The sequence below is a fragment of the Scomber japonicus genome, chromosome 9, assembly GCF_027409825.1.
Source record: "Scomber japonicus isolate fScoJap1 chromosome 9, fScoJap1.pri, whole genome shotgun sequence".
NCBI classification, from domain to species: Eukaryota; Metazoa; Chordata; class Actinopteri; order Scombriformes; family Scombridae; genus Scomber; species Scomber japonicus.
In genome coordinates, this window is record NC_070586.1 from 14,839,946 (window position 1) to 14,966,973 (window position 127,028).

A 127,028-nucleotide genomic window follows, 5' to 3' on the forward strand; every position below is an offset into this window, starting at 1 on the left:
TTGCAGTAATTAAGTGTTAGAAAGTAATAAAGTGTAAGCTCCGATTTAAATTCCATTTGTACAGCTCTCCGAACACTAAAACAATCCAGGTAACAGGATGGAAACAAACACTCGCAAAGGAAACATGTAACTGGTTTTGGCCTACAGATGTATTTATCCCTGAGTTTAAACAGGTTGTAATTGTAATAATATGTACCCTTTTTGTTTTGCCGTTGCTCAACTCTACTTGCAGAACAAACACTTCATTAATCAAGGAGAAAACATTAAGAAGTCAGTAATGAGGTGAATGTTTGAAGAATAAAAGTGATAATGACTCAAGGTTTTGGTTTACACATACATAATTATGCATTTATTGACAGGAATTATACAGGTCTGCTGTGGGACACACTGAGGTCAAGCCGACTAACAGATGGGCGTCTTCAGTTTACTTAGCAGACCTCCTGGTCCTCTTGTCCCAAGAGAAGTTCGCTCCGTAGGATTTCACCCTAGGCTTTGGGGCCCTTTTCTCTGTTACGTCGTAGCTCCAACCTGAAGTAGAAAAAAAACAACATTGGCGTAAGTGATGGGGGCGAGAACGTCACGTATATTCATTTTGGACGTGTTCCAACCACAATGAGGTGTTTTGTAGACATCAACAGGCTGTGTGTAGTCAGAACTGCACTAATCGCTTTCATGGTGCAATAAACAAGAGTAAGCCAGTTTCCTTTGCTTAGTTTCAACAAACTTTCCCAGATGGTTTGAGTTGAAGTGTACTTTCTGTTCAAAGTTTCTAGACAGAAAACTACACTAACTATATAGAACTCCAACTAACACAGGACTGTTTCTAGTTGTCTAATGAGCTTGTTAGCACATCTAAAGCATTCGTTTAATGTTTTATTGCTTGATTGTTTATGAAGCCCGCTTATTATCATCAGGTGCATTAACATTTGTACCATTTGTTACCATTACTATCATCTATTACTATCGACTCCATCAGCACAATTAAAACCACATTTAAAAAAATCTCTTAAAAGCTTCTTAGCTCTGTAACGACTGCCTCTACATTGTGTGGAGCTTTGTATCCTTTGTCCTGTGTGTGTGTTTGCTTCATACTGTTTGTTATTGTGCTGTAGTATGTTTCATTATAGACCTACTACCTACCTAACACTGTACATGGTCCCAGTAAACAAATGACTACTACTATCCCCTGATGACAATAGTACTCTGAAAAGTTTTATAAGCTATGAATATAATGTAATAAGTGGTCACAGCAAAATGAGCTGCGTTCATCTTCAGGAGAATATTAAATGCAGCCAGTCACATTTAGAGAGTTCTGTTCAGGTTTTCACACAAAGTCTCAAAAATGTAATTTCCTACATATTCAATGTATTTTGTATCCATTAATACAAACTGAGACATCCTATATATTATTTGATTATCTATACAATGCAACATGTTCAGTGTGAGTTTTGAAAATGTGGTTTATGAAGGGAAGGAGAAAAAACCCCCACTGTTAGTCATTATCTAGTGATGATTTGAGTTACATAAGATGCTGTAAATGCTTTAGATGGGATAAGAGCACTTATTCATTCAGATCAAATCCAATTCAATTCAATTCAATTCAATTCCCTCTATGACTTTAACTGCAAAAAACTACAACCACTCAAATATTCCACCTCAAATCAGAGTCACAGCACTCTTACTAACAACAGTAACTTACTAATAGTACAACTAATAATTATATGTCTAAGTAGTGTGTATGTTTGTCTGTGTAATGGTTTTCACTCTTATATTTAGATTTTTACCATTTTTCTCAGCAAAAGCAATGGCATCTTCCTTAGAGGAGAAAGAGAGCAGCATGTTGGATAAGGGATCAGCCCTGAAAGGCAAAAAGAAACTACTGTTAGCACAGAATAATTACATAATTGAAGTTAAATATAACTGAAAGTTTTCTATCCAAATTTCAAAAAGCTATATACAGAAAATTAACCAACAATTATTTGACAAAAAGTCACGCAGACTCAGCAAATCCTTATTAAAATAATCATGAAAATAAACATCTCAGTCTACATGATGTGGGGAAAACGTCCTTACGTTGAGGCCCAGCCCATCAGCGGGTTCTCCCAGCGCTCTCTGGTATCAAAGTCCATCTTCCACTTCTTGGTGCTGTTGACTCCGGACTGCATGGCAGATTTGGCCGACACAAAGATGTGAACCTTGCGTGTTTTGATGTGCTCATCTGGCACTCCTGTCAGGCTGGTGATGTCCTGCGAGCACATAGAAATAAAACACAAACAAGTTCATGTAGATTTAAGACCAGAGAACCAAGACATGAACTGTAACCATCCGTTCTTTGTAGAAAGGCCATTTAATCAAATTTGTCCTCATAAATGCACTTCCACATGCAGTTTTTAATAACTCAGCCTATCAACTAAAACACATGACGCCATCTACCAAAAGATAAACCAGTTTCCCAGAACTATAAACACTATTCGCCTCATTTCACTCTTGCCTGTTTAGAGAGCACCAGCATTGAGTATCAAGAACTCAAGTTGTCACTGCTGGAAACCAACCAGAACATCAAGGTAGATAAATAACAGGACTGTGGGTTAGTTGACTTGTTTTGGAACAACTGATCCACAAAAGACCTGCAGCGGAATAAATGTAACTTCTTTCTTTATGTACAAACTGTTTTTTCACTAGTAGATAAATGGAAATTATTTGACTGTATTGTATGTTTATTTTTGGGCTTTTTTTTGGGGGGGGGGGGGCTTTAATTATATAGTAACTGGCAGAGAGGCCAACAGGAAACACAGAGAGAGAGGGGGGGGGGATGACCTGCAGCATAGGTCCCTGGCTGTATTGGAACCAGGGAATCTGTGACTACATGGCATGCCATCCAACCACTCGACCACCAGGGCGCTGCTCGGTTGCACATTTTTTACAGTACGTTTACTTTTTCACTCAATATCACTTTATTTCACTAGAGTACATTAAAGAATTAAACATTTTGAAAACGTATACATGTTTTATCTTCATATTGTGATGATCATGTTAAGAGGTTGTTATCATGTGTAGTGTTTGTGTGTCATTGCTGTTTTGTACTTTTTGTGTGTTTGATGGCTTTTGTGTGATGTCTGACAGGCAACGTTTGGTTTAGATGTAAAATGACTTTGTTTTCAGTGGAGAGTTTGAGGTTGTTATTTTTACAGGGAAGTTTGAAGTTTGTGAAGATGAGCGTGCAGTTATGCATTTGTGTTTAGAGTTTTTGGGAAATGGAGCCTAATTTCAAGGAATGTGTCTTCGCAATCAGAAAAACTGTAATAACAATCCCATGTTACAAACAATTGTTCATTGTAAAGTGATGAGAGTCTTTTGCATGGTGTTCCAGCTCCTAATTTTCAAGCAACACTCTTTGGGTTTGATAATCTAGTGTGTTAACATTAAATCAGTTTCACATTTGATATATAATGTTCTTTTCTATTGTGTCCTCTGCTGTTTCTACATTGGACAACTTAGTAAAACAACATAACATTACAATGAATTATTACTAAATAGACAAAAACTGTACTTATTTATTTCCAAAGAAACCATAATTGCAAGAACTAAGTAGAGGGTTCAACTAAACTTCAGCAAAGCATCGGAGCTTTCCAATCATGCCTCTACAGACCTCTCTGACAATCAAAAATAACAAATAACAAACTGACATGTTTTTGGTGACACACCAACCAGCTGTCCTCCAGGACTTTCATTTGACTTGGTGACTTTTCTCTGCTAGTGAAGTGTGTGTGTGTGTGTGTGTGTGTGTGTGTGTGTGTGTGTGTGTGTGTGTGTGTGTGTGTTTTAAGGGGGGGGGGTCATCCGAAAGTTAGCTTGCAGGTGTTCAAAAAAATAAAACATCAAGAACTGACAGTGTGTTCTAAATGTCAGAAGAATTGGGCGAAGGGTTTAGGAAAATGTTCAGTGCCTATAAAAAGCACTTACGTGATAAATAACTTGATGTTTTATATTTTTGCCCTTCACATCAATCCGCAGAGATTTATTTTCACGTTAAGTATTGAGGTCAAAAAGCTAAAATACATCTTCAGTGTCAGAAAAACGATAAAAAAATGTTTTAAAAAAAAGGAGTGAATACTTTTTATTGGCACAATAAAATAAGAAAGTAGGTATTTGGATTGTGTTTTTATGGTTTCTAAGATGATGTTGACTCTTCAGGGGAGCCACACATCAAGCCTGAGGGCATTTTTAGGTTTTCCCGCTACAATTACAATTGAATCTGTCAGAAGTTGCTGTTATCTTTATTCATTTTATTTTTTTATGTTGCTTATTAATTTCCAGTAACATTCAATGGATCTAGTATCTCAAGGAGTTTAGTAATTTATGTCATTTATATTCTTAAAACTTTCAATTTGCACACACTTTGAGTAAAAGCAGAAATATTCTCTTGCATGTAGGTGGATGAAATTAATGCCTAATACTTGAGGTGATTTATTCCAGACCATCAGAAAAGTAGGCCAGCGCAACAAGAGGAGGAGGAGGGGCCTTTGGGGCGTAAATGCATATTCCTGAGCAACTGGAGCCCCTTCAAGCTCCTATCAAGGATCTGGTCCAATTCTTCAGGGAATTAGCAAACAAGCAATGGGAAGTGGGCGACAAAACACAGACGAACCTCCCAGCACGCAGGCAGCAGCCACCCAAGACTGAGGGCTTTCCAGGGCGCTCTCCTTTCAATTCAAGAATTTTACACATTTCAATGGCCATTACAACTTCAAAGAATCAAATTTTCATCATTGTCTGTCATCTGCCAGTTGATTTGTAGAAAGGGGGTCGTTTTGCATGAACTCCACACAAAAGCCCGCCTTTCCTTTGGCAAAGGAGCTTCCAATGGTATTTAAGCCTTGTAAATTACAGGTCCAACTGCTGAACTACTGCTTGTTTCAGTGAAACGTCTTTTGCCATGCTAAGGGGCAAGACCAGACTGAATTTAATCATAAACAAGATCTGCACATTGAAAAGATTGTCCAAATGAAAAGGAAAAGAAGGACAAAGGGGGGAAAAAACTTCACAAGTGCTTGGTAATTATTTCCGGCTGCCCTATCTACTTAACCTTAACAATTCCTTCTTGTCACAGAGAGGAGAAAAACATGTTCTCCTCACCAAAGGGGGAATGGTGGATGGTTCATGACACAATAACACACAAGACAGTGTTAGGGAGCAACAAAATGGGGTGCCAGGTTTTTTTTGGGAAGGGGGGGGGGGGGGGGGGTGTTACAGCTTGGAGACTGCAGCAGGTAATCAAACTTGTTTTAAAATGTTACCTTTTGCAGGATTAAAGTTTTATCTCCGGTGGATAAGGTTCAAGAGAAATCCAAAAAGCTTGAGCTAAAAAGAATTTCCTGACAGTTTTGGGAAAAAAGGCAAAAACCATTAAAATACTTTGTTCACAGTGATCCATGACACATTTGGACTTGTGAATCAAGGGAAAGAAAAGAATCACATTCAAAAAAAAAATATGAAGTAACGTTTCACTTGAGGTAAATCAAATTTGCAGTTAAGAACATTTTGCAGCCCTGTGGTCTGCTCTGTTCTGTGGGATAGATGCATGAAAATCCCTCTCCGAGACGCATTAGAAATGATGCCCTTGGGATTAGCAGGCCAGACTGTGGTTACGCGTATGTACGTTACATAAACCATAACTGACACATGAGGCCCATTTATGGTAAACTCGTGCAATAATTTGTCCAGATGTAGCAGACCTTAAATCACATCTTAGGCGTGGATGAGCACAAAAGGTCCTTCATGAATGAGGGAGGATGTGTCAATATAAAAGCTCCACCAAATCATTGAAAACACTCTGCTCATTATCAGGCATTGTTTGCAAAAATACGAGTCTAGACTTCTATGACACTTGCATGCATTACACTGAAAGCTAGGAGGGTTATCGGCATAACGGACTCACCCACAATACCAGGATTCACAAAGGGAATGATTGTGGCTGGAATGTGGTGTGTTCCCAGGAAGACTAGAGAGGGCTATCACAAAAGGAAAACCCACACGGTGGGCACTTTTTCTTCTGCCATGTACAGGAAGCAAAATGAGAACTATCAAGTTTGACACTATTCACAGGGCCTTCACGGAGCCCTACAATACCTGGCTGGGCAGACAGAATGCAGAGCTTAAGAACGAGGGGGGGGGAGCTGGCAAAGTCTCCGTCACGTGAAAGCGTGTCGATATTTCTGACACCTCCAGGCTACGTGCCAAATAAAGAGCATAGGGGCTTGTCGCTGTGGGGCCGCTGGGCCCACCAGAATGCTGAAAGCTGTTACCCCTACTGCTCCAACAGAGAGCTGGTTGGACAATTTCTGTGTAAACAAGAGAAAAAAAACTTCAGTATGACTAAGTGGGAAAAACAGAAGAAAATACTCACATATCAGCACAAAAAAGGATAAGGAATACAGCAGCGCTTATTTAAACACACACTTGTTATTCTTGGAGGGATGTTGAGGCGCAAAAAATGCTAAATCAAACATTTGTTATATAAAGTGTGTTCAGATGAACGTAACAGATATGTCAGGCCCATCCAGGTATACATTCCTCTATGCACAGAGGTGTCATTTCTATAGCTGCTTAATAAGCCATCCGTCTTATTCAACTTAGGTAGAATCTACTTAAGAGAATACTTGGTGCAAATCTGACTTTATTACCATTTTGTTTCATTATTCATCCTGCTCATATTAGTTTTCTAACAAGAGTTATGTTATTTTTGCCCTAATAAATAAAGCAGCTTCTAACATATTTGACCCGTCATATCGTTCAAAGAAATACGGTGGAATTAAAGGCCATCATTTCTGTGCAATGACTTACAACAACCTGCACATCTTTCTCATACACACTTCTCAAGATTATTGAGTTCATTTTTCTGATGCGATTTGTCCAGCTCTGGCACCTGAAGGTGACATTTCCTTTTCTTAATCTTGCCTACACAGCTATAATTACCTCGACTGTTCTTCCAACCGTTCAAACAGTTATCAATGTATACGAGGGGCTGGAACCAGTTCGAAGACAAAGCATCTTTTATTGTACGTGTTTTACACTGGACTAACTCAAACTGTCCTCTGGCCAATACTGTCTGCATATAGTTTAGCACATCTTGTCAGTTTTGGATGATTTGCAGGTGAATGTTTGAATTTCCTGCAGTTAATTTCCCGCAGTTTATACAGTGGAATATGAAACCTGGTTTTGCCGGCTCAAGTGATGTAAAATATGGTCTCCGTAGTCTTTTTGATATCATTTGCAGATCTGCTCCAAATGGAAGGACAGTTTAAGGATATTTGTAGTTTGTAATGCATTTCTGTGTGTTATCTTTGCCAAGAGAACAAATGTTATATACTCTCAAACGAGGATGGCCAGAAAGAAAATATTTGTTTAAAAAATAACATGACATGTCTTGTATATAAAAGTATGCAAATCACTTGAATTTTTTTCTTCAGCCAATTTTGATGAAAATATCAACTACATGGGAAGCTTTGAATAGTGGTTCATAGTGTGAGACTTGGGGTGTCATGGGGTTTTGGCAGAGTGTAGGAAATGACTTGAAAAGAGGTGAGTGTAAGGACCATGTCTTCTGAACGCATTACTGTTCATTCACTTAGTGAATTGAATAGCTGCGTCTTTTTCACTCAATCACTTGATACTCCCTTTGTGCCCATTTAGAAAAAGAGGATTATTTTAAACCTAAAACAAACCATAAAAAGGACATTCACATCTGTTCCTGCAATGATCCTCGACAGTGCAATTATTAGTTGTGAAAATGATCACCTCTCCGATCAGCTGAGGAGTGAAGACTGCGTGAGACGGACCAAACATGAAGCAACTGTGATGAAACATACTTGATTTGAATTAACTATTCATAAGACGGTCCCTAACAAACAAACACAACCAGACCAAGTTCTGTCATAACTAGTCGATTCATCAACACATAATTAATCGCAAAACATTTATGATCAAATCATTTATTTGAGTCATATATGAAGAAAAAACATCAAACATTCTCCAGCTTTGGCTTTTCCAATGTGATGATTGATTGAGTGATATTCATGTGGAATGATTATCTTTGGGTTTTAGATCGTTGGTCAGACAGAAGAAGAAATCTGACAAAGACGATAATGAAAAATGTAACTATTTTTAAATAAAAACAAACAGATCAATCAATAATGAAAATAATCAGTATTTGAGGCTCTAAACTGGAAATGCGTGTCTAATACTTAAAAAAAGCCCAAATAGTGAGTCACGTCGTCTAAACACATTGTTTGTTGCACTCCTATTTTTAAAGCTTGTTAGGGTACAAATCCAAACTGAGGTACACAGTGGATTTTCCTGTTAGATCAGCGACCAAACAGACAAACAAACAACGGACGTCATGGCTGGCTCAGACAAAACATCTCTAGCTTCACTTCCACTCTGTGTAGGTCACGGTGGACACGAAGTATGGTCGGCCCATCATAGCTCCAACGCCCGTATGCCAAAACTGCAGCTCGGCAGCCAGAAGGGGTCACGGGGTCAGCCGAGCTGAATCATGTTGAGTCAGCATGTGGTGAAAGCCCAAACACATCACCCTTAACCCCCCAGTGTCCGGCCCACACCCAGACCAAGAGCCTCACTCATCAGCCGCCGCCGGTTCCCACCTTCAGACGTCTTTGAAGTGTAGAAAGCGTGCCAATTACTGATTGGACATAGGGGGCGTCTCTAATAGAAACAAATATTATGTTGCTTGCTCATGTGTGGGAGGGGTTCAGCACGAGAGAACGAGAAGCAGCTGGCGTGAGGGTCATCTCGAATCTCACATTACACATACCGGTGAGGATCGGAAAGGCAGGACAGAGGAGGTGTGTGGGGGGGGGGTCATTTATGAATATCCAGGATGCAGACACACTTTGTTTGTTTGTCTGCTGTACAGCATCTCAAAGACACGTGTCCAAATGTCCTTTAAGAGGTAAAATGTATCATAAACTATTCATAAATGACCGATGTGTCATATCATCAAGCAAAAAAGGCTAAATATTTTCAGCTTCTTCTTGTCAAATCTGAGATCTGGTTTTTTATGTTTATTTAAGGAAAACTTCACTGAGATCAGAAATCGCCTGATCAAATAATAATAAATAATATGTCTCAAAGCTCATCACAATATCAGAGTGAAACGCTGCAGTAACAAATCACAAATAAAATCTCATAATATAAAATAGTACGACTTAAAACTCTTTAAAACACCTCAACAGCTGTCTAAATCCCAAAAGAAGTGAAATAAAACAAACAGGACCAATTCAAAACTATTAATGAATGAGATTCACACCGAGCAGACACAATGTGACAGTCTGGACGTTAAGCTGTAGGAATCTGTGATGGACATTCGGCATTGACATTTTGTGATATTTTCTAATCTAAAAGATCAACAGATGAATTAAAACCCCCCCTAGATGAATCAATAATAAAAAATAATCATTAGTTGCAGCTCTAAAACAGCACACCTATGAAAGCAGTACATGATATGCTGTAAATTCAAAATGAAAATCAAATCATGTGTAGAATAGCCTTTTGTTTTAATGTTAACCTTCAATGAATAGCCTGGAAGGGGAGGGGGCACATTCATGGGATTTAACACACAAATATGGAAAAGAGCTGCCATCTTCTAACTAATGAATAAATGGAAGTGCAGACAAACACAAGTAGCAAGCAGCCTTTTTTTTATCCACTCTGCAAACACTTCACTTAGCAGCTAGACACTTCCTAAAACTAGCTGGCGCTGACAGGGCTGAGGAGTCCTCTTAAGAGGCTTAGTCTCTATAGAAGAGAGTGTTAATGAATGAAATACTATTTAGTGGATGATACATAATAAAGCCTCTTGTTTGGCACTCTTCAAAGACCAACATCCTCTGACCCACTACTCCAAACTTGAGCCGAGAGATTTTTTTTTTTTTTTCTGCGTAAGCGCGCCGTATGAGAGGGCAACCAGACAAAACAGACACTTAAGTTGTCTATGTGTGAAGGAGGGAGGAAGGGTAGGAGAGGAGGATGAGAGGGAGAGGAGGAAAGGGGGGGGTGGGGTGGTGAATGTGGTCTGCTCCACTGTAGGTCACTCTGTGTCTGAGACTAGACAGGCTTAGAGAATATACACCCCTGTACTGCAGACTTAAACTGCTTGTGCTAAATATAACCCATACTTGGGATAGCTTTGTGTTTTATTGTGATTCTCTTCGTTCATTGTCCTGCACACACACACACGCACGCACGCACACACGCACACACGCACACACACGTTCTCGCAGTTTCCAAATGCAACGGTGAATAGCAGTTTAAGTTATCGCCCGATGACACACTTAAAAACACATTTAACTCTGCAGAAATGGAGTTTCTAAGAGTCCTGAATAGCCCTGAACAAACAGCAGCACCCTTGAGTGACTTCAGTATCGGTGCATCTTATGATATCTTAATGTGATAAATCTTCACTGACATCCTCAAGATCTATCATTGTGGAGCTTTTAAAAAAAAAACTACCAAAAAAAACAACAAAAAAACAACCAAAAATCTTCTTTTAGACTGAAATACCAAAATCAAACCCCACATCTTTTATCCAGATGTGATGCTACTTGCCAAGCCGGCATTGTGCTCTTAATTTGCAAGAAACCAAAGATTTCAGATTAGTAAAGCAAACATGCCAAGCGTCATACAGGCTTACCAATTTAAGGACAAGGAGCTCTTCCTTTCCCCATTTTTTTTCCTCCTCTATCCTTTCCCTTCAATTCCCTTGCACTCTAATAACGGTCCCCCTCTGTCTTGTAAAACCCTAGTGCCTTTAGAGAACTCTATAACAAGGCTTCACAAGCACTTTAAGATTATGGTGTTGTCTTTATGTGGAGAGAGGGAGCACACTTGGACAAGGCTGAAGCTGTACTAGACTCTCAGCCGCTCACAGGCACATATGTGGGAGATGTTGTGTTATCGCATATTGAAGCAGCTGCTGAGGTTATAGGCACAGTTGGTTCTGCAAAGGGCCAGAGAGTAAAGCAGAAAAGGCCTGACTCTAATTGAGGGAGGTCGCAGACATTCCATGTAAAGCTGTGTATCAGTGGCCAGCCAGCCGGACCCTGAGAGCTGCCCAGCATGCTTAATCAAACAGTAATTACAAACAAAAGCAGGTCGGCATGGGCACTCTAGGGAACAGCTCTGGGCACTGGGGCTCCATCACGCAGGTCTTTCTTTGGCATTAGACTCGAAAATTCAGACAATGCTTTTAAAGATTTTTCAAACTTTCAGCAGGTTTTTTTTTTTTTGTCAGACGTTAAACACAAAAGAAAGAAATGAAAAGAATCCAAGTCTGCTTCAAACTTACTTTGCTCATTTAATCTTTCTGTTATTTTCTGAATGAATCAGTTAATGTTCAGTCTAAAAAAAATGTAGAGTCTAGTTAAAAATGATCAATTACAAATGATCATCAAAAATGCTTTAGGTGACATCATAAAATAGTTTGACCAAAAACCTGAAACAACTCAAATGATCATATAAAAAGACAAATAAAAGCAGCTCACTTCATCCTCACTCTTCAGAAGCCAGATAAGAGCTAGAAGCTTTACTGTTTTGCTTGAGAAATGATTTTAAACCTGCATGACCTGATTTCTTGTACCACTGATATAAAAACTGTATTTTCCACTTTTAAGTTGAAATAAAAACGTAGTTGCCTGTTTATATGTCCATCAGAACAACATTAGCGTTTTTTCTCTTTTCACTCTAGTTTTGGTCTTCACTCACTGCTGAAGGAAGTATCTTCAGCTCTTTGCTGTCTGCTGCTGCTGCTGAAAACAATGCTCAGAGCGGTGGGGGTGAATCAAAACTAACGATTTTTTTTGTTATTAATTGGTCTGCTTATTATTATTTTTGGATTCATCGCTTGGTCGATAAAATGCCTGAAAACAGTACAAAAGTGTCAGTCATAGTTTCCTTAAGCTCAAGGGGACGCCATTAAAGTGTCTGCTTGCTCAAAGACCTGTCCAAAATCCAAACATATTGAATTCACCAAGAATAGCAGCCGATCCTCACAAACAAATGTTTTCCATTACTGAAACGAATCAAAATCGCAAAGTTGTGGGCTGTAAAACTAAAACAATGAGTCAAAAGAAACCATAACGCTCAGAGACAATTCTCTTTAGGTTCATCAGTGATGTCTTTCACAATACACATGACTCGATTCATTAATATCATAAAAACAAAAAAGAATAACACAATTATCTAAATAGTTTCCCCATTATTTTTCTGCCTTCTAGCAGCAGGAAAACTATTGACAAATACCATTTAAAATCCTCTTGTTGGATTTTTGTCATATTTTTGACCTGCAGGAGATTCTCGTCCTTCACAGCCTAAATTTGTCTGTAATGGAGACGGCCATAAAAAACAAACTGTAGAGACACAACTTCCTGTGAGCTTTGCATTTTTTGGACAGATGAGAACTAAGGACAAGATAAAGAGTGTCATACAAACATTCAGAAGAGAGAGAGAGAGAGAGAGAGAGAGAGAGAGAGAGAGAGAGAGAGAGAGAGAGAGAGAGAGAAAGAGAGAGAGGGAGAATTTAAAATATCATTTGCACCAGGCAGAAATGCAACATCTAAATTATGTTATTCAGAAATTTTCACGATAGAACGAGCGGCACATTACTTTCTGCTCATGCTGCAGGGGAGAGAGAGAGAGAGCGAGAGAGAGAACGAGAGCTAGAGCGAGAGAGAGAACGAGAGCTAGAGCGAGAGAGAGAGAGAGCGAGAGCTAGAGCGAGAGAGAGCGAGAGAGAGAACGAGAGCTAGAGCGAGAGAGAGAGAGAGCGAAAGAGAGAGAGAGCGAGAGAGAGAGAGCGCGAGAGAGAGAGCGCGAGAGAGAGAGCGCGAGAGAGAGAGAGAGAGAGAGAGAGAGAGAGAGAGAGAGAGAGAGAGTGAGAGAGGGTGAACCCAGTATAACCTCTCAGTGGATCGAGACCTTGGTTTGATTGGTCTAACCGGAAAGCAGTTCGCACTTATTGACAGCCTGATGAATGACTAGCGTGCTGATATATACTGAATGCCCAAAAGGGAGAGTGCTCTCATTGCCCTCTTCCATGTGAGACGGAGACCACTGTACTGTAAACAGCTGAGGGCCTCTCTTTTTGGTCTGTCTGGGTGAGCATTAGAGTACTTCCCGCCGTCGCCAGCAACAGTGTGCCACAAAGGAACCTCTGTGGCCGACAACACTGAAGTGGCCACTGTCTTTTTCGTGAGTCTCAGGGTGTCTCACAAACTTTTTTCCATGCAAGCTTCTTTTCTTTCACCCCCCCCTCCCCTCCACCCCCCCATTTTTTAGAGGCCCTTTTTTTTTCCTCCCTCTCCTCTGCTGTTCCTCTCAGTGGCCCCTACTGAGAGGACAGAGACAGACACTCCGCCCAGCCAAAGGTTTGTCTGCCAGTATGGTCAGCTTTGGTCTGGGACAAAAGCGCACTGACGCTGCCCACACACAGCAACCCCCACCACCACCCCCCCTCCCCACCCCACACCTCCCCTACCCCTCCACTCCCCCAAAACAAGTCCACAACAGACTCCCACATTCTCCCTCAACTCCCTCGTTCTCCGTTATCGCTTATCTCCTTCGTCTTTTAATGACAAAGAATTCACTTCAAAGATCCCTCTTTGTTTTGCTCGGTCCGTACATTTCTAACCTTGAAATGTACGCTCATGTACTCTTTTTAGCACTTAATGAAAAGAGAGGCACCAAGGACCTTGTCTGATGAAATATAGGCTTACCCTAAATATAACTGCACCACATAATTCTTAGAAAAAGTCATTATGAATTATGGCTTCACTGTCGCTTTGCTTAAATAATGCTACTATTTAAAAATGTGGTAATTATAATTTTTCAATTTCTTCACATGCAGGTTGCAAAAAATGGCAATAGACCCTTTTTTGATGCAGTTAGGCAAAAATTATCAATTCTTCAAGTAACAATTATTTTCATAATCGAGTAATCTGCAAATTATTTTCTTGATGAAGCATTTGATGTATAGAACATCAGCAAAACATGACAAATATCTGTCGCTACATCCTTGAGCCAAATGTGATGCCTTCAAATGTCTTATTTTGCCCAACATAGAATCCAAAACCCAAAAATATTCAATTAACTCTAATTTAAGCAGCAAAATCTCAAACATGAAACCATCTAATCTTTGACACTTTTGCTTAAAATTTACTTCAACAATGATTCGATTACCAAAATAGTTTTGTAGGTGATTAATTGACTAGTCATTGCAACTCTATATCATGATTTTCTTTTCATCTTTTCAGCATTAATACACAAATCCCCATTGTCACATATTCATCAGTAAGAAGTACACACAATACAAAAGTGCTCCAGTTACAATGGGGAGAACAAACCAACATTAAATGAAGAAAACAAATCATTCTTCCAAGAAATCGTTGTGTTGTGCATTACAATTAAACTAAATTACAAGAGAATCACATTAAGATTAAACTTTTAAATATAAACTGCCTCGAGGGCAACGGAGCTCAGATAACTGACACCAAACTGAGTGCTTTCATCCAAACTGGATAAGACCTGTAAAGAATGCAAAACCATATTTCACAAAAAAAAAAAAAAAAAAAAAAACTGCTACCAAACAACCTGCTGTTGATGCCAATCAGACAGCCCTCCAGCATGTCTAAGCTTCTGTATAGTTAATAAATCACTGGTGTTACTTCAAATGATCACTGCCTGTATGTAGTCATGAAAAATCTGAGTTTATACATTGGGTTGTGCACGATACAACACACACACAAACACACACATACACAAACAATGGTGAGAATTCACTTAAACTGCAACACCCTCACCCTTACTATTGTATTGGTACTTGTTAGAAATAATACTATTGTGATAGACACTTATAGATAAACTCATCTCTGTTTTACTCATGTTTTCCTTTAAATGGTCACTGTGAGGGCATCATTTGTAAATAAAACTCAAACAGTAAGTTGGGATTGTTTAAATGGCCTCAGCTGAATCATTAATGCTGCTATTCCAAAAAATAAGTACAGTTGTAAATCCCAAACTAAAAGCTGAAGGTCAAACTATTTCCTAGAGAAGCTGATTCAACTTCATGGTCCTTTCGGAGGTTGTAGTTTATGGTTCTTTTAAATAATATTGCATTGTATTGAGAGGTGTTCCTAAAATCTAGTGTATCCTCATCCATAAAAATGGCGCAGACAGAATATTGGAAAATAAAAACCCACCATAAAAACTGTAGCATATTTGCATGAAACTATATTATAACAACACTATAAAATGAGCAATATGAGTAAACATGAATTCAATCTTTCTGACCTCAATTTTCAGTGGCATCAGCTAAAAACTCCTTTTGGTTAAATATTCGCTAGTTATCTTTGATACCTTGTCATCAAACAAGAGAGGGGGATTAATGGGAGCTGTGAGCATTCTCAGATCTACCAGTGGTAACATTTGCCATTTCCATCACGCTGTTACAAAAGCTTACTGTCTTATACAAGCTCACATTGGCAGCAGATTAGGAAAGTTTTTAACAATTTTTCCATGAAAGTGGAAATGCACTGTCTAATTGGAAGACAGTAGAACAGACAAAACACAATCTGTGTGTCACGTTGACCGGGGAGGGATCCTTACCAATTTCTCATCAACTGTAATAAGTTGCGTGTCTTGTCCTGATTTCTCTGCCAGCCTTGATGTTGATGTGCTTGTAGACCTGAAAACCATTAGACAGACATTAACACGCAAATCAAAAACGGTCAAAGGCAGGCAAGCAACAAACGCAAAAAAAAAATTAAAAAAAATAACACAAACAAGTGACACTCTGCAGCTGCTGACTATCTTTGAAGATACGGCACGGCGAAGTTATAGTAAAATGGAAGAAATAAGGAGGGAATCCCCCCCGCCACCTATTAGTTCTGTCTAGTGAATCTCTGGCAGACTCTCGCTCTCATCCTAATGACAGGACGTGCTTAATGTTGGCTGTGGTCGTCTGTCAGGAGAGAACTGTGTAGCTCTTTGTGAATGTGCAGCCATGTCTCGTCACAAAACAGCAACGTGCCATCGTGACTCCGCCTGAGTGGGACTACTCCAGACAATCATATCTGACGTAATGCACAATATTTTACCTTTTTTTCCCCCAAAATGTATGAGTTTTATACCAAACAAAAAACCCTTATTCAGTCTCATATTTTAATTAAAACATAAGAACAAAAGTCAAGCACATCACTCTGACTGACAACAATAGTTTCTGGTGTATTTATTCAACCTGAATGTGTTTTTAATTGAACTTTAAATCACCTAAAGAAATAGATATAATTGCTGCAACCGTATCTGATGAAGGCTGGATGACCCAAAACCTCATACAGTTCATTCAAGTGTTGAAATAATTGGTTTATCAACAGATTAGTCATTGAATGGAAAATAAATAGATCCTAATAATGACAAATAATCATTAAATTTAGTCATCTACGGGGGGAAAAACTGTTTAAATTCAACACTTGGAGCTTTTGCCTTGCTGATTAGATGCAGTACATAATCTCACAATGTCACTTTGATGACATTTGTTTAATTAAATGTTTAATCAAATGTCAAACAATTAATGAAGTCTTTAGTTCAAGCCTAGAGTAAAATATATTGCCCTTCAAATGAGGACCATATGCAACAATTTGTTCATTTTCTTTTTTAAACTACAGATCTGCCTTTTGTCTCCATCCGTTACGAAAGCCAAACATCTTGGCCAACAAACTGTTTTAGTAATTAAAGGCATCCATTTGTTTTCATCAGTATCTTTATTAACTTGCGTTCAGGTCGTGACATTCGTGTCTGATTCAACAACGGCGCTTTCACTTGAACAGAAACATGCAATTCTTGATTAAGCAACGCAATCGAACATCACATTTATTATTTAATTTGCACGATAAGGCAAAAGTCTTCTCATAAAAGCTAAGGGAGACATATGGTTTGATTTAGTCAGGCAAAAAAAAAATGTTAACAAAAAAAAATCTCCTTCTGCAAAACACACTGGATCTCACATTGGTAGACTGTCAAACTGAAATTAAGTCAATTAATAAGTTAACGTTAAGTTCTTTAAATCAAAATAATAAGCCGATCATCGGAATTTGGCGACTATTGCTAAACATTTGTCTGCTCCAGCTTCTCAAATGTGAGAATGTTCTGCTTCTGTCTCACTTACTGCATAATAGAAAACTCATTTTGAATTTGGACCGTTCTTAAAACTTTCTTAAAACTTAAAATTTAAGATGTCAGTTTGTGTTCTGGGGGTTATAGCGGACACTTTCGCTACTTTCTGACAATTTACAGGCAAAACTATCAAACAACTAATCTGCATATTAATCAATAGTTGAAGACCTGGTAAACTGGCCATCACACATTGCAGACTTGGGCACAAATGTAACTGCAGAGGACATCTTACCTCAAAAACACCAACCACTGTCTACTAGCCCACATGCTTTACTAGAGCTGAGAGATATTTTAATCAGCACCTCATTATCTGGCAATATTGTGGACCAAAAATAAACTCATTACTCTTGTTGATATGACAGCAAAGTGAGGAAGCAAGCAGTGTTCATTTCATTAAACCAGCTGGCCATATTAGTTCAGAAGTAGCTGTGAGTCGTGAGTTATTCTAGTTACATTACGAAGGAAACTAACAATTACTTTCATTATCTATGAATTTGTCAATTATATTGTCTTATTCAATAATGGTCTGTAAAAAGTCAGAAATGAAGAAAAATATTGATCACTGTTTGCACAACCCATGAATATCCACATATTCTGTAAATATACTGTATGTTTAAAATCAAAACCACGTCTAGTCGGCCACCAGTCGACTGTAGATGATTTCTGGTCAGCCTGAATTGTTTAAACAATGTCTCTTTCACAGTACTATCTGCCAGCCATCAATGATTGTAACATTAAAAAAATACCAATACTTTTGTCAAGACTTTGTTGATCACTGTGGGGAAAACTTTTGGAAGAACAGTGGGAATAAACCAAAAAACAAAGAGGCAAAAGTACAGAGAACAAATTAAACTTAAATAGATCTGCAACATTTACTCAGCAGAAACATTAATATTTGAGCAGTTGTTTACATAATGGGTTTGATAACTGGCAATAGCATTCCTTTAATGGGCAAGGTTACAATATTTCAAGTTTGTCTTAAAACAGTCAGGTACTCGTATGAACAGTGAAGGAGGTTTTCCTCGCTGCAATCCTTCCTCCTGTTTATACTGACTATTAAAAAAGCTCCTTTAAATGCACTTGCAGTGTATGTGATGGGGGCCAAAATCCACAGTGTGTCCATACAGTAATTTTGTGTAAAAATGAAAAGTGTATCTGAAGTTTATATGAGGCTTCAGCGGTCTGAGTTAGTCATATGAAGTGGATATCTGACACATTTACTGTCTTTTTAGCATCAAATTCCCTCTTTGTGTTTCCCTGATGAGCTGTGGTTGATGTATAGAAACAAAATGAGAGACCTTGAACTAAAAAGACTGTAACAGTGAAAATATTTACTTAATATGACATTTATGGACTGGAAAGTTTATCTGAAGCTTCATATTAGCTTTACATACACTTTTAAATGCACTTTTCCACAGAGGGAGTCTAGAGGTTTTTTGTCTTTCATCGTTTACACTGTAAGCGCATTACTAAAGGATGAACAGGAGGAATGATTATGGCAAAAAAAAAAAACTCTTTTGGTGTTCATTTGGGCACCTGACTGTCGTTTTGAGACACACTTGAGAAATTGTGATACCATCCTTCACAGTGATAATATATGCTGCACATTAAGAACAGTTTTGAAGAGAACAGAATGACGACTAATATAATTGCTCATAACCTTAAACCACTTTTATTTTTTTTTTATTTTTTTACATGCTTTGTAAAGGACATTGTATTGCAACTTTCTGAATGAAATGTGCTATATAAAGTCACAGTGATATAATAGCTGGGGTGTCTGTTATAACAAGAAATGTAATGAGTCTAAACATGAAACACACGTTGTACTTATTTAATGCTACATTTGTTTCTTTGCAGCCAGTAGAGTTTTCCCCACTTCACTGTAACATTAGCTGTCAATGAATGATAGAGGCTTATCCGGTAAGGTCTGTTACTTCATACAGACCCCTTGTCTTGCCATAAATTAGTGGTGGTATATACAGGACATGTTATGTAAATCAGGGAGTAACATTTAATTGCGTTAGCTCTTTCACAACTTACTGGACCTAGCATTAGCTACTCAGCTGGCTAGCTGAGTGCTGTAAGGTTAGTGAGGACACGGCGTCACATTGACATTAGTTTAAAGTCCAGGCACTTTATAGACAAAGTAAAGCAACAATAATGTAGATAGACGTCTGAACTCGCATCATGTTCCCAGTAAAAAAAGGAAAAACGCGCTTTATTTGCGTGAATTATGCTTTGACGCTGGCTAGCTTACTATCGACATGACAGACACACGGCCTCCTTGCTTCGTCTTTCGCCAAATATTTCAAACAAAACGACTCCCAGTAACGCACACGAGACAAAAAACACGACACATAATTGATACTGAATTACCTGATGGGATTCAGGAACATTTTAGAAGCCACATTGATCACAGAGAGACGCCCCAGGCCCAGCAGTGACATTGAGGCCGCCATGTTTGTTGTCAACAATGACGTACGGCGTCCGCGAAGGACCAAACAGTAGGAGCCGCGGAACAGCTGAGAGAAAGGATGCGTGATGCCAAAGACTAAAAATTACTTCACAGGGATGTGTCATATACAGCGAGACATGTCCAGGCATATCTAGCGTCTATTTTACGCCACTAGTGTTTATTTCATATCACAAATCATCATAGTTGGGAAGGTTACTTTGGAAATGTAATAGGTTATAGATTACTAGTTACCCTATTTAAAATGTAAGTAATGTAACTATTACAATTACTTAATCAATGTGATGTCGCTTATTACATTTGATTACTTTTTGATTACTTTTCTAATTTTCAAAAGAATGTTTTCAGCTGTTAGGGTAAATGTAGGCTACTCATTAAGCCCACCAAAATCTAAGTTCAGGTGTTTTTCATGCATAGTAAAATGATTTATAATGGAGATAATTTCCTTTAAAGAAAGATGTATATGTAATTTGGAAATGTATCCATTAATTTATGTAGATTTTGGAATATAAATGATATTTTACGAAAAAAGTCAAACATTTGGAATGGGCTTAAATCGTACTGTGACACCACTTAAACCCATGTGTGCTCAAAATCAGGCACACGTCATGATTTATTTAAAAACTAGAAATGTGGAAATGGCAAAAGAAGACATTCTGTAGCCTATATCAAAAACATGCAAAGCAACAAAATGAATATTATTCAACATATAGCCTGATATCTTTACAGAAAATATTATATATCATTAGGTAACTGTATTTTAATTACACATTTTTTCTCAATAACTGTAACAGATTACAGTTACATTTATTTTGAGATTAAATGACATAATGCCATCACATATAACTATAGTTACTCCCCAACACTGCAAATTACGACGATGATGGTGTTGGTGGAAAGGAACATGCCACATCCAGAGGAATCAAGGTGTCAATTGCTTCAAAATTGCAGAATGACATGTTTTCTGTCTTTAAAAAAAATCAGGTCACTGTGTCTATAATTTGGGTTACACTAAACTGTGGACAAGCTATCCTCCGAAGGTTTATTAAACTTAGTTGAGTGAAAAAATGTATGATGCTCATATTCATATGCTGGTTAAATGGTTTCGATTAGTTTACTTACTACTTTAGATGATTTTTTCATGTGATGTAGCAACTAGTTTACAAAATTGTTGAAATGTAGTTTTGTTGAGCACATGAAAAACAGCCCACAAAGTTTATGTAGTGATTATTGTGCTAAAACACTCATAATTGCGGTTCTACATATTCTGTTTTTGAGCATATTGCATTAGATGTGGATAATATGGCTCAAATCCCTATAATACTGAATGCTTTAAATTGCAATGTCTATATACAGTCTATCATGTCAGAGTACTTTTTCTGGATAAGCTACAGACGAACTGTTCATGCATAAATAACAGACAGGTAAAACTCTTTTTGGCCACTCCAAATGATTTAAATAACTGACAAAGGAGCTATAATCTCAGTGATGCATAAAAATCGTGAAATTTCAGTATTGTCATAAATCAGTCCCGCTCACAACTTCATAATACACTCAGAAATATTAAAGGTACAGATGCTGCTAACCCCTGCTAACCCTAACCCTAACCCTATAACATGATTTTGGTGCAACTGTTCCCTTGAATTGAACACATGTATTAATATTTCGATACACTGAACTACAAGTTATCCATAAATCAATAACATACCAGAGTCAGAAAAGTATAAGGAAAAAAACTTTTATTGTTTCACTCTTCATATCTGTACAAATACCATCAAACTTTGTATGTACATATGACATTTACATAAAAAATACAAAACTATATATTCATAACAGAATTTTGTATTTCTCTTGTGATGTTTGAAAATAAAAATGCATTCTGAGAAAAAAAAAAACCCCAAAAAGAAACAAGCTGATGAAGTCTGATATAGTGTTGAGTACTGCAGTACATGAATTCTATTTTAGCTCTGCGAGAGCAATATGGAGCACATTGGCAAGAAGACAGCACACAAATGTTAATGGCACATTGTTTCCGAAATAATCAAGTATCGTCCAAAGTCTACCTCTGCTCTAACACGGTGAGACAAAATGAATGCTAATGAATAATGTCTAAAGTCGTCGTCTCTGTGTAGAAACAAAACTAAGGGGCTAAAACTGAAGAATAACCAAAAGATAAGAAAAGAAAAACAAATGGCTCTTTTTTTTCTCTTCCATTTCATCACTGCTGTGTTGCACCTTTTACAATGCTCTTTTGCAAAACCATTGAGAGAATCCCTTTGGTCAGTTATTATGAGTTGTAAACAAACCAGAAACACTTCTGTACATAAAATGATTGATATATTCCCAATAAATAAACACACAGCCTAAACATGCATTTACCTATGTGTGACATAGACATCTGTGATAGAGATTTGACAGTAACAAGCAGATTTTTACAGCTCAGGGAATGCAATTTACAGCTTGTAGAGGACTTATACTTACACGGTAACATGACAAATAAATAACACTGCTTCTCTTTGGACAAATATATTTCTTCATGATAAAAAAAAGAAAGTAAAAAGGACAACAACAACAAAAAAGGGGAAAATGAGTGGTAACACAATATATCATGGTAGATAGTAAGCCTGACATCGTAAATGTATAAATTATAAAACACAAAAAAGTATAAATAAACATCTAGCAGACTGAACTATATGTATACTTCCTTTTTCTTTAAAAAATAAATAAGCATACACATAATGTACAGTATGGACATGATTCCTTGCCCTGGGACTGTTCCCTAGTGATGGGGGCCTATCCATCCAGTATAGAAGATAAATGGACATAGGCCATGTAGTCTGAGTCCTCATCTTCCTCATCCTCCTCCTGGTCTTCTGTAATGGCTATATGGGAGAATATATGGTAGCTGTTGTATGAATATGGACCACAACAGCGCAGAATATCACTGAATGTTCTGACAAAAAGCTCACAGCAAAGCCACTGGCACACAGCTTCCCTCTTGTTTCTTATTTTTTCTGTATATTTATGTTTCTATGTGTGTGTTTGGTGTGTGTGTGTGTGTATATGTGTGTTTGGTGTGTATGTGTATGTGTGTGTGTGTGTGTGTGTGTGTGTGTGTGTGTTTGAGGGGTTGTGTTGGTGGTGGAGGGGGGGGGGCTGTGTGGCTTGGCATCAACAATTACTGTGGTTTGTCAATTATGCAACTTCCATTTACATAATCTAGCAAGTCAGGGCTGCAACAAGAGAAAAAATAGGGATGAATGGGAGGTGGGAGCAGGGGGTGTTGCAAGGTGGGTTATGGGAGGAGGTTAGGTGGTGGGTTGGGGGGCACTGGGGCTGATGGTTCCAGTGGTTTGGGTCTCTTTTGGGCAGATTCCTGAAAGCAGACACACGTAACACAAAAAAAGTGCTCTTGTGTTCTTGGATTTGCTAGTTTCTTGTCTCTTATTATTACCATTATTTTAGCTTCTGACTCATACAGGGAGGGAGGACTCTGTGTCACAGCCTGGCCTTAGCAAGCAGGTCAAAGATCATCAACACAGTTCTGAGGTATTTTCTTTTCTTTTTACAGAAGAGATTTACATCGGACACAAAAAAAAAGCACACAAGCAAGAGCAAGAGTGACAATACAAAAAAGAAAAATAAAGAAAAAAAAACAGGCAGTCCCTCATCAATCCAAATGGATTTGTAATTTCTGATACATATTCTGATAGACAACACATTCAGTGGAAACAGCACGAACATTAGAAATAAGCTGATAGGTGTTTTTTTTTTCTTCTAATGACGAGATGAGAAGTAAGAGAGCGTGTTTCTACAAGCTTCTTCTGCTTATCCTGCACACTGTAAACTATCACATTTATATAGTTAGCTCATGAGGTGATCATAAAGTTGGTCCCTTGGATTCCATTGCATACCTTAAGGCACATCACATTAAGGTACTCAGTCAGGAGAAAGAAACTAACAAGGAGACATTCTTTAACATAGCAACGTGGAATGTAAATTTGATACTTCCATTAGGCTATTGTTTAATTTCAATGTTTTTTCTCCCAGATTTGTGAACGCATGAATGGCTCAGTCTGGTCTACTGATAGGTAGTCTACATGATTATCAATTTTTAATCATTATCATGGCACCAATGTTACAATCACCTTATGCACATCATTTGAGTATATTTAAAAGTTTTCTGTTCTTATTGACATGTTGGCAGTGTGGTGTATGTCACAAGAGGCAGTGCATTTTGAATTGATTGATTACAGCCAAAGCAACAAAAAAGAGAAATAATACAAAAACAGAAATACACCATTACCTTTAAAATAGCAATGTGACCATGGATTTTACACGCTGTAAAGATATGACCACTATCATAAAAATAATCCATTACTGATTAAAAAACTGTATGAGATTTAAGGCAACCTGCTCTTGCAGGTCACTAGCATGACCATAAGCTTAACTAGATATTTAAATATCAGGATTGTTCCACTGCAAACAAAATTAGTCTTCTTTATTATTTGCGTTACTTTTATGGAGTTAGCTTTTTATCAGACACCTGGTTAGAGTCGACTGATATAGATTTATGCTTTTTCATTCACCTTTCTGTTATTTTGTTTTGCAGAAGAATTGATCAAAGTAAAATAAAATAAAAAATAACAAGAACACAAGAACAAAAGCCAGCGACAAAGACAACGTCATGCAAGTTCTTCCATTCCCAAGTCCTTTCTGCTTGCTTAAGCTGTGCTTGGTGGTGTGGCTGGGGAGGGAATTTGGGGAAAGTGGTGTTGGGAGGGGGGGGGGGGGTACTTTCAGAGTAGGGTTTTGTTGGGGAAGGGAAGCAACATGGAATATTGTCTTTTGCTTGGAGGGGAAGGGGGTTGTTTTGTTTTCTTGTTTTGTCATATTTTCATTATTTACTTACAGTTGCAAGATCCTAAATGCTTGACTTCCAGCAGCACCCCCATAGAACAAGCAGCTTGCTTCATGGCACATTCACTGGGATATGTGGTGTTGTCACTGGCACACACCGCCTCATCAGTCCTGCTCTCTGGACAGGTCTCATCACACAGTGAGCAGCGGCCTCGGCTCATCCGAGCATCCCACAGACACTTTTTCCCCGCACTGCACTGGATGTCCTCACACGACTTGGCCTCTAGAAGGAGAGAGGAAGGAATCAGCACAGGGGAAATCTTTGATTAGATGGATTATCGTGAATGCTTTTCAAGCAGGATCAGATGACTGCTGAGTTTTTGGAGAACCAAGTTAGGAATAAAACTAAATCCTGTTTTACAGGGTTAGATCTTGTGGCAGTTAACATGTAGTCATGTTTTAATTACTATTTTTAAGACTACATGACTTTGATTGACTACTTTCTGGATACAATTCCATCTGACTCAAATGTTAACTTGAAGCATGTCTTCATGGCCCCCAGCACTCCCTGTTGTGCTCTCTTTCTTCCTCCCCCTCTCTTTCCCTCTCTCCCATATGGGATAGTGCTGCCAACATCAGGAAATAATAAGATGTCTATCATTTCTTGAGCAAACACAAGCAACTACCAAACACACACTCTCTCTCTCTCAAAGACCCCCTCCTCTGTGGAATGTTGGCAAAAATGAGCATTGAATAACTGCAGAGCTGGCCAGGAAGAAAATGCACTCAAACAATATTCAAAGTCAGTGGCTGGAGGCGCTCTCAGAGAGTAAAGTCTCACGCTCTAACGTCTCTAGTTGCAGACTTACTGATGCATTTTCCCTCATATGCCACTCCAATAGATCTGCCTAGAAGACAGGTAGCTCTTCTCAGGTGACACGCGCTGGCGTAGATGATCCCGTCGTTTCCACACAGGTACTGCTCAGGCGGTGTCACCTCGGGGCAAATCCGATTACACGTCACACAATATGCGTTATTTGTCTGGTCCACGACGCACGTGGAGCTGCCGGGGCACAAGACGTCACGGCACGTCTCTGTTGAGACAAAAAAAAATTGTTTTATTTGTGAAAAAATGACACGAAATGCAAGAAAAGAATAACAACATGCTGGATTTTTAGCACTCACAGCTTTGAAAATTGTGGAACTTTGAAGCAGGCAGAATTTGACAACAACATTTAGCCTACTTACTCTTGCACTTTCCCTGGTACTGCACGTCCAGGTCAGGGTGGCCTTTACATTTAGCCTTCAGCAATGCGCATTCGTCTTTGTAGGTCTTGCCATCCGAGCCGCAGACTGGTCCTTTCCAGGTGATGTTGGAACAGTCCGGTGCGCACACGCAGCGTGGCTTGCTTCTTCTGTTCATCTTGCACCTCTTTCCAGGCCCACAGTCAACATTATCGCAGGTTTCTAAAATGAAAGATCTGAGTTAGGAGATGCTAGTGATGATGTTGGATTTGTGCGTAAACTTACTCTGGTGCAAACAGAGCACACTAAGGAATCATTTACGCTGGATGTAAATTAGACCATCGCTGGGATTAATTAACTGACTGGGGATGTGTATTGTTAATGATGTGGAAACGAAGGGAAATGAGTGCACCTCCACCTTTGCAAGGTATGCAATTGGGGGCTCCGCCATTGAAGATCATCCACCTAAAGAGCGTGCTGTTGGGAACGTCCTCCTCGGTCCAGGACGTTCCCAGCCTTCCACTCCGACAGCACTCCTCTCTGCTCATCCCGGGCATGTAGAGCACCTGGCACCTCCCGTTCTTTCCCTGCTGCAACCAGCAGTTCCCAGCTGTAAACAGACAAACAAAAAAAAGCTCCAATGTCGCACGTTGAACGTCTGAAACCGCTGACCCAGACGCACCATACACACACGCAGCCAGTATTATCTGAGACGCTCCCTCCCTCCCCTTTCGCCCTCCCGGCAGTATTTTGTCCGATTCTTTTTTTTCTCTCGAGACTGTTAACACATGCCTATCCCATCTGTGACTGACAGCCCGTACAATGCAGCCACAAACCAAAAAAGTAAGAAAAATCTTTGGAGGGGGGTTGCCCTTTATTCTCAGACACTCCTTGGTATCACTGGACAGAAAGTGTAGAGTCTAGACAGCGTTAAATAGCAGCCAATCTCCTTCAGAAAACCATGGTCTTTAGGTTACAAGGCTAAAAACACTACCATCTCTAACGTCTCACAACAATATACCAACATATACACACCAGCCACTGACTTATTTATTAACAAATCATATAAAGTTGATTTTTAATTCAATACAAATAAAAAACAGAAGTTTTCCTCTTTCAATGGCACAAAATATCATTTGAGCCAGACAACAGCAGGATGTCTAAACCGACACAGACACACATGACATGAAGTGCTCGTGGACTGGTGGATTTCTTAAATTGAAGACAGATTTCTCTCATGTGTATTTGAGCTATAAGCTCCTAAACTACAAATGATATGTAAAACATGTCCAGCTTTATTCTTATTTACTTGTTTGTTATAAACTTAACACGTAATTTGACAAAACGCAATCTATGGGTGCGCGTGAGAAATACATAGCACGCCCATAAACTCACAGTGTATATCTGAACTTTGTCACAGGTTTGACCACAAGATATTGAGACACCACACATTCAAGCAAAAGTATCTGAATATGTTCAGGTATTATGGAAAGCTGACGCTACCACCATCACGGCGTGGTGGCTTAAGTGCGTGCGTCTGGCGAGGACTGCAAAACTTGCCATATAGTCTCACTTTGAAGTGTCCCAAACCGCACCTGTTTTATGGACGCTTTACGCACGCACTGTCTGATGTACAGAGTTTTTATCAGCGGGAAAATGGAAACTCACTTTAAAAAGTTTCTCGGTTGCAGTAAGTATCCGATAATCGTGCGCGTTTTGTGGCTGACAGCAGTCGAAGTTTTCCACAAACGGAGAGATTAAGGAGAAATTGATAAAGAGAGCTTACCTTGAACTTTTTGATGTTCCATGAGGTGACAAAGCCATATGAAGAAGAGAAAAATGCCCGGGTGAAGATGGTGTTTCAGCATCCTAAACATGATGGAGAGGCAAAGTGAACCACGTATTTGACACAGGCAGCGCAAAACTAATCTGCTTAAGGTGGCAGTGTTGAATAAGTGTCAGTCTGAGAATGCAGCCTCTCTTTTTAAATCTATAAGGGGTCTCGGGTTGACTGTCTGTGGTGGGCGGTCTCCTCTTCTGTGGGGGTGGGGAGATTTTTTTTTTCTTACCAAAGTTCTTTCAATCCCAATCAGGTGACATCGTTACAAGCAACTTTCTCCTGCCACAACAATTAAAGAATATGAAAATATGTCTGAATTTGTTTAAGAACATATATAATTCGGAATTATGCGGCTTTGCCGTCAAACAAAGGCAAACACAGCAGGTAAGACAAATTGTGCCAGTTGACGATTTGGTTTTGATTTTATAGTTTTAGTTTTGTAATCACATTATATCAGTGTGAGATGTATAGCTCCTTTTTACGCATGACTTGGATATGCATCTTTAAAGCTATAATAATGACGATAATAATAATAATAATAACAATAATAACAATAATAATAATAATAATAACAACAACAATAATAATAATAATAATAATAATAGTATTTGTGACTCATATATTAACGTTGTTATTACTGTATAATAAAGCATGCCTGGAGCCAACATACCTATCCAGACATACCATGAGTCCTTCATTTTAGGAGTACTATTTGTTGGTAACTGATATTTTTTCCACCAACTGCACACAAAAGTGTAAATCTTTTGATGAGAGTTGCCTTTTGGAATATATCCGAGCCCAGACAATAATAGAATTCATAGTAGTCCGCAGCCGCACTGCTAATATTAGAACAGACAGTTGTTTGGGTTTCTCTCCCGGGTCAAGCTTTTAAATATAATCAAACCTGTTTCCGAAGAGGCTTCAGACAGAGGAGAAGGGTGTTGCATTTCATTGAATGAAACACACACACACACACACACACACACACACACACACACACACACACACACACACACACATACACACACACACACACACACACACACACACACACACACACACACACACACACACACACACGCATAGAGCTTTCCACTCACTGACGCACAGGCTTGTACTCCTTCAGAAGTCCTTGTGCGACCTCTTCAGCGGAACTCTGGTTACAGCTCTCCAGAGCAAAGAGCAAACAGGCTGCTGTACGAATCAGACACCAGGGAGTTCATTATCTATCAGCCGGGCATAAGACACTGTAATCCTCTCTCATACCAGTGAAATGTCACTTAGGTATCGACAATCTACAATTTATTTATTTATAATCATGCATCCTTTCAAAATCACCATTGTGTGTCCATGGTAACCAAAAACTATTATAATGATCATAAAACTATTTTTTCCCGCTAGTTTTAACATAATATTAGTGTTTTATCACCCTTACATTTGTTATTGAATAGCTGGTTATTTTCTTATTTGTGAGTTTTCATCACAAACAGCACTGGGAGAGTGTTGGTTTATTTACAGACGATCATTCACAAAACATCGGAGGATTAAAACCAAAACATGTGAACAAGTGATTCACAACAAAATAATTGATTTCCCCAAAGACTGAAACATGCAAACATACATAGGCTACAGTAGAATTTATTATAAAAATGATCATTACATAACAACATAATGTAAGTTGCAATTAGATATTCCCGTTACATATAAATCATAGGATCACCCACTTTCTGTTATCTAATACCCAATGAGACTGTGCTAGATTCTTTGTGCTTGCAGTATTATTTAAAGTGTGCCCTTTTTGTGATCCAGTGATGGAGTTTATGATGCATACTGTGCAATCCAACAGCTGTACTCAAGAAAAAGAAAATGAGATCTGTACCTCCTCAGTTTACAGGACCTGCTTTCAAAATAAGCTGACAGATCACAAATTACCTGTTTTGAATTATAACCAGAAACAGTTTTCCGACAGTTGGAAGACTCAAATTAAAGATGCAAAAGTAGGACCTCTGAGGTATTTTGACCCTATGGGGGTAAACATTTTTATATTTTACCCTAATTTTAATCCAGTTTCTGACTGACAACACAAAGTGACCATATACAGTACTTCAAAAGTATCTGCTGAGTTATTGCTCAAAATGATTTCCAGCTTGTGATGCTTATTGTCCAAGTGTATTAGACAATGTAACATCATGAAATGTTAGAAATCTGACATATTAGGAAATAGACGGAAACTATTCTGCGATGTTTATGAATCAGAAAAACTTCTCTTGAGGTTTGTATATGTAATAAAAGCCAAGACAAGGTGTCTGCAATCATCAACATGATCTGTCTGAGTGGCACATTTATGTTAGACTCATATTTGAATTCCACACGTGTGGAAGTCTACTTTATATTTCATCAAGGTAGACAGATGAAAACTGACAGATTTTTTCCTCTTACTTACTGATCCCATGTAGTGAATCCAGAATATAATTCCAACTGTAAAGAAATGACAGAAACATGAAGTCTGTTTTGACTGCAAAAGCACAAATGAGGTTACCAAAGTAGCTTTTTAAAGGAATGATCACATCATGACAATATTTGAAACAACTCTTTCAGCAAATCTGTAAATGTTCAGTTGATGTTGAATTATGCTTGGCAAATCATTCTGTGTCTGGTATGTGTGATTGGTGAGATGTGTGTCTTTGAAGAGCTGAAGTTTCAAAAGCACTTCCTGACATGTGAGTACAGTACATTACTGCCCTGCTGTATCAACTTTAAAGTGCTGACTGTGAAGCCATTAATGGCATCAGCAGAGGGACAACCAGAATCAATGTCCCAGTTCCTGAACTGAGTTTGGTACAAAAACAAACTTGCTGCAAATGATTGGCACTGATGGGAAGTTTTAGCATCTTAATAAAATGGTGCATGGATTATAATATGGACTTTCTGGAAACTTATTGGTTGAAAACCCTCCTGATGCTACAGGGGAAGACATGTATCAATTCTTAATTTGATGCATGATTTTGCATGAAAAAAATAATGAATGTCTATACTGTTATACTTTGTGGCTGTAGCTGTTGCCCCTTGAGTCAATTAGATATAGCAAGTACACTCTTAAAAAACCCAAGATGTTACAGTGTCATACACAAATCAAATACATTAAAACAAAGGACTGGGCTTCCATCATAATAGTCTCTACTATTCCATAACACAAAAATTGTCTAAAAGGAAGTTACAGTGAAACCAGTGAATATTACAGTCAAGTTCAAGTAATACTAAAAGTCTTGACAAAGTGCAAATAAAGGTTGACTGTTATTGAATAATTTGAAGTGACATCACTTTTGATTTACAGTTAACAGTTCAGCAATATTTCAGCAATCATCCCACTGTTACATGGGAATTTATAAAGGTGTTCAAATGTTGTATCTCATTTCGTCAACTATTTCCACATTGCTCCCTGTACACATATACAATAGCATCCAAATGCTGTTTCACAACACCGTAGCTCATGAGTAATTGTGAAACAGAGCAGTTCAATAATTTATCAGATTGTATATAACCCCTCCAACAAGGAAGGCTTGAGCCCAGGCTCTCAAAAAATATGCTACTTATTAGAGGCAAATTGCATATTCCACCTCACCAGATCCAAAGAAATGAATGCTAAAACACTCTGCTGGGTGCTGGAGTTGGCTTGCTCAAAAGAAAAACACCCAGAAACGCATTCCTTAACAGTCAAGGGACACACTAACCTAACTGGGAGAACACAATAGTCAAAAATGTGAGAGGAAAGTAATCGAATTTGAGGGAAGACTTAAATTGTACTGATGTGTGCAGGGATGTGGTCCAACTAGGGTCCCTAGAAGGGTCAGATTTTCTTAAAGTATTCCAGGAGGAGTGGAGAGAAGAAGAAAGGGGAGTGGAGTGGAGGACAGGAGACAAAACAAGAAAGGGCAAATATAATACAAAACCAAAACGGGTCATAAATTCTGGTGGATTAAATCAAAGTCCTATGGAGTGTTGAAGTCATTCACATAGCATTGAGGAAAGTATGCCAACATGTCATTTATATAATGCTGCCATCTTGTGGTCAAGATGTGGCAATACAACCTGACACACCTGACCTGCATCAAACCATTAACAACAAAAAGTACCTTTACTTGGTTTATTTAGAAGGGAATTAAGCCGGTTGCTGCTTTTGGCAAACAAACAATGATGACTCAAGTCTGGGTGCAACTTTTTTTTATCTCTGTAGAGAATCATATTTGCACATGGAATACAGTCTGTTTTGTGCTGGTGGCCAACAAATATACAATCATTGAGCCATTTAATTGATTAGTAGATCAACAGAAAAATAATCTGCAACTATTTTGATGAATTATATAATGATTTGAGTTATTATTAAAAAAACGGGGGAAACATTTTCAGTTTCAAACTTTGCTCCTTTTCTTTGTCTATTTGATAGTGACAGATAGTGAGTATCTGTGGGTTCTGGGCTGCTGGTTGGATAAAACAATCAATTTAGAAACATCATCTTGGTGCCTGGAAAAGTCTGAAAGGTGTTATTTTTGTCACTCATCGATTAATACAAAAAATCAGCAGACTACTCAGCTATGACAACAATGGTTAGTTACAGTCATAAACAATATGCCATGGAAATATTAATACCTGATAAGCTGCATCACTAGTGGTAATAAACAAAAAATATCATCAATATAAAAATAACAACACCACAAGCAGCTACTCCACAGACTCTTGGATGTTGCCTCTAATCTTTTCATATACAGTATAAAACCCACTCTGAAAGTTCACAATCTTATATTACACTATATACAGTACAAACATAAGGAGACTGAATTATGACATGTATAACTTTTTCCAGGATCTGTATCATTTCCTTTTGCATACAAACTACTGAAAAAATGTATCTAAATGCAAGAAAAGCCCTGAGTATCAGTGGTGACAGCAGATCTCAAGACAGTTTCCAATCTCTAATTCAGAGATTTAAAATTTCTATTTCAAACTGCCATTTATCAATCACATTGCCCAGAAGTATCCAAAACAAGGAAATTCAGAAGTGTTATACAGTGTAAAACCAAAGAACCCAGGCAACATTTGCATCCAAAACTACTAAGGCCATATCTGGCACATAAAGCATTGCTGTAAGGTTTTTTCATATTGAAAATATACAGTTATTTACATGTATTCAAAGTCAGTGCACAACAGCAACGTACAAAAACAAAAAGACTAACTATAATCCTCTGAAAAATGGACAGAGGCCTGAATCCCAGCTGTCCAAAAACTGAACAGCATCCGTTTCATTCAAATGGCCAATTTCCAGCGATTGAGTTTAAGTCTAGTTGCACTTTACATGAACCCGTCTGAAGTACCAGTATCCACCCTGTAAACATTCAGGGGAGGGAGAACACTGCAGGTTTTCTCTTCACTTCACAGCACTTCATTTTCGTGAGGATGGCTCTGCATGTCGTCATCATCTTCTTTCTGAAGCTGCTGGTACTTTCTTTTGAAGAATCCAAACTAGAAAGTAAACATCATCAGTAAACAACTTCATTATATTAGTATAAAACTATAAAAAATACATGTTCTAACCTAGGCCACTAATGGATATACTGTACAGTATATATATACGCACAGATATTTTTAGACTATATCTAATTAAAAACAGCCATACTTAAAGTATGACGACTACAGGCCTGATATATTAATACTGTGCTCTGAGGGTCCTTTTTGTATTTCTATATATTTACAGTTTTGTATTATATCTCTTTATTATTTATTTTTATTGTTATCATTATTGTTATTATTATTATTAGTGGTAGTGTTAACATTAGCATTAGTATTATCATTATGTTCTTTACGTGTGTTGGCACTTGTATATAATATAATGATCAGTGATATAATGGATTTTTTACATACATTATGTGACTGTCATGTGACCGAAGACTTATCTGTTTAAGATGCCTTAGAGCCTAAGATGATAACTGTATATATGTTGTTTAGTCTGAAGAAGAGCACATAGGTCAAAATGTGTGCAGAATCTATTCTTTTTATTTTACAATGCTTCTTTGGTCCAGCACCGTTTTGATGTTTATTGGATCTGTGCACGGGCGATTTTAGACAGGGGCCAGGGTGGGCCAGGGCCCCTGTAGAATTGGTCTACATTGGATTTTACACAGATGGATTAATCATAAATCTAGTATGGGATATCGAAAAAGATCTGTAATGTTTAATGTTTAAATGTACAATAAAAAAGATGTATAAAAGATGAATTCCTTGCCATTATATTTTTCCATAATAACTATAATTGGTATAGCTCATTTCAAACAAGACATGCAGCTCATTGTGTTTTAACAGTTAGATTAATACGAAATAGGTAAGTTGATTAACCCATTGATGCAAAATACTGTGTAGTTCATCATTGACCCTAGCACCAGGAGCTGCATGATGTAGCTTTAGACTCATGAAATTCAACATTCTTTTTTTTAATGAAGAAAGTTGGTATGTTAGAGCTGAATGAATATGTTCTAATGCAAGATGAGGTTTTCAGCAGCTTTTAATTCAATTAATTACATGCTTTGTATGTGCTTCAGATGCTGAAGCAGGTGTTTTTGCAGGTATTTTAGGCAACACTGGGTTTAGAAAAAGGCCGATATTTGGCAAAAGTAGGTCGAAGAATATAAGGTACATGGGCCCCCCCTCAAAACATGTTGGCCCCTCTCTGGCCCCCCTGGTAATTTTGGTCTAGAATCGCCACTGGATCTGTGTATCTACACTCTTCATGGTGAGATTATAAAATTAGGATTTCCAGTGGCTATATCCACACGAAAATGTACATTTGTAAAGTCACCAGATCCCCACTCTGGTGAACTCTCTCACCATGGTTAAATGTTCACATATTGACAAACAGGAAACAGGCATGCCTAAGTTCTTAAAATAATTCACATTTTTGTGTTCAACGGGTTGAAATCCTTTTCACCAAAGCACAGACACACACTCACCTTCCACAGCAGTCCAACAGCCAGAGCCAACAGCACCAGACCTGCTATGACACTGCCGACGATCACTCCCACTGGAACGTCACCTTTCTCTCCAGGTTTACTGACTGTCACCACCACCTGGACAGCAGGAGGACAGGAGTATCACTACATGGCCTGTTTCACTCCAAATGTGAGATTCATCAATGAAACAAAACAGGCACTTGCACATGCACATTGAACTTAGAGTAAAAATATGATGTAATAGAAACTGATGTGCCTGATGATGAGGATCAATGGCCAAAACGGATTTTGCAATGGCGACATTTAAAATCACTTTTTCTGCTATGGTACATTCAAACATATACTGTAATGGCAATTCTTTAATTATAAAAACTGCATCAATTTGATGCAAGCCACAAAAAATGTTTAGTTTAAGTGTTATAAGCCACAAAGGAAATGGTTAACTTCTCTCTTAATTTTCCTTCCTTATTTTTTCATTGTAACATTGAAATGTGAATTTACTGGCAACTGTTTGTGGCCGATGATGAGCAAATCGGGGTTGGAGGTCTCAACATCAACACTGCAGGTCAGCTCGGTAGTCTGATAAGTAGCCTGTGATGACAAATTCACACACAAGAGCACAGAAAGTGTCAGCATGAATTCAGCATAAAAGTAATGCGATTAAAAGCAGAATAATTATTTAAAAATCAGACTCATTTACCGTAATAAAGGTTCCACTCCAGATCCTAGTCTTAACTTTCACATAGTAGTCGCTCTTTGCTTCAGTGTCTTTGATGATGCATTTTATATACTCACATTTTGCATTCTTGCAGTCCTGTTGGTTAAGAGGAATAATTAACACTGAATTTTAAGTGCAAACATAATTTTATATTATCTAAAATGTTATATTTCTTGATGAAAATAAGTTCAGTGCTGAAATTAATCGTCAGGTTCCCAGCTTTTAGATGATGTATACAATTTCTATGTGGCACACAATGTTGACCTGCTATCTCCCCCTAAAGATCCCCCGTCCCCCCTAAAAAAGGGTTAGGGCAGGAGGGGGTGAGTGGAAGAGGTTAATACACCACTTTTACATTAACCCTAACCCTGAACATGTCAACTGTTCAGGGTTAGTTACTGTTTGTAAAGACAGTATACAACTGTGAACTATAACATTTAAGATGTTTGGATATTACCAGCAGTAAAGCATGAAAACAAGTAATGAGAAATATGTGGTATGTAAAAGCAAAATAAAATGAAAACAATATATATGCACTATAAAATCGTAGAGGAATAAGAATAAAAAAAAACATTACATGAATTATGCAAAAAATAACAAATACATGAGTGTATGATGAAAACTATTTTTTCTTATGTGCACTTACATATATTCATGAGATGTACATTTGGGGCAGATTTACATTTGATTATTAGATGATTTTCATCACTGGTTGCCCTCATTTATTCAACATCTATACAGTAATGACTTTTGTGACACAAGCTGATATATAAAGAGAACATTATGCAAAGAAAAAGGTGACTGACCAGTTTCTCCATGCCTCTGAAACTTTCCTCAGAGAAGGAGACTTGGTGGCTCTTCACACCAATCTTCAGCTGGTCAACCAGGCTGCTGGAGTCACAGCTGACTGAACCTCCCTGCGGGTGGAGAAGCCTTAAATTAATTTACAAACCTTCTCTATGTTTTTACATTCCAAATAATACAGTAAATGCCAAAGAAATGCTACACTGCCTGACTCAGAAGAAGCAAGTGTGTAGGAGTTATGTTATATTTTATTAATCAACCAAACGGACTATTTTGTTAAGTATTATCATCAGATCACCACCAGATATAGTAGGTGTCTTGTCCTATTAGAGACAGAGCACAATCAAGTCCTGTCCACTGTGGAGAGGAAAACAGTTAATTCATCTCCATTGACTTTGTCACTTCTACGTTTTTACAAGCTGCTGAACCAAAAAACAGAGCCTTTAAGAAGGCAAAAGTGGATAACGTTATAGGGCGGTGTGCCTTGTGGTGGAAGAGCCCAGTGTATATAAGCTGTATTTGAAATAACTTGTAATTTGGTGTATTTGGCTGAATACTCACTGCTTGTGTTTCCACTTTGGTAACATAGAGGAGCTGATTTCCTCCATTGGTTTTCATTGGCAGAGCTATGGTCATGTACAGGAGGTTGACAGGGAAGGTGCCTGTTGAAACCTTTAAATCCAGTATGTGTCAATACATATATTTAATTAACAACATATGAATGAGACAGTGATATTTTACAGAGACAGATCAATTTACTGCACCTTGACTGTAAAGTTAAACTCTGGGCCGATGTCATCTAAACTTTTCACTGTTGTTATCACCGGAGCAGTAGAATCTGCCACGTAGAAATTAATATTTGAGTGCCTAGGAAGTAGAAATCAGGGAAATTAGCACATTCTCAACTGTCATTCTTACACTAACTTACACTACTACTATATAATATAAATAGTAAAGTTAGATAAAAAGGAAAAATCACCTCAATAAACTGATCCCTGCATCATATTGAACAGGAATCGATATTTCCACAGTGTTGTCTGCAGGTCTCTCCTCCTTACCATCACTGTTAAGAAAACGGATACCATTATAACATTATTATATGTTCATAATGACACCTAAATTGAGAGTTATTGGTTTTTAATTTTTTTAAATTCAGTTTACCTTTTAGCCTCAAATTTCACCTTGGCTTGTTTAAGCAACACCTCCTGGTTGTAATCGAAGTTGATCTGAAATTTCATCTGTGATTTGAAGTTTTACATTAGTACAGTTGATGATATATTATTAAAAATGACATCATGTTCTTACACGAATAGAGCAACTGATCTTTCTTTCTTGCACTTACCTCTTCGTTTGTTTTTAATGCTGGGTATCCCACTTGGCAAGTGACAATTTGTGCTTCAGTTGAAGTGCATTTTACTCCATCCGTCTGTAAATGATCAATTCAGGATAGTACATGATACTTATATTACTGTATATTACCAGGCTGTAAATCTGAAAACATTATAACTATTCACCAACACAAAATATATTCATATTATGTGATATGATTGATATGATTAAGTGTTAATTATGTCCATAACTTTTCTACAGTAAGACAGACATTATGTCAACAGCTTTAATTACTCACAGGTGGAATGACGGAGGAGTAGTAGAGGTTGTTGGAGTATGTGACCAAGACCTGAGTGTTATAGGCGTTCTCCTTTTTGTTCTTCACAGTGACTTGAAATGACAGTTCTCGGTTACTGTCACTCACTAGAACGGGTGCCGAGCTGTAACACAAGAGCTCCAATTAATATACACTGCGTTTGTCTTGTCTTTTAATTTATGTATGTCACATAATCAAGTCACATAGAGCATTATTGACCAGAAGGACAGCAATAATAAGTAATGATGAAACTGATCTCCCTCCTTTTTGTCTTTGATATCTATAAAATATCTTCCCTGTACTATTTATACAAGATACTGTACAAGACAGACATAAAGAACCATACTGATGTTAACTACATGGACAATATAGCCCCTACATTCTACTTGAGATGTACAATACAGCACATACTGTGAATCAGAGCTTTAAGAATAAGAACCTCAAAAAGTGGCACGCAATAAAGTCTACATTTTAACCAAAGGGACACAAAAATGAAAATCAATAGCAGCTGCAAAATGTCACATGATCAAATGAGTTAGAACGTGGGAAAATACTTTTAAAAGTGTTGTATGGTCTCTGTAAAGTCTTTGTTCATATGCTTTCATCTGAATTAACTCACTGTATCCAAGCTCACAAGTCTCACCCAACCATTTTATGAGCTATGAAGTAGCTGTGTAAACTGGAACTCTAACTTGTGCATCTATTTGACAATTAAGACACACTCATAAAGCGGTAAAAATAGAACATTTCATAATCATTGTGCGGAGTTACCAGGGCGTGACATTTGTTACTATCTGGCCCAGATCTACCATACAGGCAATCTGGGTAAGTGCTTTTCTTTTTTTTCCCTTAGTTGGGCTCCACAGAAGTAGATACACTCTCTTGATATTGATAATTATTGTTGCTTTCATGTGAAGAAAATCACGCCTGTCTGTTATGTCTGTTAGTCTTCAGCGGCCCCTCGACGTGCTTTTACATAGTCATGTACACAAATAATAATAAACTGTAAATATGGTGTATAACCACAGCAAACATATGTGTTAAAGGCAGTGTAATTGTAATCAAGTGTAATTCAGACTTTCTAACCACATCAGTCACTGACTTTGACACTAAAAAACTGTTTCAAAAAACCACATCAAATGAATAAAAACTTAAATCTATTCATGACTAAAAATGAAGCACTCAAAATCAGACTTCGGAGAACAAATCTATTACGAATTTAACACACAAAAACTCATAAATCAATTTTATCAGGACTGTGTAGGTGTGGTTTGATTAAATTTGATTGATGTTGGCCTGCCTCCTTCGTAAGTGAACAACCCAGCTGTCTTCAGATTCTGGTTCAGATATTGCTTAATTCTGATTGGTACACATATATATTTCAAGTTAAGTCCGTTTTATTTATATGGTGCCTAATCACAACAGATGATATCTCAGGGCAGATTTCACATATAGCAGGTCAGGACTGTTCTCTGTAATAGGTCATGATGTGAATTTATCAGGTATGTGACTTTACTGGTTTCCTAACCTTGTTTTGGGAAAAAACTAAAACTGCATTTCATTGCCTTTGTGATCATCACTTACCCTCAGTTTATAAAGAAGACACAGTAAATGAAAACATTGCTTTGCCCAAACATGTCCTTACTTTCAATATAAACTCGATCAACTAAAGTATTTATCCCGGGGACATAATTACACAACAAGTGAATACCTGCAGCAGAGCTCATTACCTCTTAAACACTATATTATATATAGATAATGAGCAGTAGTATGTCATTTTACACGTGGTATTGTACAACTGAGGCAAGTCAGTGAGTCTCACCTGGACGCCTTTGTGTCTGTCTTCACACTCAGCACAAGATCACTAACGCACACGTCATCAGAGCCGCAGTCTTTTGTGAACGGGTTCTGAAACAACAACAGAGCTGTTTCAGCTGTGTATTTCACATTCTTTTGGAAAAACACAACATAAAGGACATTTACTATATTGTATCTTCCTTCCTTGGATGAACGTTATTCTTGATGTTTGTTATGTCTTTGCGTGACTTAGTGAAACACTAGTAATCATCAGACACACACACACCATGTTATTTCCAATGACTGTACAAACACCTCTGTAAAAAAAACTGAACACAGATACAACCAGCGATATCATGTACAGTGTCACTTACAAAGAACTGCCAGGCACTCGGAGAGGAAATATCGAGGACAGGATTCGCGTTTTCATTCTGTTGCTGGATTTCTACTTTCAGACTGAGGGAATTGACAAAATCTGGCGTCTCCTGTTAAAAAAAAGAGACATGGACAACTCAGGGGATCACTTCCAAGCTGCTTAATGTCTACATTGGAATGATAAACATGAAGTAATATCCCTATAATGCAGAAATGACCAACTGTAAAGGTATATAACTAATCTGTCAACTAAAGGCTACTATTATCCATTCGAAAGACATGTCAGTTCTTTTTTAAGTGGTTTGTGTGTCATTTTTAATGAATGTACAGTGCTCATAAGAGCTTTGTACAACCCTATAATCTCTGCAAGCCTTATCACATCAAGGTGCACACTTAATAACAGCCACTGATGCTCCGTGATGACTGCACACTGAATCATAAATAAACAACAGATAATCTTCATCCATCCATTACCTGAACATAAACTTGGTATTCTTGACAGAGGGGTGTAGATGATATTTTTGCATTTTCTGTAAGTAAGCGTTCATTGTTTTTTGTGAACATTCCTCTTGAGGTAACACGAGAGGACTGCAAGTCAGCATCCAGAGTCAAAGTGTAGGATATATCTGAAAAAAGTGAATAAAGTATTTAATATAAAACACTCGACATCTGAAATCAATCATTTTTCTTGAGAACCATTAGGATGGGATTTCAACATTTTAATGTGATAATTTAACATTTTGGGAAATATATTTATTTGCTTTCTTGCTGAGAGTTAGAGGAGAAGATTGATACCAGTCTCAACAACAAGAGGGATATTGTTCTTCTCATCTCAGCAACACAAGCATAAGCATATTTCCCAAAATACCCAATTAAACAATAGAACATAGGAATCACACCTTAAGGCTAACAGATGTTCAGACTTACCAATGGGTCCAACAGGGTTCTTGGGCTTGAACGTTGCATCAAAACAGAGTTTGGTGATGAAACATGAAAGCTGGCGTCCGCCAATGTTACAGGGTTTGCTGAAAATGTTGATTTTATCAGGGTTGAAAGAAGCTGTAGCTGAAACTGATGCCACACCACGGGACCTGAAAATCAAATGTAATTTATCATTAGTTATGGCGATTCTAAAATAATCGATTTAAAGAGTGAACTTAATAAACAATAAATAATATAATATGGAAAGTCATTACATCATCTACTCCATTTTTCATTATTCTCAATTGTATACAAGTTATCATTATTCAAACATATTATTCTAGCTTAACTCACCAGAGCTGGACCACTTTACCATAGGCACCAACTGAGATGTCAGGGAGTGTATCACCATTCAGATCTTTGTAGCTATCAAGGGACCTTCCAAAATACTTTATTTGAGGATCAAGTTTGGAGCCAAATATTCTCTGAAAAGATAAAACATTATAATTACTCTTGTACTCTGAGTTACAGAAATGAAATATAATAGATTTGTCAAATGGGAGGAAAAACTCTTCTCAGTTGGTCAGATATTAAACACAAATATTTCTTGTTACCTGTGAGAACTCTTTGTTTATTGTCTTCTCCCTCCCATTGTAGATATAGATGACGCCTTTCCCTTTCTCCTCTAGTGGTGCGCCAACAACAACATCATTGTAACCATCAAGATCCAGGTCAGGAGCGGCAGAAACGGACATTCCAAAACGTGCATTCTCAGTTGGAGCCGGACCATTGAGGAATCCCTGTTCATTCAGTATACCCTTAAGATAAGACAGAAAATAATATGAATGCTTCCTGATGATTCCTTCCATGATTCCTTCAAATTCAAAGATAATTATAAATGGAATTCATGTAAGATAAGATAAGATTCAGAGTTTATTGTCATTTTTCTGCACTCACATACATTTAAAAAAAAAAAAAAAAAAAGTGCAGCAGGCAGTCACAATGTTCTGGGACCAACTCAAGGTCTTTTTGACAGTGGCAGGAGTATTAACCTAAAATATATGTCTTTTGACAGTGAGAGGATACAAGGTGAAGCAACAGTGCTAACCACTGAGCCACTGTGCTGCCACTATCTTAAAATTTGGTTCTTACGTCTATGTTTAGTTCCCACCAGTATTGAATAAATCATGAAAGGAAACTGAGCAGCCACTGATTACAAAATCCACTATTGTAATCATCATCATCATCATCAGTTGTTTTAATAACTCTCCAGTTGCCATAAACTATTCATCTTTATGCCAAAATAGGAAGAGTGATGCTTACTTTCCTGTGCACTGTTACAGAGGAAATCCAGACCAAAAGGTGTTACTTTAAAAGTTACATTATGCTGATTTTTACCTTGGTGACAGAAAAGAGGTAGACCCGGCCTTGTTCTCTCTTCAGCTCGCTCATAAACATGGGTGCACCGACCAGCAGAATGTCCGTCACTCTGTCTTTGTCCACATCCAGAGAGCACAGAACGCTTCCAAAGTATGACCCAATCTATGAAAGCAATTGCCAGCTGTTTACTAGTGTTGAATTTTATATGTTTGACTTCACAAAATGTATTAATATAGAATTTAGGGGTGAAAAGCTGCAGTAGCAGGACAACTTATTGACCCCCGGGCTTCAGCTGAAATCCCTACATTATATAGTAAAGTTGGATTTTGGGGAAAAGGTGAATGCCTTAATTTCTAAAATAAGTACCTGTTTCCCTCTTTCTGAATCTATGATAGAGGCTTGCTTCTGGGCGTTGATGGTGTAGACAATAACTTGACCAGAGTGGTTGGAACGAGGTGCACCAGCCACAAAGTATTCAGTAGATCCATCACTCAGCGTGCTGACGGAGTAACCTGGAAATTTCGACAAATTTAAAGTTTACAAGTGAAAACCTGAACTCAAATCAGCCATCGTTACATCATGTTAGGGCAGTATTATACATGGAAAACACATTTAAGTTTCTCTTAAAGCAATAGGATCTTGATAATAGATACATGGACATAGATTTTGATAATAGTGCAACTTTATGTAAACCCCAAACTAAAGTAAACAAACAAACAACCCCTCAATGTAATTAGTAAATAAGAGGTCAAGTGAAAATAACTACCCAGTAATGAGCTGTGGTTTCTGTCTTGAAGAATTCCCTCAAAGGCAGAGGAAGGAAAAATGTCAAATTTTGACCCAGTTTGATGGACGACGGTCCCACTCCAACCATAAGCTCCCACTGCTCCCAGCATAATCACATCCTGGAAAAGTAAAAGGTCAGTCAGCAGATTCAATAAGAGATTGTAGTACAGCCGTTAATAGTTTATTTGTTATATTTTAGAATATATTTAGGTTTCAAATTATTCACTTGCTCTAGTTAAAATGAGAAAAAATGATGAGAAGCAAACTATACTATAAACATACTATAAGTGTAGAAAAGCGTGAGAACATAAACCTGATCCATGTCATCTTAAGAATATGTGTTAAATATTGTTCATAAACTGTTTTAATCATGTTAACCTTTCATACAGTTGTTAGGTGAACACCCCCCCCCACACACACACACACACCCCCCCCACACCCCTCCAAAAAAAAAAAACAGTGGAAGGATCATTCTTTTCATTCATTTTTTTTACAATTAATTAAATCTGATAAATATTATGAATAACTAATAAGACATGTATTTTTAATATGATGATGTACATCATAATATGAATTCACATTGTAATCCTTTTATTTGTAATGTTCTGCATGTTTGTGTGCTGCTGCGTGCCCGTGTGTGTGTAACAGGCACAGTGTCTGTGTTAAAAACATCAAAACATGGTCACCGTTTTAGAGCTGTACAAAGCAGCGCTCGATCTGTACCTGTTTGCTGGAGTAGTGAGCGCTGAACCCCACCTGGGACATCTCCATCTTGAAGTTGTCACCTCCTTTTCCAGTGCCTTGTGATAAGACAAAGAATTGTATAAACACCAAAATCTGAATCAGTGGAGCAGATCAAGAATGAAGCAAAGTACAAGATGTGAGAGTACTCAATCTGCCTTAGGATCAGACATGCAGTGACTGGCCTGGATGAGTCTTTTTGAAAGCACTTTTGAAGTAAGTGTATGACTAGTGTCAAGAAAATTACATATCAGCATAACACACACACAGGAAGTGAATTGAAATAATATATACCCTCTATGTTGAAGATGCGGCTCCCCAGAGTTCCTGCAATGGTGGAGAGAGCTGCTTCTTCAGACACATTGAAGAAGTACTTTTCTATGGGTGAACTGGCAATGGATTTTATTTCTTCAATGAGGTTACTTGTGTCTTTGTTGGTTCTGATGTAATAACCCAGCACCTAAAGGGTGGAGATTATCACAAAATTCACACAGTGACTGATGTCTAGCTAATTATACTGGTAAATTAAAACATCAAATTAATTAATTACAAATGTTAGATTTGGATATCAGAATTAGGTCATATCTAAAGACCTGCTCATGTGTATAATAATTAAGAAGATAACCAAAGCTATATGCTTTTTTTGCTCAGAGAAACAATAATAATATTTTTCAAAATAAGGTTGTGTAAAATATTGTTGAATATTATAAGATGGTTATATTTAATGATAAACAGAATGTATTTCTAAAATGTAGAACACTATTATTAGAAAACAAAATTTAAGAATGTCACTACTGTACTGTGTATACAGTATAAGAGTAGTTTCACCGGCGGGTCATAACTTACAGCAATACCAAAGCGGGTGATGCCTTTTCGCTCACATTCTGCAAGGACTGCATCTCTAAGGGACACATCATGAGACTCGCCATCAGTGACGACAACCATCACCTTGGCAGCGCCCGGTCGGCCTCCGTTACTCGGATCAAAACCCAACTGACTAAGAGAGTGGACAAGAGAGTGGACACTTACTCTTTACGAAAGTTACTATCACACAAAAAACTTTTCAGGAGATTAAACATTGACTACATGCCATAATAACATTGTTCTAAAACTGAGCGATGTTAAAATCAAACACACACATAAATAAATAAAGACATAGAAAGGCAGTATCACTGCAACACCAACCTGGCATATCTAATCGCACCGAATGTATTGGTAGAAGTACCATACTTTTGTGAGATTCTGGACACTGCAACAAGCACTTGATCTTTGGTTTCATACTGGTTCAGTTTGAATTCAAGCTTGTTATCAACTCCATATTGAATGACGCTAACCTGGTATGATAAAGCATACATTTTTTTAGGTAATGACCATGAAACAAACAAACAAACAAAACAAAACGTGAATTAACACAAGATCATCATTATGGCCACTGAAACAAGATGTTACCTGGGTGGTTTTGGGCCCGATGTCAAGTGTAGGTATTAGTTTCTGGAGAAATGCATTCATTGGATCCCAAGGATAAATACTGTTGGAGCCATCCAAAACAATCACAATGTCCATGGGTCCTCCACATGCTATAAAAGTCACAAGAGGGGAATTATAATAATACATGTGAGCAGCAGTGATGAATCAAACTGTTATTATACACTTCACATTACTGCTGACCATTTTCTGAAGGTGAATGTTTATTCTGACACTGGTTTCAGCTCATATAGATACAGATATAGATATACATTATATCATGTTTAACCGTTGCCTGTTTCAGCTGGTTAAAATTACATTATCAAGTGGCTAAACATGCAATCAAGCAGAGGCTCTTTCTTGTTGGTGTATTCAAGAAAGCTCAGACATTCAGAATGTGGAAGTAATTCATATAAAGCAGAACACGGGTGAGCTATGTGATAAAAAGCTAAATTTACCAGCTGTAAATTTGAACTAGCCACAGCCATTGTGTTAAAATGGTTGGTGTTAATGAGCCTACTTTAAAATCTATTATGTCACAGTTTTTAACCAGCACTTGAATGCACCCAGAGGAAACCGTTTTCAAAACAGTTACCTAAACTCACAACTAACTCAACTGCATTAACACCAAACAACATAAGTAACATGGCAAACACTGAAGCAAATGTATATCAATGTGGTGGATTTCTACCACTCTGGTAGGAGCTGAAACCTGTCTTAAAAGGCAAGAAATCAGTCCTAAAAATAAATATATTAAACTACACACAACTCAAATGATCAAGAACCAAATCAAGCCAGTCTTACTCTGGAGAGCAGGAGAGAAGGCAGGTTGAGGTTGAAATAGGGGATTTAATCTTGCACATATTCCTGGATAGAAGTCCTGAGTGCCACAAAGCTGTCCCCACAGAGGACCACACATCTGTATCAGATGACAACAGAAGAAAAGAGAAAAGACTTAATGTGATCTTCAGTTTAGTAATAGCTCATACTATATCAAAGTTATTTTGGTGGGAAATAGCATCAAAGTGAAACCTGCAACAAACAGGTTTACAGCAGTCACTTTATCCCCTCACCAAAAAGTCATCATTTCAACACAAACTTTACAGGAAATTATGAGTCAACAAGTTTAACCATTTTGTTTCACCATCCAAGTGTGTCCTTCTTTTACAGTATTTCTGACAGCACTTCAAGGGAGCATTATGTATCATCTACCTAAATGATACATTTTCCAATTGAAGCAAGTATACTAATAAATGACCGAACACAAACACAAGAAACAGATTAAATATGTAATATTTTAGGTTACAAAAAAATAAATGTGCCAATCTCTGTGCAACATGACTTCGATTCACACTTGACACTTTGTGAGAAAACCCACAAACACTGACGCACATACCATCAAATCATCTACTGTACGCCCCCGAGTAAGAGTCAACCCCAGTGACATGTTGTTAAGTATGTTTTTGACATCTGGAATACTGACAGAATCTGTTGATATAGAAAGAAAGACATCAAATAAGCTCTTTCATTAAAAATTATATAGTTGTTAAATTTGGAATGTAAACAGTCAACATGTATAATTATCATAAGCTCAAAATATGCATTGCATACAGAAACAGAAAATGGGTTTTGACATTATAAGGTGAAGTACCTTTTCAGTCCTATTTAGGCATTTTAAGTACTTGACTAATATTTGCTAAACAAAAAAAAAACACTAAACTGTACCTTGTAGGTTGAGCTTGTCACAGCTGTTTCTGGACCCTGAGACTGGACACTTGTAAACATCCCCCTTCCTGTTTCGACTGAAACCACTCCATGGAGCACCAACCAGGAGCCTACAGAAAACAACAAAATAAATCTCTTTCTCACTCTTATAAACACCCACCATAACAGTCATCACTCAGTGTTTCTGTGAACAGCACGTAGCCGTCTGTACATGCAGTAGCTAAATGGATAGCTAATGCCACCAATGGCTACAGAATTATCTATAGAACATAACTTCAAGTTCACACCCACATGACAACATTCAGGTGTTGCTTACTGGTGTTGAAGCTATCATTCATTTGTATTTAAGATCTCCTCCAGACATGTTTTGAGAAATATAAAAATATTTGCATTGAATAATAACATAATAACATTTTCTGGTTAGACATTCTGAAATGTCTCGTCCCCAACGCTAATTGAGAAATTCACAATATATGAATAAGCAAATACTTTTTATTTTAAAAGTTTGACTGCTGGACACAATATGTCTCCTAATTTACAGACAAATCCATTCTTAGCAGTGGAGGCTTCAGGTTTCCACATCACAATTGCGTAAGTTGAACATTAGATCATAATTCTCCTGAAAGAAGTTATGAAGTGGTAAATCATGCATGGAGGTACACGCCTTAAACACAGAAAAACACAGATAAACTTTCCAAACTTTCATCAGCAGATACATATAATAACAGCCCTTCTACTGTCAAACTCCACACATACACTGTACAGTGAAGCTCAAACATCAAACTGAAGAAACAATAAAGACAATACTTTTTTGAGTGGAGGAGAATTTAAACATTTGTCAAAATCCAGAACCACTTGTAAAAGTGAGATTTAATTCCCAACACTGTTTATACAGCTGACAGAAAATTCTACATCAGTTTCACAATGTCTCATAGTATCAAATCAGGAACGCTCAGTAAGTGGATCACATCATTCTTGTTTATTATTAAGAGGACAGTAAACAAGATGTATGTCATACTTACTGAGACCACAATCACATGGTGACAACTTGGTCCTTCCGGCTGTGAGTTACTCAGTGAGACTGTGACTCAGAGACATCCAGACATTGCTAAGAAGTGTAGTTACTGTTTAACTAAATGTTACAAATGAGTAGGGAAGCTTCAAATGCCACAGGATTGTGAATGGCTGTGGAGGCTCAAATTCCTGTTTACTAGTGTTTACTATTTTGTGGGAATTTTCCCAGGATGGTGGTATAAGATTTAAGATTTTACTGCAACATCAATATATTGGTTGTTGTAAGTGTAAAAAAAAGTCCTAATGAAAGAGAGGGATAAGAAGACTTTGACAAGACACATTTAAGCTAACAGGTGGTGCTACAACTGTGGTGCAACAACAGAGATTTCTAGACCTTGTTGTGCATGTAGCTCAGCAACGAACACCATCACAAATTTAATTCCTCTTAGATAAGAATAAGATGTTGAATTGGGGTCAGACCCTGACCCAGATCTCGCTTGGTGTCACCAGTACAGGGTAGTGGTGGCAGTGTAGTGCACAGGCATGCTGTAATATGTGCCAAGAAAAGTTCAGTGTCACCTGAGCTTTGTGAGAATACCTAAACATTACACAGCTCGACAACCACATAACTCAATTTTCAAAATCAATTCAAAATAGTGCCTCAATACATTTTTGCACAGTTTCAGGAACACAACACACATATGTTACAGTGAATTAGGTTTTAAATTACCTGAATTCAGCCTGTTCTGGTCTGCTGGCTGGTGCTGACAGTGTGTCTCTCTAAAAGTGGTCACTTATTTTGCTCCAGAGTAAAATGCTCTCTGTGTGTTATTATATACACTCTTGGTGTCATTATAATTTTCACCTAAATTGCTATTTCAAAGACGCAGCAAAGCAAATTTAACTAAATTAATAATTTAACTGCACACCAATTGAAAGCTACATCACCTGGATATGACACACATGCAGTCTCTGAATTAAACATATTATATTCATAGTGGAAGTAATAATGGCAGAGAAAATTACTCTAATTTCATTTCACTAAATCCTTGTATGACTTAAAATTCATACCATTGGCCTTCATGGTTCGTTGTTTGTTGGACTGTATAGCCAAACTCCTCTGCTGCTGGTCCGCTGAAAATCTTGGTTCCTGCAGTTCCAACGTTGAAAGACTGAGAGTAGCAGATTCTGTCACCTGGTGGAGAAGAAAGACGAGGTTGCATGACAATTAGACTGATAGTTTCAGTTTAATTGTACCTCTACAACACCATGTTATGCAAGCGGACCTTACCTGTTTGTCCAATTAGGCCTCATTACAAAATAACTCATCATCATGACTGAGTTTGATTTTCATGAAGAGATTTGATATCTTGTCAGACAACCTTACTTCCTCCGCTGAGTCAGGGTGGTTTTTGTGTCTGAATCATGCACATTAGTTTGACTCAGAGGGGGCAAGGCAACCCACTGATAAAGGTCAACAGCAAATGAAGGTCATAGGCTTCAACAAATGCACAACCTTGCATTAAAGACATCCCTCATCCCGGAACAGTGTGTTTCTCTGTAGATACATTTAAACAAGAGCCCTCTGAATACCCCCTCAGGACATGGAATGTGCCTGTCTTCCAGTCAGTCTTGCTGCAGTATCAGACCCACAAGCCCACACAGGCAAAGCTCAACTATAAGCCTGCCTTTCCCTAAAAAAAAAAGCAGGGAGAGGAATGTGGATGGGTAATGGACTCAGGAGACCTTTAATATGGCACAGCCCCCTACCACGCCCGTTCACCTGCAACACGAAATAGCACTTTGCCTCCTAACCGGACTATACAACACTTTATATACTTCCTTTCATTTCGGAAACAATAAATAGGCCTATGCATAGTAGAGAATAATTCAAAGTGTCTGGCTGTACCGTGGAAGTGTACGATGAAAGCGTCCACCGGTTATGGAGCTGACATCGAGCAACATAAACAGTGATTATTTCTCCATTACAGGCTATAGGATGTACGGTAAAACAATACATCTAGTCTTATTTAATTCATGGACGTTGGGTGTGTTTAATACTGTTGATGAGACAAGGAAGAAAAGCTGCACGGTGGTGTGAAATCAAATTCAAAACAATAGCTCAACGCGTCAAAACCATTCACCTAAATCCTACTCAGCAACATACTCATCTGGTGCTTTTTTAAGTGTATAAAACATGTTATCATTCAAATCCCAAAGTTCAATGATGTAGTCTAAACAACGACTAAACAACGCTACCAACTCCAAATGTAAAACGATATAAAACTATAGCTTGAACCTACTTTACGCTGTTTTGGGGAAGAGGACGGCGGCACATTATGGTGAAAATAATAAGTTCAAAGAAACAAAAGATATTAGATACTTACAAATGACGATAATAGTGAACAACAAGGTATTCCTCCAGAAGCACTCCATCGTTTATTCCATTAGTGAGCGGTGAATAAATGAAGCTACACTTGTCAAAGTTGCAGCTTCACAGCGTTACGCCACAGCGGGGACGCACCGGACACTCTAAATAAGGACACAAGGCTCGCCCTGTTTTACCTGCGTTTACAATCTTTGACCCAAGTGTCATTAAAGGGTGTGTGAAGTGTGTAGTGTGTCTGACTTACGAAACAGCATACTGCAGCTGAAGTCCAGTTATGAGCAGACAGATAACTCTGGGAACGAGCCAAACGAATAAGACATGTAAAGTGAGCTATGACCCCATACAAAGTAGCAGTCTATAAGATTAAACAATGTCAGTGTTTAAAACAAGTCCACATCTGTCATCAGACGTACTTTTAAACCCTCGTGAGCTGCCAATCCAGAGCCACATCACCAGTGGACAAATAGCACTTAAATCAACAGCTGTCAGGTAAAGAATAGACACATCACCAATTAACGTCTAACGATTTGAGACTCTGTCATCATCCTAAAACCTCTATTCCATATATTTACAACTTGTTGCTGAACAGAAATGGTTGAGACAAGTTCTCTAAAATGGAAATAAGAAAATCAAGAAACATATACTGTAGGTTATGACATATAGAAGAAAAAAACAATGTCTTTTTCCCCCTCCTTTTACTGAAAAACTATGTAAGCACTTTGTTTGGAATATGTGTGAGACCGGGAAGGAAATGGGCAGGGAGTTGAAAGATGCGTGGGACATTTGTTGCTCATGGATAATTACATCATATAATGTCACAAAGAAGTCAATATTTAGTTCATACAAGGGAACTAATTTTACAGATAAAGATCAAATTAGTGGTAATTGGAAGTGCTAGTCACTCCTTGGAAACAGTTAGAAAGAAAATAACGTCATGTCGTTTTGCGCTTAGAGACTACAGCTTTATAACAGAACGCCTTTGTTACGAACTGCATGTGGAATTTGAAAGATGTGGACAGATAGACAGGAAATAACGTGTACACACACACACACACACACACACACACACACACACACACACACACACACACAATATTTTTGGTTTCATTATGCGAAATGTAGGATTCAATGATTTTTTTAGCTTAACATATACAAGGCAGTGAAAGTTAATATACACTGTTGCCCATTTTTACTTCTTCTCTTGAAATGATTGTGACAATGTGAGTTATTCTTGATAGATAAAGTGTATATCTTCTCAAAACTGTATTGATCAATCTCATTGCACCTGGTCAAAGATGATTAGTGATGTGTATAAATAGAAAATAAAAAGAGGAATGTGTCTGAAAACAAAATTATTCTAACTTTATGGGCAACAGTGTATAGCTTTATTACCTATGAATACAATCACCACATTCACATATTCACACTTGGCAGCTACTCAGTACAATAAACTGTTTTATCTGTTGGCACTGAGCATCCCCACCATAGCAGATATATGACAGAGGAAATCTTCAAGAAACATTACCGTGACATAAGTTGCCAGTGACCTGAATTCAACCTGCTCTGGTCTGCAGACTCATGCTGTACAGTTGAATACCCTCTGCTTGATATTTTTATACTCTATTGATGTTATTATATTTCTCGCCTATATTGCTATTTTATAGACGCTATAAAGAACTATTCACTAAATAAATAATTAAAAGGCAACCACCAGAAAGCTGCAGCATGTGGACATGACACACATGCAGTCTTGGACATCAAAAGTAAAAATATATTTATTTTATTTTCAACCTTCATAGCTTTCTTATGTATGAACATCATGATCCCACTCACACAGTTACACACATTCACATCTAGAAGCTGCCCACCTGACCACCTGGGGCTTAGCTAAAGGACACTCAGTAGTGGTAATGACAGAGAGTAAAGTGCCCCTTTTTTCACTTTCCTCAGTCAGATTTATTCTGCTGCCTTCCAAGGATGAAACTCAAGGCCAACCCAGTGCTCATTTTATTGGGCAACATTTGCACTTAGTTAAGGCATTAAGTTATGAAAAGTGTGCGGTATTGGTTTGAAAGGCTGAAACTACTTATTACAGCCTAATTACATCCATTAGAAATGATGACAGTCTGAGTTAAGAATGACAGCAGCTGTTTGACCCAAGTATTGGGACTGAGCTTAAATGCCTATTATGTATAGTTCCCACAAATAGGGAAACAATTATTTAATCACTTTGACTAATTAGACTAAGATTAAACTATTCTATACTGGAAGAATTCTTCTGTATTGCTGTCCTGGCTAAGACGAATGAACTTGCTGTTAAATTCTTTAGTTTAGTTTATTAAATTTACATTAAAATAAAATACATTAATCTCAAACAAAGAAGGAAGATGCTTTGTGCCAGTTTTAGCTACTAGTTAACTTTCATTATAAGTCCCCCCCATACACATGTCAAATTAATGCTGGCAAGACTGATTACTAATAATCCCTTTTATAACTTCACACGAGAAAATATGGATTTTTTTGCTGGTTTCCAGATAGATATGTAGCTTATTCCATTTGTTAATGGTGTTTAAAAGAAAAAGCAGCCTGCAAAGGCAGAGTCTCATTAAGAGACGCTGTTCTCATGAGAGAAGTTGAACATCATTAACCACAGTATTTCCACCCTTCCAAAGAACTCATGTCAAACTTTAAATTTCTAACATACGTAAACGCACCCTATAAATTACCACAATTTAGGCTTTGACATCACCAACCACAAAAGTTCCGTAATAGTTGACGGCCTAGTTGTCAGAAGTTTGCAAACTGTTTGCTGTGAACTGTGATCCAAATGAAAGCAGTCCTGATGTAACTGTAACTCTTTCACTTCAGTGTCCATACATACTACAGTCTTTGGGGAGACAGGCAGGACACAGACCTACAATCCTCTGTTTTGTGATTTAGTTCAAGTAATTAAATGGTTTTGTGTTGCCAAAAAGAAACAACATTCATCCTTTTTCAGCAGCCCACTCCTCTGTTTGTGCAGTCATGATTCGTGTATAAGTCATCCAGTGAGCAGCATCACCTTGAGAATCCAAAGTAAGCTAGTCTAAGCTTTTGTTTGATGGTGATGAAGAGCAGTTCCTGGAAGAGGCATGTCTCATTTGAAAAGCTGCTAATGTCACAGACCACAGACAAGTCTTGTTTTGAGAACTGATTCATTCACCCTTTTTTCCTTTTTTTCTATTTTACAAAAGTAAAACGAAAACTTGTAAGGTGAGTTTCACTCTCAATACTAATGTTACATATTGCGGCTCTTCCATATTGAACAATGTAAGGAAGGATCTTGAAACAGCAGAGTACTGTTATTTTCCTGTCAGGACCCTACATAATGGAAAAGTGTGGGCATTCCATAAAAAATCCCCTCTGAAAAGGATCATGAATCATTTGAAGCTGACCAGGATGAAGACTATTTATAGTGAGACTTTGTCCTTTTATTTTTGTATTAAAGTGTCAGCACACCCATATGAAAAAGGTATTTTCCCACTTTCCTCTAAAGACATCGAGTGATACTCTTTTGATTTTGTTTTTCCAAGTTTTTCCTGATTTCCTCCATCTCTCCAACATGATAAAAGTGGATCAAAATTATTTTGTGGTGCTTACAGAACTGAAAAATAACACTTAAAAAGTTCAACAGCGTCTTTTTCAGAATTAGTGTCCCTTTTACTCCACATAATCCATAAAATATACTGTTATCAGCTGTCACTAGAACATCTTTCTGCCAGAAAAAAAGTGACAAATTAATTAAAGTATTCATAGCTTATGGTTCTGTTGGGCATCTGGTGGTTTTTGTAAGTTTGTTTTCTGACTGACCACAAACTGCATCATCAAAACATTCACAGATTTGAATCAACACCTCTCTGACACAAATAAATTACAATCTGAACATGGAAACCTTCAAAGGTGCTGTTCATTGAATGGCTATTAAGGGGTATTTAAGAGCATTACATGTCACAGATAGACTATGTTATTTCCTGCTTGACTCTGCTGATCTCTCGTACATGCAGACTCAACCACAAGTTCCCCCCCCGCCCCCCAACCACAAGTCCCCCCCCCCCCTTTCTGGGTATATATGACTCAAAACTAGCAATTATTTTTTGCCCTTAAATGACACCCTCTTACTGTCCATATCTAAAGTTTGCAATGAATTTGGCAAGCAGGCCTTTATGTTCTCTACCCTTTGAACCAAATTGATCCTAATTGGCCTAATCCTAATGGCATTTAAAAATATACTGAAGGCTTTGGAGGCAAAAATTGGAATTTATGATTGCTTCCTTAGCTAGATCCGTTTAGTGTGTTTTTGAAGTTTGCATGCATGTTTTTTGAAAGATTGCATGAAGACTCACCTTAAATAAAGGTTTAATAATAGTTAAAAATGATATATTTATGTTATTGTCCAATCCTGCATAGCCTTGTAAGATTATAACATAAAAATGAATTGAAGTATTTCAGTTATTAATAAAATCACAAGTCTATGTTTTCCTTAAACAAAAGCAGCACTTTCTTGACATCATTTTCAAACACTAACTCAGTCTTAGGTTGCAACTCAGCAATATACTACTGTCGTTAGGGAAGCGTATTGTGTCATCACCAGTATCATTATAACGTTATAACGTGATACTGAAACCTATCATATTATAACGGGAAACTTATAACGTGATAAGTACCACGTTACAACCTGATACCGAAACATATCATGTTATACATATCACGTTATAACATGATAAGTTTCAATAACACGTTATAGATATCACGTTATGATAGCTTTCAATATCATGTTATATCACGTTATAATAGGTTTCAGTATCACGTTATACATCACGTTATAACATGATAGATTACGTTATACCGTCTCAGACAGAGGTGGGCTCCCCGTGATGTAGGCTACTCCTACACTTCCTCCTTCACTAAATGCCTCCTTCATAATATTTTTGTTTTCATAAACAATGTGAAGAATGTCACAAAACGTTAACAGCAGAATGCTATCTCATATGAATTCCTAGTTCATGCAAATAAGTGCAACATTACTGCTGCTTGTTGACAATAAACTGGAGACAACTTGTGGGAGACTGTCATTCTTGTACGAAAACGTATTTTGTCCACAGTAGTAACAACTGGCAGATGTTTGCAATTTAATTAAGGCTCACTGAAAGGCGTTTCATTCTAGAAGTACAATGAAACCCAATACTCAAAAACATCCTATTTTATATTTAAAATGTGATGGGGCTACCACATTAAAGTATGCTATCTAGCTTCAAGTGGTATTCTGTGAATGATTTGTATTTTTGACACCCACTGTAAGATGAGGTGACATGCAACAAAGGTCTCAAACCATTTTCTGTGAATGATATGTGACATGCAACAAACAAGGGCACACGTCTCTATCTGATGTGATTATTCCCCCTAGCTGTTAGAAGTGAGGCCTATCTATGGTTAAAACATCCTACGATGAAGGCTACGGAGAGAGATCTGTCTTTTGTGCATCTAGTCAGAAAACCACAACCTGTGGTTCCTTAACATCTGTGTTAGTGCCTGTGGACAGAGGTGGCTCCTCACACCAGATCAATGAATGAATGACCCTACCTGAGTAGGGTCTGACTGACTCATTCATCCATCTGTATACAACTGGATGAATGAGCCAGACAGTCCGCATACAGCCCCATGTATTTATTTATAAAATTCTTCTCAGTGTAAGCATATACCACGGTGCTCATTAACAGCAGGATCTCGCCATGTCTCAACCCAAACATATCACTTAACTTGTGTAAATGAGCCACATATCTGTTCTCTGCACACCGTTTCCTCATTCAAATGTGTATAACATGATAAGTTTCACAACATAACGTGATACTGATGCTTTTTTATTTTTCTGGCGTGGCAGCAATAAGCTTCAGTAGTAAAGTTTGCAGACATTATTAATTAACATTATTAATAAGTTTTAAAACCACATTATTCATGAAGCAGGAAACACACACAGAGTTCTGGGTGAGTGGATTGTAGCACAGAGCTAATCCCTCTTTCACACCCATCTGCTGACCAATGGGAATCTAAGGCCCTGGTTTGCCCTGTTTTATTGTGTGCCAGACAGTCACATCCAGCAGGCTCAGAGGGGCTCACGAGTCAATGACTGCGCACAGACACGGTGGTAATGTGACTATCCTGTCACATGACCAAAAACTCTTTTTTTGGTAAGATTTGTACAGGTGTGTTTCCCAGCAGGAGACCAAACTAACAATCCTAAAGTGACACTAAAAATGTTGGAAATGCAGTTCAGACAATGCAATATTTTGTGCAAGTCATGCATTGGCAACTTGTGGTTTACAGATAAGATATCATCCTTGAGCAATGTGCTTCCTCAGTTTATACATGTAAATGGCAAGACATGTACGTGGCATCTAGTAAACATGGTAGCCAGCACAAAGCGCACACACACACACACACACACACACACACACACACACACACACACACTGCAGTTCTATGCAAATAAAAGGACAGGTTCATGTTTTTCAAGCAAGTCAGAAAACAATAATCAAGTGCCCTTACAATGCAAGTTTTAGGGGCTGAACTCCCCAGATAGTCCAAAGATAATAAGGCTTCAGCTGTATGAGTTGGTAAAAAAAAAGAAAAAAGATATCATCCCCATTTATAGTTTATTAGTGTTTCCCTATTCAAAAACAGGGACTGTGCCACTAAAAAGACTAAGTTTATTTTACTTGACTAATAACAATGTCTGAAGCCTCATATTATTATTCAAATAAACTGGCCAGTGTGAACAGAAGGATGATTACAGCAAGAACAACATGTGTCCATGTTCATTTGGGTACCTGACTATTGTTTTAGGACACACTTGATAAATTGTGAAGCTATCCCTTCATAATATTTTTGTTTTCATAAACAATGTGAAGAATGTCACAAAACGTTAACAGCAGAATACTACTTCATATGAATTCCTATTTGATGCAGATAAGTGCAACATTACTGCTGCTTGTTGACAATAAATTGGAGACAGACTTGTGGGAGGCTGTTTCCATTCTTGTACAAAAAAAGTATTTTGTCCACAGTAGTAACAACTGGCAGATGTTTGCAATTTAGTTCAATCTCACTGAAAGGCGTTTCATTCTAAAGTACAATGAAACCGAATACTAAAAAATATCCTATTGTATATTTAAAATGTGATGGGGCTACCGCATTAAAGTATGCTATCTAGCTTCAAGTGGTATTCTGTGAATGATTTGTGTTTTTGACACCCACTGTAAGAGGAGGTGACATGCAACAAAGGTCCCGGCAAGACTCAAACCAGGAGAGTTGTGGTTGTATGGCATGCATCATATACCGCCGGGCCACCAGGATGCCTCAGTAGGCTGGCTGTACCCCTGACAGATATAAAAGACATACACACAGTATCACAGAGCAAAACATATATTCTTAGATGCAATCCAAGATCTGAGTCTTTCTTTCAACATATGCTTATTGCTTAGAGTTACACAGAACAAAAGAGTTATTGCATTGTAGCAAGAACAATAGCTGTGGTGTGTCGAGGTTGAGGGAATGTCACGACTGTAGTCCAACAACCACTAAGAATTTTCAAGGCCATTCGGAGCACACATGACAAATTTCTCACATGGAAACAAAGAAGTTCCCTAACTTTTTTTGGTATGGAAAAGGTGGTTGTGTGACCTACTGGAGCTTGGATACTGTCAAGCCTGAAGACATGAAAAGCTGAACTACTCACCATCTTGTTTTTGATAAACCAACATACTACACCATCACCGCCACAGATCTAATTCATCTGCTCTTTACAGTTGTAACAGTGTACATTTTGGTAATGCTTCATTCACACTAACCTGTAGTAGTAGTCTAAAAATAATTTACTGCTTTACTCAATTTGTGATATCATAATTGAAAAATACTCATTCAAAAGTCCTTAGAAGTATTCAAAATTTTTACAGATCATGGCTGCAGTTTCTTGACTATAAACAATTGCTGACATTATTAAACTTGGTCACAAGGTGGCGACAAAGGCTTAAATAAATCTCCACACTCCTAGATTTAACAACCTGATGACCTTCATCTGTTTAATATGTAGGAATGTGGAACATTAACAGGATACTTAAAACCAAGAACTCATTTGTAATTAATTAAGAAATGAATGCATTAAGTAATAAAAAAGAAGAAATATGTACATAAGAAGATATAAACATGTATTATCACTATGTACAGTATATTTACTATGTATACCTCTTACAGTCAACACACCTCAATGTAACACAACACAATCATTAATATCTGAAATGATAGCTTTAAATAAGAACTTCAGTCTCAAATTAAAAAAATAAGTCTCATAAAGTTGAATTGATTTACAGTAGAGTATGTATTGAATAGGCATCTTTCCTACACCTGCACATCTTGGCTCACTGCATCAACTTACAAAAAAGTTATGACAAAAAAGCTTGAAATGTGACTAATCTAAATTGGATTATTGTAATATGGATTAACCAATGTTTATTTTTTATTTTTTTGCATAATGCACCATAACAAAGGGCCTGAAACTTGTGAATATAACACTCCTTCCATGTACCAGGTCAATGTGAATCAGTGAGCTATAGTTTATCCAGAACACTGCAATGCATGATGTTGGTTCCTGCTATTCTCAGGACACAGTGTACATTTCTAAAGTTTGTTGCAGTGTGGGTGTGACTGGATCAACAACTGGAAATGGAACAAAACACTATAAATTAACGACATCCACTTATTTACCTGGAAAGTGTTGCACTTACACAAAGTTACCACATGATGGCAGAGTCTGTTCACATAATTTCTAGTAAGGAAATATTTTTGTGTTCACTACAAAACCAATATAAGAAGAGTAGGTTACTTCAGAAATACAATTACATCTTCAATTCAGGTAAATATACAATTATTGACTTTTGATAGAGATTGTGTGTCTGTTGGAGATAATTTTAGGTAAACTTTACAATTTGTAATCAGATTAGCAGGTAATTTATAAGACTGCAGTTAGCAATGATGATCTGCATTACATTAAGAGGTGGTTTCATATTATGTCCAAGGTGCCTCTGAATATAATATGATCCATAACAACACCACCACTAACCACATAATCAACTTTAGAGTTGAATCAACACATCTCTGGCAACTAAGTTCAATGATGACTTAACTCAGTTATTAGGTGACTCCATATCAAATCTTTAGACCAAAGCATTGCTGTAGTCACTTAAATTACAGAACACAACTCAAACAAAATATCACATTATAAAGAATTTATTGCAGGCAAACAATACTATAAATAATAATATGTACAAACTATAAAACAACATTCCTTTTTATGGGTTCCATGGATTGCTGGTTAACAGTCTTTCAGTCTTATGCAGGTGATTTGCAGTACCAGGCAAACGTTTGGACAGAATTTATCATTCAAAGCGAATGGGAAGGTGTGCCCAAACGTTTGACTGGTACTATACATCACGCTGACTGTTGCAAACTGCAAGATGTGTAGATATTTAAAGCTACATTCAGGAAATAAACGGGATTTAGATGCACTGCATTCTCAGAATTTTGAGTCATTACTATAACCCTCTAAAGGAATTAAATAATATCTTCTGTCTATATTCACATATTCCAGTTGGTGTTTTGTGCTATAATGCTCCTTATAAACGGCACAGTATTTCAGAGTTCTTGAACTTGAGTGAACTAAAACCAGAGAAGCAAATAGCTTTGTGGTTATAGTGTTAAATATTGGCAACCAGACAAGAGACAGAGTTTGACAACAGTGGAGCTTGAGTCTGTATATGCACTGTATGCTACTACTACAGCCAACCCCCCCACCCCCCCCCCATCCTCCCCATCTACAGAGCATTGTACATTAAGATTACGCATCTCCGACAATGATTTAAGTCTGCTGGCCGGCACTTTATGCATGGGGCATTAATTAGTATTTAACAAATTATTCACACATTTTATGAAACTTTCTGCCATTTCGGAAAATAACTTCACAGCAATAAATCCACACAGCACACTATTTCCCTCTTGGCATTTACTTTAGGCGCAAAGAAAAAAAAGTTCCCAAAGAATTTAAAAACAACAAAGAGAGAACTTCCAAGTCCAAAGAAAATCTTAATACCTTAACATTTCGAACAATTATCCAACTGATTGTCCCCATTTGCTAATCAACACTGACCAAAGAAAAGTGTCAGGAGTGCAACTATGAACAGCGTTTCTTGTTAAAATGCTTCTTTGCAGTAAAATAAAAGTTTGAACCTATCTGATACTAGTTTCCTTTGCTTTTCAACATTCCAGCAAGTTGAGTGGGAAGTACTGTATGTGCCTGTTAAGTCTGACAGATTCACACTCTCACGTCATTGTTGTCGTTTTCTCTCTGATTCTAAACAAAAATTCTCAAATGCTTCTTCTATCTCAGGATCCATCTCATCTTCAAAGTCGTACCTGTGGACACAAGAAATGGAGGGATTCAGAATTTAATTTTTCAGAATTTTAAGACAGATGTGTCCTGAGTGTTGTGATGGTTTGTCTGACAAAATATAACAGACGCACAAAAACACAAGCACGCAGACACACACACACAGTTCTGAGAGAGAGAGGATAGGCGTGAGCTTAGCTCTCTTTCACACTCAACTGCTGACTAAACTGAAACAGAGGCCCTGGTCGACCCTGTTGCATTGTGGGCCAGTCAAACACATTCGCCAAGCTCAGGGGCCCACAAGTCAATGTAAGTGATACGACCTGTGTGAAGCCGCTATCCAGTCACATGACCAAAAATGTGCCAGCACGGTGGCACTGTTGAACCTCTAATGGTTGAGGTTGAAATAATGCCATGAGTTGATGATGAAAAACCCAGACAATAAGTGCAGCACCCGCGTGTTTGTACAGAATCAGTAATGTATTGCAGTAATTCTCATTTGCAATCTGCAGTGAGAGCGCTGAAATTATTCATGTGACTACATGTTGAGTATGTGCCCAATATGAATACATGTGTAAGACACACAATTCAAGAGACAGAAACATTCAGCTATTCTGTCAATCAAGGAAGAGAATTGATTATAATATTATGTGCATGTCATGTATAGATTTTTTTATATGCCAACAGAGCCAGTTTTAAGTAAGCAAGGAAAATGTAATGGCTGGTCAGTGCCATGTGGTTCATTGTGGTTCATTCAGGTCACCTGAGGCAGCGCTGAATGAACAGAGCAGGTGGAGAAAATGAACTGCCTAAACTAACTGAGGTTCACTGTAGCTGCATGCTTAGCATTTTAGGTTATACAGCTAACCTAAAGGAAAGGTATTCTGAATATATACCTGACAAGTACTAGATGTAGTAGTTATAATCATTGAGTTGTATTCATAGAAATAAGCATCAACCCAAGGTTGCCCAGTGAAGTAGGTGGCGGTCTATATTACTTCACATCTTCAGTGAGTACTTACTCTTCATTTCCATTGTCTCCACAAGTATCATGGAAATAGTCCTGCCTGTCCAAGATCTCTTGGTATTTCTCAGCATATTCTGTAAAAGCAGTGAGAGGCAAACATTCAGTTGAAAATATTTCTCAGCTGCCCTTTTTCAGTTACTTGGCTGATGAGTGTCACCAGGGCGAGTTCAGCAGAAAAATGTGTATTTATAACAAAATTGTTTCTTTCTAAACAAATACAACCTGCTGCTCGTGTCTAAAATATGAATGTAGAATGTATAGAAACTTCAACGACTTATGACAGCATTTTGTTATGTGTAGCATCAATTTGTACATATGAGCATCATCAAAACAAAAATAAATAGTTCTTTAGTTTGTGGAAAACAAAATTATTAAATATACTTAACTTTTATTAAATTTACTACATGTCTTTCATGTCAGTATAAATTCTGTTTGCATCAAGCTCTATGTTGTAATTTTATATCAAATTACAGAGTGTATTTCTTGTATATTGTACAGAATCAGCAACATTTACACATCACAATTGAGAGGTGAATTTGTATCAATTTTAACTAGGCATAAAAAGCACACATTTCAAAAACAACATTACATAATCACCACAACCAAAAAACATGGTTTATTATTATTTCATTCTTTTAAGTTATAAAACCAGAGTTTAATATACTAATAAACATTAAATAGATTTATTTTACTCTGTTAATTTTTAATGAACAAGGCAAGACCTGAACTATCCTACCTCTCTGCACCTGAACCAGTCACTGACTTAACAGTAGAACAGATCTGCTTGTCTGGAAGAACGTAAAGCCCATGTTGCCCCCTCCTGATCTATAATGAATATGTTTACGTTTCCTTACCGGGGTCAGCTGCAGTAAACGGTGTCCCATCTTCTGTGTAGAATGTAGGTTCATTCTGTGAGGAAAAAAACACGATACCAAACTGAAATACACAGACTGTAAACTGTAGAATGAAAAAAAGTATGTAAGGAACATCTGACACACACCATAAAGTAGTTGGGGTCATTTTCTGGTGTAGCATTACTGGCCGCTGAAGCACGAACTCTGCCCCAGTCACTGGATCTTAGCTCTACTAGTTTCAGAAGCATTTGTCGGACATCTCTGAAGAGGAAAACATACTCATCAAAAAGTTATACACAGGGTATTCATTCCAGTCTGAACTGTCCTTGTTTGTGTCACTTCAGCCTTTAGTTGAATTTAAGGCTGACTTATGTTTATGGTGCTGTGTGTTAAAAGGCAAAAACTCTACAACAAACCTCTAAATCTGTGAATTTATACATCATGTGGACAAATGATCTCTCTTTATCAAAGATGATCTACTCTACTGAATTATTGACTTCAACACTGGCACCTCAGACACACATGATCAATGATTACAACTATGTTTGCAGACACTTCTGAAAATGTATAAACTGAGTAGCAGTTGCACACAACAGAGCCATACAGATATGCACACACCTACTGCAAGTGGCATCTAGTAGAATTTTCTCTATTGTTTGGATGATTTCTTCCATATGTGGTTTTCCACTTTCTTTCCATGTATCATCCAGGACAGAACCTGTCAGCTGCAAAGAAAACACATGTACTTATTATGGTTCTAATCAATACAACTTGCTGCAAACATTTACACACACATATATCCAAATGAGATGTGGCACCTTAAGCAGTTTCACAGCACAGATGAGGTTTGCATCCACAGGATTAGAGAGCAGACTTTTCATCAGGTCTTTCAGAGCATCAAGGAGGACATTAGCTCGATTTGGAGGTCCATTTTTACTCTTTATCTAAACAAACAAAGAAATAATAGTCATTGAAAAGGTTGAATACACATTGGGGAGTGTTCTAACGCTGGTGACTTTTCCCTAGATCTACAACATATACATGTAGTCGGTCCGGCAAGTCTGCTAGGAAAATTGGCGAAGTGAGGTCCTAATGAAGACATAATGATGTGCCTTTGTTTTGTTTGTGTACTATAAAAAAAAAACAAAAAAAACAACAACATTTGTAATGACATCTTAATACTGCCTACAAGAAAACTTGACACACATCAGGACACCAGGCAAGTGAGAGGGACCTCTTACCTCCAGGTGAAGATAGAGCTCTCCCAGAAAGAGCACAAAGGAGTGAAATTTCTTCTGAGTGTCAGTGTCTCCTCGGACCGCTGCATCCCTCTGTTCAAATTCTTGTCGACATCTAAAACAGACGCCATTCTTCCGTTTAATGGCAATTTGACTGAACGATGATAGTTAAAGCTGATTTACATATTGACCTTATTATTTGTCTCCCAAAAGCTTGTCAGTTTGTACCACTACAGATGTTTACTCTACTACAGCTTATACCTTATGTTCTAATTAAAAAACAAACAAATAAAACATTTACTGTCATTCTTTTTTAACAAATTGTGTTGATTGTCATAAGATGTTGTTTAACCCCGATATGAAAATACAAGACATTTTTTATGAATGCAGAAATAAAAATCACCTTTTCAGGAGCAGCTGGCGAAAGTTACCACTTGGTGGGCTGACAATAAGGTGATGGGACAGGTAGTTACAGAGCCTGGCACCAGTGTAAGAGAAGTTAGGAATGGCGGTGGACTGCAATGAAAAGGACATTTCACACTCAGTGGTGTACATTAATCTACTCAAATCTATCCTAATATATACAGTATGTAGACTATTATGTATTCTTCCTGAAACATGAACACACAAAGGGCAAAATGAGGACTGAATGTGTGTGTCCATTACCTCTGTGTAGATCAGCTCCACCAGCTCCTGCAACAGCTCTTCAGTGGTAACCCAAGAATTGAATATACCAGTTATGTATTCGACATCCGACTCAAAGGACCCGGGCGAGGAGCTCAGGTGGGCGAGGAATTCTGTGACCGTAGAAGCCAAGGAAGGTTCACTGTAATCGCTTTCATAGTCATCGTAACTGGGATCCTACAAAAATCACAATAAAAACATGAAAAACACTTTGCATAACCTATTAAAACTGAATATGACTCCTACTTGTTTAAAATACTTCAAGAAAAAGAGTAGTAGTGTCAGGATAAATGATGTGATTGTGTAAAATGTCTCTTACTTCATACAGGTTAATTCCGGAGGGGACAAACTCTGCAGCGGTAGCTGAAAGCTTCGATGTCTTGACCAAGGAATCCACATCATTAGATCCTCTGGAGACTGAAGCATTGTTGGCATTTGCACTTTGTTGTGGTTTGTTCTGTCTTTTACAATCTGAAACAGGAAGAAGAAACATGTCCTCAGTTTTTGTCATTTGCGATGCCACTCTTCCCTCACGGATAAAGCGTGTGATATTCGATATTACTATTTTTGTCCACTATTTATTCACAAACGCAGAACATATTTTATTCTTAATAAAGGCTGAGTAGTTTCCTAAAACAGTTTGGCTCTGTAGTTTTTAGTGAACTCAAACAGGAATGAATAGTGCTTTTGTTGGGGCCTATTTTCAGCCACAGATTTGGTGTGCTAATGAGTATTTACAGCAGCAGGGCGATGTGTTTGGGATAGACTCAAAATAAAGTACAGTGTCTATGCTGAGTCTAATGAAGCAACATGTCACTCTAAATAGTTATGGGGTAAATAATGAGATTATGGCACAGAATACTTGGGTATATCTGGCTTTGAATACTTATAAATCTGATAAGTTTGATCTTTCATGAGATATGTTGGACAGTATGAATAAATATATAGACTTACATTATCAGACTGCAGGGGCAGCTAAAGGACAGTACCCAGCAACATGGTGGAGAAATTTGTGTGGTTAGTTGGCTGTCATCCCAGAAATTAGTACCATGCTGGCTATGGGACCAGCAAGATACCAATGTCCAACAATTCCCACTCACACTGACTGACAATGATGTGGTTTTGTAAGAGTTTTAACATCTATATTTACCTTTAACAGCATTCACAGGTTGCATTAAGTGACATAGTAATATGTGTATACCATAATCATCACCCTCCTACCCTTAATCCTCAGTCTCAGCTCCATGATCAGATTTAGAGATGAAACCTGAACTAGGGTTAGCTCTACAAACGAAGTGTAAACTGGGTTTAGACAGCCATAACTGTGGCACCAAACTAGTTAACTATGTGACATATGAGTGGGAGCTTTATTTAGATGCTGCGTTACCTCACATGAAATAATAATAATCCAACAGGTGCATGTCGCAGCGCCAAAAATGATGATACGGTTAGCTTCTGTTACTGGTATTTAGCATCTGGCTAGCTAACATTACTGACAAAAAAAATCTGCTCAAGAGGTTTAAAGGAGAGGAAATATTGTGTCCACTTTTAAATGGAGGCAGGAACAAGCTCTGGCCTTCAGTAAACCGTGCCAAGCAAGCGCAATTTGCAGGAAAGTGAATCTGAAAGTGGCTAATAGCTAAGTTAGCTCCCTAATGTTACCTCCGCCGGAGCCGATCATGTCGCTGATGTTGTTCTCAGAGAAAGGCGGAGATGTCCTCGGCTGTCTCAATGGTTCCCTTTGGTTAAAAAGCGTGGTTTTGGAGTCCCCGTCCCCGGAGGCAGCCAGAAGCCCCGGGTCCGCTGGGTGGTTGCGGGATCTCCCTGCTCCAGGAGCTCGGTCGAAATTGTCGTTCATGACTGCTCGTGTTGTCAGCTCTGACTCTCAAAGCAGCATCTGAAAAATGGTAAAAATAAATCCTGCTCACGGTGCACGAGTTCTTCCAGTTTTGCTAAAAGAGAGAGGGGGGGGATTGTTTGTGTTTTATCACAGCAACAACAAAAAAACACGCCCTATCTGTCTTTCATGTTGGCTTTCTCTCGATCGGGCGAGTATACACACAACTTTTTTTTTTTTTTTTTTTTTTGGCTACTTCCTCTAACAACAAACTCGCTGTCATTGATTATCATGGATGTGTTGAGATCAAGGTGAGGCTGTCTCCCTCTAGTGGAACGGAGTAGAAAGTTCAGATTTAAAGTGTGCAGATTGCAGTGGTTCAAAGTACATTTATGTCTTTAAGTACAATTGAAGTACTTTGCTTTATTATTTATATTTTATGCTACTTTACACTTCCACTCCACAACATTTCAGAGTCAAATATCATACTCTCTACACCACTACATTTACACTATTATTGACATAATGGATAATATAACAAGCTTTTAAAATACAACACATTGTTAAAGATTAAACCAGTGGTTTACAAACTATTTGACTTTTGATATTTTACAGGAATCAGTGTGTAGTCAGATTCACATTTCAGATTGAGTTATTAACAGCTCCACACAATAGTGATTTTTCCCTCTGAAATTATGTTCTTCTGATCAAATGATTCAATATCTCACTAATAATCATAACAAGATTAAGAAAAAAAATCCCAAAACTGAAAAACAGGTTTTGTATCAGAATTTTGTTTTTTATTCTTTCCTCTCGCATTAATAATTTCACGAGCCCTAAGACTTATCTGGAGACCCTATGGAGGGGCCTGACCCCAAGGTTGGGAACCACTGGACTAAACTAGCTAATTGTATATAAAGTAGTTAAAACTAGCTCCACCTCCAGCAGCTACAACAGTAACATGCTGACGAACACACTGATGCTCCAGTATTTATAATCTAATTATGTCATATATAATATCAGTCAGAGGCACCAAACCACTACTTTTACTGCAATACTTTAAATACATTTTGATTCAAATACTTTTATATAAGTAGTATTTTTCATGCAGGACTTGTAATGGAGTATTTTTTATATTGTTGCATTGGTTCTTTTACTGAAGTAAAGGATGTGAGTATTTCTTCAACCTCTGCAGTATGGTGGTAAGAGTAACTTATATAAACAATAGCACAATATAGAAATACTCATTACAAATAAAAGCCCTGCATTTATAGTTTTAAGTAACGATACAGAAGTATTGGCAGAAAATGGTGCTTAAAGTATCAAAAGTAAAATTGTTACAGTTGTGTTCAGTTTTATATTATTGTACATTATTGTGTTATTTTTACTGATGCTGTGATGTGTCAATATCAGGTATGTATCCCAGTTGGTGGAGGTGGTGCTAATTTTATCTAGTTGGGTAGTTTATAACAATGTTTTTATGTAAATGGTGGCATATTTTGCAGTTTATCTAAAACTGTAATCTGAAAAGTATCAAATAAATGCATTGGAGTATTGTAAAGAAGAATAAAATATGAAGAACAACACACAAAAAAGCACACTACATTTGTTAAGTATAGTACTTCAGCACAGTAAATGTACGCCTGCTTAACTTAATTTCCACTAGTATCTTGGATTTGAATGTTTATTACTCATTCCATGCACACTGTGAATCATCTTATTGCCTTTGGTATTTTTTGTAACCTTTGTATATTGACTATAATTTTTTTTTTTTTAAATCAATGGGCAGGCCATAGCCGGGATTTTAGAAATACTGCTGAGGTCATAAGTTTAAATGTCTCTCTCAAAAGATGAAAAATCTGCATTGAAACCAAAACTTTTATTGACTTTTATATTTTTCCATATTATAGTTATTTATCTTTTTGGACAGATGACAGTGAAGCAGTAGAGAGATATGCCATGCAACAACGTTTCTTTGCAATCAAAATCCTTTTAACCAAACTGTGGTTAAATAATACATGCTATTTTCTGCTCCAAGAGCACCTCTGTGTAATAATTTAACCACTCTGTTGTAGTCACTTTTTTTGTCATTTTAATCTTCCTACATTATCTAGGTGTGGTTTAAAATAAATTGTCAGGAATACACACTCAGCTACTAGTTTATCAGTTAAATGTAGTGTAGTCTAATAAAAAAAAATGTAATCAATGCTATAATATTGTATATATTTCAAGTGTGGATTCAAATATATTGTTATTTTGAAGGCTGTAATTTGTGCTGTTGAGTTCAGACATATTGAGTATAAAAGCTCTATTTAATGAAAGATACGTTTAAATATATTGACTTGAAACTAATCAGCTACATAACTTGTGTGTAATCGATGTAAACACCTCTACAAGTTGTTAAAATCCACAAATTCACAGTAACAAAGTAACAATAATGAGGACATGACCTCAGTCTCCTCAATGTTAGCCCTGGCCCAGTGCGAGGGTGTAAGCAGTGGTTGTCTCAACTACATGAGTGTGCAATGATGGACCTACCAAAGGGTAGTTTAATTAGTTAAATGACCTCATATTGATCTAGTATATTTGCCAAAGCAGCAAGCATTAAGTAATGTAATTTAACTGATATAGCAGACACATAATGTATTTACAGAAAAATCCTGTGTAACCCCTCAGACGTTCCTCTCTCCCCAAGCTCACTCAGTAGCTGCCCACTACACTACAAACATGTGTTGCACCAGACCTCTCAGTGTAAGTATTCATTAGTTGTTTTAGCCTCCAGTGATTTTCCACTTGTTACCCAAAGCTGGATCACATTATGCCACAGAGAATTCCCGTGCCAGAAATGTAGAGACCCACTTTGATAAAAGATTACTGCCTCTATTTTCTGTTATTGCTGTTTTTTTCTCCCCCATTGGAGGAAGTTCAAACATTCACCAGTCTTGGGAATGCACACGATGACATATGACAGTTGAAGTTGCACTGATGTTGGACGGGGGATCAAGCACATACTCAACACCACAGCTTTTAAAGGCATAGTTTCATGCCAAGTACCGGGCCACTACTATATTCAACAGTACACATCATTTAGATTATATCCCTGTCTATTCATTGGGTGTCTCATTACTTTACACCAAGAGCAATTAAAGACAAATGAAGGAAAATACAGTGCAACTATTTGTGATGTAATTTCATACCAGACACATAAGTCCCCTTCCTCTTAAGTGCTATTTCTTTCCTTCTTTCTTTCTTTTTTCGGAACTTCAGTCCTAAATAAAACAATTTCTAAAATATGATCCCAATAAAGCAGCATTGAAACCTTTGTAGCCCCAAAAGAAAACATCTAAATGAATTCAAAAGTGGCACACAAGAGCCTTCAGTTGAACTTCCTAATCAACCGAACCTTGGGCAACATCTGTCGTAAGGAATGTGAATGTGGCCTCAGAGGTGCAACAGCCACACCATATTACACAAGAATCAAAGAGAACAGAGCAAATGTAGGCTAATAGACAGTGCTGTGTATGGTGCAGAGATGGGCATGAAATAGTATTCCATATGTTGCCAATGGCCCTGGCTGTCATAGAGGAATGCACTGCAGCATTCCTCGGTATTAATCATTCGTTGCAGCGATTCCTTAAACGGTCATTAAAAGACAATATATTGTGCTATAGCTTAAAGCAAAGGCTTCTCTGAACACTGGATTCTTCAGTCGCGTTTGTTCTTTTCATTCCTTCCAGTCCACGGTCACAGTCTCAGGCTAACTTGGAAGAATTTGGGAATGAAGGGAAAAGCCGGAGCTTCTTACAAATCTTCTTTCACCTTCCTGTCTCCATCTACTCTCTCAATGTTTCATGGCTTTGCTGAGATAGATGTTCAGAGAGGCAGGATAAGAGGACATGAGGCCCGGAAGCCTGTGGTGTTAATGTTCTCCCCGTGGTCTTTTGATCTGACATCGAGGCAGCTGTCATTGATTAGTGTGTTTGTAGATGATTACTAGGGGAAGTGGGTGGTCAGACACAGGTCATATCTCTCTCTCCCTCATCCACACACATTCAGAATCTCTTCCAAGGCCCCGCTGAAGTTGACGGAGCCATTTTCATATTTTCTGTTGTATATTCAACAGGTGCATTAGGCAAGGCAAGTTTATTTGTGTAGCACATTTAACAACAAGGCAATTGGAAGTGCTTTAAGCAGGACAGTAAAAGTTACAGTTCAAAGTTCATTTAATCAAAGGCAGTGGCAAACAGAAATGTCTTTAGGTATGTGGAGCATTAAAAAATGAAAGCTTCTTCTTCATGTTTAGTTTTAAGTTTGGGAACAGAAAGCAGACCTGTCCCAGACGACCTGAGAGCTCTGGGTGGTTCATAACATAGCAGCAGATCAAAAATGTATTTTGGCCCTAATCCATTCAGCGCTTTATAAACCAACAACAGTATTATAAAATCAATTCCTTGACAGAAAGGAAACCCACTTTTTTGGTCTGGAGCAGCAGAGTTCTGAATCAGCTGCAGCTGCAGCTGCATTTGTGCTTATCTTTGCCATGCAAGCTCTCCTGCCATACGGGAATGCTGCAGCTCCTCAGTAATGGGGTGATATTAGGAAATGATGTCAGCATCTACAGGGCGTATCAAGGAAGTTACCTCCCTCCCATTTTGTTGTGGTTGGTCTGTATGTTTCCCGTTTGTTTGGGAACCAATCATTAGTGCAATGGTTGCCACATGGAATATCTGGCTAGGCATTAATGGTTGCCTTTTGTCCCCTCCTAGCTCAGAGAGCCAGATAAGGATAGATTTACTGTGACCTGAACGTTCACCAGGGTTTTTTGCTACTTGTGCAAACCCCCCCCCCACCCCCAAAAAACGTAGCCCTTTCTTGCAATTCCCCCACAAGTAAAGTCTACATTAGGTGTTTGAAGAAGTAAGACGACTGTGATGCAGAGGAGAAAATGGTAATTTTATTTTCACATAATAGTGTTCCTATAAAAAGTATGCAGAATGCAAGGAAAGGAATGTTTGACTTGTAAATGTTCCCCTCCAGTTAAATATTTCACAAAATAAATAAATCAGTACAATATAGTAAAACACAGTGGTTAATTATCAAACATTTGCTTTAATGTGTTTTAATGCTGTTGTCATAAACTGACCCATCATTGCCTCATCTTATCTGTTTTACTATCATTCCTTTTTATGTTACGAAGTATCTGATAAACGTCTCATAGGATGATCAATGTGGATCATAAATAATATCTTGAGATACATCTGCATCTAGATTTCATTAACTAGGACAGTAGCATCTGTGTCGTCCATTTAAAACACATTCTCCAGTTGCAAACTGTTTGGCACAGAAAAAGGATAAATATTGCATCCTGTGCCACAGAAAACACAGATATCACCTTCTCCTCCAAACAAAGTACATGATCTCAATCAAAGTCCGGAGCAGAGATCACTTGTTTGTGTAACAGTGTTAGTGCCTTGTTTCCAAATGAGAGATTTCTCAGTTAATGTCTTTATTTTACAGCTTTTCTCAGTATTGAAAACCTCTCTGTCCAGTGCTGCATATTTGCCTTCTCCAGTTGAGCTCTCGGGTTCATACCAAAATTGGTAGGAAGTGGGTGGCCGTGTTCTTCCTGCGGGTTTTCTTCCCTCTCAGCGGCTTCCCATGGACATTTAGACCCACAAACATCTGCCGCTTCTTGTTCCTCCACTTGGCTGATGCGTACGTATTGTAGCCATTCTCCTCAATCCTCTCCTTCAGGGTGCAGTCGACACCGAACTCACTCTGGAAAAACAGTAGGTATCATCTTTCAGTGTTACATCCCCGACGTGTGAGGTTAAGGCAAAATACAGTTAATTTTCTTGTGCAAATCTATTGTGGTTGCACATTTTACCTTGTTTATTTACTACTCCTTAATCTACATTGAATGTTTTGGTTTGTGTAGAAACTAGTATGTACTTTGAAAATTGCACAGTTCTTTCAGAGTTTCACATGTGTGCGCTGGCTTTTCTGCAATTCAAAGTTGACCCAGCAGCAGGAGAAGTAAAGATAAGACCTCCTTTGATAAGCACAGAAGAATCTAACATTATTTGTCTCTCTGGTGCATCCAGATTGACCTCTGACCCGGATACTAACCGCTCCGTACAGCTCTCCCTTCCTGCTGATAGCCAGATAGTAGTTGCTGTTCAGCCCTTTGATGGCCACCACTCCCACGTCCACTGATGTGATTTCCAGAATACCTAAGATTCAGCCAAAAAAAACAACAAATCAATATCTGTTAAAATTCAAAATGTGCAAGGGTGACACGACATCTGTTTATTTTTACGCATGTGTTTCTTCACAGTTAGAGCCGATCTGACAGAAAACAACCAACTTTCTCAGTCTAAGTCTGCAGAGATAAATCTGACACTCAGAGGACAGAGGAAGTAAAGGTGATCAAATGTTTTCTTGAATCATAGTTGCTGTAGATAAGAGTATTGAACAATCATTGTTGTCTGAGAGGACAAACACAACTGATACATTTATACATTTCTACAGACAGTGGTGAGACTGTAATGAATAGCAGCACTGCACTCTCATTTTAGAACATTTACACGTGGGAACACACAGCTCTGTGTAAGGTCGCAATTACTCTCTAAGCACATTTATCATTTCAGTGATATTATAAAGTTACTTTACAACCTACACCTGTGTAACAGATTCCAGCTGGCCATTTACTTTAAAAAAAGGATACCACAAAGGTTTCCCAGGTTGTTTATGTTCTGTTTGGTATTTAGGTTTCCAATTCCCTATACAAATAATTCAGGTTTCTCATAGGCTATTAGAGGGGCTAATTTATACCCCAGTTAACAAGGGCATGCTTTTGCTGCAGACAGCTGTGGTTATTTGTGTTGTTTCAGTGTCAGAGGTCAGAGAGATATAACTTCCTAATGTGTCCTTTGACCACAGAACCCACTTGTCTCATCTTATGCTGATGTGTGTGTGTGTGTGTGTGTGTCTGAGTGAACCTTCTCGGTTCCCATGGTATGTTTGATTTCATGCCTCCCTCCCTGACTTCCATTCCCCACTTCCTGTGAGCTGTCGTTATTTTATCCTGATAAGCACACACATGTGTACACATACACACATACAGACACATACCATGACATGGGGGTGTCAACCCCACAGAGTCGACAACATCCTTTGATCAGGTCAGCAGCCCCTCCTCTGTATCATGGCTGTTTGTGTGGCAGCCTGCCCTAATGTCAGGCCCACTCTCTGGTGGCTGGGGGGCCTCTGAAGCTGCCAGCCATGTACATGAGTGGACAGTGGAGGACGCAGGTGTGCCCCAAAAGAACAATCCCTCTCTTAAAAATACAGCAGCTTCTCTCCTTGTCCGTGAGGTCTTGACTGTATCAATTTCTAGTTCAAACAGTGGCACCTCGGGGCAGTGAGGTCTGAAGCGGCAAGGTGGTGGTGGGGACTGTGACACAACGGCCATTGAAGATCTGAGAGGAGCTGGTTTCTGTATGGGATCAGGTGTCAGGTATGGAGTGAGGATGTAAGACAATCTATGGCAGAGTCTGGCTGCTCTGTAAACATGGGAGGGATGAAAGGAAGGAGAACAGAGGAGGACAGAGGAGCCATGACAGTGAGACTGGGGGTGGAGTGAGGATTAGAAAGGCTGTAATGATCACTGATCAAAGTCACCCACCGGAGGCAGGGGCGAGACAGGTTGTATATACACTCACACGCACACACACACGCACAAATGCACTCACATACACACCTGCACACACATAAGTGATATTGCAGCAGGTGAATGTGCACTTGCACACAACTTGCAAACTCAACCTGGCTGTGAAACTACAAAATCTCCATTCACTGCTGCTGAATGCTTAGCTTGACCCACAAGTAGAGAGTAATAATGATCTGATGGGAGAACACCATTACAGAAAGCATGCTCTTCATCTAGTTTCCTCCAGATTACACCTTAAGTGTGATAACAATGCTTTGTATGGGGTAAATTTTACAAACCACATATGTAAAATGTAGCCTAAAGCCAGCCAGCCAGGTTCAACTGTTTACGTGGGGAGACAGCAGTTTTTCTTTTGCATGCTGGTTGCTTTTTCCTAATGTGTGGCTTATTTGATACGCTCTGTTTGGAGTTACAACAGTAAATGGTGCGTTGGTTGTGGAATGGAGGCACATAATGCCAGTGAGAATTAAAGGTGGTTTTTCCACAGTGGGATGCCAAAAACCATGTGCTTTGCAGCTTGTATTGTTATTCTTTCTCACTCTTAGTTCACCTCTTTTTTTAAAAGTCGACATTCAGGGGCTACACAAAACATTTGAACAGATAAGTAAGAATGTGAATTTTAATTGGGCCATTCTCATGCAGAAAAATGGAGTGGAGTGAGGCGTAAATCAGGATATATAGTAATAACACTTGATAAGGACCACACTGGGTGTATTTACACAGAGGGGGTATCCATCCTCTTCCCCACCTCAGTGAAAAGCTATACATCTCTCTCCCCAAACCTCCATAAGAGCACCATCTGTTTTTTTCCCCACGCAAAAAGGCCATTGCTTTGATTAAAGGAGATGAATGTTCACAAAGACGCACACATACACACAGTCGCACACATGCACACATATACACACAGACTTCTTGAGCCATGTCCAGAAGCATCTTGCACACATGGCCTAACCCCTACAACACAGAAACACAACTGGTGGCCTGACATGCACACGCACAAACACACACTCACACACACACACACACACACACACACACACACACACACAAGCACACATACACGATGTTGACAGGCTCACCCTCTCACACCATCACAGCCGTGGATAATTAACCAAACTCTTTTACCGCATAGCCTTTCCCTGCGTCTTATTTAGCGATATTTCACTATACGCTCAGAGCTGCTAATTGTCTATAAATTTAAGAGAACTCAGGTGTGAATCATAGATATTTTAATTATGCACTTAGGCCATCAGATAACTACTTAGCTGACTTCAACAAAATCTCCCTGTCTTTTTCTCTTCCTCTCTGTAACCTCAGCACAGGCTCCCAGCGGGTTGGAAAGCCATGTGGGACAGTTTTGCGCTGGCATCCCCATAAATCTGTGGGAGGCTGGATACTGGCTTTTTAACAGTGAGCTGGGTCCTCGCAGGGCCACAGCCAGCACCCAAAACCAGTGTTTCCACATCTTACACACCTCCTAGACAAAACATAATAAATATAACAATTAAGCAATCATATTTTAAATGAAGTACATCTTAGCAACTTCTGGCTCAGGACAAGGCAAGCCTTGCTCCACTCATCAGACAAAACTTGATATTTAGTCACTTCAAGGGACTATCAAGGGTCTACAAAAGACGTCAGCCCCGGGATCATGTCTAGCCCCAGGGACCGGAGCAAAGACTGAAGCTGCTGTTGTGTAGTATCCTTTACCGTGTGAACCTGATACGAGGGCACACACAGTGTCCCCAGACCCCCTTAGGACACCGCTTTTTGATGGCACCACCATTGATACTGAAGACGCACAGCTTTGATGTGGCTACAATGATGTTCAGCCATGTCATTCATGAACTTGTACCTCCAAAGAGTCCGCTACAATCCCTCTCACCTCCCTCCCAGATGCTCAATCCACTCTAACTGCAACTGCCTTTTGAAAAAAATGTGCGCACACTCCTAAAAATGAGATGTTGTGTGTCAGTAAAGAAGAAGACAGAGGGATAAATCACCCTCAAACATACTTAAACTTTGGGGTGAAGTCGCACACCATTATTATGATAAACAGAGTTAGACATGCCACTTCAGTTTTACAACTTAAAAGAAACTATACTAACAAAAGGCGGCAGTAAAAGCATCACAATGTAATACGGCCAGTAAATAAAGACGCTTCTGTCATGACCTTGTCAAAACAAGGATCTCTCCTGACATTCCACCTCCCCATGCCATTTCCCCAAAGTCACTTTGATTGAATGTGTGGTTTACCTCTCCCAAGAGGAACATTAAAAGGTTTCATATACGCTCACTATGGGGTTGAGGAACGAATAGAAAGAGTGAGAAAAAGGGCATGCGAGGAGGATAAATATGTTCAGATGGCTTACAAATGAAAGGAAAAAATGGCATAAAGGGTCTAAGTAAGGTGTTGGGCCACCACATGCTAAAGGACTGCTTTAATGCAACTTGGCCTCTCTGAACTCTGGAGGGATGAACACCATTCTTTCAAAAGATATTCCCTCATTTGGTGTTATAATGTTTGTGGTGGAGAGCCCTGTCTAACATATATCATAGGTGTCCCATATGTGGGTTGAGATCTGGTGACTGTGAAGGTTATATAAGATAAGATAAGATAAGATAAGCATAAGATTCACATCGACCACTCCCACCAGGAGAGAAATGTTTCATCATAGGATAAAGGTGATCACTCAGAACAACTTTTTATGGATTTGCAGTGACTCTTCCCTCTAAAGGGACAAATGGACCCAAACCATGCCAGCAAAATGCCCCACACAGCATAATGGAGCCACCAGATCCTCTCACCACAGGGGTCAAACATTCAAGGGGTAATTCATTCTTGGTGTACGCCACACATGCACTCGCCCACTTGTCGAGATTATGGTGAAGGATGATTCATCTGACCCTATCACTTATTTCCACATCTATGTAGACCAGTGCTTTTTGCACCACTGAACTCTCAAATGTGCATTCATCTTTGTAATGAGTGGTTTATGCAAAGCAACCCACTATAATATCCCTCTCTGTATAATTGTTGACTGTTCTTGCTGACAGTCTGATCATGTCCTGCATTGACATTCTCAGTCACCTGATGAAGAGTTGCTCTTCTATTTTTTCTTACATATCCCATTAATGCACAAGAATCATGGTCCTCAAATGTGCACTGCAAACAAGAAATTTCCGACCCTATTTACTGATGTCTTTCCCATAGATCTAAATGCAGATGTCACGTAAGTTACTGTTCCTGTTGAAACACCAGCCAGTTGAGCAGTCTTTGTGACTGAGGCTCCTGCAACCCGTGCCCATACAATGGACCCTTTTTCAAAGTTACTTGCCATCTTGATACAAAATCAGAATCAACTGGGCGTGCTCAGCATGTGTATACATGCCGCAGAGCATGATTTGATGTTAATTGCTTAATTGTACCATGCAGTACACCTGTGTGGAAGCATCTGCATTTGTTATGTGTCTCAACTCCTTTAATCTGTCCCCCGCCTGTATATGTGTGTGTGTGTGTGTGTCAGTAATAAGCGAGCACATGTGTCGTCGTTGGCTGCTATATGATCACACACCCACTGGAGCATGTGAGTGCCGGCTGATAGGCACACACACGTAGCTTGATGGGAATGCTGGAAGACTAATGAGAATGCTATTTTACTGACTGATATGGCGAAACATACAACATGTAATCACTTTAAAGACGTGTTTCTCCAAGTGAGCACGTCAAACTGCTTTAAACAAATGTCTGATCTGTCACTGAGGGTATGTAATTTGCTAGACACTGGCTGGCAGGCGGGCAATTTGAGTGGGAGAGTGAGTGAGATATAGACACAGAGAGGCAGAAAGAGTCTAAAAGCATCAATGAGACTGACATCCCTAACCTCCCCTCCCCTCCCAGCCCTGTTCTTCTGTGGTTGTTATCAGTGCTGTTTACCCTGGGCTGTGAAGACTGCCTGATAATGGCTTGAGTTATCTGCCCCTGCTCCTTTTTAAGCCATCTGAGAGCTACCATCTATGTGCTGAGTGTTTGGACAGGGGAGATATCAGTGGGATGTCTGGTTTAAAACAGAAAGATCGGGAATGCTTCATCTAAACTACCAACCCATGGTTAGACTTGCGGTCTCTAGACATAAGTGAAGAATCTTTTTTTTTCTTTCTTTTTTTGTTTAAATTCAATGTCTAAGTCACTGTACAATATTTACAATTCATGCATTTGTGTTTTTTTTGGCAAGAGGAATTTTTCTAAAAGTATGAACACCTGATTTCTCAAATTAGAAAATGTTTAAGGTGATTACTATCATGCAAGAAAAGTGCCTGACTTAAAACAATCAACAGGTGCTTTTTGACATGCTTTTTTTGTCTATTTTTAAATATTAAACTACCACTGATTTACTTACTGAGGGGGTCATCCTTGCTCTTGGTTCCGTTGACCTTTCCAGTCTTATCGATCCTCAAGAAAAACTTCTGAAAAGAGAACAACTTCCTCTGCCGTATGTCCCCTTGGAGATGATTGTAGCTGCGCACATGTCTACCCTGTGGTCCCCCAGTCCGACCAAAGGGGCCCCCGGTGGCACCGGGTTTAGAGACAACCTCAGTCTCAGAAATGTTCAGTGGAACCCTGAGAGTTTGTGGGTTGGCGAGCCTCAGTCTGTCTCTGCGGAGCTGATGGCAGGCTGCCCCGGGTAAGGAGAAGGAGAAAAACCCCAGGGCTAGCAGGAGAGGCAAAGACAGATAGGAAAACAGTGTTGAGGACCTTGACCTGGAGCTGATCCCAGAGCCAGAATGAGCCCCTAACCCAGCCCTGGAGCAGGACGAGGCAGAGGCAGCCTTACTCCCTCCAGCAGCCCATCTGATCATGGTAGTGTGCTGTGTGGAGGACTAGAGGCAGCCTCAGAGCCTGGGACATGCTGCTGGGGGCAAGAATAGGCTGGGAGGGCAGGGAGGGGAACCATCCACAGTCCAGGCTTGATGAGATGTTCCCCCTGCAGAGTCTGAATAATGTAGCACCTGTAGGAAATCCTCAGAATTCTGCGTTATGTTTGAGTGTAATTAATGTTCAACAAGTTGTTGTATTTCAAGATGATATTCCGTTGAGTTCTCTTCTCCTCTGTTAAGAGGTTTTAGGCTGAAGATAAGCAGAAAGTCTGCAGTCCGAGTGTCTCTTAGGGAAAAAAAATCAGTCTGAATGAAAAAAAATTGAGCGAAAAAATTATTATGTCAGTGTATTCCAGTAACAAACTTATTTTCCTGCTTTCCTTTAGTTATCTAATACTCTCTAAATTGTTTGTGAAATGTTAACTTTCATTCTTGGTTGCTCCATTGTGACTCCTGTTATATCCAGACAGCAGCTCAAACCAAGAAAACAAAATCCAAAAATATAAAGTTCACAAATATCTGGGTTGAAAGTTTGCCAAGAGTGAAATTCCTTAGATCTAGTGAAATCAAATAAGGAGCATAACACAAAGTTACTACCTGTTAGATGTGCAGTCAAGCATTGTCAGATTTCACTGAGATGGAAAAACAGGATTCAAGACTAAAAGAAGAACGTTGGTCAGTCCACATGTATGTCAGATAATCCATTTGTCTACTTCTGTTGCCCTGCTCCTCTCGCTCTCTCCTCATCTCTCCCTCTCTCTTTCTCTACCCCTAGATGACTCCACCTTCATCAGCACTGAGGTAACAAGTCTGGGGGGCGGCAGAGTGGAGTTGTTCTCTCAGTCTGAGTTGTCCACCTCCTCTCCGTTAGATCCTTGATATAAGAACTCCTGGTGTGATATCCTCACCTGAAGGCTGATCACAGAAAGAGACTGTGTGTTGTCTTGTGTGTGGCTGTGTGACTCTGTTAGTTATTTGATCCCTCCCTCCTTTACTCAACTTCCCCTCTCACATATGGGAGCAAGTACTGCTCTGCATGTGTGTGTGTGTGTGAGTAACTGTGTGCATGCCTACATGCCACCAAATCTAACTTATGAGAGTGGGTGAGAGGTGATAGCAGTGTTAATCTGTGTAGATGCTGCAGGGCAGGAAGAAACTGGTAATGTATTTGATATCACAGCTACAGATTGCACCGGTGATTGCTAATTAAAAAGTGTATAGTGTTTTTACTGTGTACGGCTAGTTAATGACTTAGTATGCCATGTATGTGACTTTAAGCTTGAGCACAAAGGGGATATGTATCACAAATTGAAATCAACCCACTTGTTACTCATTAAGATGTGTTAATCCTGACAAGTGGCCATCCTCCTCTATCTCTTCAGATAAAAATCATATTAAGTTACTATTGCCGGTTCCAGTCTGGCTTATCAGAGCCATCTTGCTAAGGCCTCTCTCTTTCCCTCAAGGCACTTTATCGTAGCGCGTTATCTCTCCTGCTGCGCTGTAATGCAATGAAGCTCTCCGGTTTCACTCACAGACCCCTGCCTTCATCTGTGACTCAGGTGTCTGAGTGGCTGTCAGCCAATGAGACTCTCTTTTACAAACCATGCATCATTTGCTCCTTAAGGCAAGACAGGCAAAGGATGGACAATGTCATAGCGGACTAGACAACAATGTACAATATGTGCAGTGAATGTGCAAAATATGTACACTGATGAGGTAAATCCAGATGAAAACGTTCCCATTTATTGTTTAGGCTGATTTTCCTCATTAAATTAACACAAAACATGTATGAGGGGGTGTAAATCTGAAATGAAATGTGCAGGAGGGCTGCAACTAAACAACTGTATATTTGGTATGCTCCATGTAGGTTTTAAGTGATCAGTGGCTCTACAGTGACATTTTTAACAATCCAGTGTGATAAACAAAACTTGTGCTGGCAGTCTTATCTATTTGGCCTGATCCTTGTGTCTTTAATGTCGGGATCTGTCCTGTTCCATGCTCTCCTTCCCTTTTTAGTGTCTGCTTTAATGTCTGTCAACGATCTACGACCAGAGCAGCAGTCTGGTCTTTTCTGCTCTTAGTGTGGCGTTATCTGTGGATACAAACAAACCAGTCTTATCTGCGCTTCCTTTCCACTGTGATAACCTGAATGACTGCGTGAGGAAACAGAGCTGGGAGGAGCAGGCATCTTATTGATTATTGTTATATCAATCATAATGAAATAACAGATTTAGCTGCATCACTTAAAATGACCTCCACCTAAACTAAATGCCTTGGACTTGTGCACCTATAAATTACATTTAAATTAACTACTTATTCTTCTTTAACTGTTGTGGTTAACTAAGTCAGACCAGTAAGGGTGTTCACCTCCTTATTCAATATTTTAACGTTTGCTCCACCTCTCTACTTGTTACTTAAAAAAAAAAAAAAAAAAAAAAACACACAATAGCACCGAACTGTCAGTTTTAAGTCATTTAATCTTGTGAAGTCATAATATTTTATTTCACTTTTTAACATACCTTCCAGTGATATTTAAATACTTTGACCATTTCAAGTGCACTTTGACTATTTTAAGTCATTTTAGTGACAACATCTTGAAATAAGTAGTACACAATAATATCCCCTAGGTAAAGTCACTCTAAAAAAATCATATTTTGGGGTAAATACATTTATTTCAGTGAATTCTTTGTTCACTGGAAAATTATACTAAATGCTTTCCATAAACAATATGAGATCTAAAATGCTGTAACATTCCTCCACTGACAGCTCAGACCAGCGCGTTGTACTCAGGTTAATGCATCATGATTGCATTTGAAATTATTTCACATAGAAGGTATGTGTCAAATTCTCAGATCATGGTTCAGAGCAGAGTCTAAAATTGAACAGATGTACCCTCAGTTCCTAGCGTTCTTTCCACTAAGACAGTAATGTCCTCTGTAGGTGCCTCAGAGGGATGTGGGTTTGCAATGATGCTGACAGACTCACAAGATTTGCAGGATTTCTTTATAGGCTATGGAGAAAATTCTTTGTGAACGTAACCATGACTATGTTTTTCTCCTAAACGCAATATAAGTGAGATTTGCAGGGTCTGGAGACGGTCTCATCTCCCTCACTGCTCTACAGCTTTAGCATTTAGTGTATCTTTATAGATCTATCTCCCTGAATTGCATTTCAAAGTTCAAAACAATAGGCAATAGAACAGACAAATGTGCTCCTGATCCCTCCCTACAGGCTGTGGCTCTAGCTGAGTTCTTATGCTATTCTTGAAAACAAAAATATAATTACAATAAAAGCAATGAAAACTCAAATACCGGAAATTCATATGCATCAGCGGAGATATGATTTCACACAGTTACTATAGCCAAAAAAGAAAAAAAAATCAGGTCGAAATACTTTTTGTCTTTGTCAAAATGGCATAAACACCAGGTGTTGTTTTTTGTGTGTTTGTCAGCAGAGCTGAAATGAACATTTACATGATAACATTTGCATTTTTATTTGTGTCACATTCAAACAAAGATGTTAGTGAGGAGACATAAACAAACAAAGAAGAAAAGAATCAATTGTACTACTGGCAGCAATGAACCAAGATGGACGTCCAAAAAATTAAAGAGGGATTTGGTGGAGTTTAAGGTCAGGATGAAGAACTATGGAGGCAACTTCCCAAACCTTTATGGCTTGACATTTTTATTACTTTAGTGGTTTCATGTTGTTCCTTTTATATTTTATTTCTTTCTGTTTGACCACTCCCTGAAAGTCTTGTTGTATTATATGTTACTGTAATTAATGTGCACCTTTCAACTCTGGTTTTGAAAGGTGCTATAGAAATAAAGTTTACTTACTTTCCTCATGTACTTACTTGTTGTGTACTAGCTTGCTGAAAAACATCACAGAAACAATGTACCCATGTCAAGTCATACGTCAAGTGATAATTGGTGAGCTCCTTCTCTGTTTTTATTTTGAGATCGTACATTGTCTGCGTTTCTGTAGATAGGATTACTGTCTGTTCCTGTAAAGCCATGAAAACAACACTGTTTTGCTGCCCAACATCACTAACTGTATCACTTCCTGTGTGTTATTATTCTATTTTCCCAGTAAAGACCTATTTGACCAGTCAAAGCTTTCATGAACTGCGAATCAGTCTATATATTAACCAGAGCCACTTGTTTAGGTGTAACATACTGACTAAATCCACATCATACTTACTTTTGATCTGTTTCTGAAGTTAAATTATGGCCTGTGGTCCCGACTTTACTTAATCCTGACCCTTGTGGCAGCAGGTGGATCCACCACTGAGCACCATGCAATCTGTTTTTCTGTCTGCCAAACATAAAGTATCACATTATCAAATTCATCTGTGGAAATTCACCTTAGTCATGTCATGTGTCTCTGATTTTACTTGGCCTCATTGTGAGTATATCAGCCCCTCCCTTTGGTACACTATCATTAAGCAGATGTTTTACGAAGAAAAGCACCTCACTCTGAGTTACTTAAGCTCAAATCCATATGTGGTCTATGAGAGAATCAAACGCACAACTCACAAACAACCATACTGACCTATGGGAACCATGTGTGTGACTCCGTCTGTGTTCCCCGGGGCCCGCTTTGTGTGTGCCGGGTCAGAGGAGGCCGAGGCTTTAATAAAGGAACAGGCCTGGTACAGAGATGCCAGTCTGACTGCCTGGGGACATGCAACCTGATGGGGTCCAGATGAGAGCCACCAGACTGGACTTCTTCCTTCAAATCAACAGCCAGTCCTGGTGTACGGATTATGTTCTTCCTTAAACCTCTTTCTGGGTTTACACTGGGATTTAAGAGGTAAGCAGCCAGATTAAAGTAACATTTTCCTTTAGTGGTACTTTTCATAGAGCACAGGAAAATGTGTTACCTCATGTCCCAAAGAGATAACTTGCAAACATGTGCCTGGCTCAAACCGGAGGCTGCTTTTTTTCTGTTGGTCATCAAATATAAATATTTAATGTGTCCCTGGCTGTTGTGTTGGAGGGTGTCTGGTAACCTACAAGATGAGGTTGCTGTTTCCTGCTTTACAGTGATCAATAGATGTTTGTCATGTTATCTTCCACGTCCTGAACAGGCACTTACATCATCCCTCTGTACAGAGTGTCAGTTTCAGCAGGGCAGAAGAATTTACTTACAGGTCAAACACTGGATCAACTCGGCACTGGACTGTCCTCTGTCTTCTTCAGGGCAACATGAGGTGACGATGCAGTAAATTTTACAACCAAATTCTATACTATAATGAGTATAATGATAGGTAATATGACTATGTATTCTGTAAGAGAATATACATTTGTCAACCATTAGAATTTACCATTATGTTGATGGCAGCTACCCCTTTAACATGTATGGCTATATTATACAATAAATGTAGGCAAAGTTGCAAATAAGTAAAAAAGGACTGCTTACTGTAATAGTGGATTTTTACTGCATAATTGCCCTTGTTTGTTTATTTTAATAGTTGACAATTTCTCAATTAATTTTCCAGACATCGTGTTATTTTAAAAGGATTTGATCTATATGACCCACCCCTAAGAATGACCAATCAAATGCTTCGACACATTTAGCACGGACTCCTTACAACAGAGCAATGTGGTATGTATCATGTATTATAATAATATAAAAACAGGATATTATATAATATAAAGGAATAGTTTATTTGTCCACAAGCAACATGTTTTCTCTGTGTTCTGGAGCAGACTGTGCATCCAAAAGTCTAATAATCAGTAAATAGTCTTCTACAGTTTGCCTTTAACAGCTCAATTTGCATTAAAGAAATCTGGTGGAAATATTTTCTTAAAAGGCCAAAATGTAAATGGAAACTGTCCTGTGTCAAAGCAGTTTTTAGTCAGAAATGACAAAATAGACACTTTTACAACACTTGTTTAAAAAATAACAAGTGGACCAGAAGGAGTGCAATGACAGGATGGACACCTTAAAAACAATCAATGTGAATTTAACGTTTTCTTTAATACCACTAACCCCAAATCTGTTATGTTCCTTAACCTTCAGAGGCAGCATGTGTTTGCTGTGTTGACATTCTGCACAGCAAGTGTGGAAAATCTAAATGATGAAATAAACATTCTAGATCCAAAACCACAATTGTTTGGCGTCAGAAAGCTTTGATTGTTCTGCACAAGCTGTAAAGAGTAATTTTATGACCATTTTTTGCCCTTTATAGAAAACAACTAGTCACCAACCACTTATTGTTGTTTTGAAAATGTCTGGAATTGAGCTGTGGCTAGTACTCACTTTTTTTGAGAAGTTAATGTCAATATTGCCAATATGTCAATATTTTCAAATATTGCCATACAGGAACTAAAACACCATGATTTTCTATCCAAATGATTTTTCACACGTAGCCTACTCTGCACAACTGGTACTTTTAATCTAGAGATCAATTAGTAAGTGCACTGCGGTTTCAAAAACACAGATGGGGACATTTAAAATAATAAATAAGCAGCAAAGGAATTTTGTTTATATTGCCTCAGTGATGACGACAAAATGTCAAATCTGAGTTATTTTCAGGCATTTCCTTATTTTAAGCTCCATTTCTTCTTTCCATTGTGCAACTCTTTAAATGAAGCAACACTCAATGACATAACAGAATGAGAGATGTGGTTAGGTAATACAATTGGATGGTGTTTGCTTCGTCATGATAACACACACACAAACACACGGACGGTTTTTAGGAAATTATGCTCCACATTGACCCAGTATTATGTTACTCCTTCCATTACTGCTGACTAACTCTTGGTCTCTGGCTTGAATGACAGCATGCGTGGAGCGGGGCTGCGTTCATCCGTGTCGGGTTATCTGGCCCAGAGGAGCCTGAGAAATCTGGGCCAGCTGAACCCGATCCCTGAAACAGAGCCTGCTGCTGATGATTGTGGCGTTACACATCCAGCAGCATCTGGCACTCTCAGGCGAGAATGACCTTATAGGTATGAAAGATCATGAAGCAATGAAGAATATGGTGTACTACATAAATGAGGTGTTATTATTCTATATCTTCTTTACACTGTTATTATTGTGGTATTCAAGTAATGCTATGGCTATTTATTTTGTACATATTCCAAATATCAACATCTGTTTATGTGCTTGGTTTAAACCTGAGCAGGATAATGGATTTAAAGAGGGATGGATGGTTGGAAATCACCCAGACTAACTACATGGATCACACAAACTCATTACAAATATTCAAAGACATTTTTATTTCAAGACCCAGAAACAGTTAAGTAGTTTTGTCACAAACATCCTTTATCGTCACATTTACTGATGGAGACATATGAAGGAGGACAAATCACCCAGATTGACGTACAGTATGCATGACAGTATTGCCAGCACAACATCAATCAAACACAGCGGCCATCCTTAGAGGGACCTGAGAGGGATGACCTGCAACACCTCTTTCTCATTGGTCAATCTCACACCAGAGGAGGAGCACCACAGGTTCCACTACAGAACAGTGCAGGTTCTGTAGTTGACTTATTATTATTGACAGTGATTTAAAAAATAAAGACAACAAAACAGTAAGTTTTACCCAGACCAATGTAAACACACAGTGCCAGCTATGAGATCAGAAGCACAACTCAAGCAGAAAAATACATATATTTATATGAGTAAAAGAGAGAGATTATTATTCATATTAACAATTTAATAAAAGAGGTCACAAATTTCTCTATTTACATTCTGTTTATACCAGTTCTCTTTGAAATAAAAAATATAACTGGTATCTTAACAGTTGAGCTGCGAATCATGAGCACATTGATTGAAAGCACCATTGGCCCACAAAGAAATGTGGGTCATAACTGATTTTTTTTTTTAAAACTGAATTCAGAAAGTGTACATCATTTATCACTTTCAATATAACAACTGTATGAGAGTAACTCATGTTCTGGCTTGAGCTTGAAATTAACATTTTGATTTTTTTAAAAATACATTTTTATTTATGTGTACAAATGATTGTACTTTGCACCATTTAAATCATCCATTACAGTGCAGATTTTGCACACTGTCTTCAAGCATCAGAAATTGGCCTGTTGATAAATTGGCCAAAGAGATTTTATTAATACAATAAATATTTTAATTATGATTAATATTTTTGCCGAGCGCTCCCCTCAACAAAGCTCCATGATCAGTGAAGCAACGATCTGAATGTGTATTTATCATGTTGTAGATGAGACACTATATTTTGCGTTTTTTATTTATTAATACAATTAAAATTATTTACTGCTGAAATAAAAAATAATAATAATAATTTTCTTAGTCGACCCAGTTTCATTTATACTGATTGAACTGTGCTGGTTGTGGTGTGGTGATTATTCGCAATTTGGTTTGGACGTGTCAGTCTGTGGTTGGCATGGCTCTATGCCAGTATTGCAGAAGATACAGTAAGAATAACTGTAGTAACTTTTTTTCATTGTAATGCAGGAGGAGGTGTGATCGTGTCTATCGCCCACAGGTGACACAACACTGTCTTTTGACCGACCTGAGAGAGCAGCGACCCAGCAGCTTCAGCTTGTCACAGAAGCGAGAAGACATGGTGTTCTTCCTGCAAGCTGGATCTGCACATGCGAGAACACAACTTGTTAAGGGTCAAGTTTATTGATACAGTAGAGTTGATTGAAACGTTTTTAACAGGGTTGTCACAAAAAAAGATAATAATTGTGCTTGCGAGCGTAGTGTGTCTGCTTTTTTAATCACCCACTGTGCCAGACATACAGACAGGCAGACTGAGTGCTGTGTACAAACCTGTGTTGGTCTTGCATTCCTGCATATTGCATTTCCTGAGTGTTTCTGGTTTGGAAATCTTCTCACAGAGGCTGTTTGGCATCACAGCCAAATCCTCCTCACTCACACAGTTGACGTCACGCTGCTGCTGACCCGCTCCACAACTCACAGAGCACTGGAAAATCACATAAATATAAATAAGTGTGATATAATAAATATACATTTCCTAATGGCTTTAGGACAATCTTGATCATGTCACTGACCTCCTCCCATTCCTTTGTCTTCCAGCGAGTGCAGGGCTTTAAACCACATGGCTCTGTGCTGTTTGGCCTCAGAGGGGCGCTACAGTGATGAGGCTCTGGGCAGTACACCAACCGCTCCCTTATGCCCTCACCACAGCTCCCAGAACACTATGGAAGACAGAGGGATATATGATCCATGATGATGAAATATCTACTTTTTGCTATTTAATACATCAACGAGTCTCCCATATTGCATCTGTATATTATGCATGGAACGTCAATGTAGACAGTTATTTGTGGGAGTTGAGAGTGACTCCATAGGTGAACTATTCTTAATGTGATACAACAGAGGCTACATTGAAATATAACAGCAATAACTACTGTCTTTGGTTAAAAAGTGTTTCCAGAAAATGGAACAAAATCCATATAAATCATATAACTCAAAAAAATCACAACTTAAACTAAACTGAAACAAAAAAACAGAAAACATCTGTACTGGGTGAAACAATCTTTGCAAGCTACGAGAATCATACCACAGGTTTAATATATACAAATTGAATGTGTATAATGCCCATACCGGTCCCCACGGTGACACACTCCAAGTCATACAAGTTTTGTGGGGGCAAGACAAGGCGCTGATGGGTCTGCTGGATGTGGCCTGACAGTGGAAAGGCCTAAGAGGACGGTTACTCTGAGAGTCAACACACTGGACATCGCGGTATTTCCTTCCCACCACTGAGCAGCTATCTGGACACTGTTGAGAATGTCAAAATATACAGTGTCTCAAAAGACAAGACAAGTAGAAATTGTAGCAGAAAACATGCCCATTTTGAGCCTCTGGAAAAGTAACAAGAAATAAGTGGAATTATTATTAGGTACTGAGAAGAATGTGGTTGTTATTAGATTCAGTGAATGGAGGAAACATTTCTCACTTTGCTCCAGCTGCCACTTTGCCATGTGGCACACGGTTGAAGATGACACGTACGTGCAGGCTCAGGTCTCTTCAGCTTAGCACAGTCGTCATCATTCTGGGTGCTGCACATTACTTTTCTCCATACTGCGCCAATCCCACATGTTGTTGAGCACTGCATCAGGAGGGGTAATCACTGATTAAGTCTTGGACAGGGTTTATTGCTGTGCTTAAGCAACAGAATTATTAAAAGAAATGTGACACAATAAAATCATAATTATTATGCCTAATGAAACATGGTTTTGTACCATTCAGTCTGCAAGTCCTGCACTTATTAAACTTTAGTGCTAACCATTTTTTCCAAATAGGCCATTGGAAACTTTTCTGTCACTGGACCATAAAAATAAACAGAGATGTAGAACATGTTTCATATGACTAATCCACCACTGAATAAGCACTTATATTTATTTTATATCATCAGGTGGCAGTAGAGGCAGTTACTATTTACTTCAATAAGTTCAAGGATGGTCCAGCGTCAGAGATAACTGCCAAACAGCATTCAAGAACTGTCCAAATATATATAAACCCTTTCTGTAATTTATGTGTTTATTGTTTATCTCCTGGGTTTGATTTTCTGGTAACACAGCTCATGAATTCAATGCTCTCAAATCAAAACACATACCAAAGCTACACTGGGACTTCCAATAGCGACTTTGTTTCAATGCAAGAATAAAACAACTTTACAAAACAATCAAAGCCACAAAAGACCACATATAACATTCATTTTCACAAATAAAGAACATCTGTAATGAAACATCTACATGCCTGAAAAGTAGGAAAACAACTACCAATGTATGGTATGCCTTGAAAAATGCCCAACATTGTACAAAACTACAAATATATGAAATGTGTAGTTAAAGGCATGCATAATTACTGGTAATGCTTTATGGATTAGGATAATGTGAACATATAATCTCTGCACCCACCTCACTCCAGTTTCCTATAACCCAAAGTATATCCATGCTGACTGGCTCCCTGGCCATCAGGTTGCTTTGGTCACCAGTTGAGCTGCTCATGGGACTTTCTGCTTGCTGGTTCTGGCTCTTTTTGGGCCTAGAAGATGTCTTTTTGGCACGAGGGGCAGGACTGCTTTTCTTGGGTGTCACAGCAGGTTTCTTGAGTTTAATAATCTTTACTGTGGACTGGGGCGATGCTACAGTGGTGAGTGCTTTTCTTGCAGTTGTGGAAGGAGCTTGTGTTGTGTGGAAAACCGTTTTTGGTGTAACAGAATGTCTTTTTGATACGGGAGTAGTGCGAGGAATCCTGTGTGTCCGATGTCTGTTTGGATTGATACGAGTGGTGGTGCGTGGAGGCAAGGGATAGTGTCGTGTGGTCCTTGCCCAAGTTTCAGTACTGGTGTGTGGGGTGGAGTAAGAGGCTGTGGTGGTTGCTTTGGTTTTGCGCGTAGTAGGTGGACTTGTTTTTAAAGTGGGTGTGATGAGTGTATGTGGTGTTGGTGTGGTTGATTTAGGAGGCTTTTTGAGGGGTGTAGCCGTGGTAACAACATCCAGGTCAATAATCTCCTCCTCTTCTGCTGTCCGGTCCTCTGTAACATAATCATATCCTGGAGTATAAATAATCACATTTGGTGTACTTCCCTCCTCTACATTCTCCTTCTCGTCCACTTTTTCCTCTTCAGGATAAGTGGATTTCATTGGGGAAACCTTTCGTCCCTTATCTATTCCATCCTCATTTTTATTCACGACAACACTGAATTCATAATCATCTATATCAGTGATTTTAGGGATTGTGATTTTAGGGGTTAAAAGGGGTCTGGAGGTAGAGATGAGAGCAGTTGTACTTTCTTTGGTAGTTGTTTCTGTCCTCAAAGTGATCGCAGCTGTGGGTGCAGCCGTGGGTGCAGCCGTGGGTGCAGCTGTGGGTGCAGCTGTGGCCGTGGTACTCGTGGGAGCCCAGGTGGATGAGACAGGAAGCTTGGTGGTGGTGCTCTTAGGTGGGTAGATGCGGCGGTATTTAGGGGAAGGCCCGGGTCGTCGGCGGAGACTTGAGTTTGGACAGCTTTGCAGGGCACACAGTGATCGAGTCCGTGGCTTGTTTTCAAGGTCGCAGGTCTCTGTGGGTGCTAATGTACACGTGACTTTACGTGAGCGAACACCTCCTCCACACGTCACAGGACACTGCAAAGACAAAAGAACATGAATGATGCATTCACAATAGAAATATATTAAATTATGGGAGATTATTAGAAAACAAAAGGAAGGTATAAAAATCACTATAGGCGACTGGAAAACCGGAAAAGGGCTTACCTCTTCCCAGGGGCCGACAGCCCAATCCTGTCCACAGGGAACATCTCTGTTGCATGGCACTATAGGTTTGGGTTTAAGAAGATGTTTGCACTCCACTGGGTGGAGCACCCTTTCCTCTCCTGAGACTGTACGGACGCAGAGCACTGTTCGCTTCCGCACCCCGTCAGATCCACAGGTGGCTGTGCAGTGCTGCCAGCCTCCTACCCACCACCTGAGGAAGAGGGGACAGAGAAGGAGAGAAAATGAAGAAAAGACACACATGACAAAGGTGAGACAGTGAAAAGTGATTTGCTGTTCAAAGAATACATGACGAACATATGATAAGCACTTTTTTTAAAGAATAGGGCATGGTATATTTTTTATTTAATTTTTTTATACTATTTCCAATACAGAATATATAAACCTGTTTCTCTACAAAACCCTTTTTTCATTTAAAAAAGAAGCCAGTAATGTTAAATGTTGTCAAATCACATGCACCTGTTTAAAACAGAGGTGTAAACTATAAATAAATCACAGATTATTTTGATAATTAATTAAATTGATTGCAAAGCTTTGTTTAAATTGGCAACTATTTGATTTAAATCAGAAACTAGACTACATAAGTACTTACTACACAACACTTACACTACATATCTGACCAGTCATTCAATGCAAACTTTGGGTACCTGACAGTTTTTATGTTACATCGGCCATAACTCACAATGAAAATACTTGTAATTAAAAACACATTCTATCTCTAGCAACTAATTGGAAAATATAGCTGTAAAGTTGTAAGGATAGCTGCCTTTCACTTTCAAACTAGACATAATATTCCATTTACAGCAGCTATTTAGATAACCTGGTGACTCTTTATAATTGTATTCTGTACCTGCAGTGCTCATCAATATTTGTATAACTAAAACCAGTTTTGAGGTCATAATAGTAATGTTAGTGACAGAAAACAGTCATTGTATAAAATAGGAAGAGTACAGACCTGGCAGGACAATCCATATTCTTACACTTCCTGTGTCTCTCTTGTGGATGGCTTGCTGGGTTACACAGAGACTCGTCCACCACTCCCACATCCAACTCAAAACAGAGCACAGGCTGGTGCTGCTGACCTAAGAAAGACAGAAATGAGTACTATCTAAACGTCTACTTCTTTTTGCCTTTCTATAAAAATATTGATAACTTCCCTACTTTCATCACTATATTGAATAATAAATTAAGATAATAATATTAAATGCAACACAAACCTAGTCCGCAGGTGGTGCTGCAGTCGGTCCATGCCCCGTGTCTCCACCTGTAAGTGGGTTCGATGACCTCATTTCCTGTCTCTTTGGTCTTCCTGACGGTGTACTCGTACTTAATACCTGGGTTCTTCTCCTGAAACAACAACTGGACAACCATATGAATTATTATGCAAAGATTCATTTCAAGACTTTTAGCATTACATATTTAACATCTATAAAGTAATTTTTTCTCTCTTGTTGATGTATTGCTTTATTTTGCTTAATGATCATTTATATATATTTTTTTTCTTCTGCCAGAAATGCTTTGACTGGTTTGACAGAGTTGAATGTTCTTACACTCTTCTTTTACTTTTCCTCTTGTTGATTTAACCTAAGCTCCATGTGAACAGCTAGGGCAAAAATGTCAGTTCTTTACTGTTACTTCTACAAATCTCTGAGTGTGGAAATAGGAAAGCCATATAAAAATGGACACCCTCCACTACCTACAAACACATTTAACCAATGTAGTGTTTGGGCCTACCTGGAGTACGACTGGCTGTTTGGTGGGTCCAGGAGCGGTGATGTTCTCCATGTTCCCACTGCGTTCATAGAAGAACGTTGTCCCGCCGGCCTCATACTCCCCGTTCCACTGGATGATGAAGTTGCCGTTGAGAAAGTACTCCTCCATCCCCTCGCCCCTCAGAGCCAGAAAGTTACCTGCCTCCTCCACTTCCTTTATCAGGATGTCCCGGGCCCCCTCAGGTATCACACCCACGTCCACATACCCTGGGAGAGTTGGGAGGGGAGTAAGAGTCACAACGAGGTAATGGATGGCCCACCATGGCTGCTGCCACACTCACATCCAGACTACCAGACAGTTTCTCTCTGATCTTTAATAGAGGGTGGGCTCAGTCTGTGGGGGAGGTTGGCATGTGTGTGTGTGTGTGAGTGTACGTGTGCGTATTCAGCGTGGGGGGCACTGCCCTGTCTCTGTTTTTTATTGTGTGTGGATGGGGGTGGGGGGCTGGATGGGGGAGGACGAAAGCAACTATGAGTGGGTCTCTGGAGTTTAATGATGTTTGTGGGAAGGTGTGTGTGTTTCTGTGTTTGTGCAAAGGAGGGGGAGGTTTGCCCTTGGTCTAAGCCTTTTGAAGTCTTACACATCTGGGCTGGTTATCTGGAAAGGATGCTGTGTGGGGCAAACACACACAGACAAAGAGTGGAGGAATTAAGCTTTTTAGAGGCTCTTTCTCTGTTAATCTGTCTTTGCTGTGTGTTGATTCTATGGGTGAGTTATACTTTTCCAAGCACAGTAAAATCAGCCAAAGCCAAACAGATCTTTACACAAATACAAACATGAGCCTGCAGACACACATGTACACACACAAACACACAAACACACACACATTACACCAGCCAAGTACAGCAGGACAAACAGCTGCACGGTGTAGACAAGATGGATTCCATGACAACAAAGAAACAACACAATGGCGTAATGCAGATGAACTGTCCTAAAATGACCTTGCAGACATAAATTTGAATTATGTGGTTTTTCACACTCTTCTGGTGTGGGCATCAAAGCTTTCCTTTAAAAGTGATTCATTAATAGGTTGCCTGTTTTGTGTTAGGACAATTTTAAGAATTCTATGAATTCTTATGCCTGGATAATTTAATTTGTCCACAGCTGCTCAAACATCTTTTGTGTTAAACTCACCAAAGCCTTCCCCGTCATCAAACATCTTATGGACAGTCTCGCAGCTTGTGCCATCGCCCAAACAGACGCCACAGCGATCCTCCACTGCATTTGAGTCAATGCCATAGTCACAGCCAACCTCCTACACATCAAACACACACACACAAACACATACAAATATAACCACGACAGACACATGACAAAGTAACATAACATGGAAGTTTTCACAGACGCACTCTTCCCTCCAATATACTGCAGTAACACTATCTCATACCATGCTCTACTACACCCTCCCAGTCTTTTTTTGTCTCTTACCCAGCCACACTACCTTGCACACTCCATTAACGCAGATGTTCCTTGAATTGTTGTGTATGAAGCACGGTGTTCCATCTGTCACAGCATCAAGCATCTTCTCCGAAAAATACGCATTGACTGGTCGACAGTGCAGCTCACACGGATTTACTAAAGACAGTCAGTGAAATGGGGGAAAGAAAAGATTGATGTATTTTAAATACAATGAAATTGCTGCGTTAGTCCATTAATGCCAAGCCCAAATGTCTCAAGGACTACCGCTGACACATAATTCTCACTTTGTTTGTAAATCTGTAACTACTTCGATCCAAATAACAATCAATTAATTCAATTTTGAGTCATTTTTAAAGAAAAAAATACTAAAATTCTCTTGTCCAAACTTCTTAAATATTAATATTTTATGGTTTCTTTAGTTCTCTAAGATGGTAAACTAAATGTCTTAAGACAAAACAAGGAGGTTGAACCCTAGGATTTTGGAAACATTGATGGACATTCTCTGACATTTAATACACCAAATGACTTATTTATTATTAAAGAAAATAATCAACTGATTACTCAATCATTCAAATGAGTCTTAGTTGTAATAAAATAATTCAACAATGGCCACAAAACCAATTTCTAATCAAAAGTTAAAGAGGTAAAGGCTAAAGAGGTAGGTTTTAAGTGTCTATAAATATAAAGGGGTAAGCTAAAGGGCTTTCCAGTGTAAATGCTGCCCCCTGTTGGGTGACAAACACAATTGCACCTACTGATCTTATTTGATACATAAAAGGGTGCAAAGACCTGTGCGTCTATCTATCTGCGGTATCTAAAGTAATTGTACATTTCAGGCATTGACCACTTACATGGGTTAACCACAGGAATCCACTTGTAGATCTCATTGTGGTAGGGAACAGTGTCAAATTCACTGCACAGCATCTCTCTAAAGGTTGGGATATTCTTCTCGCAGGGTTTTGTGTTACATGTCCGATAACGCTTCCTTTCCCCTGTACAGTACTTTCCCCCAAACTCTGGTCTGTAGAGGATAGAAGCACACTTTGAATCAAGCAGGTGATCAGACTTGTTTCAGGAAATCATATTATATCATATTATAAAAAAGCCTTGCCAGAAGTTGACAAACAAGAAAAGGTTGAATTATACAGAAAGCACAAGAAAGAAAACAGTTCAATATGCTTCGCAGTACAAAGCAGATCTAGACTCAGCTCTTACTTGGGGTTGTTACATTCCCTGTCAGCTGACTGAACTCCAGTGCCACAAGTCCTGGAGCAATAAGACCAAGTACTCCACTGTCCCCAGCCTCCATTCACCGTCTCTGGGAGTTTACCCACTATCACACATTCTCCGGAGATACACCACTAAGGGAAAAAACACTGGTAAGATCAACCACATAACACCAGTAATATGACACATGTAATATTAAAGGTCTCTGTGCCAGTATCATCTCTTCCCCAGGTAAATGAAACCCAAACCCTAACAAAACAAAGCAACTGGCATTCACCTTCCCTGGTCCACAGCGAGTGCCATCAATAGGCGAGTCCAACTTAGACCTGCAAGAGCCGTTCACTGAACACCAAAGAATCTGGCAAATGTTCTGAAAGAAAGACATAATTCAAAAACAATGAGAAAAAGGAGTATCTACTGACATTCATTTTTCAGTTGGGGCTTTTGTGCACATTACTTACATCAACCTCATTGCAGAAGGTAGCGTTTGGGCCATACTGGAGCTGGCACTGGTGGTGTGTGGTGTAGCGGACACCAAGGCGTGCCAACGGGGTGGTTAGGTCCCTCTTGGAAGGGCGGTCATCCAGACAGAAACCCCAACCACGACTAAGACACAGAAACAAAGAACTGTTGTTGAATGTTTGACTTTTCGAAAGAGATGAAAAAGAGAAAAGGGCATGAAGCCTGGTGTTGAGAAAGATACATTGTTGAGAAATGAAAAGAAAAAGTTCAGGTCCAACAGAAAAAGACTCCAGAAAAATCCTTGCTTAAGACCACTGGCAAGATCTGAGTATTAAAAAAATGTTAAGAAAGGATAAAAATTTGTACCATGTGAACAAGCTCAATGTTTATGCGTTTATATCCCACTTTGAAGTCCCCCAGTGTATTAAATAAAGTGATGGGAAAAACAGCAGAATCTGAGATGACTCACTAAAACATGTTTCTAATAGCAAAACATGCTGATTCAAAGCAAACATGAACTCTGACCTGTGAATTTACAAGAGTTTGAGCTGAATTTGCATTGTTGTCAGAAAAGGGAATTTTTATCCTCACCACTGTCAAGGTTTTCAACAAAAACTGTAAGAGGCAAAGTGAACATTTGCAGATGTTGATGCACAATGTGACCACCCTCTACAGTTCCTTTAGGCCCCTCTTGCTTGTCTGTCATTTACTGGATTTTCTGGTTCTATATAAATTGGGCTTGTTCAGCTTCTTTGTACATATGTATGCTTTTCCTAAGTTTTCTCATGGCTTGATACACATCAATGTTTTTTTTTCCACAAACATGACACCCATTGTGTTTTTTGGATCATTTGCACCGCCTACATTCAAATCTGTGCCAGCACAGCCACTTATCTCCATCTAGTGTGGAATTACTGTTATCTTCACAGTGATTTCACAAACTTTGCAAATCACTCAACTTGCAAACAACTTGTGTGTTCCCCAAAAAGAAAAACAGTGCAAAAGTTGAGTGAATCATGCTGTGATGTTGCGATTAATGGCCTTAGAATAAAGCGTGTATACAGACTTACTCGAGGAAACGTGTGATATATTCCTTGGAGCAGGAGGACCAAGTGAGAGGCGAGCTGTCGTACATCAACTGTCTGGACATGATAAACGGGTGCCTCCCCTCCAGCTCACAGTCATTTCCCTGGCCGTCGTGATGAATTCCAAAGCTGTGTTCAAACACAACCAAAATGGTAAGATATTTTTATAACACATGAAAATCTTTTGCAAGTAAGTGAGGACTTTTGCGCTTTGGCAGACGTGGTGGAGGCCTTCAGTTTTAGGGGCTGCAAAAAGCCGAAACTTGCTAATTTCAGTAGAATTTTAGATAACTGTCATCAGTGCCAAAAACAACAGCTGTGTCCCTATCCTGTAACACATGCAAGTTATATAATTTAATTTCCAAAGTTGAAATAGGTCCGTAATCGTTTTATTGACTTCTTTTGGTGCATGTCATCATTTCCTGTTTCCTGTACAAAGCAGTGCATTACCCTCTTGCCCAATGATACTATGAAGATTCATTCATAGTATACTTTATATTAGTGGCAGATAGTTTGGGATTTTAGGCTTTCTTTAGCTTAAATGGAGATCAGTGAAAGCTTGATCAAGTGAGCTACTATTGAGTCACCTGTTCTCCTTCATTTATTACTCAATTTAAACTATATGGCTCTTGGCTCTTTCATAGATTTTCTTGCAACTCTCTACTTAAAATTTGTAATCAGTTGTGAATGAAACAAAGAGTCCACCCCTACTCTTATAAGTTCCTCTGAATTAACTGAATTACACTGAGGGTGCATCGCAACAAAGCTCTGAAGAAGTAGCTTTAGGCCTAAAGACAATATGTCATTAATCTAAAAACTGAAAACAAATCTAAATCTTAGTCTATTCACTTTTATTATTTAATTTACTGATCTACACCCACACCACATCAGTCTTCTCAGGTATCTATGTTTTTTAAGGCTGGTTACCAGATACAGTTAATTCAGCAATGGGCTGATGTGGTAATGCTGGGAGATTTCATGACAGTAATAGATCATGGGAACAATATGCTTTCTTTGTCATGCAACCTATTGTTATAATGTTCCTTTATTCCACGTTTCACAACAAACACAAAATGAACACACACACACTCACTAACCTGTGACCCATTTCATGAGCAACGGTGAAGGCGACAGGTAAGCCTGAGTCTTCATTGATGTTGCAGCTGCGATGTGGTTGGCACATCCCAGACAAATGAGACAGACCCAGGGTCTCACAGGGCTGGTTCATCCCAGCACAGATGTCTTTCCTGAGGGTGAAGCACAAACAAATGATGTGTGTGCATGCTATATTTCCTTCAGAATGAACTAGCACATAAGGGGACAATATTTACCCACTTAATTTAAAAGTGTTGTATTGAAATCACATTATGAGAGTTTCACTTGCCTGGTGACCAGCACAGCTACATCATGATGAGCAGGATGCGTGTCACTCTGGGGATTTAAGTTTTTCTGCCAGGCACAGAAACTGGCCAAAGTGGTGTCTGCATTGTGATCAATCTTCAACCCTTTCTGCATTAAAGAGCAGAAATACAAACATTTTTGAGATAATTTGGATTTGTGTTCCTGTCACTTTACAACAGTTTATGAATATTTTTTTAACCTTCAAGAAAAACCTCCTCCGTTTGTTTTCTTTATTTCACAGTGAGTTCATGGTGCAGTGTTAGTTAAAGTGGTAACTTGATGCTGTTTCATCATTTTTGAAATGACCTGACTTGACATGACTTACAATGCAACCTTTTTGAAATAGGTATAGGTACATACTGAAATCTTCAGCTGGGTGTTCAGTATGCAAGAAGCTAGAAACATAGCCAACTGAAGGACAGCCTCAAAATGTTCTCCATCTACATGCTACGTGCTTCACAGATGTGCATGTGCTTCTCCTGTTCCACATTGAATGTATGATTTGATAAAAGCACTCTCAAGTTTCTAAAATAAATTACTTCTTCTCCTTGTAGCAGAATCAGGCGAACCAGGATGACGTGGATGGCATTTCCAATACTGGCATCATGAAAGATCCCAGCCACCTGTCAACATAAAGATCATTTACTACTAAAAGTATGATTGGATGGAGGAAGGCAAAAGTCAAAACAAAACTCTAACCACTCACCATGTTCATGATCGTGAAGATGTAGGACTCCACATTATCGCTGCCGTGATATTCGATCAGTTTCGCGTCAGCCACCACCATGGTCTCCACCCACCGCTCTTTGCTGACTGACCTCTGTGAGCGGGACTGCGCCTGTTCCTCCTCCATATGCTGCTCCCTCTCCCATTCCTCTCTCTCCCTCTCCACCTGGACAGAGTCACTTGAAGCATCTAAAGCATAGATGGACATTGGAATACATCACTTCCAGCACAACAATGGCCTCACACAAGCCAAGGCAGAGAAAAGTGCTCACTTGAGTGCAATTACACCAAAACCTGCAGGAACATGCACTAATGCTTAAAGAATCAGATACACACCATGAACTCCACAGTTGCTGGGTCTCTCTTTGACCTCAGAGCTGCGTTTTTTTCTGCGAGTTTCTGTGGTAGCTCTTGAGTAGATGATGTGGGGCTCTGGAGTCTCTACAGGATCCCCAGGATATTTCTGGACTGGCTCAATAAAATAGTGTCCCTCTGGCAAGGAGAAGAAGCCCCTCTGTTGAAAAAAATAAATACATGAAAATACACGATTTTAATAGAGATGACTGAGTCTGGGCAGAGAGAGATTTTGTTTTTTTTATCCATCAGTATCTCTGCACTGATACAGATAACTGAACCTGCAAAACTGGGCAAATCTACATTGTTTCAATTTCAGTCAGGTTCTTTTCTGCCACAGCTCCAATTCCTCATTCAGTTTAAAAACATTTAAAATCTAAAATCCTAAAATCTCGCCTAATGCAGCTTTAAGTAATCCCGTTTGTCATGCATTCTCAGACTGTGACTAGCAGACAGAAAAGCAACATCTGAGTAATTAGCATGTTTTTGTTTTATAATATGTATTGGTGCAACAACATATCTGTCAGATAATCATCAAAGATTGTAATGCTTCAATAATTCCCACACAGAATTCAGTCGTCACCCTGTAAAATCTACTGAAAAGGTAATTTCTTTGTAATTTCCATCAGTGAGGAATCCACCTTTAGTCAACAGATCTGTATATGGACTAAAAGCATCCCTCCCTTTCCCCTTCCCTGAGGCACATTCTCTGTCTGCAGCAGAAGCAATACAGAGACTTTTCTTTTACTAAGTATGCCCTGCACGTTCTTGCTGGTGCTTGTTGATCGCTGAGATCTGCTGGTGAACACACCCAAAGACAAGTGCATGGATACACACCCCCACGCACAATGTCCATGAAAGCATACATGCAAATGTACACACAAAAAGGGACTTATGGGGGGTGTGTCAAGCTGGGTTCAAACAAGCCCAGGCTATTCTGGGATCAACCTCTCCTTCTCTCCCTAAACTAACTTGCAAAAGACAGAATGAAAGAAGGATAACTCTTTCTTTCTAAAGCAAAATACAATTGAGTGAAGAAATAGTTTAAACTGCTTTTGTTCTTGTGTAAAAGTTATAAATATGAGACTGAGAACACGAGGAACTACTTAACATTTACAGTACATGTATTAGGGGGAAGCAAGAACAGCATTTTTTTAGAATATAATAGTTGATTCTTGGATTTCTGCCCTCAGTATTTGAGGAGCCAGAGGCAGATGTGAAAATTAGGTCATGTACTGCTCACTGTTTGGCCAGTTGCAGTTACAAGGGTCTACCCTGCTGTTTACTGCAGTAATGCACTGTTCAGCTTTCTGGGTCATCTTGGCAAGTTTTACACGTGTCTGTTTCGTGAAAGACAGAAAAAAAACCACACAACCACATTCATTCAACAGTTTGCAGAGCTCTGCTTGGGTGTCCCATTTCTGCGTTCAGGGAGTTCAAAAAGTGCATCTGGAGTAGCAGTCCATTTGGGAAGACTTTATTGCTACACCTGTTACACTGAACCTTGTAAAATATGTCTAAATGTCTAAATACTGAAACAGAAACTTGGGACACAACGAAGTGGTTCAGTCTTTCGTATGTAAACTACCAGTTGAACAACAATAACATAAAGAAAGTCCTTTGTATATGTCTGAGGTTTGGTTACTTTTTGTCCAAACTCAGATTTGATTAAATATTGTGAAAGGGCTCTCCACTGACTCAGAGTGTGGGTTTAAGCCAGGAGTCCCAGAGCTGTGATGGACTCATCCACAAAGCATGCGGGCAGATATGTCTACAGGCAACTGGGAAAGCTTCCCAGAGACTATGTGCAGCAAACACTTAACTTGTTTCATTGTTTTTCTGTATCTCATCTATACACTCTGGTGGGATCATCATGTTTTCTGGCTATAGTTTGTTTTTGCATTTGCATCATTTCACTCTGAAACAAAACACACACAAAAGGTTTTAGGTGGATTCAATGGCATTTTCTGTTATCATACCTCACTGTTGTCCCATATATGTTTTCCTGACTGTTTGACTTCCAAGTAAGTCCCAGCAGAGAAAAGCAGGTGGTGGAGTCCAGATCAGCTAGGAAGGAATGCTACAGAGAGGCCCATCCAAACATTCAAACCATTGCTCTGCATGATCTGTATGATCATCATAACGAATGCAGTCCTTCTGTACAACACAGCCTGCAATGTTTGCTTGTACAGTGTGGTTATGGTGTTACTTGTGATCCTTAAATCACCATATACAGATCCTGTGTGATGTCTGTGTTCAATAAACAAAGACAAACAACTTAAAACGACAGCAACCTGAACTTTGTTTTCAATTTGAGCAGAAATGATTTGAGCAGGGATTAGTTTTTGCTCTAAATCTCGAGTGCTCTGCCAGCCAGAATTCACCTTGCACTTTTGCCACCTATTCACCACTTCTCCCCCTGCCACCTCGTCTTCCTCTCCATTAATCCCCCTCCTCTAACCTAGAGGAAGCGTGTTTGGGTGTGAGGTGCCAGAGCTAGGGGAGGTTACCATAACACAGGTCTGTGTGCTAAATACAGCAGCCATGTGGAACTGCTTTACCTCTGTTTCCTGCTTCTGTGGGTTTTGTAGTGCAGGCCAACTGGGTCTGGAATAAAGTCCCTGCTGTTGCACAGAGCCTGTGGCCTTAGCAGTGATTAGTGGGACACAAGGGGAGGTGGGGGTGGATGGTGCTCATTACTGGAATATGATTAATCACAACTATTTCCTCCAAGCAAAATATATAAACCTAAATAAGTATTTGTGATAATTACACGCTTCACTACATTTACTTGCCTTCAGATTTTTTTCCTTCACAAGATGCTTTTTTGCCTGGGAGCTAATTTCTTCCTCCTACCTGTAGGTAAAAGACATTATCATTTTTCATCAGCATAGTGCGAAGAAACATGCATTTAAGTGAAGAAAATACCAATATAATAGGTCTGAACTTGCATGTTCTTGTTTTGCGTTGCGCCTCAGGGATTAGAAAAGCCTGAGAGAGCTGCAGCTTTGCTCTAATTCAATGTTTTCCCACGGAAACAAAAAAAGGACAGTAACACCAATCTCCACCCAACAATCCTGATAGTTTTACATGTACAGTAAATCATAAATGTAACCTGAACTGCGGTACAGCTCTATTTGTTTGAGCAGATGTGACTTGGTTTTTGATGCCAGAGGCTGGATGTTATAATGACAGGATGTAGAGGTGTTAATGAAGCAGAAGGCACCAAATTGTGACTTAGTGTTTAAAGGGCATGATCCTGCTCTATCATCTGTTCTATGTCAGGTTTAAAAAAAAATATTGTTCTCTAAAGCCCACCAAACACAGCCAGCTCTTGATTTAAAGATGATAGATCAGGTCACAGACAACCTGTCAACAACTGTAGCTCAAGGCGGGGTTTTGCTAGGTCAACGTTTTGCAGGGTGATTATCTTCACCAACAAAGGCAGCACATAAAAACAGCAATTTAATTGTGAGACTGTGGACACAAATATTGTTTTGAACAACTTGAAGGGTGGTCAGTTATACTATTTAAATCACACTTTAACTTATTCTCCATAATTTGAAGAAAATGTATTAACTATTTGCATTGCACAATTAAGGAACTTCCTTCACTGTTTTTTGCTGCTTCTCATGCTTCCTGTTAGTTTATCCTTTCATAACTTAAGTTTGGAGCAACATAAAAAATGATTATCATGAATTCATATTTGACAGCAGTCCAACTTTATCTGTCTCCTGGGGGTGAATGACCTCCATAGCAGCTGGCAGGGTTTCCCTCCAACATCTGTCTGGCTGAGTCTTGCTGTTAAGTGGTCTGTGGTTTTTGCTGCAATAAACCTCCTTCCACTGAACCAAAAATCAGTGCAATACATCAGAGTGGTTTCCCTAGTAGGTTGGAGAGAAGGGAAAAACTGGGGCATTCGGGTTTGCAGGAAAAAAATCTTCTAACTATGGTAAGTTGTAGATTAGGAATAGGAACAGGAATAGGAATTCTGTGTGACATAACACAGTTTCCACTGAGGATTACTTGAGGGCATGTAAAGTGGGTTAGATATAAATGATAGTGCTTGCAGGAATAGCTGTCATGTTTGGTCTCATTATTGTGAGTCACATGTGACAAATGGAGTGCATTTAGAAGATTTGGCAGAGAGAGGTAGTCCAACCAACACAAACACAGGCAAGACGCTGCAGGAGAGGCATTCCTGCTGTGACACAATCAAACATCCCGAAACATTCTTTATGACTAAAACTGACACCTCCTATCAATTCAGAGGGGGTGAAGGGTCCCTCATTTCCCATATCCACTTCCTCTTAGGTCGTTTCAAAATATTTTTTCAAATCAAATGAATCAGTTATTATTGAAAAAAGATGTGTCGTGAGCATGTCCTCTCTTAGCAATGTGCACAACATACATTTCTCCAGACATTTTCATATGGTGCATATCTCTTTCTATAATTAAAATTCCTCATATGTCAAGTTTGTCACTTGTCTTTCTGCTCTCCAGCTGTCCTTTGTAGTTGAACAACTTGTGTGATTAGAAACATTAAAGCCTGAATAAAAAAGCATACATTCTCAGAAAGAGTACAGCCCTATTTCCTGTCTTTCCATATGTCTAACCTTTCTCTTCCAGTCTATAAAAACTGTGTCAAAATCTATTAGTGAAGCTCTCTCTCATTGTAGAACAAAGTAATACTGCACATCTAAGAGTGGGGGGTTGCAAAGAGTTTCTGCAGGAACAGACAACGAGTGAGGGTGAAAGGAAAAACATCTGAAAGACAAAGAGGACTGAAAGGGTCTTATTGCTGGCTGAGAAGCAGCAGCCGTCAGCGGGTCTGCAGCACAGTGGTTCTGCAAATAGTGTCAGGAAGTCTTTGAAAGGCAAACTAACAGACAGGGCACTGTCAGATGGAGGCGTTTGCTTAACAGCCTATGACTGCTGAAACCACATACCAGCTTTCCTATAGAGATGCCCCCCTCCCTCCCATGTCTTTTAAGAAAATTTCCTGCCAAAAGAAACTAGATTTTTCAATGAGATATGACCTTCAGCGCAGCCTTAAAGATGAGGATTCTGCACAAAAGCTTCATGTGGATTAGAGGGTTCAATCTGATGAATGAGACACGAGTTAAAATTGACCTTTAAGCCCTATTATGAGTGTAAGATGATGTGATTCCTTACCAGTCCTTTACATGTACTGATTGCAGCGGTTCCTTGTACACCAGAGGTTGCCACAGTGCCAATGAGGTGGCAGGAATTCCCCTCAGAGAGATGATGCTCAGTGCTGTTGGCACTGCCGTTCCGCCTCTCCAAGATGTAGTCATTTGAAACCAGGTGATTGTTTGCAGTCAAATTGAACATTAAAGCATGACCCTTATAGTTGACCTTGTAGTAAACCTGTCCCTCCAAACTGAAGGTTCGTAGATCACGCCTGACTCGCCCACCCGTGAAGTGATGGGACAGAGAGTGGGATATGAACTCTCCATCAGGGTTGGTCTTCGTTGGGTGGACAATGGACAGATCTGACTCTGACTGGGACAACTGACCTGTAGAATAGAAATGAATACAACACAATGGAATGGGGTCAATACAGATGTAATGTGATGTAATGATACACTGATTTTTTTCATTAAGTGCATGTTGATACTGATATTAATTTAACCATGCAAATTGTATTATTCATGCATTCAATGCATATCTGCACAGAAATGTAGCTTCAATGAGAGCTGCACAGACAGATGAGAACTGACCTTGTTCTGCAAAGAGGGAGAGAAGTCTGCCAGAGTCGGAGAGCTCTCTGTGGCCGGCTGCCAAAATGAAAACAAAGTGTAGCAGAAAAAGAACCGGGTACTCCTGAGAACATCGCATATTTCATGTAGCCAAACTCAAAGCACTGGAAAAGAGTCCTGGGCATTGGAATAGGCTACTAGTGGCGTTAAAGGCGACCACTTCGATCCTGCGCTGCACTGTGTCATGACATGAACAAGCTCAAAAATCTCCCCTCACACGAAGGGAAACATGCACCGAGGAAGACTGGGAGTCAGATCATGGTTTAAAGAAGGGGAAAGCTCCGGCTCTGCGGAGGGAGGAAGGAGGGGAGGAGTGTCCTTCGGGCCGGTGTCTACTTTCCTTGCAGGAGCAGAGCAAGAGCGCCGCTGCAAAGGAAGAAGCTGCATTGGTTTGAATGATGATTGTGGACCAACTTCTGTGACTTGACTGTGTCTAGACTTGTCACTGAAGACTTTACCAGGCAGTGGCGCATGATTAATGAGAGACAATTTACTGCCTCTTTTGAACATGTTTGAGTAGATAAGCTACGTGGACCATTTAGCCTACAATGAAACTTCTTTGGAACACGAATGATTCAAATGTTATTGCATAAGTTGACATCTTGCTACCTCTTAAGCTGTCAGTGAATAATACTAGTGTGTGACTGAAATGATTTTATAGAATCTATATCAGTTTCATGATAAGACTGAATACCTGTGACTCAATAGTCAACACTTAACAATGGAAAGACTAGTTAAGTAAGTTTGTACAATATGAAAATGCAAATAAATGACCTCAGTACAGGTGCAGTGGAGTCTAACCTACCAGCAGTCATCATACAGTTGTGCTCTATTGACTAGATGCATAGAGGCATATACGTGGAAGTGAGAGAAACACTATTCTGAAATATGTGCATTAGCAATATTTTTTGCTATTCTGAAATATGTGCATTAGCAATATTTTTTGCATACCATGCTGTTTAAATGTTTGGGGTTTTTAGGACATCTATGGAGATCTCATAATTCTGACAAAAAAAGTCAAATAGTAGATAAATCATATGCAAACACATGCATTCTTTAGTTTTAAACTGCCACATCACTGACAAATATTTGTTCATGCCATAATGCTGCTACAGTTTCTGAGCAATAATTTCTTCACAAATTGTTCTGAATATGCCTTTTTTTCCCAAAATAATTAGTTTGTATCAGTCAGGAATGTTTGTAGTGGATCACAGAAATACTGTATCTCAGGGTAAAAAGCTTTTTCAGGTGTGTATCCACTGGAGGCCATAAGCCCTCTCACCCCTCTGCTGTGGTTCAGTTGTCTGATATTTATCCCTGGAGCAGATTTTATGTGTGAGTAAATCACTTCTGAGACATGACACATTTTCATCCAGCTTGGTCCATTGGAGACAGAAGGAGACACTGCATCAAGCTCTGTAAACTCTGGAGTATAATGGCTTCTATCTATCTATCTATCTATCTATCTATCTATCTATCTATCTATCTATCTATCTGTCTGTCTATCTGTCCTGTAAGCCTGTATAAAAGCACTGATAGACATGGACCTACCACAGACGCATCTACTGCAGTGTTTTGTTTTGTTTTTTAAAATCAGGTTAAAGTCAAAATGTGGGTCAAGGAAGACTTGAATTACGTCCTGCAGCTCTGGCTGAACATAAAACTGTTGGTTAATGGGGCAGCAGCTTTAACTGTAAACAGGAGGACTTATGTTAGATTTTTCCAGTCTCTCAGAAATCTATTTTGGAGATGAAAAAAGATCAAAAAATGGAAAATGTTGAGCCTTCTTATAAATAAGTCTGAATGCTGATAGCAGACATTCCTGCACAGATTCTGACCACAGAGCTTTAAGTTTATCTCTGTTGACCCTAACCTCTCTCCCTCCCCTGCTTTAAGAACAAGAGAGCAACAATAACAACATTAATGGGCTGCACTGGGGTGTTCCCCGAAAAGGACCAAATAAAACCAGCATTCAGTGAAAGCTGTAAGCCCATTGTGTTAAGGCTTAAACATTAAAAACGGTTATTTTAGAACTAACAAGCGCTCCCTTATTGGAACTGACACACCCTAACAATAAAGGACAAATAGTTTGCCGTCTAGAGAGTTTCTGCACACCTGGAATGTCTTCCTGTTGTAAAATTGCAGGGCAATTTGTCTGATTTATTAACAGCAGTATAACATGTTACACCTTATTGCTCACAACTGTGTATCTAAGTGATTGCATATTTTTGGAAGAGAGGATAGACTTTCATGTGCCTTGCGTCATCATATGAGATATTTATGTATGTTACTGTGGCAGGTAGTTTTCTTTTCTAAATGTATCTTTCCCAAGAAGTCTGGTTATGGTCCAGAAATCTCTCTGGATTAGGTTCAATCCCAGAATGAATCGCCCTCTTATCATTCCCAGAGACATTACCCAAACTGACCCCCTGAAGTCCCCTGTTACAGTAATGTGCAACAGACTGTGAAATGTCTGAACCTGGAAAATAATCAGGACCTTTTGTTAGTCTTAGGTGGGAGAGAGAGCCTTTTACACAAAGACAGTGTGGCTGCATTCCTCATAAAGGCTTCCCTGTGTTGTGGTGAGTTGCATTTCTGACAGGTTTTTTGACATTTCATTAGCAATGCTGTTTTACAAAATGCAATTGCAAATATAAGGCCAGTCAGTTTAGCAGTCAGGTCACAGGCTGAGGCTCTAAAAAATATCATTATAAATACAAAAAAGACACAAGAAAATAGAAAAAGACAATTAAATTGATGAACCAAGTAACATGCAGATTGCATGTTTTATATTTTCAGTAATAAGTTGACCAAATTTTTTTTAAAAATAAGTAATCTGCTGATAAAGGCCACAAGCCTAGCTGAAAGCTATGGAAAGGCCAAGTAAGTGGATCTTGGATCTCTGGCCTATTTTGTTTCTGTCAAACTGGCATCAGGCAATTATTTATATTTGTTCATTTTGTTGCCAGAGTCCTACAAACAAGTAGCTGCATATCTTTAATTGTGAGATGGAAAAATATACAAGGTTCACTTTCCAGGATGTTGTGTAAAAAATATTATTAAAATATTCATTTATGAGGCTGACTGGATGAAGTCCAGATCCACGTGTCCGCGCTTCCCTCTCATTACGCAGCGGGGCGCTGTTGGACGCAGCGGGGTAACCTTTGCTCCAGTAGTAAATGGGCGTATTTACTCCACCTTTGCAGTCATCAGAGTTACTCTGAAAGGGGGAAGAACATGCACTAAAGTTTGACAGGTAAGGCGAACTCGTAGGTCTTAGGATAATGGCGCTCGTGGTTGTAGGCAAACAGTCATAATGCAGTCGTGATTATGTTTAATATTGTAGCAATCTTTTAATCCAGGCTTGTATTTTGGGTATTAATGGATGCGTTTTTATTGTCAAGTGATATTGATTGTCGGTATTCCTGTGGTCTTAGCTAATTTGTGTGTTTCTGAGACCATTGAGGTTTTATTCCTAGTTAAATTACGTGAGTGTTTAAACTTTTTATTACAACTTCTGTTGTCATTGTGGTGGTTGTTGTTGACCTTCATGTACTGGCAAGTAGTTTGTTTTCTGATGGATCTGCCCTGCCTGTCTTTGTTGACACAAGTGAAAAAGATAAAACACACTTTTCCCCCTCTCTCATTCAGGAAAACACAACATCTGCGCAACAAGCTGCACTTGTTTACCTCAGGGAATACAGTAAAGATGGAGGACTTGTGGGCAATGACCCTTTGGGTGCTGAAGATTTGGCTTTACCTCATTTTCTTCCTCATCATGATCCCAGCCATGTTTGGCTTCTCACTGGGCATCTCTGAGACATACATGACCATCCTGGTCAAAACCTTAGAGGTAATCGTATTATCATTTCACATTCCCTTGAAAATGTGCATTTTAGGCAGATATTTTCAATGTCATCCACCGGTCAACATATGACTTAAAAGCAAACCATTTAAACATCTAAACAGTTACAATATCTGAAGAATACGGTTTAGACCTGCTCTATGTGTAAAGTGCCTTGAGATGACTTTGTTGTGATTTGGTGCTATACAAATAAAGATTGACTGATTGAATGACAATATATTCCTCTTCAGTGGGCCACTCTGAAGATACAGAAGGCAAATACAGAAGAACAAGCACTCAAAGCCTCTGCATCTAATGGTGAGTAGACAGATGTTTGAAATAGATAGATTGTTTGATAGTGTCATATCCTGTGTTGTGAAATATAGGGTTTTAGTGACATATATGTGTTGTGTTGCAATATTGGATTTCATAAGATATTAAATTACAAGCCTGGGCTGGCATTTTGCAGTGTTATTACCCAGAGTAGAAAGAGAAATTGATTTACCTGTACCTGTGAGGAATGCTTTTTTTCATTTGCATACAGACAAAAGGGCTCAGTGGTTGATTGGCCTGTGGCCTTAACTAGAAGGTTTGAATGGTTTTATGTTGCACTACAGGTTTGCTCATTCTACTCAGAGCAATCTCTGTGTATGGCTCTGTGGCACAGTTAACCAGTTAACATTTATGATAGGAAACAAGGTGAAGATGTCCTGGGAACCCTGCTTATCTCACTTTTCTCAGCGCCTTATCAGTCAGCAAGCTGCACAGTGTGGTATCCCTGGCTGTAGCACATAAAAACATTAGTTATGTCATCAAAACCTGGCCTCTGCATATCCGAATTGTGTGACTGTTACCGTTTTTAAAATGGACAATGAACATAAGCAGTGAAAGAGCCTCAGTAACAGAGATAAACCAGACATTGTTTGAAGCTTTTGTTTGAATATTGAATACAGAGTCTGCCATCCCACGTTCTGGACTTTGAGCTCTGTTTTATCAGAAAGTGTGGAGTCTAAGTTGAAGCCAACTCTTAACTGTTCTGAGACCTGAAAGGAGGACAATGTTAAGTCTCAGGCAGAGTAATCACCATTACTTGAAATTGCTCTGTGAGCAGCTCACCTATCATGTTACTGTTATGTATTACAAGTCAAGAGGTGCAAGGTCATTTTTAGGTCATTTCTTGATGCACTTTATTGGCTTAATAAATTTTCTTGGAAAGTCCATGCTTTATGATGCAATTTGCTGATGAGGCTTCTGCTTTGTCATTTATCTTGCTATGTGACACATGCCACATCTCCTTCCTCTGAAGTACATTTAATGCTTTGATTTATTGTGGTCATTTATTTCAGTTGTTTCATTTTCTAACACACATAGCATGTTTTATTGTTCAGAGATTGAACTTTGATTTTTACTCTGTTGATTCAAATCATTTTATCTTTCATCACTATCAACACCACCGTACAATAAGAGATATGGAAAGCCCGATTTATCTTTCAGATTGCCGCTAAGATCATATGCCCTATCAGATGTTGACTTTTATGACTGCCTGTGTGTGTGTGTCTGTGTCAGGTCTCATCCAGAGGGACGATGGCTCTATGGAGAAAGAGTTAGAGGAACTTAGACGGAGTCGCCCCAAACCCCCAGACGGCGGCAATTTTACACTTAGTGACTGTTTTTATTTCAGTCGGAGAGGAATTGAGAGTATTGTAGAGGATGAGGTACTTTTTAAAATAACTTTATTTTAGATAGATGATACCAAGATCACAAATTCGTATAAGTAATGTGTAATCCCTGATTATTCATTCCAGACTTTAGGTGGTCAGGTTATCGTTCTCTAATTTTTAATTTAATTTGAAATTCAGGTCACCCAGCGGTTCAGTTCAGAGGAGCTGGTATTGTGGAACCTGCTGACTCGCACAAACAACGATTTCCAGTACATCAGTCTGAGGTTGACACTGGTTTACGGCTTCGGCATCTTTGTGAGATACTGCATCCTTGCCCCACTCAGGTACACGGATACTTCACAATTTACTGAAACCAAAATTCAGCTGTAGTGATATGAAGGGAGAGGTGCTCTCCATGCAGGAATAATGTCAAAGGTTGAGACAAACCTCAGTGAGTGGAACCTAAGAACCATTTGTTCTGGCTGAAAATGCAAAAATGTAATCTGTAAAAATGAACAGCTTGACAGTGTCTTTTTATATAAATGAGTAACATTTACACTAAGCGGTGCACTGCAAATGTTTAATGCTGCCCTTTGACTTAAAAAAAAATCATCAGTCAAGACCACTTTAGTCAAAAAGAAAAAATTTATTGGCAGTTACAGTAGTTATAGTTGGTGGTATGGCTCTGTTCTGGGAGGTCACTCACCTTCCATGTGCTTACATGGAAAGCCCAAGGCAGGGAGACCAGCAGTAAAGACCCCACCGGACCTCCCTGCCCTCCCATGTGCCTACATGGAAAGCCCAAGGCAGGGAGACCAGCAACAAAGACCACAGGTACAGAACAGAGCAGGCAACAGTGACAATAGAATTACATTTTTTAAGACAGACACAGCATGTAAGGAGGTGCTGGGGTGGAGGTGGGTTGCAAGTGGCTTGCAGTTTGAAGCAGCTTTTAAAAAAGACGCCCTGTATGAGATTTGCCAATTGACAGCATAGAGTGGAATCAGCTGAGCCATTAGATGATGTAGGCTAGCTTGAGATCAGCTGCTCTCAGCAATAATTTCTAATTTTGTGTGGCAATTGATGACTTTAAATCCTCCACCATTTTTATTTCTCCTATGGAGTGGCTCAAGGCCTAGCCCTTGGCCTTTGTTATTCTCCACTGAGTTACCTCTAAGTCATATATTTTAGAAGTCTCATTTTTTATGCTGACCACTCCCTTTTTTGACTCCCAACAACACAACACAACTGGTCAAAAAACAATCCTGTTTTGCAGATGTTAAAAACTGGCTCTCTCAAAACATTCTTCAGTTAAACTTAGATAAATCAAAAGCCATTATCACAGCTCCAGACCCCTCTGGTGAGCATTACTTCCCACACTTCTATCTGGTTCTCTGTCATGTTGTATGTAACAAGCTTAATTTTGACCAACAGGCGAAGTCAGTCATTCATTTGTGTTTCAGAAACAACATAATATAATATAATTCGATCTTTATCTGTTAAAAATCTGGAAACTGTCTTTCACACTTTCATTGGATCATGCAGAGACCACTGTAAATCGCTATATTCCTATATCACTCAATACAACGTCGCCAAGCCTCAACTAGTTCAAAATGCTGCAGCAAGACTACTAACAAAATCCAATATAAGGGTCCACATAACGCATACTTTAGCATTTCTACACTGGTTATTTTAGAATTGATTTTAAAAATGTCAGTGATTACCTTTTAATGCATGTTTAGGGCTTGGCCATGCTTAAATCACTGACTTACTAACCCCTTACAAGCATGAATGCAGCCTGAGATCCTCCGGCAGAGGTCTGTTAGTAATTCCTTGATCAAAGCTAAAAACCAGAGGAGACTGAGCCTTTGGAGTCAAAGCCCTGCGACTCTGGAACGACATGCCGGAGGAGATCAGGCAGGCTAGCTGTGTTTCCTCTTTTAAATCTCCCCTTAATAACACATTAACACATTATTTCAGGATTGCTTTTTCTTGAAGCATTTATTGATTAGTTTTTACTCTGTTTTAATGATTCATACCTCACTTGTTATTATTACTGTATCAATTTCATCATGGAATTTCTCTTTTCATGTCTTTGTAACGCATTTTGTAATGCATTTTGTAACATGAAAAAAGCTATGTAAATGAAGTTATTTGTTGTTGCTGCTGGAACATGTAGGAATTATTATCTTACACTCTCTCCAGGATAACGCTGGCCTGCATTGGCCTCACCTGGTTAGTTATTGGAACATCTGCTGTTGGACTGCTCCCAAATTGGAGGTGATCACAAGATATAACCATCCCAATTTTCCATGTACATCGCTAATTTCTTCATGTGTGTTTACTTGCTTACATGTGTGAAAATGTCTGTTTTTAGGATAAAGTTCTGGCTCAGTGAATGGGTCCATGTCATGTGCTACAGGATCTGTGCTCGAGGACTCTCTGCCACCATCCACTACCACAACAGGTAAGTGAGCATCCTCACTTACTTTCTAACATCTAATATAACAGATATAAAGAATATATTTCATTTTAAATACTAACTTCATGTTTACACCTTGGAAAAAAAGGGAAAATAAACCAAACAAAGGAGGAATCTGTGTTGCCAATCACACCTCCCCTATCGACATTGTGATACTCTGCAATGATGGGTGTTATGCTATGGTAGGTGGAAACCAGCCAACATTTGAATTCAAATTGGTAATATTTTTGTTTGTCATGCTAAACCATGACATTTTTCTGTGATCGTCAAAATGTGTTTGTCAGGTAGGTCAGGTACACGGAGGTTTGATGGGAATCCTCCAGAGAGCCATGGTAAGATCCTGTCCCCATGTCTGGTTTGAGAGGGCAGAGATGAAAGATCGCCACCTGGTGGCTAAAAGGTCAGTTTTTCACTTTCTAACTGCAGTGTGTCTCTGCTTGCTTGTCATTGCATGTCTAAGAATGAAATGACCTTCTTGCCAATATTTTCCTGCTGTTGCTGTTTTGGTTGTGAGATTTTCCTGGCAGTAAAATCTTATCATTCAAGCAAGAACAGATATGTTTTGGAAAGCTGCTACTGAACAGTGACTCATCCAGTTTATATCTTTCATCTCATTATATCCCATCTTCACCCAGACAGTCATTCCAGATGTTTGATATTTAATGTGGGGAAAAAAAGTGCAATATGTAGTCATTGTGTAGTCGGGAAATGGTTTCCATTACCTTTGTGTTGCTTCCAGGTTGAGGGATCATGTGAATGACAAGACAAAGCTTCCCATATTGATATTTCCAGAGGGTAAGTAAAAAGACAGTTATTTTATCCACACCAGTGTGGTGTTTTTCTTTGTATCATCAAAGACAAGACTCAGTGAGTGTTGTTATTTTAGCTTGGTGCCTGATAGCAGTCTGGCCACTGAGCAGTGACAAATGAGCAGCTACTTTTTGTGGGTTTGGACAGAGCTCACACAGCGCTGTCTCCTTTGATGTACTGATCTCTGGTTTCTACAGGAACCTGTGTCAACAACACATCTGTCATGATGTTTAAGAAGGGAAGTTTTGAGATTGGAGCAACAATCTACCCTGTTGCCATTAAGGTATTTCAGTACTATCTTGATTCTTCTGGCTTTCTAGCTTCCACATTTGAAAGTGTATTTCTTCACTGCACTTTTTAATTCATTTTTATTCAACTTATTTTTTAGTATGACCCAAAGTTTGGAGATGCTTTCTGGAACAGTTCCAAGTACAGCATGGTCAGTTACCTGCTGAGGATGATGACCAGCTGGGCCCTCGTCTGTAATGTCTGGTATCTGCCAGCCATGCACCAACAGGTGTGTATAACATGTGCTGATGCACGTGAGCACATGCATGCATAAAGCCACGTGTACATCCCACAAGTGCCTCCCCCATCCATCCATATATGTACACACACACATCATGACTTCATTGTTTATTCAAAAATGGCAGGAGGGGGAAGATGCTGTCCAGTTTGCCAACAGGGTTAAGTCAGCCATCGCTCACCAGGGAGGGCTGGTGGATCTACAGTGGTAAGTTTACCTTCTGTCATTCCTGTATTGATTATTATTTCTGTTATGTGATGGGATTTTCTGTCTCCATGAGTATTTTCCACCTCTTTTTTCCTCTAGATAAAACAGACATAGAATATCACAACTAAGGGATGAAATAATTTTATTAACTTAAGTTTCAAGTTCCCCTAATAGTTTTTTAAAAGGCTTCCATATGAGTGATAACATTTTTAACCCACAAAGGACCATGCAGTCCTTCAACTGAATGCCAAATATGAGAAATCTCCAAAAGTAGTCCCTTTTTTCACATGAAATTAACATATTGATGTTGATCATACAGTCTGTTGTATGTGTTTTAAAAGATCAGCATCACTCTCAGTTTGTCTTGTCTGCACCTGGTTGTCCCTGCAGGGATGGAGGCCTCAAGAGAGCAAAGGTGAAGGAGTCGTTCAAACAGGAGCAGCAGAAGCAATACAGCAGCATGGTGGTGGGTGACGACAGCAGCAACAGTGACTGAGAATCACAACCAGTATGATGGACATGCACAAGGCCCGGTTTTGGAGAATATATACCAGAAATAGGCTGTTTTCTCATTAGCTGGAGCTAAAAAAAAAGAACACTGCCAAGTGGACTGAAACACTCTGAAAACTTTGGTACAGCTAACCGAGAGGAGAGTCTCAATGATTCACAGAAAACACAAGTGCAATATTGAATTCCATGAGGAGCAGACTGACTGTGAAAAGGGATAATCGCTTTGTTTTTACTGCTGTTAAAGGTAGCTACTGTTTTGATTGAATGTTAATGCTGATCAAATGCTCTCAATGAATGAATTGTGTGATTGCAGTGAAGCCAATAGAAAAACTGGCAACATGAACATCGACTTGTTGCCGTGCTGCTCATTGTTTTTTCAAAAAGAATTTAGTTTACAAATGTGATATCAGTGGTGTGATTATGCTAGTATAAAAATACCCTAGAGGTACTTTGTAGGTTTTTTGTCTTATAACATAATGTGGCATTATTTAATGTATAGACACAAAGAGAAAACACTGAAGAGCATTTGAATGTAGGTTTTATGTATTTTGATCTTATAGTGTTTTACTGTAAAAAAAAAAAAAAAAATTAACACTGATATGCACCCTTGCAGTTATGTTTCCTAGCTGTTTGTTTGTTTTTTAACACTGGTTGGCATTATATATCTTAGATTTTAGGTACTCAAAAGGGAAACTTCTTGCACAGTGTTTTTTTGGAATCCTTATCCCCTCACCCACAAGCAGAAACACAAGGTTTGGCACTTCAATAATACTGATGATAATGATAATGTGTGGGTGTGTAAAAACACATTAAACGTCCTCATGAAGTGTGACGGCTTTATAGGAGAATGCACAGCCGAGACTTTTTGGATCTCTCTTCACTGCGTGGTTTTCCTGAAGGTTTCTCCTCACTGTCTCCTTTCCTGTATGGGTTCCCATCTGTGGCCCCTTAAAGCAAATTAAAGAGGAGTTCATTAGAAGTTCACTGTACCCGTGTGTGTGTGTGTGTGTATGTTGATCCTGATATTTTGTTTAGTCCCCCTCCAGTCAAAAGTCTTCATCTTCCTTTAGTTGGATGTTTGCGCTTCACTGAGCAGAGTGATGTATGTGCACTTTGACACTTGAAGGCTGTTTTCACATTCATCTGCTGAAAGTGGAACGTTTCTCTCTGCTCACTAAGAAATCGGAGTTAAAGGGATGTACCTACGAGCAGGATTTGCATGATCACATCTAGTTTAAAGCCAGTACCTAACTTTAAAAAGATGTAATTTTAAGGATTTTTAGCAAGGTGATTGAATTTATTGTAATGGAAATAGCATGTCAGACAATTTATTATTCCAAGCAGAGGATTTTTGTCTGAATTAAACATGACTGGAGGGGATCTTTAAATTTTCAGTGTGCTCACCGTCAGTCATCTGTTGACATGGATCATCTGCGTTACCCTGTGTGCCCTGTGCCAAAACAAACAGATCACTACTAGATCACGTGAAGCATCACACAGCATCACTTTGTGTCTGATATCCTCTAAATTGATCACTTACCTTTAATAAGTTACCTTCGTTTTTCTTTTTTTCCTGATATCTGCAAATACGATTGAGATTACATGTCATGACAAATAAACTGTATTTAATTTGATTTAGCAATGGAAATGATGGATGGTGGACATGACACCCAGCCTTTGAGGTCCTGTCTTTTCCTTTCAGTGAACCAGTCAGGAGAGACAAATTGTACACTGAAATATTTATGAGCCAGATTAGTGCCTCACATCTGTGTCATCCTCCTTGCAGGTCAGATGACAAACAGGTTTGTTGATTCAGGTGGGCAGTATTTGGATTAAGCCGCTCTCTTAAGCAATAAAAGCCCATGTATGTTAGTTAAAGCTGCTGTGTGATAATTCTTCTGGAGTTTTACTTAATTTAACCTGATGGTTTCTACACTCTCTAACAATCTGTTATCACATTACATACACCTGGTGTTTCTTGAAGGCATTTTTTTTTTTTTTTTAAATAGTTGCATTAGTTGATGATACCCGTAACTACCCATGGTTAATTATCTGCTGAAAAACAGAGAAATGAGTTTAGGATCACATTTCAATCATAAAATGGTGTTTTTTTCCATTTGCATGGAAAACTTTTGAGTTTTTTGTGAATATACCTGCAATTTTAAGGTTGCAGTAGGTGGTAAATTGGGCCTTTATCTAGTATATTATTATCAGTTAAAGAAAACATGAGTTCTTCAAATTTATTTCATGCATCAACATACCTGTAATATGTTTTGAAAGAGAATATTCTCTGTGCTATGCAAAACACTGTGAGCCTTCATCTGTTTAATTTTACATCTCAGCACACTTGAGCAGTAATCTACCCACCGTAGGAGATAAGAGTCACAGTCCCTGTTGGTAAATTTGGTGTTCATCCTCTGTCCGTCTGTTGTCCATGTTGTGCCTGTATGTAGGCCCGCTCCTACATCCACCCTGCCCGCTGCTCCAGATGCAATAGGCATCTCTGTCAATAGAACTGCAGATTTCAGATATCAAAAATAAACTCAGTCATTTGGGATGTGACTCTGCTGTTGGAATTGTGCTGAAAGTGGAGCTTGCCTTGCAGGACTTCACACACTCCTGTCTTGTTGTTGACCGGCTGTTTGCTGTGTGAGGAGGAAAATGTGGCTGTGAGAGTTTATGTGGATGTTTGTTGTTGTATCCATGGCAACGGAACCCCAGAAGAATGGAACTGCAGTAGGGGCCCCATGAAGCATTTTACTGCAGAATATTTAGGAACTGTCCTTTACAAGCAGTATGTTAAACATCATTGACCGAGAAAAAAACGCCTTACTTTTAGATGGATGACATGCATTTTTGAGTTTATCCGCTTGGTCCTGAAAGGCATTCACCATGGTCATCATAACTTATACAGAAGAATAACATTTACAGTAGAACAAGGATAACAACACTTTAAGCCCTATTTACAGTAGCATTTATTAGCAGTAGGCTATACAGATATTTAATGCATGTATTATAATGTAGGTATAAGAAGGTATATGAGCAGATGTTGATTAGTGTTGATTAATATATCCTATGGTAGTTTTCTTATATTTATTTTATATTAAAATAGTTTTTTACTTTACTATGAGTATACACTTATGCCCACAGGAGGAGCTAAAGACATTTTTATAATGGAATGGGAAGGTGTGTCCACATTTTTGACTGTTACTGTACATGAACATCAGTATCTGCATCAAAATCATTATTACTACTACTATGTGTGTTATAAACCACATATAAAATGTTTGTATGTGTCTTATAAATTGTAGATTAGGGGACTTAAAGTTAAGTGTTAAACACATTTTCTTAAAATTAACCAAAAATATTAAAATAATCTAAATTTGAATTGTCCATATATTTCTTCTCTATATGTATCCCTCCTTAATTTTTAGAATACTGACCCAAATACTGTAATTCTTGATTAATTTAGCTGTTCTTTAAAATAATCAAAGACTTTAACAGATATTTCTTTGCTAATCATTGCCTTGTGTGATTTGACATTTTTCTTTTACAATATCATTTCAATTTATATACTGCACAGTGTTGCTTGATAGAATATGCATTTGTAATTAACGAAGAAGCTAATGAAGAGCCTAACACTTTATTCTCAATGGCACAAAGAAGGGAGCCATTATTCAATACAAACACAGTATTTATTACAGCCACTTTTTCCCCTAAAAGAAAGTTAGACAAATCAGATATTTCAACAGCCACTAATGCATTTTAATGACATGTCTCATAACAAGCGACATTAGCATGTTTAGATGACCTGTATGAGCTGACTACATGGACAATAATCCTTGTTAGGATTCTTCCTTCTCATCTCCGTGTGTGATGATGTAGCAGAGCGACTTGTAGTCGATGTTGCCGGCTGGGTCAATTGGAGCGAGAGCAAAAGCCTGATCCACCTGAAATTTTAAGAAGAGACAATGTGCCTGGTGAACTCAGTAGTCCAAAATGGACATAGAAATGCAAATATGTACCAAATAAATGTTTGAGAGTTTGTCACAACTTTAACAGAAAACTCAAACCTCCTCTGCTGAAAATTTATCAGCCTGGTTCATCAGTAATCGCCTAAACCTGGACAAGACAAAAAAGATAAAAGGAGAGGGTAACTTTAACAAGATGCTAACATGACAAAGTTGAACATGATAGTTAATACACTTCATTTCTCTTACTCGTCTTTATTAACAAAGCCTGTCGCGTTAGGATCAAACAGCTTGAAGGCAGCAAGTATGGTGTCTTCAGGGTCAGTCCCTGCAGGAAATCAGAGAATCAGTGAGCATCATCTGAGAGTACAACATAGACAATCCAAAGATTTGTTCTCAAAAGGTTCTCACCGTTGAGTTTCTCCCCAAACAGAGACAGGAACACAGTGAAGTTAATGGGACCCTTCCCTTCATTCAGCATGCCATCCAGCTCCTCATCATTGACATTAAGCTTTCCTGTTACATACACACCAGAAAGACACACACACAGTAAATTAATCAAATGTCATAAATATGACAACAAGAGAAGGTTTCATTGGCAGAGCTTGTCTTTTTTTTAAGATAAGAAAGAAGTAACAGAAAAAGAAAATACCCAGTTGTCCATATGTCTCCCTTAGGTCCTGTTTCTTGATAACACCGTCTCTGTCTTGGTCAATGCAGCCAAAAGCCTATAGGATAAATCATGGAATATAATTCTTATGATTCAAATAGAGGCTCCATCATCTGCTGAATTTAATAAAAATCGTCCTTTCCTTGCATGATTTTGTGATAAAATGACTTGTTAGTACAGAAGGTTCTTCTGATAAAAGTCATAAGTCACAGTAAATCTATTTTGTGTCACCCCAAGCAGGACCACATAGTGCACTGTACCTCCTTGAACTCCTGTATCTGTGACTGCTCAAACATGGAGAATACATTGGAGCAAGACTTCTGTCCTCCCCTCTGTCTCTTATTGGAGGCCTTCTTACTTGCCTAAGAGGGTGAACACAAAATCAGTCAACAAAAGGAAAATGCCGGTGTGTTTTCAAGCTCTTTTTCACTGCAGGTTCTCAGTTTTAGTATCTATGTATAAAAATGACCAGTAGAAGAATTACAGCTTCGACTATAACATGTCTGCAGTAGTTTTTGCCATTTAATTAGGTTTCAAAACAGTTTGAACAGATTGTTTTTGAGTTACCAAGACTATGATCGACTTACCATGTCTGTGTGTGATCCTGTGTGGACTCCCAGCCGAGGTGTGATGCTGGGGTGGGTTTTATGTCTGGCCCATGTTATCTTCTGCCCTCCTATAATAACCCATGGTGAAAGCACAGTCCCTTACATGGCCACAACTGCTCTCTGTGTGTCACCAAAGAGACTTGATAAGAGGTGAAGCAGGATTCCTCTGGGCTGGAAAATAGAGATATGGCATAGCAGAGAGGAAACAGGACAGAGTGACCTCTGACATTTGACAGTCACTCCACCAAATTAAGTTATTCCTTAGAGGATAAATCAAGCTCTGATGGCAGCTTCTGTGTGTGTTTTGTATGGAGTGTTAGTACAAACTTTTGGCCAGTATTATATGATTCAACATGATGATTATGATTATATGATTCATCTAAATTCTGAGAGCCATCCCAATAATGCACCAAATCATGATGAAAAGTAATAGAAATGGTCAGCAACTCATGTCATAACACATCAAATACATGTATTTACAGTAACATAAGTATTGTCATTAATCAAAAATGTATTGACCTAATTGTTACAAATGTTGGGTTTTATCTTTGTTTATAACAATGTCATTTAAACCATCAGGAAAAACAAAATTTGGTGACTATGAAAAATAAAATGATGAACGAATGATGAATGAATAAATGTTGCCTGTATGTTAGAGTTGTAGCAGACATACGTACATGTTAATTGTAGATGGAATGATGGTGCCATGACTATCAAAAACCTCATTGTATAATAATACAATAGTACAATGATAATATAAAATAATGACCAACATGTGAATAGCTGCTATTTCTGTATATATGATCAGATTAACTTGTTTTCTGGGATCCATTTTCAAATGTGTTTCTGAAATAAAACCTCCAAATTGTTGCATTAACAGGAAAGAAGATATTACACTCATGTTTAATAGGTTTTTATCTCTATAATAGAACACTAACAGGATTACGACACTGCTAGCTGCAAATTATCTTTGCATCAATGGTGCATTACATTACTGGAAAGTCTCTAATTTAGTACTGTTTTATGTGCTTTAATGGTGCTGGACCCTGGACATTTGGCCATGAGCTGACAAAGTAAAAAAAAGAAAGAAAAAAAAGTGCAGAAATCTCATCAAATATAATATAAAATATTTAGCAAGATATGAGCATGAAAATAAAACACAATAGTTTATAATTAAGCAATTTTATTTACAGTTTAGCTTATTAACATTCAAAGTACATTTTATTATGCACATATGAGACTACAACTTATTGGCCAATACACAGAAGTTGTAAACACTGATTTTAAATATACAATTCCAAAGACAAAAGTCATTCCTCACAAACAAATTACAACACAATAACAGAGTGAATTTAATTTAGTCATACATTTACAAAAAATAATACTTGTACATCAACCAGTTTATACTGGCTTTATATTACATATCATCATCAATAATACATCAGACATTTAAAATAAGTCAGTCCATACCCAAAAACAATAGACAGTGACACTAAAGGAGCATGTACTGTATTTAAAATAAGCTTTCATGCTACCTAATGCTGTTGAGTGCAACAGTCAACCAATTCTCATGTTCAGAAACATCTTAAAACTGCAACAAGCTTGTGTAATACTACCTACAGGGAGTCTATAAATGAAGATGTCTGCTGCTTTCTTGTCTGAACATCATCCAGTGATAAGGATCCCTCCTGTTAACACAGTCTGAGAAAGGAGCTGCACATCTTTGGATGACAAGTCATCAACGATGTCAGATAAGAGTTCAGCCAAGCTTGCTTCAGTGCTCAGTTAACAGCTCCCCTTACTGTGTCAGCATACATGCAGCCATCTTACAGGCCACTGCTGAGATAAGTGCTGCTCCACGACCACTCCCCTCCTCTGACTGGATGAAGGTAATCTCGCAGTGAGGCGTGAGCTCCCAGACAATTTTGTGGAACCTGTCACGGAAACTAGAAAAAAGAAAACAGTATGTTTAACATGCAGAATATCTCCAAAAATCTAGATATTCAAAAGTTTAACAGACAGGCATTACATTCCTTACCATGGGTGCAGCTTGTAAACAGATCCGTCAACCCCGACTGTGATCTTCAGGGCCTCTTGGCTGCGTCGCTCCCTCATTAGGTTGATCACACCAGCGAGTCCTGCGCCACACATGTGAGCCGAGCGAGTGGAGACACTCTCACAGACCAGACAAACAATGTCGCAGTCCAACTCTGATGGCAGCAAACCCAAAGATGACAGGATGTTGTAGATCTGTTTCCTGTCCCCAGAGTCACTAAAAACAACGGGAGGAAAGACAAGATGAAAATATTAGTTTAGTTCATTGATGGGTATATGCACATCATATAAATTTATGATATCACTAGAAATACTTATATTTCTAGTGATATCACATGACATGTTGTCATTTTGTTTTGCTCTAATAATAATATTGTGATGTATGTAGCAACATAGCAAATAAAAGAATGGCAGTGGTAAATAAACAAAATAAAAAAAGACAGCTTGACAATAATTAAAAATAGTAAAGCACATCAAACAGACTCAAACTAGAATCAGGTGAAATCAGACTATCAAATCAAGCAACAATTAAAGCAAGCCAAATAGCTTCTTCCTGTATATTTGTGGTATATAACGTATGTTATTTATGTTATGTCATCAACATAAACTTATAAGCTTATTTTTGTGAGATTTTTAGGCATCATTAAAAGAAAGTAGTTATCTTGAAGTTGTTCTCTTTATCTTCACATGATTTTTTAAAGGCATCGTCTAATAAAGATGTAGTTGTTTCTTGTGAATGATTTCAGCCAGGCAGGTACTTATCAATGCTCACCTCTCCACCTGAGAGACGTAGCGCGTTTCAAAGCTGCCACGTGTCTTCAGCATCTCTGAAGCTTCTCCATTAAACAGCAGGTTCTCATTCACAAGCTTCATCATAACGAGTCTCACCAGCTCACCCATATACTTCCCACTGATCAACTTCTCGTATCTACATGATGCAAGAACACAAGAAGAGACATGTGAGTAAAAACCAGAGAAATACTTATAGAAAAGGTTCAACAATAAAACAACAAAAGGGTATTGCAATAGTGAAAGAAACAGGAAGGATACTGTAAGTGCGTCAAAAACCACATGAGCAAACACCTTTCCTTTTCTACACAGGCTGGAAAAGAAGGAAAGCGGATGAGGGATGCAACGTCAATGCTTAAGAGGCTGAGTGAGGCTCGGCTCAGCAGTCTGTGTAAAGGGGCCGCTAGTGTAAAAGGTAAACAGCCATTAGGCCGACAGGGACTATGGCAAGCAGCAGAGAGGGATCATTAATCTGACACCCCCACCTGCTGACTGACCAATGACGTATGAGCGCCCTGACCATTTACAGGCATCCTCAGGAAAAACAGCTGTTACCTTAGGAACTACACAGTGACCTCAGGTGAGAGTCAGGTGAGTTATGCCATCGAGGGATGATTAATTCAGAAAAACAGAAAGAGAGTGTGTGGCACGTTTTAAATAACCAAGTTAATGACTTACTTGCAGAACCTTTAATGAAGTATAATTATAAACCTGAATGCCTGATGAATAATACTTGTCATTAATGCATGTGCATACACAGGATGATGGAGAATATATACAGCTGGGTCAAATACATGAAAAGCTTTCCTATGTGTATGCAATCTTTGACTCACAGCTGCTGTCCGGGGTTAATCGAGGACTCGTCCACCACTCTGTCATACTCCAGTCTGAACTCCTCCAGCTCCCCATTGTCTCCAAATGCTCCCCACTCTGTGTTCACACACATCCGGCCCTCCTCCCCTTCCACCAGCTCCACAGTCTTCATCTCCTCCATGTAACATGCGTTACAACCTGTGCCTGGTGGAAAACCAGAAATACAGACCTTAGACATGCTTGAAACTGCATGTCTCTGTAATGAAGTGTGTTTATTTGTGTGTGTTTACAACGTCTTACCAACAATCATCCCAACTTCACAGCTGCGATCCTCGTAATAGCAGGAAATCATGGTAGCTACTGTGTCATTCACCATGGCAACCACATCCATCTCAAAGTCCTAAATGACATCAAAATCACAATGTATTTACAGTCACCATGAGATAACTAGGTGTTAAAATCTCTCTTTTTCTGTTTATTATGTTAAATGTTTTGTTTTTTTTCTGATGCAACTTACCCCTCGTCTCTTTATTGCATCTCTGAGTAAACCCACAACATTGTTTCCCTCTGCACCAGAAGCCTTGAAGCCTTTGGTCCAGTTAAGTAGGATTCCCTGAGAAAAGGAAGAACGTCTACCTTACATGTATGAAAAAACTGAATCAAATGCAAGCTTTTTTTTAAGAAAAGTTTTAATATTGACCAAAAATCTGTCCAATATAGTAGAATATCCTACCTTGTCAATGTCCTCGTGTCGCACTGGAAAGGAGAAAGTAAAACCTAGAGGAAGCTTCTTGTGCTTGATATGGTGTTTGTCCAAAAAGTCTGACATACACTCTGCTATGTAGTCGAATAGCTGCAAATAGAGAGAAAGGAGAGACAGGAGAGAGACATTTTAGAGATTTTAATATCATTTGATAGGTTTGAAAAGTAACCATAGTAACCAAGTGGACAACTACAGGTAACCAGCAATGAAAAATCAATAACTATTGATACTGATACTGATACTGAATTGTTATAAAAAAATACCAGAGGCACTAACCATTTCAGCAGTCCCTGTCATGGCATCTTCAGGAATGGAGTACATCTGGGTCTTGGTCGCCACCTTCCAACTCCTCTCCTCATCTGCACCCACCTTCACAAGCATCACACGGAAGTTTGTCCCCCCTAGGTCCAGAGCCAGGAAATCTCCCACCTCTGTCACAACACACATTACATTTCAGTGCAAGTACAGGCTTTCACTGCCTAGATGATACAGTAAGCAGTGGATTACATATTAATCACATTAGCAGGATTTTATCTGAAAAAAAGTACATACCTGATCCCTCAGGGGTGGAGCAGACGTAAGTGGGAAGCATTTTGACGCTGGCTTCTTCATGCGTCTCCAAACGCAGTCCTCTGACCATCTCACGCTGCATCCTCTTCATGACCTCTTTTAGTTCTTCCTTATTCAGTCTGAACTCTGACAGGATCTGCTCTACCTGCAATTAAAGATGTGAAGAGGTCAGGAGCTGCCTTTATTTTTTGCTCACTAATAGCAGATCTTTCACTCAGTTTTAAATTATGGTGCAGTAAAAACAATAAGGACAAATCAGTGGTAGACAAGATAGAATGGGAAAAGAGCAAGTAATAAACCAAAAAATCTAATATTTATTGCACAAAATATTCAAAAATATGTGCAGAGAACTAAAACTGCTATAGTTACCACATCCAACCATGTTATGAATGAAGTACACGACAAAGTAGCAACTATGTTAATTTCCTCTCAAAAAACATAAATGAAAAAAAGAAGGAATTAATGGAACAAAAGTGGTATTTCATACTGCAACTGAAGACAGAAAAGTGAGTCTTACCATGTAGATTTTATCAACCACAGAGGTGTAACGACAAGGCATCTTCACCATCTGGTCAATATGAGAGCTGACACACGGCATCTTCAAAATGAGTCTGTGTGTGTTTCTAGGTGTGTCGTGAGTGTGTGTCCACCGTGTGTGTGTGCAAAGCCAGTGAAGTGAATGAGAACCTCAGCTGTTTTTATGCTCAGGTAAAGTGGGCTGGCTTCACCAGCAACAGCCCACCTCTTCCGAAAACTCACCCCATCTGCAGATGTAGGTTTAAACACTCTCTCCCTCTCTCTCCCTCCCTCTCTCTCTCTCACACACACACACACACACGCACACATACATGCACGCACACACACACACACACACACACACACACACACACACACACACACACACACACACACACACACACACACACACACACAGTGTAGTCAGAAGTCTAAAAAAGAAGTAAACCGAAAGTCTATGAGACCTAATTTCTATAGTGTGATGATTTAACTTTATGGATAGTTAGATTTTATGTATTTATTTTAGCAGTGCATTTGGATGTATTTATATCTTCACTAATATTTTATCTACAACTAATGTCAATTGCAGGAGACCCTATCATTGAAAAATAT

The 127,028-nt window shown here is 38.7% G+C and overlaps 9 protein-coding genes across 9 annotated transcripts; 1 reads left to right on the forward strand and 8 right to left on the reverse strand.

Moving 5' to 3' along the window:
• Positions 1-320: 320 nt before the first annotated feature.
• ndufs4 (NADH:ubiquinone oxidoreductase subunit S4) lies at positions 321-19,730 on the reverse strand. Its single transcript, XM_053324713.1, has 5 exons — positions 19,621-19,730; positions 15,679-15,757; positions 2,074-2,246; positions 1,785-1,858; positions 321-528 (listed from the first exon to the last, which is right to left on the reverse strand). Exons 1-5 carry the CDS (start codon positions 19,701-19,703, stop codon positions 425-427), a joined length of 513 nt encoding a protein of 170 aa, XP_053180688.1. The 5' UTR covers positions 19,704-19,730; the 3' UTR covers positions 321-424.
• Positions 19,731-22,479: 2,749 nt separating this feature from the next.
• On the reverse strand, positions 22,480-27,699 carry fsta (follistatin a). The gene is made up of 6 exons (XM_053324705.1): positions 27,609-27,699; positions 26,241-26,432; positions 25,826-26,044; positions 25,447-25,671; positions 24,630-24,860; positions 22,480-22,599 (listed from the first exon to the last, which is right to left on the reverse strand). Exons 1-6 carry the CDS (start codon positions 27,697-27,699, stop codon positions 22,511-22,513), a joined length of 1,047 nt encoding a protein of 348 aa, XP_053180680.1. The 3' UTR covers positions 22,480-22,510.
• A 5,390-nt stretch (positions 27,700-33,089) lies between these two features.
• Positions 33,090-50,466, reverse strand: LOC128364894 (integrin alpha-2-like). The gene is made up of 30 exons (XM_053325514.1): positions 50,418-50,466; positions 49,102-49,225; positions 47,017-47,126; positions 46,688-46,779; positions 46,096-46,210; positions 45,277-45,404; positions 45,013-45,161; positions 44,674-44,824; positions 44,122-44,287; positions 43,810-43,886; positions 43,067-43,205; positions 42,667-42,812; positions 42,319-42,462; positions 41,535-41,738; positions 41,275-41,405; positions 40,927-41,090; positions 40,474-40,625; positions 39,999-40,109; positions 39,650-39,735; positions 37,810-37,951; positions 37,525-37,608; positions 37,344-37,420; positions 37,162-37,245; positions 36,947-37,049; positions 36,744-36,854; positions 36,185-36,295; positions 35,361-35,474; positions 35,162-35,251; positions 34,661-34,777; positions 33,090-33,179 (listed from the first exon to the last, which is right to left on the reverse strand). The coding sequence occupies exons 1-30, from the start codon at positions 50,464-50,466 to the stop codon at positions 33,090-33,092; spliced, it is 3,561 nt and encodes a 1,186-aa protein (XP_053181489.1).
• A 9,255-nt stretch (positions 50,467-59,721) lies between these two features.
• paip1 (poly(A) binding protein interacting protein 1) lies at positions 59,722-66,750 on the reverse strand. The gene is made up of 11 exons (XM_053324698.1): positions 66,359-66,750; positions 65,016-65,167; positions 64,679-64,873; positions 64,416-64,528; positions 64,016-64,127; positions 63,593-63,718; positions 63,393-63,499; positions 62,921-63,035; positions 62,775-62,829; positions 61,916-61,994; positions 59,722-60,919 (listed from the first exon to the last, which is right to left on the reverse strand). The coding sequence occupies exons 1-11, from the start codon at positions 66,552-66,554 to the stop codon at positions 60,832-60,834; spliced, it is 1,338 nt and encodes a 445-aa protein (XP_053180673.1). The 5' UTR covers positions 66,555-66,750; the 3' UTR covers positions 59,722-60,831.
• A 5,369-nt stretch (positions 66,751-72,119) lies between these two features.
• Positions 72,120-79,125, reverse strand: fgf10b (fibroblast growth factor 10b). The gene is made up of 3 exons (XM_053324709.1): positions 78,666-79,125; positions 72,663-72,766; positions 72,120-72,311 (listed from the first exon to the last, which is right to left on the reverse strand). The coding sequence occupies exons 1-3, from the start codon at positions 79,123-79,125 to the stop codon at positions 72,120-72,122; spliced, it is 756 nt and encodes a 251-aa protein (XP_053180684.1).
• An 8,454-nt stretch (positions 79,126-87,579) lies between these two features.
• Positions 87,580-105,700, reverse strand: adamts12 (ADAM metallopeptidase with thrombospondin type 1 motif, 12). The gene is given in 24 exon segments (XM_053324671.1): positions 87,580-87,722; positions 87,916-88,069; positions 88,158-88,304; positions 88,714-88,890; positions 89,069-89,221; positions 90,033-91,244; positions 91,374-91,584; positions 92,347-92,473; positions 92,609-92,750; positions 93,126-93,370; positions 94,299-94,419; positions 94,606-94,739; positions 95,435-95,604; positions 95,799-95,944; positions 96,088-96,180; positions 96,272-96,416; positions 97,343-97,486; positions 98,455-98,604; positions 98,742-98,866; positions 99,298-99,381; positions 99,465-99,673; positions 99,779-99,998; positions 105,014-105,378; positions 105,583-105,700. Coding segments are annotated over 24 exon segments (4,902 nt in total). The 3' UTR covers positions 87,580-87,612.
• A 3,131-nt stretch (positions 105,701-108,831) lies between these two features.
• Positions 108,832-116,648, forward strand: agpat9l (1-acylglycerol-3-phosphate O-acyltransferase 9, like). The gene is made up of 14 exons (XM_053324697.1): positions 108,832-108,877; positions 109,273-109,474; positions 109,717-109,783; positions 111,032-111,180; positions 111,325-111,470; positions 113,332-113,406; positions 113,504-113,593; positions 113,697-113,790; positions 113,893-114,008; positions 114,348-114,403; positions 114,616-114,701; positions 114,807-114,935; positions 115,072-115,151; positions 115,542-116,648. The coding sequence occupies exons 2-14, from the start codon at positions 109,331-109,333 to the stop codon at positions 115,645-115,647; spliced, it is 1,338 nt and encodes a 445-aa protein (XP_053180672.1). The 5' UTR covers positions 108,832-108,877; positions 109,273-109,330; the 3' UTR covers positions 115,648-116,648.
• A 2,858-nt stretch (positions 116,649-119,506) lies between these two features.
• On the reverse strand, positions 119,507-120,658 carry myl7 (myosin, light chain 7, regulatory). Its single transcript, XM_053324908.1, has 6 exons — positions 120,563-120,658; positions 120,285-120,360; positions 120,044-120,148; positions 119,882-119,960; positions 119,735-119,783; positions 119,507-119,611 (listed from the first exon to the last, which is right to left on the reverse strand). Exons 1-6 carry the CDS (start codon positions 120,596-120,598, stop codon positions 119,507-119,509), a joined length of 450 nt encoding a protein of 149 aa, XP_053180883.1. The 5' UTR covers positions 120,599-120,658.
• Positions 120,659-122,057: 1,399 nt separating this feature from the next.
• Positions 122,058-126,566, reverse strand: gck (glucokinase (hexokinase 4)). Its single transcript, XM_053326097.1, has 10 exons — positions 126,418-126,566; positions 125,883-126,045; positions 125,607-125,761; positions 125,301-125,420; positions 125,085-125,180; positions 124,868-124,967; positions 124,588-124,771; positions 123,738-123,893; positions 122,949-123,182; positions 122,058-122,856 (listed from the first exon to the last, which is right to left on the reverse strand). Exons 1-10 carry the CDS (start codon positions 126,496-126,498, stop codon positions 122,709-122,711), a joined length of 1,437 nt encoding a protein of 478 aa, XP_053182072.1. The 5' UTR covers positions 126,499-126,566; the 3' UTR covers positions 122,058-122,708.
• Positions 126,567-127,028: the final 462 nt, after the last annotated feature.

What these genes read in the sequence shown, in the direction of transcription:
- ndufs4 (XM_053324713.1), bottom strand. Translation starts at nt 19,703, where the DNA reads ATGGCGGCCTCAATGTCACTGCTGGGCCTGGGGCGTCTCTCTGTGATC. An exon ending in TTACAGTTGATGAGAAATTG is followed by an intron (nt 2,247 to 15,678) that starts GTAAGGATCCCT and finishes ATGTGCTCGCAG; the next exon opens with GACATCACCAGCCTGACAGG. An exon ending in TGCTTTTGCTGAGAAAAATG is followed by an intron (nt 529 to 1,784) that starts GTAAAAATCTAA and finishes TTTCTACTTCAG; the next exon opens with GTTGGAGCTACGACGTAACA.
- fsta (XM_053324705.1), bottom strand. Translation starts at nt 27,699, where the DNA reads ATGTTTAGGATGCTGAAACACCATCTTCACCCGGGCATTTTTCTCTTC. An exon ending in GGAACATCAAAAAGTTCAAG is followed by an intron (nt 26,433 to 27,608) that starts GTAAGCTCTCTT and finishes GTCTGTTTACAG; the next exon opens with CTGGGAACTGCTGGTTGCAG. An exon ending in CAATTGCATACCTTGCAAAG is followed by an intron (nt 26,045 to 26,240) that starts GTGGAGGTGCAC and finishes CTTTCATTTTAG; the next exon opens with AAACCTGCGATAATGTTGAC.
- LOC128364894 (XM_053325514.1), bottom strand. Translation starts at nt 50,466, where the DNA reads ATGGAGTGCTTCTGGAGGAATACCTTGTTGTTCACTATTATCGTCATT. An exon ending in ACTCCTCCGTCATTCCACCT is followed by an intron (nt 37,609 to 37,809) that starts GTGAGTAATTAA and finishes GATCATTTACAG; the next exon opens with ACGGATGGAGTAAAATGCAC. An exon ending in GGAGTGGAACCTTTATTACG is followed by an intron (nt 35,252 to 35,360) that starts GTAAATGAGTCT and finishes TTGTCATCACAG; the next exon opens with GCTACTTATCAGACTACCGA.
- paip1 (XM_053324698.1), bottom strand. Translation starts at nt 66,554, where the DNA reads ATGAACGACAATTTCGACCGAGCTCCTGGAGCAGGGAGATCCCGCAAC. An exon ending in TGGAGCTGATCTACACAGAG is followed by an intron (nt 64,529 to 64,678) that starts GTAATGGACACA and finishes TTTTCATTGCAG; the next exon opens with TCCACCGCCATTCCTAACTT. An exon ending in GTTTACTGCAGCTGACCCCG is followed by an intron (nt 61,995 to 62,774) that starts GTAAGGAAACGT and finishes CTGCTTTTACAG; the next exon opens with AATATGCTGAGAAATACCAA.
- fgf10b (XM_053324709.1), bottom strand. Translation starts at nt 79,125, where the DNA reads ATGATCAGATGGGCTGCTGGAGGGAGTAAGGCTGCCTCTGCCTCGTCC. An exon ending in GAGCAAGGATGACCCCCTCA is followed by an intron (nt 72,767 to 78,665) that starts GTAAGTAAATCA and finishes GCTGAATCTTAG; the next exon opens with GTATTCTGGAAATCACATCA. An exon ending in AGGGAGAGCTGTACGGAGCG is followed by an intron (nt 72,312 to 72,662) that starts GTTAGTATCCGG and finishes CTGTTTTTCCAG; the next exon opens with AGTGAGTTCGGTGTCGACTG.
- agpat9l (XM_053324697.1), top strand. Translation starts at nt 109,331, where the DNA reads ATGGAGGACTTGTGGGCAATGACCCTTTGGGTGCTGAAGATTTGGCTT. An exon ending in ATGATGGGTGTTATGCTATG is followed by an intron (nt 113,791 to 113,892) that starts GTAGGTGGAAAC and finishes TGTGTTTGTCAG; the next exon opens with GTAGGTCAGGTACACGGAGG. An exon ending in CATATTGATATTTCCAGAGG is followed by an intron (nt 114,404 to 114,615) that starts GTAAGTAAAAAG and finishes TGGTTTCTACAG; the next exon opens with GAACCTGTGTCAACAACACA.
- myl7 (XM_053324908.1), bottom strand. Translation starts at nt 120,598, where the DNA reads ATGTTTGAGCAGTCACAGATACAGGAGTTCAAGGAG. An exon ending in AGATACAGGAGTTCAAGGAG is followed by an intron (nt 120,361 to 120,562) that starts GTACAGTGCACT and finishes TTTATCCTATAG; the next exon opens with GCTTTTGGCTGCATTGACCA. An exon ending in ATAAATTTTCAGCAGAGGAG is followed by an intron (nt 119,612 to 119,734) that starts GTTTGAGTTTTC and finishes TTAAAATTTCAG; the next exon opens with GTGGATCAGGCTTTTGCTCT.
- gck (XM_053326097.1), bottom strand. Translation starts at nt 126,498, where the DNA reads ATGCCGTGTGTCAGCTCTCATATTGACCAGATGGTGAAGATGCCTTGT. An exon ending in GACACGAGGACATTGACAAG is followed by an intron (nt 125,181 to 125,300) that starts GTAGGATATTCT and finishes TCCTTTTCTCAG; the next exon opens with GGAATCCTACTTAACTGGAC. An exon ending in TGAAGTTGGGATGATTGTTG is followed by an intron (nt 124,772 to 124,867) that starts GTAAGACGTTGT and finishes GTTTTCCACCAG; the next exon opens with GCACAGGTTGTAACGCATGT.